The 144,179-nt window shown below is 51.7% G+C and overlaps 1 protein-coding gene and 1 long non-coding RNA gene across 4 annotated transcripts; both read left to right on the plus strand.

Moving 5' to 3' along the window:
• Positions 1-20,341: 20,341 nt before the first annotated feature.
• Positions 20,342-62,427, plus strand: LOC116954886 (ectoderm-neural cortex protein 1-like). Of its 3 annotated transcripts, none has more exons than XM_076052611.1 (7): positions 20,342-20,728; positions 20,829-21,861; positions 38,999-39,757; positions 51,248-51,986; positions 56,009-56,179; positions 60,439-60,591; positions 62,036-62,427. In XM_076052611.1, the coding sequence occupies exons 3-7, from the start codon at positions 39,432-39,434 to the stop codon at positions 62,423-62,425; spliced, it is 1,779 nt and encodes a 592-aa protein (XP_075908726.1). In that variant the 5' UTR covers positions 20,342-20,728; positions 20,829-21,861; positions 38,999-39,431; the 3' UTR covers positions 62,426-62,427. The 3 variants fall into 3 exon arrangements, with proteins under 3 accessions (XP_075908726.1, XP_075908727.1, XP_075908728.1); XM_076052612.1 differs by having other exon boundaries at positions 20,342-20,503; positions 20,554-21,861; XM_076052613.1 differs by having other exon boundaries at positions 20,342-20,503; positions 20,629-21,861.
• A 32-nt stretch (positions 62,428-62,459) lies between these two features.
• On the plus strand, positions 62,460-75,896 carry LOC116954888 (uncharacterized). Its single transcript, XR_004404782.2, has 2 exons — positions 62,460-62,527; positions 75,059-75,896. It is a non-coding gene; the product is annotated as an uncharacterized LOC116954888 (long non-coding RNA).
• Positions 75,897-144,179: the final 68,283 nt, after the last annotated feature.

Genomic DNA, 144,179 nt, shown 5'->3' on the forward strand with positions numbered 1-144,179 from the left:
GCGGGAACACAGATGCACCCCGGCTGGCCGGCCTCGGTTAACTCCCGTACCACCCCGTTCTGCACACACAACCGGGCATACAAACCGCTCCAGGGCCCTGGTAGGGTGCTTTTCCCCTCCCGCAGGGCCGCTTCCACCGCCGCCAGATCCGGATCCCGCTGCTGGGTCTGCCTCAGCTGCTCGTCGCTCAGGCCCGGGAAGGCGCAGCCGACGTCCTCCTGGATCCGTCCGATCGGGGCGGGGTGGTCCACGGGGTCCCGAGTCGTGGGCCCTGCGCTCGCCGGGCGGCCGACTGGGTCCGCGCCTCCACCTGTGGGGGTCTCTGTGGCGCATACCGCACTCTCTCTCGCCGGGGGGGGGTTAGGTTCAGCGGGTTCCCGGGGGGACGTTGCCGATAGGCAACGTCCCCCCGTGAAGCACGGGCAGGCCTCCTCCGCCCTCGTCTCGGCACACACCGCGGGTCGCCGTGATAATGCGTCCGCGTTTGCATGCGTCCGCCCCGCCCGGTATTCGATCTGCAGGTTGTACTCCTGCAGCTGCGCCAGCCATCGGGCCATCTGCCCCCGCGGTTCCTTGAAGGTGAGGAGGAACTGCAGAGCATAATGGTCCGTGCGCACTCGACATTTCCTGCCGTATAAATACGGCCGAAACTGTTTACACGCGAAGATCACAGCGTACAATTCCTGACGGGTCACACAGTAGTTCAGCTCGGCCCCGCTCAGGGTCCGGCTGGCGTACGCAATCACCCGTTCCACCCCTTCCTGCACCTGCGACAACACCGCACCCAGCCCGCTGCTGCAGGCGTCGGTGTCCAAAATAAAGTCGGTGGTAAAATCGGGGAAAGCCAGTGTGGGGGTGTGTGTGAGGTGGTCTTTGAGGGTGGTGAAGGCCGTCTGGCAGGCCTCCGTCCACTGATAGGGGTTCTTGGGGGAAGTGAGTTGGGTGAGGGGGCGTGCAATCTCGCTGAATCCCTTTAGAAATCGACGGTAATAGGTGGCGAGCCCCAAGAATGACCTTATCTCCGACAGGTTTCTTGGCTGTGGCCAATCCACTACGGCGCGTACCTTGTCCGGATCGGTGCGCACCCCCGCCTCGCTGACGCGATGTCCGAGGTACCCCACCTCGCGCTGTGCGAGGTAACACTTACGCGGCTTGAGCTTGAGATGAGCCGCTCGCAGTCGTTGGAACACCTCCCGTAACCTGGACCAGTGCTCAGACAGAGATCTACTGAACACGATCACATCATCCAGGTAAATCAGGCATTGCTCCCACTGCAAGCCCCGCATCACCAACTCCATCAGCCGCTGGAACGTCGCGGGCGCGTTGGTGAGCCCGAGCGGGAGTACTCGAAACTCGAATAGTCCCATCGGGGTGGTGAATGCGGTTTTTGGCCGATCCTCCTCCGTCATCTCCACCTGCCAGTACCCGGACGCGAGATCGAGGGTGGAAAAATACCGCGCTCCGGCGAAGCTGTCAAAGGTGTCGTCGATGCGCGGTATGGGAAAGGCGTCGCCGAGGGTGACTGCGTTTAGTTTGCGGTAATCGACGCAAAACCGGGTTGACCCGTCCTTTTTTGTTACTAGCACCACCGGGGCAGACCAGGGGCTCGCCGAGGGCTGAATTATGTTATCGCGGAGCATGTCCCTGACCGCCTCTTTGATCTGGGCGCGTTCGGGTGCGCCCACGCGGTACGCGGGGAGTTTTATGGGTCGGGCGGCCCCGGTGTCGATTTGGTGCTTAACGAGATCTGTGCGACCCACGTCTGAATCGTGTTCGCTGAACACGTCGGCGTACTCCCGCAGTAACCCGCGTAGCTGATCGGCCTCTCCCTTGGGTAAATCTGCCCAAGGTACGTGTACCGCGTCAAGAAGGGGGACGACCTCGGCGTGGGGAGTCGGGCCGACTCGCCAGGCCAGGTCTTGTTGGTCCTCGGGGCGACCGGGGTCCTCCGCCCAGAGTGCGAATACCGAGTCGCTGGAGTGGCGCGCGTGTAGGGGGTGCACGGTGGCTACTGTGGTGCGCCGTCGTAGTATTGCTGGGGTGCCGTGGGGGTTAAACACACGCATGAACAATCGGCCCCCATCGGCGTTTACCAACGTGGCTGACCCCACAACCTCGTATCGTTTTGCCAACTCCGGGTGAGGAGTTAGCATTACCTCCCCCGATGGTCGGTGCGCGGGGTCGGTGGAGGGTGTCGCCACAGGTACCAGCATCTCGGCGAGCGGCCCGATGGTGACGGCCGTCGTCAGGGTAGCGGCCACAGGTGTGAAGCGGGGGCGATTCGGCTCCCGTCCCAGGAATGGAATCCGTTCCCCGCTGCCTTCCACGGTGGCGCACCGCTGTCGGGGCTGCACGTTGAGCCCCAGCTTTTCCAGGAGGTCGGTACCTGCGATACACTTGTGGCACAGCACACTCGAGACGTAGAACTCCTGAGTGCACACCTGGTTTCCGAGACGGACCTCGAGGGAGATCCTTCCCAGCAACCCCATCCCGGCTCCGCTCGCTGTGTGCAGCGCGCAATCCGGGGCCGGCAGGCGGCTCACGTCAACCCCGAGCACGCTGCAGTGCGCGGCGCTCACGAGTGAGGCTACGGCCCCCGTGTCCAGTAGGATCCGGGTGCGCTGCCCGTTCACCTGTCCTTCCACCAGTGACGTGGCCCCCGTGATTCCTGCCACCAGCTCCCGTAGCCAGTCGCCCGTCCTCACCGCATCCTTGGGTGTTGTGGCCGTGACCTGTGTGGGTGTCACTTGCTTACCATTATTATTATCGTCGTTTTGTTTCGGGACCTCGGTGATTGCACCCCTAGGTGGTCCACTCTCTAGGGGGCGTTGGCGTTTAACCCTTCGGTATATCTAGCGCGGGCGATCTGTGGGCAGTCTCTCATGAGATGCCCCTGACGGCCGCACATATAACACGCCCGGGGGGGGGGTGGCGGCTCCATAGTGGGCACCCTGCCCGCTCCCTCTCCCCCCCGTGCGCCGCTGCCCAGACTCTGCTTCTAGTCGGGCTACCCTCCCAGCTAGCCCTCCCAACTCGGTCTGAATCGTCTCTACCGTAGTCTGCAGCGTAGTCACATGTGCCCGTACTTGGGTTACGTTGTTGTCCACTTGGGTTACTTTGTTGTCGATCCCCCCGATGCCCGCCTGTATCCCCGCTACCCATCCCGGGGTGGTCTCGCGGGATACCGGAGGCCCCCTTTCCCGACCCCCTACCATCCTGGCGAGCTCCTGTTCCTCCTCTTCCTCCTCGGTGGACAGACTTGCGATGGTGCGCTCCCGTCCCAGTCCTCGGAGCTGTGCGCGTTCGCTAGAAATTCTTTCACATTTGCGCGCGCGCTCGACAAGGGCATCAAAGGAGAGGCGCGTACAGTTCACGTCTGGCTGCCACCACGCCGTGCGCGTTAAGTATCGCTGGATTTTCTCTGCGGCCAGCTCCTCAATCGCTTCCGTGGTGTACCTCGGGCGTGCGATCTTTGTTAGCTCACGCACATCCTCGGCATAATCGCGCAGGTCCTCGCCGGGTTGGCGACGGCGTGCCTCTAAGGCCGCTTTTGCCTCCTCCTCATCGCGCGTACCGAAGCGCAGATCAAGTCGGCGCATCAGCTCCTTTAGCTGTGTCTGCGCGCTTGCGGGTAGGGCTTCCACAAAATCGGCTGCCCGCCCATCCAGATTCATATTAAGTTGACGTAGCGTCTGCGCGTCCGTCCACCCATTAATTTCCTTAGCCCCTAGGACGTTGCGGGCAAATGCTCTCCACGAAGGTGTACCCCGGCCAGTGAATATATGCCTTATTTTCGCGTGGGGTAACGCGGGGGTTCGTACCGCTTCTGACACCATAATGTTAGGGTCGCCGGCCCCCGGGACCTCCCCTGCCTGCGACCCTGTCCGCGAAGTCCCGACGCTCCCAGACTCTCCACTAGTGTGGGAGCTGCCGCCGCCGCACTCCTCCCCGGGCGGGGAAAGGTCGTCGCGCTCCTGTTCCCCCCCCTGTGCCGTCCCCCCCCGAGTCCAGGTCTCCTGCCGGTGGGGCATCACCCTCGACCTCCCTGGGACCCGCTAGCGCTTCGCCGGCACCCAAACGCGACGCTCCCCGCCCGCGCAGTCCCACGCACCAATCCCACGCGGGTAACCGGGGGGTTAAAGGTCGGAGGGTAAGCGACGTCGTTCGTGCTCACTCCGACGATTGGGGGGATTGGATTAAACGGGTTTAAAGGGCTATGCGATGGGCATGCGTGCGAGATGGGTATCCGCTCGCAACGTGGGAGTCCGCAGCCGACGGTTGGTAGCGCACACACTCCACGCGGCGCCGCTCCACACACGCGGCGACCGCCGCAAACAGCAAGCGCACCCACGCTTCCACTCTCTTTCCACACCCGCGCAAAAACCACACCAGTCTGTTATGTAACGACCACCGCGACAGTAAGCGCACCCACACTTCCGCAAAAACCACACCAGTCCGTTATGTAACCGCCGACGATTTATTCCACCACGCCGGCGAGCCCTTATTTAACCGAGTCAGTCGGGATCAGCGGGGCAGGACCAATCTATCTCTCGATAGTCGGCACTACACTCTACCTGTCCTCCCCTTTACCCTCTCCTGTTTTGCTCTTAAGCTAAGTCCCAACTCCCTCTCTCTCTCTTACTCACGGTTCGTCGTCACTGCCGTCTGGTCCTCGCGGCGCGTCGATACGTCCCACGGACGTTCGCGCGGCTGGACTCGGGAGTTGATGGACCTGGGGTCGACTCGAGTAGCCAGAGAACCTTTTTCCTTCGCCCTCACTCGCTTTATTCTTTCTACATCAAAGGGGCTACCTGGTGCCGACTCGCGGGCCAATCAGCTCGCTGGGATCACCCGCCAATCGGTAGGCCCATCTGTATCCCAGCATCCCCCGGGCCGTTGCTTTCAGCGACGTCCGCATCTAAATTTACCTGCTCAGCGGCCCTCCAGCCAGAGGGCGACCCTGCTTTCCCGCCGCTCGTGGCTCTGCCCTCCTACCTGCCTGCTGACCCGTGTGTGTTGTGTGTGCTGTCTACCCGCGGTGGCTCGGCAGCCCCGTCGTGACCATGTAATTACAACCAAAGTCACGGCGCCGCGGTGGGTGTTAGCGTCGGGGGAGACCGTCCAATTCCCTGGCTGCAGGAAACCGTGAAGATTATCTCTTTACGAGGGCTTCTGGGTGAAAACCTGTCGGCCAGGGTGTCTCCCCACGCGCTCTAATGGTGGGGGGGAGTGCGTGCGTGTGTGTTCCGGTGGGGGGGGGGGTGGGGAGGTGGTGGGGTGGAGCAATGTCGGCCTCGCCGCTCGGGGCGGCGAGATCGCAGGTGGGCCACCCGCCGATCGGCTCCGTGGCGGCGGCATCACACCTTACCTGGTCAAATAGTGGGGCCTTACCTGGTCAAATAGTGGGGCCTTACCTGGTCAAATAGTGGGGCCTTACCTGGTCAAATAGAAATAAATCGCTGTGCAGTTTGTCCGTTCTCATCCGTGTGCGAGCGTGGGGGTTTCCCTTCCCATAGCGAAATAAAATTAAAACCCACACACAATGTAGCTGATGTTGGCGGTATCCCTCGGCTACTCATCCTTAAAACCGACACCATCCTCCCCCTTCCTCACCTCGCCCCCCCTTTCGCTATCATCACCCTTGCTTGCCATCACTGCCACCCACCAACACTCAAATTCCATCACTTTTCCCCATCAGCCATGGCCCTTGAATAACGGTGGCCGTCTGCTGAGGACACCACCTCGTGTGTACTGTCTGCTGAGGACACCCCTCGTGTGTACTGTGTCTACTGAGGACACCCCTCGTGTGTACTGTGTCTACTGAGGACACCCCTCGTGTGTACTGTGTCTAGTGAGGACACCCCTCGTGTGTACTGTGTCTACTGAGGACACCCCTCGTGTGTACTGTGTCTACTGAGGACACCCCTCGTGTGTACTGTGTCTACTGAGGACACCCCTCGTGTGTACTGTGTCTACTGAGGACACCCCTCGTGTGTACTGTCTACTGAGGACACCCCTCGTGTGTACTGTGTCTAGTGAGGACACCCCTCGTGTGTACTGTGTCTACTGAGGACACCCCTCGTGTGTACTGTGTCTACTGAGGACACCCCTCGTGTGTACTGTGTCTGCTGAGGACACGCCCTCGTGTGTACTGTGTCTAGTGAGGACACCCCTCGTGTGTACTGTGTCTACTGAGGACACCCCTCGTGTGCACTGTGTCTGCTGAGGACACCCCTCGTGTGTACTGTGGGTGTCTACTGAGGACACCCCTCGTGTGTACTGTGTCTACTGAGGACACTCCTCGTGTGTACTGTGGTGTCTGCTGAGGACACCCCTCGTGTGTACTGTGTCTGCTGAGGACACCCCTCGTGTGTACTGTGTCTACTGAGGACACCCCTCGTGTGTACTGTGTCTACTGAGGACACCCCTCGTGTGTACTGTGTCTAGTGAGGACACCCCTCGTGTGTACTGTGTCTACTGAGGACACCCCTCGTGTGTACTGTGTCTACTGAGGACACCCCTCGTGTGTACTGTGTCTACTGAGGACACCCCTCGTGTGTACTGTGTCTACTGAGGACACCCCTCGTGTGTACTGTCTACTGAGGACACCCCTCGTGTGTACTGTGTCTAGTGAGGACACCCCTCGTGTGTACTGTGTCTACTGAGGACACCCCTCGTGTGTACTGTGTCTACTGAGGACACCCCTCGTGTGTACTGTGTCTGCTGAGGACACGCCCTCGTGTGTACTGTGTCTAGTGAGGACACCCCTCGTGTGTACTGTGTCTACTGAGGACACCCCTCGTGTGTACTGTCTGCTGAGGACACCCCTCGTGTGTACTGTCTGCTGAGGACACCCCTCGTGTGTACTGTGTCTACTGAGGACACCCCTCGTGTGCACTGTGTCTGCTGAGGACACCCCTCGTGTGTACTGTGGGTGTCTACTGAGGACACCCCTCGTGTGTACTGTGTCTACTGAGGACACTCCTCGTGTGTACTGTGGTGTCTGCTGAGGACACCCCTCGTGTGTACTGTGTCTGCTGAGGACACCCCTCGTGTGTACTGTGTCTGCTGAGGACACCCCTCGTGTGTACTGTGTCTGCTGAGGACACCCCTCGTGTGTACTGTGTCTACTGAGGACACCCCTCGTGTGTACTGTGTCTGCTGAGGACACCCCTCGTGTGTACTGTGGGTGTCTACTGAGGACACCCCTCGTGTGTACTGTGGGTGTCTGCTGAGGACACCCCTCGTGTGTACTGTCTACTGAGGACACCCCTCGTGTGTACTGTGTCTGCTGAGGACACCCCTCGTGTGTACTGTGTCTGCTGAGGACACCCCTCGTGTGTACTGTGTCTACTGAGGACACCCCTCGTGTGTACTGTGGGTGTCTACTGAGGACACCCCTCGTGTGTACTGTGTCTACTGAGGACACCCCTCGTGTGTACTGTGTCTGCTGAGGACACCCCTCGTGTGTACTGTGTCTGCTGAGGACACCCCTCGTGTGTACTCTGTCTGCTGAGGACACCCCTCGTGTGTACTGTGTCTACTGAGGACACCCCTCGTGTGTACTGTGTCTGCTGAGGACACCCCTCGTGTGTACTGTGTCTACTGAGGACACCCCTCGTGTGTACTGTGGGTGTCTACTGAGGACACCCCTCGTGTGTACTGTGTCTGCTGAGGACACCCCTCGTGTGTACTGTGTCTACTGAGGACACCCCTCGTGTGTACTGTGTCTACTGAGGACACCCCTCGTGTGTGCTGTGTCTGCTGAGGACACCCCTCGTGTGTACTGTGTCTACTGAGGACACCCCTCGTGTGTACTGTGTCTGCTGAGGACACCCCTCGTGTGTACTGTGTCTGCTGAGGACACTCCTCGTGTGTACTGTGGTGTCTGCTGAGGACACCCCTCGTGTGTACTGTGTCTGCTGAGGACACCCCTCGTGTGTACTGTGTCTGCTGAGGACACCCCTCGTGTGTACTGTGTCTGCTGAGGACACCCCTCGTGTGTACTGTGTCTACTGAGGACACCCCTCGTGTGTACTGTGTCTGCTGAGGACACCCCTCGTGTGTACTGTGGGTGTCTACTGAGGACACCCCTCGTGTGTACTGTGGGTGTCTGCTGAGGACACCCCTCGTGTGTACTGTCTACTGAGGACACCCCTCGTGTGTACTGTGTCTGCTGAGGACACCCCTCGTGTGTACTGTGTCTGCTGAGGACACCCCTCGTGTGTACTGTGTCTACTGAGGACACCCCTCGTGTGTACTGTGGGTGTCTACTGAGGACACCCCTCGTGTGTACTGTGTCTACTGAGGACACCCCTCGTGTGTACTGTGTCTGCTGAGGACACCCCTCGTGTGTACTGTGTCTGCTGAGGACACCCCTCGTGTGTACTCTGTCTGCTGAGGACACCCCTCGTGTGTACTGTGTCTGCTGAGGACACCCCTCGTGTGTACTGTGTCTGCTGAGGACACCCCTCGTGTGTACTGTGTCTACTGAGGACACCCCTCGTGTGTACTGTGTCTGCTGAGGACACCCCTCGTGTGTACTGTGGGTGTCTACTGAGGACACCCCTCGTGTGTACTGTGGGTGTCTGCTGAGGACACCCCTCGTGTGTACTGTCTACTGAGGACACCCCTCGTGTGTACTGTGTCTGCTGAGGACACCCCTCGTGTGTACTGTGTCTGCTGAGGACACCCCTCGTGTGTACTGTGTCTACTGAGGACACCCCTCGTGTGTACTGTGGGTGTCTACTGAGGACACCCCTCGTGTGTACTGTGTCTACTGAGGACACCCCTCGTGTGTACTGTGTCTGCTGAGGACACCCCTCGTGTGTACTGTGTCTGCTGAGGACACCCCTCGTGTGTACTCTGTCTGCTGAGGACACCCCTCGTGTGTACTGTGTCTACTGAGGACACCCCTCGTGTGTACTGTGTCTGCTGAGGACACCCCTCGTGTGTACTGTGTCTACTGAGGACACCCCTCGTGTGTACTGTGGGTGTCTACTGAGGACACCCCTCGTGTGTACTGTGTCTGCTGAGGACACCCCTCGTGTGTACTGTGTCTACTGAGGACACCCCTCGTGTGTACTGTGTCTACTGAGGACACCCCTCGTGTGTGCTGTGTCTGCTGAGGACACCCCTCGTGTGTACTGTGTCTACTGAGGACACCCCTCGTGTGTACTGTGTCTGCTGAGGACACCCCTCGTGTGTACTGTGTCTGCTGAGGACACCCCTCGTGTGTACTGTGTCTGCTGAGGACACCCCTCGTGTGTACTGTGTCTACTGAGGACACCCCTCGTGTGTACTGTGGGTGTCTACTGAGGACACCCCTCGTGTGTACTGTCTACTGAGGACACCCCTCGTGTGTGCTGTGTCTGCTGAGGACACCCCTCGTGTGTACTGTGGGTGTCTACTGAGGACACCCCTCGTGTGTACTGTCTACTGAGGACACCCCTCGTGTGTGCTGTGTCTGCTGAGGACACCCCTCGTGTGTACTGTGGGTGTCTACTGAGGACACCCCTCGTGTGTACTGTGTCTGCTGAGGACACCCCTCGTGTGTGCTGTGTCTGCTGAGGACACCCCTCGTGTGTACTGTGTCTACTGAGGACACCCCTCGTGTGTACTGTGTCTACTGAGGACACCCCTCGTGTGTACTGTGTCTGGTGAGGACACCCCTCGTGTGTACTGTGTCTACTGAGGACACCCCTCGTGTGTACTGTGTCTACTGAGGACACCCCTCGTGTGTACTGTGTCTGGTGAGGACACCCCTCGTGTGTACTGTGTCTGCTGAGGACACCCCTCGTGTGTGCTGTGGGTGTCTACTGAGGACACCCCTCGTGTGTACTGTGTCTGCTGAGGACACCCCTCGTGTGTGCTGTGTCTGCTGAGGACACCCCTCGTGTGTGCTGTCTGCTGAGGACACCCCTCGTGTGTACTGGAGGAGAGACGCACTTTTGGCTCTCTGGGCTAACTCCTAACGGACGCGTTGGCGGCACGGTGCAGCGTAACGCATCGAGCCTCATAAAACCCGTCTAAAATTAACTAATTAAATCAGTAAAGTTTGTTCTTTATCAGTTTTTAATTGACCCCGTCGCCAAGATTGACGCGATTTCGAAGGTTAATTCAGTCTACTAAGACTTTCTCCCCCTCCCCCCCCACATATTTAGAAACATGCGTTTAGATTATTGAGATTATTTAGCCGCTATAAATGAATCTCATGGCTTGACCCCGGGGTCCCATGAGCCCCCGGCTCTCGCGTGAACTGCGTTGCGACGTCATTTTATGTCCGTCGAAGGCGAACGACACGGCGATCTGTTCCTCTCGGCGAGCTCCACACGACGCGCTCATCAAAGTTTAAAAGTTTTGTTTCTTCTGCGCATTCCGTCCTCGCCGCTGCTGCGCTTGGACACGACAACAGAACGATCCGCGCCAGGCGGGTCGCGGAGTTTTATGTGCGTGGTGGGACGGAGTCGCCAAAAATAAACGAGTTGATTATGAATTAATGTCCACGTGATGATAAGCCACTTTGTTGAGCTATCATTTGTGGTGGCCAGGTCACTTCTGATAAATAAGCGAACACCTCAGTGGGCTTTGCCTGGTAGGATGGGAATGGTTTAGTGTTGTGTTTGTTTGTGTTTTGGTGATTTGTTTGTGTTGTTGTTTGTTTTAAATTTCGATTTAAAGCTTTCGTGACTGCAGGGATTCATATTCTTGGTTCTTTCGGTAAAGCCACCACGTAGAAGGGAAACAATAAAATAATAATAATATTAAACAATACAATTCTCACGACGTTTCGGCTGCAACACAAGCAATCATCATCAGGTGTGAAAACCACAGCAAGAACATTTGAAAAAAGTGGCGGTTTATTGTTGTTGCAACGTTCTTACCCCGTGCCCCTACTGGACGTCTGTGAACAAGCGCTTTATAGCTCATCGGATTCCTCCTGCTGCTGCAGTATAAATAAAGAGAGTTGTTTATCGCTTCTCGGGCGGTTCAGGGCCGATCCGGCCAAATCGCCAAAATCGCTCCATTAAAGTGTCTAACATTATTACATTGAGGTACATGACACAGCACGTACAGCTGTGACGATGACAATACAGCACGCGTGTACATTCTTCATGGCCAATAACTCCGGTTAATACAAATAGAAAATGAACAAAGGGGCCGTCCATAAATGACGTCACACGATTTTTGCCCCTCCCCCCCCCTTCGTCACACGGCGTCACAAAAAGTCAGACCTCCCCTCAAATATGACGTCACGAAGCTCTGCCCCCCCCCCCCCCAAAAAAAATAAAACACGCTTCAAATCGCTTAAAACTATTGTCATTGTAGTGCGGCGTATTTAATGTGGCGCTGCACTCTGATGTTGTAGGAGAAAACATTTATTAAAAAGTCTATTTAATTAAGTAGAACCTAAATTTTGATTTAAAGCTGTCGTGACTGCAGTAATTCATATGATGACCGTTTGTGTTATGGTCGAAACGTCGTGATAATTTTATTGTTTTATATATATTTTATTATTTTATTGTTTCCCTTCAACGTCACTTTACCGAAAGCGCTAAGAATATGAATATAAGTGGAACGTGTTGTCTATATGTATTTAAAGTTGCGCATTTTGACGTGACGTCAGATTTCTCAACCCCCCCCCCCCACCTCGTCACAAAGTCACAAATGTCTGACCCACCCCCCCTAGGTGCGTGACGTCATTTATGGACGCCCCCACACACGGGGCGATCCGGCGAAAAGTGAGTCGTGTCATACGGCGTTCCCATCAGTCCGGCGATCGTCACACACGTGGTGGTGGTTGTTGTTGTTGTTGAAACAAGAGCGTAGTCGCACGTACAGCATCACCCCGTGATGCAGAGGGACTTGGAGATTGCAGTGGAAAGTAAACAGTCAGTACGGTAACTTGTTCTCCCAGTAATGCCTATTTAATAACGTAAACAAATGTAATAACACTGAAAAAAAATACACAACGCCTGAAAAGCACATAACGTCATGCACGAATGCGCGAAATAATTAAATAATTGTGCTATTATCCCAAGCCGACGGATAATCGATTATTCACTGCATGAACATGCTTGAGTCTCCCCGGACCTGTTTCAGGATGGGTCTCTGCCAAAACATTTTGTAGCAGTAGGGGGCGATGGTCGCCGCTCTGCAGATTCAAGAGTAAAAACGTGTGCAAGGGGTAGGGACATTTTGCGTGCGCGTTTGTTTGCTTTGACACATTTGGCAAATTGTTGGGCTATGGCTCCATGACAACAATGGCCTCCTCTTGCAAACGGCGTCACGAGATTGTGTGTTTTTGTTGTTGTTGAAGCAGTCAGTCTGTGGTCATTCAACCCCACGGTGATAATCTTGGAGACCGCTGGATTTCGTGAACTGTGAACTTCTGCAACAAACGACTTTTGAAAAAAATGTAACTATTTTTATTTTACCAGCTAAGGCCTCACTGAGCTGCTACGTCGCGAGCTGGCCATCACAAATGATAGCTCAACGAAGTGAACTCATCATCATCATCATCATGTTCAGCAGCTAAACTCTCTAAACGCGTGGTGACGTTCATTCTAAAGGTGGAAGGAAAAAAACCGGAGGACCCGGGAAAAAATTCACGCGACCACGGGGAGAGAGACACACACATTCATACAAACTCCCAATATACAGCAGCAGCGTCGGGATCGAACCCATGACCTCCTGTATAGCAGGCGAGGTCGTTAACATCTCCTAGCCACTGTGATGATGAGAGAGAGAGACGCAAACTCCAAATATACAGCAGCAGCAGGCGTCGGGATTGAACCCACGACCTCCTGTATAGCAGGCGAGGTCGTTAACATCTCCTAGCCACCGTGATGATGATAGAGAGACGCGCAAACTCCAAATATACAGCAGCAGGCGTCAGGATCGAACCCACGACCTCCTGTTTAGCAGGCGAGGTCGTTAACATTTCCTAGCCACCATGATGATGATGAGAGAGCGAGACGCGCAAACTCCAAGTATACAGCAGCAGGCGTCGGGATCGAACCCACGACCTCCTGTATAGCAGGCGAGGTCGTTAACATCTCCTAGCCACCATGATGATGATGAGAGAGCGAGACACCGCAAACTCCAAATATACAGCAGCAGGCGTCAGAGTCGGGATGGAACCCACGACCTCCTGTGTACCAGGCGAGGTAGTTAACATCTCCCTAGCCACCGTGATGATGATGAGAGAGAGAGAGAGACGCAAACTCCAAATATACAGCAGCAGGCGTCAGGATCGAACCCACGACCTCCTGTATAACAGGCGAGGTCGTTAACATCTCCTAGCCACCGTGGGTCGCGTCACTGCCCAAAGAGAAAATCAGAAGCCAATTCGCCACCGTCACAAATCTGTCCCTCCACACAATAACTAGGCGTACGGTACTTGTATACACATCCCATCAGCGGCACGGCCTTCTCCAGCAGCACCGGTTCAACACAATCAACCTCTGGACAGATGTTGACATTAGCAGAGTCGCCTTCTGATATCACTTTAAAATCCAGCGTCTCATCAGCAGTGCCCAGGCTTCCTCTCCGGGCTGACGAGTGAACAGAGCCGTCGACTCTCTGCACGCACTCCGCCGTGACATGCTCGGGATGCGGGCGACCAAGGACGGAACGTGTCACCTCATTTGTGGAGCCATTGCGACACTGGGCTGAGACGCCAGAGGCGGGTGACTCGACTGACCTCTGTGTGTGTGTGCGCGCGTGTAAATCCACGCGATGGCAAAGCTGAGCCAGACTTCGCCACCTCCACCCAATGGCCCTCGGCCTACGAGCAAACCACCCGGAATGGGCCGTCGTATATCGGAAGCCATGCAGGGGTTGAGCCTGGGTGGCGTCTGGCATGGCATGCGTAAAAACAGGCAAGAGACCCATCGCTGCGTGTAAATGATGAAACAAAAAACCCTCCACAAAAGGAGAATGCGTCGTGCAGGCTGGGAACAACAGGAATCACGACATGCAAGGTGTTGGTGAGTGTGTGGGTGGGTGAACAAGTGGGTGAGTAGTTTGGGTGAGTGGTGGGTAAGTGATGTGGTGAGTGGTTGGGCGAGTGAGAAAGTGGGTGAGTAGGTTGGTGAGTGGTGGGTAAGTGATGTGGTGAGTGGGTGGGCGAGTGAGAAAGTGGGTGAGTAGGTTGGATGAGTGGTGGGTAAGTGATGTGGTGAGTGTGTGGGCGGGTGAGCAAGTGGGTGAGTAGGTTGGGTGAGTGGTGGGTAAGTGATGTGGTGAGTGGGTGGGCATGTGAGAAAGTGGGTGAGTAGGTTGGGTGAGTGGTGGGTAAGTGATGTGGTGAGTGGGTGGGCGAGTGACAAAGTGGGTGAGTAGGTTGGGTGAGTGGTGGGTAAGTGATGTGGTGAGTGGGTGGGCGAGTGAGAAAGTGGGTGAGTAGGTTGGATGAGTGGTGGGTAAGTGATGTGGTGAGTGGGTGGGCGAGTGAGAAAGTGGGTGAGTAGGTTGGGTGAGTGGTGGGTAAGTGATGTGGTGAGTGGGTGGGCATGTGAGAAAGTGGGTGAGTAGGTGGGTGAGTGATGGGTAAGTGATGTGGTGAGTGTGTGAGCGAGTAAGAAAGTGGGTGAGTAGGTGGGTGAGTGATGGGTAAGTGATGTAGTGAGTGGGTGGGCGTGTGAGAAAGTGGGTGAGTAGGTGGGTGAGTGGTGGGTAAGTGATGTGGTGAGTGGGTGGGAAGATGAGTGATTGGGTGAGTGGGTGGGTGAGTAGTTGACTGAACACGTGAGTGGGTGAGTGGTGGGTTGAGTGAGTGGGGGGGGGAGTGGGTGAGTAGGTGATTGAGCAAGCGAGTTATCGGTGGGTGGGTGAGTGTGGAGATTTAACTACATGCAAAGGTGTGCTGCTCACAAACAGCAGAAGGCACTAGTCCAATCCATTTGCCTTGCGTGCATTAGCACGTGGCCACCGTAGTGTGTACAATGCTGCCAGCCTTGTCGCGACCACCAGCGCTGGATGCACTGCCATATTACGCCTGAATGGATGGGCCATACTTATGAACCCGCCTGGACCCTACTATTTTCCGGAGCTCTGCCTCGGACAGCTCAAGCTAAAATGCAGCCCCGCTTGGCGAGTAGGATATCTCGATTTAAAGCTTTCGTGACTGCAAGGATTCATCTTCTTTGGTTCTTTCGGTAAAGTCACGTAGAATGAGAATAAAATAATAAATTGATAAAATATTATTGTGTTATTTTATTTTATCACTTTATTATTTTATTCTCATTCTACGTGACTTTACCGAAAGAACCAACGAAGAGTAGGGTATCCTTGCATGCGCACTTGGCCCTTACGCCTGCGCGTCTGTGTGTCTGTCAGAATGTTTGTGTCTGTATGATCCACTTCTTTCGCACCGTACGTCTATGTGCAGTGTTAGTCTATGGACAGTGTGTATGTGTGGTGAACTTCTTTCACACCGTACGTCTATGTGCAGTGTTAGTCTATGGAGAGTGTGTATGTGTGGTTAACTTTTTTCACACCGTACGTCTATGTGCAGTGTTAGTCTATGGGCAGTATGTAGATGTGTTGAACTTCTTTCACACCGTACGTCTATGTGTAGTATTAGTCTATGGGCAGTGTGTAAATGTGGTGAACTTCTTTCGCACCGTACGTATCCAACCGTGCTAATCGGAGGTGCGGGGTGGGGGGGTTGCTTCTGGAGTTTGCACGGAATGGACGCCTCTCTCAACTCGTACAGCACTCACACAATCCCCCATGGGTTGTGTATAAACATTAAAAACAGTTGTTGTTGTTGTTGACTTTCCTCCGCACCTCGGACGAGCACGGTTGGTAACTTTTATTTATGCATCTGCAGAGACGGGAATGCGAAGCAGACATCATCTGCGTGTCTGTGCTGTATGAAGTTACATTCTCCACACCGACGCCGAGAACATGGGGATGGTGGTGTCCGTTTTTGGGTTAGATCGTGTAACTATATAAATGTGTCGTTAAAACCCGCCACCACCCGACACAGCCAACTAGTATGGGTTGTCACGTAAACAGAGCATGCCAATTCGTCACTAGTACAGCACTAACCGGTGTGTTGGAGTGACAAGCCACAACATTTACAATCTGAGTACGACGTTTCGCCAGTAATTACAACTAGCTTCATCAGGCGACAGCCAGATGTGTGGAGAAGTCCATCTGTTTCGTTCCTTATAAAGAGGCGTAGATGTGGTGATCACCCCTTCTGCTCTCTCGCGCAATGTGGTGGGATGACAGAGGCAACGTACATTGTGCATGTGCATTATGTACGTTGTGCATGTGCATTGTGTACATTGGGCATGTTCATTATGTACATTGTGCATGTGAATTATGTATAATGTGCATTATGCACAATGTTCATTTATGTACAATGTGCATTATGTACATTGTGCATGTGAATTATGTATAATGTGCATTATGTACAATGTGCATTTATGTACAATGTGCATTATGTACATTGTGCATTATGCGAGCCCTTTGAACTTGTCCTTCGTCAACAGGAATCCATGATGCTCTCCCCATGAACACTCAACTCTCACGCCCTTCCCCACGACCACTCGTCCCTGCCATGAGAATTGCTCGCTCGAGTTCCCCTTCCTCCTCCTCATCTTCTTCTCTCCTGCACGCACTGCAACACTCCCCGTCTCTCCAGCTCGCATTCGCCACATCGACGGGGGTGGGTGGGAGGACATTTCATTTTTGGCAGCATCCAAAACGATGAAAAGTAAGAAGAGGCTTGATGCCCTGTCCTGGCAAAGAAACAGGATGTTGTGCTCGGATGTTCAAACGCCCAAACAGATGTGATGCACCTTTTCGCAAGGCGTCAAGTCTGTAATTAACCAAACACAGTACTTGTGGTAAAACAAGCAAACACACATGGATGGCTCTGGCAGTAATAATAATGAGTGGCCTACACCGGCCTTCTTCAAGGCCCTGTCTCACCACCGGTGTTACACCAGAGAACAACGCCCCAAGGCGAACAGCAACAAAGACAATGCCGGTCTATAAGAACACTCACGGCTCTGGTCGAGCAGCAGCGATATCGATGGGAACTTCATGGCAGTATTCACAATGATGAAGAGTAAGAATAGGTTTGGTACCCTGTTCAGGCGATAAAACAGGATGTTGTGTTAAAATGTTCAAACACCAAAATAGATGTGATGCACCTGTACGCAAGGCATCTAGCCTGTAGTTAACCACACACGTGCATGTGGCAAAACATGCAAACACACGTGGCTCTCATAACATACGTGTACGGTTCGCCTTTTGGCGTTGTTCTAACACCGGTGGCCAATCAGTGGGGCATGGGGGTTATTTGGCCATACTTCACCGTGGTGGTCAAGGGGCCGTCTATAAATGACGTAACGCGATTTTGGACGATTTTTGACCCCCCCCTCTCTCGTCACACGGCGTCACAAAAAATCAGACCTCCCCCCTCAAATATGACGTCACAAAGCTCTGCCCCCCCCCCCCCCCAACAAAATAAAACATGCTTCAAATCGCTTTAAACTATTGTCATTGTAGTGCGTATTTAATGTGGCGCTGCACTCTGATGTTGTAGGAGAAAACATTTATTAAAAAGTCTATTTAATTAAGTAGAACGTGGTGTCTATATTTATTTAAAGTTGCGAATTTTGATGTGACGTCACATTTCTCAAACTCCCCCCCCACCACCCTCGTCACACATCGTCACAAATCTCTGACCCCCCCCCCCCCCCAAGTACGTGACGTCATTTACGGACAGCCCCCCAATGTACCAGGGCATCAGGTGGCTATGAGATGTTAACGACCTCGCCTGCTGCTGATGCTGCTGCTGCTGTATATTTGTAGTTTGAGGCGTCTCTCTCACCGTGGTCGCGTGGATTTTTCTCCCTGTCCCTCCGGTGTATTCCCCCCGCGTTGAGAATGAACGACACGGCGTTTCGAGTTGCCTGGCTGCTGCTGATGCCGATGATGAGACATTTCGCCCTGATGGTGGTGACGACGATGGCGAGGCCCACTTTAGTTGAGCCGATCATTGGTGATGGCCAGGTCGCGTCTTACTTGGTAGCTCAGCGAGGGCCCTTACTAATGGTTTAGTACGAGGGAAACCTTGTCTCGCTGCAGGACAGTGGTAATTGTATGGGTCAGAAGGTAAAATCGCTGTGTATAATGCCAGTTCCCATGGTGTTAGCTATCGCGCGCCTGAGGTAATTGCTAAATGTGCGTGTTGTAATTAAGTGGGATTTTAGGCGGGAAATTATCCCTCGTAGTTTGGTGACGCGGCTTTGTGGCGCTTGCGTCCCGACGAGGTAATAATTACAACTTCGGTTACTTTCGTGAGGTAAATGTGTCCGAAATTGTAATGAACGTTTAATACGTAGCTCAATCTCAAAATAGTAACGCATTTATCTCCACTTCGTCACCGATCATGGGCCACGGTCAATCCATAGCAACAACAACAACAAAACATAAAATAGATTTGACGATCGGGAATTGTCACCAAGATGTATAAAAGCATGGAGCAGTCAACTCTGAAAGGGACCCCGTTAAAGTTCGGTCATTTTAAATGTTGATGAAAACTAAACTGGCTCAACAACATTCCCGCATTCTCCGCATTGCAAGACACTTCACAACTCTCTCCCCTTGCCCTGCGTTCACAGTTGGCGTTGGAAGTGCGTCTTATAATCCGGTACGTGTGTCACCAGATTTGTATAACTTTACATTGGGGTGCGTCTTATAATCCGGTACGTGTGTAATCAGATTTGTATAACTTTACATTGGGGTGCGTCTTATAATCCGGTACGTGTGTCACCAGATTTGGATAACTTTACTTTGGGGTGCGTCTTATGATCCGGTACTCGTCATCAGATTTATGTAACTTTATATTGGGGTGCGTCTTATAATCCGGCACGTGTGTCGCCAGATTTGTATAACTTTACATTGGGGTGCGTCTTATGATCCGGTACTCGTCATCAGATTTATGTAACTTTATATTGGGGTGCGTCTTATAATCCAGTACGTGTGTTACCAGATTTGTATAACTTTACATTGGGGTGCGTCTTATAATCCGGTACGTGTGTCATCAGATTTGTGTAACTTTACATTGGAGTGCGTCTTATAATCCGGTACGTTTCGCCAGATTTGTAGAACTTTACACCACAGTTCCTATGATCACTGTTACATTGCATTTATGGCTTTATTTTGGTGATTTCTAAAAGTTTTTTGGTTTGGCCATGTTTTTGTTTATTGTAGTACGGAGTTAGACTGATGGCCTTAATCTAAGTTTTCTTCTTGTTGTTGTTTGACTTGCATCCCACTGGGATTTTTGCACACAGCGTTGGTGTACGCTGCTATTTCAGGAATATTTTTATGTTTTTATTCCTGTATTTTCTGTTTGCACAGTCACACAAAGTCACTTTAAGACGTTTCTTGTTCATGTTTTTGTTTGTTGCGGTTGCACCCGATTCAAGAGCCGAATGGCTCACAGGGCTGTACCAAATAAATTAAACTATGAAACCTACATTGGGGTGCGTCTTATAATCCGGTACGTGTGTCGCCAGATCTGTAGAACTTCACATTGGGGTGCGTCTTCTAATCCGGTACTCGAAATCAGATTTGTGTAACTTTACATTGGAGTGCGTCTTATAATCCTGTACGTTTCACCAGATTTATATAACTTTACATTGGGGTGCGTATTATAATCCGGTACTCGTCATCAGATTTGTGTAACTTTACATTGGAGTGCGTCTTATAATCCAGCAACAACAACGGCCAAAAAGCTAAGAGGCACCAGAATCCGGTTCTCTCCGCGCCCCACCCCCACCCCCTCCCTCCCATTGACTTAATATTGACTCGAATTCCCTACAGCGGATAGGGCGACGTGCCCGGCGCCCATTGGCTGGCGCCCGGGAATGCACGCGGGGCCTCCCCCCCCCCCACGCCGACCGTCGCCTCATTGGGCGCCCCCCTTATCCGCACTAGGGATTGTGAAAAGGGGGTGGGGATACCGCGTTGGTTGATGATCGGTCAGGTCCAGGGGGTGTTGGTGAACCCCATCGGGGAGCGGTGGGAGATCGGTCGGGTCCAGGGGGTGTTGGTGAACCCCCATCGGGTATCGATCAGTTTGTAGGGTCCAAAGGGGGTGGTTGGGGAGAGGGATCGGCAGGGTGAGGAGTGGGTGGGGGGTGTGCGCGGTTGATGATTATCGATCAGTGCGAGCGAGTGGTGGGCTCGTGAACAGAACCCACATCGGAGTCGGGGGATCGATCATCCGCCGAGGGGGATCTGCGGGTGCGCAGGAGGGGGTTCGAGGGTTAGGGAGCGAGGGGACTCGCAGGGAAGGGACGGAGCGAGCCGGGGGGGGGGTGCAAGTCGGGGTGTGTGAATGGGGGTGGTGGTCGCTCGTTCACCAGCACGTGTTTCCTCAAATGGCGAAAAAGTCTCGCAAGCAGGAGGCGTTAGAGGTGGTTCATACAATAGGCGTTCAAGGTGGTTCATACAATAGGTGTTAAAGGTGGTTCATACAATAGGCGTTGAAGGTGGTTCAAGCAGGAGGCGTTCAAGGTGGTTCATACAATAGGCGTTGAAGGTGGTTCATACAATAGGCGTTGAATGTGGTTCATACAATAGGCGTTCGAGGTGGTTCATACAATAGGCGTTAAAGGTGGTTCATACAATAGGTGTTAAAGGTGGTTCATACAATAGGTGTTGAAGGTGGTTCATACAATAGGCGTTCAAGGTGATTCATACAATAGGTGTTGAAGGTGGTTCATACAATAGGTGTTAAAGGTGGTTCATACAATAGGCGTTGAAGGTGGTTCATACAATAGGTGTTCGAGGTGGTTCATACAATAGGCGTTGAAGGTGGTTCATACAATAGGCGTTCAAGGTGGTTCATACAATAGGTGTTAAAGGTGGTTCATACAATAGGCGTTCAAGGTGGTTCATACAATAGGCGTTCAAGGTGGTTCATACAATAGGAGTTGAAGGTGGTTCATACAATAGGCGTTAAAGGTGGTTCATACAATAGGTGTTCAAGGTGGTTCATACAATAGGCGTTCAAGGTGGTTCATACAATAGGCGTTCAAGGTGGTTCATACAATAGGTGTTAAAGGTGGTTCATACAATAGGCGTTGAAGGTGGTTCATACAATAGGCGTTGAAGGTGGTTCATACAATAGGCGTTCAAGGTGGTTCATACAATAGGCGTTCAAGGTGGTTCATACAATAGGCGTTGAAGGTGGTTCATACAATAGGCGTTGAAGGTGGTTCATACAATAGGCGTTGAAGGTGGTTCATACAATAGGTGTTCAAGGTGGTTCATACAATAGGCGTTGAAGGTGGTTCATACAATAGGCGTTGAAGGTGGTTCATACAATAGGCGTTGAAGGTGGTTCATACAATAGGCGTTGAAGGTGGTTCATGCAATAGGCGTTGAAGGTGGTTCATACAATAGGCGTTGAAGGTGGTTCATACAATAGGCGTTGAAGGTGGTTCATACAATAGGCGTTCAAGGTGGTTCATACAATAGGCGTTGAAGGTGGTTCATACAATAGGTGTTAAAGGTGGTTCATACAATAGGCGTTCAAGGTGGTTCATACAATAGGCGTTGAAGGTGGTTCATACAATAGGCGTTGAAGGTGGTTCATACAATAGGCGTTGAAGGTGGTTCAAGCAGCAGCAGGAGGAGGCGTTCGAGGCGGTTCAAAGTTATAAGTTGGGGGTGGGGGAGGCGACAACCCCGGCGGGATTCGTCTCGCGGGGATTCGCGCCCTCGCCTGCGCCCTGCTTCCGAGCCTCCTGCTGCCCACTTGGAAAGTCGACGTTCCCGCGGCGGGGCAGCGTACGGTCGGAGCGGCGCGCACCTCTCACGGTACGTGCGTGTGTGTGTGTGAAGCTCTCTGTGTGTGTGAAGCTCTCTGTGTGTGACTCTGTGTGAGTGAAGCTCTCTGTGTGTGTGAAGCTCTGTGTGTGTGTGAAGCTCTCTGTGTGTGTGAAGCTCTCTGTGCGTGTGTAGCTCTGTGTGTAACTCTCTGTGTGTGTAGCTCTGTGTGTAACTGTGTGTGTGTGAAGCTCTCTATGTGTGTGTAGCTCTGTGTGTAACTGTGTGTGTGTGAAGCTCTGTGTGTGAAGCTCTCTGTGTGTGTGTAGCTCTGTGTGTAACTGTGTGTGTGAATCTCTTTGTGTGTGTAGCTCTGTGTGTAACTGTGTGTATGAAGCTCTGTGTGTAACTGTGTGTGTGTAGCTCTCTGTGTGTGTGAAGCTCTCTGTGTGTTGTTAAGCTCTCTGTGTGTAGCTCTGTGTGTAACTGTGTGTGTGTGAAGCTCTCTGTGCGTGAAGCTCTCTGTGTGTGTGTAGCTCTGTGTGTAACTGTGTGTGTGTGTGAAGCTCTGTGTGTGTGTAGCTCTGTGTGTAACTGTGTGTGTGAAGCTCTCTGTGTGTGTGAATCTCTCTGTGTGTGTAGCTCTGTGTGTAACTGTGTGTGAAGCTCTGTGTGTAACTGTGTGTGAAGCTCTGTGTGTAACTGTGTGTGTAGCTCTGTGTGTAACTGTGTGTGTGTGAAGCTCTGTGTGTGTAACTCTGTGTGTAACTGTGTGTGTGAAGCTCTCTGTGTGAAGCTCTGTGTGTGTGTGTAACTCTGTGTGTAACTGTGTGTGTGAAGCTCTCTGTGTGAAGCTCTGTGTGTGTGTGTAACTCTGTGTGTAACTGTGTGTGTGAAGCTCTCTGTGTGAAGCTCTGTGTGTGTAACTCTGTGTGTAACTGTGTGTGTGAAGCTCTCTGTGTGTGCGACTTGGACTGCGTTGGCGTACGAAGCCTTAATCGGAACAACAATATATATCAGGCGACGTTTCGGGCAATGGCCCTGGGGGGAGGGTTTGTATCCCCCTCATCCCCCGCGTCCACACTCGTAAGTGCACCTAGCCTGGCACGGACAGGCTCTGTGGTGTTTGATGATGTTAGTGGCGGGCGATATGGCGGCTGCTGCCGTGGTTGTTGCAGTAGTTGTAGTATTGTAGTAGTAGTATTGTTGTAGTAGTTGTAAGAGTTGTAGTTGCTGTAGTTGCAGTTGTAGTAGTTGCAGTTATTATAATAGTAGTTGTGGTCTTGTAGTAGTAGTAGTTGTTGTGGTAGTTGTTGTGGTAGTTGTTGTAGTTGCAGTTGTTGTAGTGGTAGTTATAGTAGTTGTTGCAGTAGTTGTTGTAGTAGTTTCAGTTGTTGTAGTAGTTGTTGGAGTAGTTATTGTAGTAGTCGTTTTTGTAGGTGTAGTAGTAGTTGTTGAAGTAGTTGTAGTAGTATTTGTTGAATTAGTAGTTGTCATAGTAGTAGTTATTGTAGTTGTAGTCTGGTAGTAGTTGTTGTGGTAGTTGTAGTAGTATTGTTGTAGAAGTAGTTGTGGTAGTTAGTTGTTGCAGTAGTTGTAGTATTGTTGGAGTAGTTGTTGGAGTAGTTGCAGTTGTAGTTGTTATAGTAGTAGTTATAGTAGTTGTAGGTGTTGTAGTAGTTGTTGTAGTAGTTGTAGTAGTTGTTGTAGTTTTGTAGTAGTTGTTGTGTCGTAGTAGTTGTTGTCGCTGTAGTAGTTGTTGTTGTCGTAGTTGTAGTAGTTGTTGTAGTTGTTGCAGTAGTTGTAGTGTTGTAGTAGTTGTTGTGGTAGTGTTGTAGTAGTTGTTGTCGTAGTAGTAGTTGTTGTATTAGTTGTCCTAGTTGTTATTGTAGTAGTTGTTGTAGTAGTAGTCATAGTAGTTGTTGTGGTAGTGTTGTTGTAGTAGTTGCAGTAGTTGTTGTGGTAGTCTTGTTGTAGTTGTTGTGATAGTGTTGTTGTAGTTGTTGTAGTAGTTGTAGTAGTTGTTGTTGTGGTAGTGTTGTAGTAGTTGTTGTGATAGTGTTGTTGTAGTTGTTGTAGTAGTTGTAGTAGTTGTGTTGAAGTTGTTGTGATAGTGTTGTAGTTGTAGTAGTTGTGTTGAAGTTGTTGTGGTAGTGTTGTAGTAGTTGTGTTGAAGTTGTTGTGGTAGTGTTGTAGTAGTTGTGGTAGTTGTTGTAGTAGTTGTAGTTGTTGTAGTTGTTGTTGTGGTAGTGTTGTAGTAGTTTTTGTGATAGTGTTGTTGTAGTTGTAGTAGTTGTGTTGAAGTTGTTGTAGTAGTTGTGGTAGTTGTTGTAGTTGTTGTTGTGGTAGTTGTTGTGGTAGTGTTGTAGTAGTTGTGGTAGTTGTTGTGGTGTTGTTGTCGTAGTTGTTGTAATTGTTGTCGTAGTAGTTGTTGTGGTAGTGTTGTAGTAGTTGTTGTGGTAGTGTTGTAGTAGTTGTGGTAGTTGTAGTAGTTGTGTTGTAGTTGTTGTGGTAGTGTTTAGTTGTTGTAGTAGTTGTTGTAGTAGTTGTTGTGGTAGTGTTGTAGTAGTAGTTGTGGTAGTGTTGTAGTAGTTGTTGTAGTAGTTGTAGTTGTGTTGAAGTTGTTGTGGTAGTGTTGTGGTAGTTGTTGTAGTAGTTGTTGTTGTGGTAGTGTTGTTGTAATTGTTGTGGTAGTGTTGTTGTGGTGGTAGTTGTTGTGGTGTTGTTGTCGTAGTTGTCGTAGTTGTTGTTGTGATAGTGTTGTTGTAGTTGTTGTAGTAGTTGTGTTGAAGTTGTTGTGGTAGTTGTTGTGGTAGTGTTGTAGTAGTGGTAGATGTTGTAGTAGTTGTTGTAGTTGTTGTCGTAGTTGTTGTTGTGGTAGTGTTGTTGTAGTTGTTGTGGTAGTTGTAGTAGTTGTCGTAGTTGTTGTCGTAGTAGTTGTTGTGGTAGTGTTCTTGTAGTAGTTGTGGTAGTTGTTATGGTGTTGTCGTAGTTGTTGTCGTAGTAGTTGTGGTAGTTGTTGTTGTGGTAGTGTTGTTGTAGTAGTTGTGGTAGTTGTTGTAGTAGTTGTGGTAGTTGTTGTAGTAGTAGTTGTTGTTGTGGTAGTGTTGTAGTAGTTGTGATAGTGTTGTTATAGTTGTTGTAGTAGTAGTTGTGTTGAAGTTGTTGTGATAGTGTTGTAGTAGTTGTAGTAGTTGTGTTGAAGTTGTTGTGGTAGTGTTGTAGTAGTTGTAGTAGTTGTTATTGTAGTATTTATTGTAGTAGTTGTTGTTGTGGTAGTTGTTGTGGTAGTGTTGTAGTAGTTGTGGTGTTGTTGTCGTAGTTGTTGTAATTGTTGTCGTAGTAGTTGTTGTGGTAGTGTTGTTGTCGTTGTTGTGGTAGTGTTGTAGTAGTTGTGGTAGTTGTAGTAGTTGTTGTAGTTGTTGTGCTAGTGTTGTTGTGGTAGTTGTTGTTGTAGTTGTGTTGAAGTTTCTCTTAGCCAGCCCTGCGGCCTCTCTCTGTGGGTCCTGTCCGCAGGCGTGAACACGACGGGCGACGTTTTTATTGCCCACGCAATGGATTCTGCTTTCTAGTTTATTCCCTTCAGATAAAGTAATCACCAGTAATTAGGATCATCACCACCATTACCACAATGTTCACCAACTCACGCTGACCAGCGGGGTGAAGTATGGTCAAACAGCCGTCACTCGACGTGGGGATTGAGCGCCTCCTCTACCTTCCTCATCATCCAGCAGTGGATCGGCAGAATGGCTGCACGCATAGAAACACACGTGGCACGATTACTCGTGTGGTGTGTGTGTAGTGTGTGTGTTGTGTAGTGTGATGTGTGTGTAGTGTGTATATAGTGTGTGTGTGTGTGTGATGTGTGTGTAGTGTGTGTGTTGTGTGTGTGGCGTGTGTTGTGTTGTGTGTAGTGTGTGTGTGTGATGTGTAGTGTGTGTGGCGTGTGTAGTGTGTTGTGTTGTGTGTGTAGTATAGTGTGTGTGTGATGTGTGTGTAGTGTGTGGTGTGTGTGATGTGTAGTGTGATGTGTGTGTGGATGGTTGAGAAAAAGCGAAAGGCCCACTGTCATCGGCTACAGAATCCCACGTCAGAGAATAAGGAGGCTTACCGCAGCCTTCGCTCGGAGGTCCGGAGAGCCGTGAGGCGCTGCAAGGATGGGTGGTGGTCGCGGGTTGCTGAGGGGATGGAGTCTGCCTCAGTGGCCCGCGATCACAAATCTCTAATTAACTCCATCAAAAAAGTAACCTGCAGCGCCACACCTATTACCATCATTAGGGGAAAAAACGGTGATCCAATCTCCGACCCCCAGGAATAGGTTTGCAGATTTGCTGAGCATTTCTGTGAGGTCCTGGGGGAGGGAAAATCCATCAGCCAGGAAAACATTGTGGCACAAAGCGAGGATGACTCTGCTGAGGCTGCGGTGCCTCAAATATTGGAAGAAGTCACCCCCTGTGAGTGGCTGGCTGAAGTACCATCTGTTGAGGAAGTACTGAAGGCGATCCGGAGTCTGAGACCAGGAAAGGCAGCGGGCAGAGATGATCTCCCAAGCGAAATTCTGAGGGAGGGTGGCGTTTGTGCACAGACTGCCCTATATGACATCATAACAACAGTCTAGACCACTGGACGGGTTCCGCAGGATTTGAAGGATGCCCTGGTGGTTCCCCTCTTTAAGAAGGGGGACCACACAGACTGTAACAACTACAGGGGCATCTCACTCCTCAGTGTGCCGGGAAAGGTCCTAGCAAGGATTATTCAACATCGCCTCGCCAGGCACGCTGAGGAGAGGCTTGAGGAGTCCCAATGCTGTTTCAGGAAAGGGCGGTCCTGCACAGATGCCATATTTTCTGTCCGTCTGCTACAGCAGAGGTGTAGGGAATTCCAACAAGACCTACATCTCTGTTTTATTGACCTGGTCAAGGCCTATGATACCATCAATAGGCCTGGGCTCTGGGTTGATCTTCGTGCTTTTGGAGTCCCTGACCCTCTGCTCACGATCATTAAGGACCTTCATAATGGTGAGCGGGCCCAGGTAAAACTAGGTGGCCGGAGTCAGAGCCATTCCCTGTACTCCTTGGGGTGCGACAGGGATGTCCTCTGGCTCCCACATTATTTAACATCTATTTTTACCACGTAGTTCGTGAAGCCTTCAATAGCTGTACCGGGGGAATCTCCATTTGGTACAGATATAATGGGAGGCTGATCGATGCCCGGGTGCGGTCAAGGGATGGCTCCCTATTGCTCAACCACGTTACGTATGCTGATGATTTGGTAATAGCTGCTCATTCGGAGGAGTTGGAGATGCTGCTGCTGAGACTGGAGCGTGCCACTAAGAGATGGGGCCTTACCATCAGCCCCACCAAAACTAAGCACCTGCATGGGTATTTTGTACCATCGGACACCCCACCCCCACAACTCCCAATTGGTGATGGGGCAGTTGTGGAGAGTTTCCCATACCTGGGCAGTGTGCTTTTGACTGGCTCCAGTTTAACAGCAGAGGTTTCACTCTGAATCAGTCGAGCGGCAATATCTTTTCATCGGTTGCGTAACGCTGTGTGGAAGCTACCTGGTCTGTCGCTCCGCACTAAGCTTCAGGTCTTCTCGGCCACGGTCATTCCCTCCGTTCTCTACACTTGCGAAACGTGGACCCCCTTAATGGAACATCTTCGCCGATTGGAAACATTTAGGCTGGCCTGCCGACGTTCCATCCTGGGTTTAACCAGGCTGGATTGTGCGAGGAGCTCAAAAATCCTTGAAAGATCTGGGCAAGGTCCCATCGGTGAGCTCTTCCGGCAGGCAAGGCTGTGTTGGCTGGGTTATGTAGCCCGCATGCCCAGCCACCGCATGCCGAAACAGCTTTTGTTCGGCCGGATCGAGGGGGCTAAACGGGCGCGGCACGGGCTAGAGAAGAGATGGAGTGACGTGGTACAGGAGGACGTGGAGCTGAGTGGACTTGCCGATGACTGGTACCAGCGGCGTCAAGATCGGCCTCTGTGGAAGAGGCTCGTGAAGGACGTTACTGGGCAGTTGGAGGCAGTCGCCCTCCAACAACAACGGAGGGCGGAGGAGCGACGCTCACAACAACGAGCGGAGCGCCGGGTGGCTAAAGCACAGCAGGTTGGCACAGTAGGGGGCACAGGTGGTGCACCAGCCAATCATCTCAGTCAGTCGACCCGTGGCACCTGGGTCTGCCCCGTGACCTCCTGCCCGCGGGCGTTCGACACTTCACGTGGCCTCAAGGTGTACATAGCCTGGCACAAGCGTTGTGGTGACATCACCGCCACTTAGTGGGGAATGGCGATTGTTGTTGTTGTGTGGTATATTGTGTGTGGTGTGTGTGTTGTGTGGTCGCCTGTGTTACAGGCGATACGGCCTGTGTTACAGGTGACACGCTCTGTGTTACAGGCGACACGCTCTGTGTTACAGGCGACACGCTCTGTGTTACAGGCGTCACGGCCTGTGTTACAGGCTACACGGTCTGTGTCACAGGCGACACGCTCTGTGTTACGGGCGACACGGCCTGTGTTACGGGCGACACGCTCTGTGTTACGGGCGACACGCTCTGTGTTACAGGCGTCACGGCCTGTGTTACAGGCTACACGGTCTGTGTCACGGGCGACACGGCCTGTGTTACAGGCGACACGACCTGTGTCACAGGCGACACGACCTGTGTCACAGGCGACACGCTCTGTGTTACAGGCGACACGCTCTGTGTTACGGGCGACACGACCTGTGTCACAGGCGACACGGCCTGTGTCACAGGCGACACGGCCTGTGTTACAGGCGACGTAAGTCGTTGGTTCAGTCGACTGTCGTAGACCTCGTTCAATACCGCGGCCGTCAGCGTAGTGCAGGGCAACAACCGCCCCACTCTGGGCCAATGTGCGGACAACTCGCTGAATTATTGTGGACAACCCCCACGAGACCTCCTCCGATGGGGATGGTGGGTGTAGGACGTGGTTGTTGTTGCTCCCACGTGGACGTCTGTGTACATAGTACAGTAGGACGGGAGTGCTGGGTCGTCACGGGCACCGTGGTTACTGTGGCAGTGATCTTAGCACGGTGGCTACCCCTCAACCTCTGTCGAGGACTCGCTCGTTGCCGGACACGGACTGTGTTGGTCTCGTCCTGCACACTTGTGTTCAACCACCGCTACCACACTACAGGGCCACAACAACACAACCACTCACCCAACCACCCACGCACTCATTCATATATTCACCCACACATCCACTCGCCCACACGTCCACTCACCCACACGTCCACTCGCCCACACGTCCACTCACCCACACGTCCACTCACCCACACGTCCACTCACCCACACGTCCACTCACCCACACGTCCACTCACAACCACCGTCCTGCATGTCAAAAGACAAAGACCCCCCGTATAGCCTTAACAGACTGTAGGGGCAAGTGCTGTTAGCGAGCACCTATAAAGGCCAGAACGATATACGAGGGGGTGGGTGGCCAGCACCACGCCAGGCCGCCTTTGTCTCCCCAGTGGCGATGTTTACTCACCGTACCAGGTACTCATTTTAGGCTGAGTCGACCTAGGGGAGGCCCAGGACCGCTTCAGATAATCGTCACTGGGTGTTGGCCGTGAGCGGGAATCGAACCCGGGTCGCCGGGTTCATAGCGCAGCGCACTAACCGCTACACTTCCGCTCCTGTCACAACACACCCACTCACCCAACCACCCACCCACTCGTGCACACACTCACCAACATACACACTCACACAACCACCACCCTGCATGTCACAACAACACACCCACTCAGTCACCAAACTGCAGATCACAACAGTACACCCACTCATACACCAAACAACTTACCCACTCACGCTCCCAGCAACTGACTCACTCACTCAACCACTCACTCACCCACTCACTCAACCACTCACTCAACCACTCACTCAGCAACTCACTCAACCACTCACTCAGCAACTCACTCACCCACTCACTCACCCACCCACCACCCTGCAGGTCACAACAGCACACCCACTCACTCACCCATCAACTCACCCACTCACTCACCCACTCACTCACCCACTCAAGTAGTAATTCACCCAACCACTCACTCAACCACTCACTCACCCACTCAACCGGTAACTCACCCAACCACTCACCCACTCAAGCAGTAATTCACCCAATCACTCACTCACCCACTCACCCAACCACTCACCCACTCACCCAACCACTCACTCACCCACTCAACCAGAAACTCACCCACTCACCCAACCATTCACTCACCCAACCACTCACTCACCCTCTCACCCAACCACTCACTCACCCACCCAACCAGCAACTCACCCAACCACCCACTCACCCAACCACTCACTCACCCACTCACCCAGCAACTCACCCAACCACTCACCTACTCAAGCAGTAATTCACCCAATCACTCACTCACCCAACCACTCACCCAACCACTCACTCACCCACTCAACCAGAAACTCACCCAACCACTCACTCACCCACTCACTCACCCACTCACCCTCTCACCCAACCACTCACTCACCCACCCAACCAGCAACTCACCCAACCACCCACTCACCCAACCACTCACTCACCCACTCACCCAACAACTCACCCAACCTCCCACTCACCCAACCAACCACTCACTCACCCAACCACCCACTCACCCAACCACTCACTCACCCAACCACTCACTCACCCAGCAACTCACCCAACCACTCACCCACCCACCCACTCACCCAGCAACTCACCCAACCACCCACTCACCCAGCAACTCACCCAACCACCCACTCACCCAGCAACTCACCCAACCAGCCACTCACCCAACCAGCCACTCACCCAACCACTCACTCACCCAACCACCCACTCACCCAACCACCCACTCACCCAACCACCCACTCACCCAACCACCCACTCACCCACTCAACCAGAAACTCACCCACTCACCCAACCACTCACTCACCCACTCACTCACCCACTCACCCTCTCACCCAACCACTCACTCACCCACCCAACCAGCAACTCACCCAACCAACCACCCACTCACCCAACCACTCACTCACCCACTCACCCGTCAACTCACCCAACCTCCCACTCACCCAACCAACCACTCACTCACTCACCCAACCACCCACTCACCCAACCACTCACTCACCCAACCACTCACTCACCCAGCAACTCACCCAACCACCCACTCACCCACCCACCCACTCACCCAGCAACTCACCCAACCACCCACTCACCCAGCAACTCACCCAACCACCCACTCACCCAGCAACTCACCCAACCAGCCACTCACCCAATCACTCACCCAACCACTCACTCACCCAACCACCCACTCACCCAACCACCCACTCACCCAACCACCCACTCACCCAACCAGCCACTCACCCAACCACTCACTCACCCAGCAACTCACCCAACCACCCCCTCACCCAACCACTCACTCACCCAACCACTCACTCACCCAACCACCCAACCACCCACTCACCCACCCACTCACCCACCAACTCACCCACCCACCGGACTGCAGGATCACAACGCTTCTCTTTCTGCTCCTCTCCTCTGGCCAACTTTGGAATTCCCTCTCCGTCGTCTCGTTCCCCCCACACCCCTGCCCCCCACCCACCCTCCCAGCTCTTACAATAATAACCCACAACAACGTTGAAAATTCGTGTAGCCGTGACAACAACCAGCCTCATTAGGCGATTATCCAGAATTTCCAGGTGGTGGAGGGTTTAATGATACTTATATTTACTCGATCTAACCTCCCCCCTCCTCTATTGTGGATAATATCGGTCGCGAAATCCTACTACTACTCGGTGTTAAACTTTGGTTGCGATGTCATCCGTCCGTTGGTGATTGCACTCGGCAAAGATGCAACCACGATCACGTTCCACAACCATGATCACGTTCCACAACCGCTCACACAATTCCGCTTGCTGTAAACGGTTAAATACGTTTGTTGTTATTAAGTCGAATTTACGTGTGTTTGGAATTTCAGATTATCCGGCCCACCCCTCCCACCAACCATCGCCCCAGATAATAGTTGGCTCGATGTGTCGCTGCGTACGTACGTGTGTACGTATGTCGAACTTCTTTCACGCCGCACGTAGCCAACCGTGCTAATCGGCCTCTACTGGGGGGGTGTCGTGCCTGTGGTTGTGTGTGGTCTCTACTGGGGGGGTGTCGTGCCTGTGGTTGTGTGTGGCTCGGTTGGCAAACGCCGCTTCTGCGTAATCATCCGCGGCAGCGGCCACGATCGATCCACTGCTGGATGAAAGCCGATGCTCCCGAGACTCGCACCGATGTCCCTCTCGCTCTCGCGAGAACGACAGTGGCAATTCACGCGGGGACGGACAAATCTCGTTTCGGTGTTCTGTTGCGTTGCTTTCGGGATGGCCCGGCCAACATCGGAGGAGAGACGCACCTCTGGCCTTAATAACATTCTGTACAGAAACCGCCGGGCGCGCGTTTGCTCTGCAGGGCGAGGGGCGGTCGGATCATCGGCGCAGAGGGGGAAGGCCTCGAGCCTGGACTGCAACAGGGGCAAGGAGCTTACATCCCAGATGGCTGTGGGGGCGGGGGAGGAAATGGAGATTTTGATTTACGTGGTGTCAAACATACAACAAAGGGAATTCCAGACCGTGGGGGGGAGCAGCAGAGGAGGAATGAATGACCTCGCACACGAAGTGGAAGGGCTGGCTGTGGACCTGTGACAGAACGCCTTGGCTTCTGGAGCAGGGTCTGTGTGGAACGAGATGGTGGAGTGAGACGAGAGGCAGGAGAGTGTGTGGAGGGGAGTGGAGTGAGATAAGAGTGGAGAGGAAGGGGAGTGCGTGGAGTAGAGTGAGATGAGAGGGGAGAGGCAGGGGAGTGCGTGGAGGGGAGTGGAGTGAGATGAGTTGGGAGAGGTAGGAGAGTGCGTGGAGGTGAATGGAGTGAGATGAGAGTGGAGAGGCAGGAGAGAGCGTGGTGGGGAGTGGAGCGAGGGGAGAGGTAGGAGAGTGCGTGGAGGGGAGTGGAGTGAGATGAGAGGGGAGAGGTAGCCAGTCGTGCACCCATTAGAAACATTATCTCTACCGCTTTCTGAAAACATGTGGGCAGAGCCAGCGCGCCGTTCCTCTCTCGTTGCTTCTCAGTTCTGAGCAAATCGTAGGAGGACCCTGGTGCAATATCAGTGCGGCGTGCATCTCACTTAGTGTCACGATTACCAACCCTGCCTGCGTGCGTGCTGGCTATCAACTAAAGGGGGGATGGTGGGGGCGCTGACTCGGCAACTTGGAGTGCAGAGCGCGCGGTGCTTTTCTTGGCCACGGACATTTTTGCCGGATCACTCCGGCGTACAAATCCCTTCGTGTCTTGCCCTTCTTTTACCTTCCTCCGTCGCCTTCTCGCCCTCTACGTCTCAATCTTTGCTCTCTCTCTCTTTGTGTCCCTCCTCCTCCTCACATAGAGACTCACACAGAGACCCACAGACTCACACACAGACCCACAGACTCACACAGAGACCCACAGACTCACACAGAGACCCACAGACTCACACACAGACCCACAGACTCACACACAGACCCACAGACTCACACAGAGACCCACAGACTCACATAGATACCCACAGACTCACATAGAGCAGTGTTGAGTCTATGGGCAGTGTTAGTCTATGGGCAGTGTTAGTCTATGGGCAGTGTTGAGTCTATGAGCAGTGTTGAGTCAACGGGCAGTGTTGAGTCTACGGGCAGTGTTGAGTCTACGGGCAGTGTTGAGTCTATGGGTAGTGTTGAGTCTATGGGTAGTGTTGAGTCTATGAGTAGTGTTGAGTCTACGGGCAGTGTTGAGTCTACGGGTAGTGTTGAGTCTATGGGCAGTGTTGAACTTCTTTTGCACCGTATGCAGCCAACTGCTAATGGGAGGGAGGGGGGGGAAGGACAACAAACTTAACACAACAACAAGCAGCAATTCTAAAGAAATTAGTTTGTCATTTTAGACGATGACAATGTGAAAGTGCATCGCTCCCAGTGGCTTCCTAATATCGGCAGGAAGAGCGTTCCAGACGGCCGCAGTAGCGAATCTGAACGCGCCGCGCGATACGGTGACCACCATCTGTCTCCGATGGTTAGCCAAAAATGTAGTGTATAGTGTAGTGTAATGTTTAGTAGTGTCGTGTATCGTCTAATGTGTAGTAGTGTAGTTTATATAGAAGTATAGTATATAGTAGTCCATAGTGTAATGCATCGTAGTGGAGTGTATATTGTAATGTATAGTAGTATATAGTGTAGTGTAATGTTTAGTAGTGTCGTGTATCGTCTAAGGCAGGGGTCACCAAACTTTTTTCACTTTAACCTACATTGCGGGGATCACAAAAAAGATCTCCAAAATCTTGAATGAACACAAGATCCAGGTCCGTTTCAACACATTACATAAAATCCGTGATCTGGTTCCGTCTGTAAAAGATGTGATTCCGGACATACAGTACCCTGGTGTCTACAAACTAAGTTGCCTCTGTGGTAGTAGTTACATTGGCGAAACCAAACGCCATGTCTCGGACCGCATTCGTGAACACAAAGCAGACCTTAAACACGGTAGGACCAACACCTCGGCCGTGGCAGATCATTGTTATAATTCAGTAGGCTCACATGACATTGACTTTTCCAAGACAGAGGTTCTTTGTAAGCCATCTGGCTATCATGAGAGATTCGTTCATGAGGCTATCCACATATACAAGCACAGAGACAATTTCAACTGAGAAGATGGATTCTGGCTTAGCAATCATTGGAAAGATTTGATAAACCATTTCAGGTCTTAATTGATTGTTCACGCTTACAGTGGCTTTCAGACAGCATACATTAATTTTTCCTCTCCCCCCTCCTCTTTTCAGAACATAGATGGACTAGTCCTTCTAAATAAACTGCCAAATCGCTGCGTGTGGCGCTGACGTTTTTAATAAGTAAATAAATACAGCGTTTTAAAATAAATAAATTAATGCGAACCGACACACCTGATGACGCCCGTTTGTGTTATGGTCGAAACGTCGTGAAAATTTTTATTGTTTTATATATATTTATTATTTTATTGTTTCCCTTCAACGTGACTTTACCGAAAGAGCTAAGAATATATAGTAGTGTAGTTTATATAGAAGTGTAATATATAGTAGTGCAGAGTGTAATGTATCGTAGTGGAGTGTATAGTGTAATGTATAGTAGTGTATAGTGTAGTGTAATGTTTAGTAGTATCGTGTAATGTATAGTAGTGTAGTTTATATAGAGTTGTAGTATATAGTAGTGCATAGTGTAATATATCGTAGTCTAGTCTATAGTGTAATGTATAGTAGTGTATAGTGTAGTGTAATGTTTAGTAGTGTCGTGTATTGTGTAATGTATAGTAGTGTAGTTTATATAGTAGTGTAGTATATAGTAGTGCATAGTGAAATGTATAGTAGTGGAGTGTATAGTGTAATGTATAGTAGTGTATGGTGTAGTGTAATGTTTAGTAGTGTCGTATATCATGTAATGTAGAGTAGTGTAGTTTATATAGAAGTGTAGTATATAGTAGTGTAATGTATCGTAGTGGAGTGTATAGTGTAATGTTTAGTAGTGTCGTATATAGTGTATAGTAGAGATCCAGATGATTTAAAAGTGCCACAGCTCCTAGCGGCTTCCTCAATATCGGTAAGGGCAGAACGTTCCAGACGGCGCGGGAGCGCGTACAGAAAGCGCCGTGCGAGGCGGCGGCCTCCGTCTTTGTTTCATGGCCAGCTGCGAAAGGCGACCAGATGGTGGTGCTTGGTGGGGGGTGGTGGTGGGCACCGCCGCTGATACGACACACGCACACACATGCACGCACATGCACACACACACGTACACACGTACACACACGTACACACACACGTACATATACACACATACACGCACACACGCGCTGGCACCTGCGCTCGTATCGATCCCCATTGATTTTGTTCCGCCCACACAACCCCATCCCAACGCAACCCGCCCCCTCGCAACCCCCCTCGCCCCCCAAGCCCCCCAAGCCCCCCACGCCCCCCAAGCCCCCCACGCCCCCCACGCCCCCCATGCTCCCCATGCCCCCTCGCCCCCCACGCCCCCTTAGCCCCCCACGCTCCCCAAGCCCCCCACTCCGACCGCCACCCACCGCCGCTTTTGTTGGTGGGGGGAGTGGGGGGGGGTGTTTGGTGGGGGGAGTGGGGGATGTTTGGTGGGGGGGAGTAAGACGATCGATGACGTCGTTTGCTCAGCAGACGCCGGCGCGAGACACCCAATTTACACTTCCACGGTGAAGCCGACCCCCACACGCCACCCACACCCCCCACACCCCCCACACCCCCCACACCCCTCACACATCCACCACACCCCCCACACCACCCACACCCCCCACTCCCCCCACACCCCCCACACCTCCCACACCCCCCACTCCCCCCACACCCCATACACCCCCCACACCCCCACACCCCCCACACGCCACCCACACCCCCCACACCCCCCACACCACTCACACCCCCCACACCCCACACGCCCCCCACACACCACACACACCACCCCCCCACACACCACAAACCACCCCCCTACCCACATGCCACCCATCCACACACCACCCACCTACCCACACGCCACCCACCCGCCACCCACCCACACACACACCCACCACCCACACACCACACACACCACCCCCCCCACACACACCACCCCCCACCCACACACCCCCCACACACACCACCCCCCACCACACACACCACCCCCCACCACACACACCACCCCCCACCACCACACACACCACCCCCCGTCATCCACGAAACGCGGCGGTAACGAGGGAGCAGCGACAATGAGTGGAGCGGTGATGTTAGCGAGTGGGGGTTCATCCCGACAAGGCGCTCGCTCCGCTGCACGCCGCTGAATGTCTCTGCGGCATCGCGCAGCGCCAGCGTCGCCGTCACGAGGCGGAGGATCCATTGGGAAATCTCGCAGGGCAGCGCCACAACTCCGCCCCTCCTCCTACGTGTTAGAGAACGGATCCCACAGAAGCAGATGTCATAGAGCTACCTCTAAGGCCCTTCCGGTCCACATCCACGGTGGGGGGCAGCTCTTTCCCAGCCGCTCCGCCGTACGAGTACGCCGTGAGTCGTCGTGTGACAAGTCCAACCGACATTGTAATTCTCAGAGGTGCCATTTTGGCCAAATTAAGTGTGAAACTAAATTTAATTTGATGGGGGTTTGTGGGTGCATTGGGGACCATAAACTCACGACATTTGAGAATCCGGTTTAATCACAACTCAGTCTATGCGAGTCTATGGGGGGTCTCTATTTGAGTCTGTGGGTCTCTATGTGAGTCTATGGGTCTCTCTGTGAGTCTATGGCTCACTATGTGAGTCTATGGGTCTCTAAGTGAGTCTATGGGTCACTATTTGAGTCTATGTGTCTATGCGAGTCTATGGGTCTCTTTGTGAGTCTGTGGGTCTCTCTGTGAGTTTGTGGATCTCTATGCGAGTGTATGGGTCTCTTTGTGAGTCTGTGGGTCTCTACGCTACACAACCCGGTTTAATCACAGGCGCCTGCCACCTGGAATTTGAACCCTGGCTGTCAGCGGCCTCCTCTGTCTATTAAAGGGATGAGCACACTCACACCCACACACACTAAAACACTATTTTTATTTTACCAGGTACGGTCCCACTGATATGCTATGTCGCTCTTTTTTGAAGCAACCTGGCTATCGTAAATGATAGCTCAACGAAGTGGTGGATTTATCATCACCACGTGGAATTGTACACCAGCCACATACTCCAAGCGCACGTTTCAATCTAAATGTGGAGGGGGAAAAGAAGACACGGAGAATAATCCACGCGATACCACGGGGAGAGAGAGACGGACACACGCACTCGCAAACTCCAAATATACAGCAGGCGTCAGGGGTTGGGATTGAAGGCACAACCGACTTCCTGTATACCAGGTGAGGTCGTTAACATCTCATAGCCACCGTGGATGGCTATTCCCCAGTCCGTGGGTGCACTGCTACGGCGGTGGGCGCGGTGCCAATCTCTCTCTCCGCAGCAACCGTCAATAAAATAAAACCTTTCCGAGGCCGCAGGGCTCTTGAAATGTCATTGCCCCCCCCCACCTCCTCCTCAACACCACCCACGTGACCACATGGGGCCGGCAGGAGGTCGTGGGTTCAATCCCGCCCTGACACCTCCTGCTGTATATTGGGAGTCTACGTGTCTCTCTCTCTCCCTGTGGTCGCGTGGATTTTTAATCCGGGTTCCCCCTCCCGAGTTTTCCCTCCACATTTTTTAATCGACGCCACGCGTTCAGAGTGTTTGGCTGCTGCTATAAATTCCCACGTGGTGATAGGCCCACTTCTATGCGAGTCTTATGCGTCTCTACGCGAGTCTTATGGGTCTCTATGTGAGTCTGTTGAGGAGCGGTGGCGTAGCGGTTAGTGCGCTGTGCTCTGCATCCGGTGGCCCAAGTTCGATATCCGCTCACGGCCCAACACCGGTGACAATGATCTGCATCGGTCCTGGGCCTCCCCTAGATCGACTCAGCCTTAAATGAATACCTGGTGCGGTGTGTAAGCATTGCGGCTGGGCGTGGTGCTGACAACCCACCCCCTCGTACGTGTCGTAGGTGCTACTCGCTAAACAGCACTCGCCCCAATATTCTGCTCGGGAGGGGAGGAGGGAGGTGGTCTGATGTTTGGTGGGCGGCGTAAGTGACCTGGCCTTGACATTGCATTTGTAAAAATGCTTGAAACGTGCGATGTCGATTCTAACTGTGGAGGGGAAAAAACGGAGGACCCAGAGAAAAACATCCACGGGGAGAGAGAGAGACACGCAAACTCCAAATATACAGCAGCAGCAGCAGGCATCAGTCGGGATCGAACTCACGACCTCTTGTATACCAGGCGAGGTAGTTAACATCTCCCAGCCACCGTGATGATGAGAGAGAGAGAGAGACGCAAACTCCAAATATACAGCAGCAGCAGGCGTCAGAGTCGGGATCGAACTCACGACCTCCTGTATACCAGGCGAGGTAGTTAACATCTCCCAGCCAACACGGCACCCCTTTGATCGTGCTGTTTGTTGCTGGCCTTTGGGTCCTGTGGTCGGCAATTCCTGTGTGTGAAACGAAACGGGAAACTCCACTCTTGTTGTCGTGGTTGTTCATGTAAATCACCGAAACAAACAAACTGTTGACGATGTTTTACAGCTTCGGTGACACGGGCAAGGGAGGCGAAGGGCTCTCGAAGGACTGTGGGGGTGGAGAAGAGGGTAACAGACGTCACCACCACCACCATCGCCAAGTTAACCACCGTCTCCTCGCCACTGTCGCCACCAAAACCACCACCGTCACAACCACCACCATCACCACGAACTTAACCACCATCATCACCACTGTCGTCACAACCGCCAACTTAACCACCACCTTCACAGCCACCACCGTCACACCAACTTAACTACCACCGTCGCTACTCTCGCCACCACCACGACCAGCACTGTCACAACCACCAACTTCACCACAACCCTCGCCACTGTCACCACCACCACCACCACCACGACCACCACCGTCACAACCGCAACTGCCACCGCCGCCACCTTCGTTCGCCGCCGCCACCACCACCACCACCACCAAAACCGCCACGATGTCGGTGTCGGTGCACGAGAACCGCAAGTCGCGCGCGAGCACGGGCTCCATGAACCTGGCGCTCTTCCACAAGCCGGGCCACGCCGACTGCGTGCTGGGGCGCCTCTGCGCCCTGCGCAAGCGCTCGCTCTTCACGGACGTGGTGCTGCGGGCGGGCGAGCGCGACTTCCCGTGCCACCGCGCCGTGCTGGCCGCGTGCAGCCGCTACTTCGAGGCGATGTTCGCCGGCGGGCTGCGCGAGAGCCGTGACGGCGAGGTGGACTTCCACGAGGCGATCCACCCCGAGGTGCTCGAGCTCCTCCTCGACTTCGCCTACACGGCCAAGTGAGTCGCTCGCCGTCACCCACCCCACTCACCCGGTGGGCGAGCGAGTGGTCGGGTTGGTGGGTGAGTGGCTGGGTGGGGGAGTGGGTGGTTGGGTGAGTAGGCTGGTTGAGTGGCTGGGTGGGGGAATGGGTGGTTGGGTGAGTGGCTGGGGGAGTGGTTGGGTGAGTAAGTGGCTGGGTGAGTAAGTGGCTGAGTGAGTAAGTGGCTGGGTGAGTAAGTGGCTGGGTGAGTAAGTGGCTGGGTGAGTAAGTGGCTGGGTGAGTAAGTGGCTGGGTGAGTAAGTGGCTGGGTGAGTAAGTGGCTGGGTGAGTAAGTGGCTGGGTGAGTAAGTGGCTGGGTGAGTAAGTGGGTGGGTGAGTAAGTGGCTGGGTGAGTAAGTGGCTGGGTGAGTAAGTGGCTGGGTGAGTAAGTGGCTGGGTGAGTAAGTGGCTGGGTGAGTAAGTGGCTGGGTGAGTAAGTGGCTGGGTGAGTAAGTGGCTGGGTGAGTAAGTGGCTGGGTGAGTAAGTGGGTGGGTGAGTGGCTGGGTGAGTAAGTGGTTGGGTGAGTAAGTGGCTGGGTGAGTAAGTGGCTGGGTGAGTAAATGGCTGGGTGAGTAAGTGGCTGGGTGAGTAAGTGGCTGGGTGAGTAAGTGGCTGGGTGAGTAAGTGGCTGGGTGAGTAGGTGGCTGGGTGAGTAGGTGGCTGGGTGAGTAGGTGGCTGGGTGAGTAAGTGGCTGGGTGAGTAAGTGGCTGGGTGAGTAAGTGGCTGGGTGAGTAAGTGGCTGAGTGAGTAAGTGGCTGGGTGAGTAAGTGGCTGGGTGAGTAAGTGGCTGGGTGAGTAAGTGGCTGGGTGAGTAAGTGGCTGGGTGAGTAAGTGGCTGGGTGAGTAAGTGGCTGGGTGAGTAAGTGGCTGGGTGAGTAAGTGGCTGGGTGAGTAAGTGGCTGGGTGAGTAAGTGGCTGGGTGAGTAAGTGGCTGGGTGAGTAAGTGGCTGGGTGAGTAAGTGGCTGGGTGAGTAAGTGGCTGGGTGAGTAAGTGGCTGGGTGAGTAAGTGGCTGGGTGAGTAAGTGGCTGGGTGAGTAAGTGGCTGGGTGAGTAAGTGGCTGGGTGAGTAAGTGGCTGGGTGAGTAAGTGGCTGGGTGAGTAAGTGGGTGGGTGAGTGGCTGGGTGAGTAAGTGGCTGGGTGAGTAAGTGGCTGGGTGAGTAAATGGCTGGGTGAGTAAGTGGCTGGGTGAGTAAGTGGCTGGGTGAGTAAGTGGCTGGGTGAGTAAGTGGCTGGGTGGGGGAGTGGGTGGTTGGGTGAGTAGGCTGGTTGAGTGGCTGGGTGGGGGAATGGGTGGTTGGGTGAGTGGCTGGGGGAGTGGTTGGGTGAGTAAGTGGCTGGGTGAGTAAGTGGCTGGGTGAGTAAGTGGCTGGGTGAGTAAGTGGCTGGGTGAGTAAGTGGCTGGGTGAGTAAGTGGCTGGGTGAGTAAGTGGCTGGGTGAGTAAGTGGCTGGGTGAGTAAGTGGCTGGGTGAGTAAGTGGCTGGGTGAGTAAGTGGCTGGGTGAGTAAGTGGCTGGGTGAGTAAGTGGGTGGGTGAGTAAGTGGCTGGGTGAGTAAGTGGCTGGGTGAGTAAGTGGCTGGGTGAGTAAGTGGCTGGGTGAGTAAGTGGCTGGGTGAGTAAGTGGCTGGGTGAGTAAGTGGCTGGGTGAGTAAGTGGCTGGGTGAGTAAGTGGCTGGGTGAGTAAGTGGCTGGGTGAGTAAGTGGGTGGGTGAGTGGCTGGGTGAGTAAGTGGTTGGGTGAGTAAGTGGCTGGGTGAGTAAGTGGCTGGGTGAGTAAATGGCTGGGTGAGTAAGTGGTTGGGTGAGTAAGTGGCTGGGTGAGTAAGTGGCTGGGTGAGTAAATGGCTGGGTGAGTAAGTGGCTGGGTGAGTAAGTGGCTGGGTGAGTAAGTGGCTGGGTGAGTAAGTGGCTGGGTGAGTAGGTGGCTGGGTGAGTAGGTGGCTGGGTGAGTAAGTGGCTGGGTGAGTAAGTGGCTGGGTGAGTAAGTGGCTGGGTGAGTAAGTGGCTGAGTGAGTAAGTGGCTGGGTGAGTAAGTGGCTGGGTGAGTAAGTGGCTGGGTGAGTAAGTGGCTGGGTGAGTAAGTGGCTGGGTGAGTAAGTGGCTGGGTGAGTAAGTGGCTGGGTGAGTAAGTGGCTGGGTGAGTAAGTGGCTGGGTGAGTAAGTGGCTGGGTGAGTAAGTGGGTGGGTGAGTAAGTGGCTGGGTGAGTAAGTGGCTGGGTGAGTAAGTGGCTGGGTGAGTAAGTGGCTGGGTGAGTAAGTGGCTGGGTGAGTAAGTGGCTGGGTGAGTAAGTGGCTGGGTGAGTAAGTGGCTGGGTGAGTAAGTGGCTGGGTGAGTAAGTGGCTGGGTGAGTAAGTGGGTGGGTGAGTGGCTGGGTGAGTAAGTGGTTGGGTGAGTAAGTGGCTGGGTGAGTAAGTGGCTGGGTGAGTAAATGGCTGGGTGAGTAAGTGGCTGGGTGAGTAAGTGGCTGGGTGAGTAAGTTGCTGGGTGAGTAAGTGGCTGGGTGGGGGAGTGGGTGGTTGGGTGAGTAGGCTGGTTGAGTGGCTGGGTGGGGGAATGGGTGGTTGGGTGAGTGGCTGGGGGAGTGGTTGGGTGAGTAAGTGGCTGGGTGAGTAAGTGGCTGAGTGAGTAAGTGGCTGGGTGAGTAAGTGGCTGGGTGAGTAAGTGGCTGGGTGAGTAAGTGGCTGGGTGAGTAAGTGGCTGGGTGAGTAAGTGGCTGGGTGAGTAAGTGGCTGGGTGAGTAAGTGGCTGGGTGAGTAAGTGGCTGGGTGAGTAAGTGGCTGGGTGAGTAAGTGGGTGGGTGAGTAAGTGGCTGGGTGAGTAAGTGGCTGGGTGAGTAAGTGGCTGGGTGAGTAAGTGGCTGGGTGAGTAAGTGGCTGGGTGAGTAAGTGGCTGGGTGAGTAAGTGGCTGGGTGAGTAAGTGGCTGGGTGAGTAAGTGGCTGGGTGAGTAAGTGGGTGGGTGAGTGGCTGGGTGAGTAAGTGGTTGGGTGAGTAAGTGGCTGGGTGAGTAAGTGGCTGGGTGAGTAAATGGCTGGGTGAGTAAGTGGCTGGGTGAGTAAGTGGCTGGGTGAGTAAGTGGCTGGGTGAGTAAGTGGCTGGGTGAGTAGGTGGCTGGGTGAGTAGGTGGCTGGGTGAGTAGGTGGCTGGGTGAGTAAGTGGCTGGGTGAGTAAGTGGCTGGGTGAGTAAGTGGCTGGGTGAGTAAGTGGCTGGGTGAGTAAGTGGCTGGGTGAGTAAGTGGGTGGGTGAGTAAGTGGCTGGGTGAGTAAGTGGGTGGGTGAGTAAGTGGCTGGGTGAGTAAGTGGCTGGGTGAGTAAGTGGCTGGGTGAGTAAGTGGCTGGGTGAGTAAGTGGCTGGGTGAGTAAGTGGCTGGGTGAGTAAGTGGCTGGGTGAGTAGGTGGCTGGGTGAGTAAGTGGCTGGGTGAGTAAGTGGCTGGGTGAGTAAGTGGCTGGGTGAGTAAGTGGCTGGGTGAGTAAGTGGCTGGGTGAGTAAGTGGCTGGGTGAGTAAGTGGCTGGGTGAGTAAGTGGCTGGGTGAGTAAGTGGCTGGGTGAGTAAGTGGGTGAGTAAGTGGGTGAGTAAGTGGGTGAGTGTGCTGCAGTGACCTGCTGTGATGGTGGCTAGAGACAGTGTGGTCGAGGCAGCGGGTGATCTCAGCACGGGTGGTGGAGGAATCAACGAGCGAGGTTCACAGGAACAAGTCACCATGGTAGTTGACCGTGGTGGCTGGAGATGTTAACTACCTCGCCTGGCATACAGGAGGTTGTGGGCTCGATCCTGACCCGGACTCCTCCTGTATACAGATAGTCCCCGAGTTACGGTGGTCCGACTTACGATATTTCGATTTTACGATGGCGATAGCGATACGACAAAATTGTTAAATATTTTAAATTTTGCGCGGTAGGCAAACGCAGCAGCGAACAACACGTTCAATGCATTTTAAAAGTTTTTTTTTTTATAGCAGATTGGATTGTTTGCTGAAAAAAGTTTTTATCAAATTGCAGTTCATATAGGTAGGAATTTACCTTGTTTTTTTCTACTGTGCAATACAGTATTGTAATTAATAAATGCATGCAGTATATAGTTTATACAGTACGGTACTGTAAATTGCTCTGTTTTGCTAAATTATCACCATTCTTATAGACTCCTGGGTAGGCTAAGGCCATCTTCGACTTATGATATTTTTGACTTACGATGGGGTCGTCGTAACGCATCTCCATCGTAAGTAGAGGACTACCTGCATTTGGAGTTTGTGTGTCTCTCTCTCTGTGGGTCACGTGGATTTTTCTCCAGGTCCTCCGGTTTTTCCCCTCCACATCTAGAATCAACATCACGCGTTTAGAGTATTTGGCTGCTGCTGTAGATCTCCACGTGACGATGATAAGCCCACTTCGTTGGGTTATCATTTGTGATGGCCAGGTCACTTCTGATGAAGAGCCGCTACGTTTCGCGGCTCATTGACGCCTCACGTGGTAAATATGTTTTAATTGTTTAGTTTGGTAGCAGCGATAAAAGAGCGTGAAGGGGGGGGGGGCTGTTACTGTCGGTGAGTGGGTGAATGGTAGAGAGTGGTGTGAGCACTCGGGACTGGGGCGCTCCAGCCCGGGTGTGGTTTGTACTTTGTACGCACGACGCGGAGTCACCACCGACCATCTCCTTGGGCGGAACTCAAACTCGGGCGTTGTCAGGTTCGCGGCGCAGCAGCATCAGCAGCAGCATCATTATCAGCATCAGCATGAGCATCAGCAGCAGCATGAGCATCAGTAGCAGCAGCAGCATCAGTAGCAGCAGCAGCATCGGTAGCAGCAGAAGCATCAGTAGCAGCAGCATCAGTAGCAGCATCAGTAGCAGCAGCATCATCAGCAGCATCATCAACAGCAGCATCATCAGCAGCATCATCATCAGCAGCATCAGCAGCAGCAGCAGTGCGCTCGCCGCTGCGGCCCACCGCTCCCCGCTGTGTCATTGGTGGTTGACGAGAAGTTGCCTCGGCTTCGTTTGTGGGCGAGAGAGGCGCAGGCTTGGAACGGTTTGCGTCAATCAGCCAACGCGCAGGGTTTTCTCCTGAAGGTCAACTCCAAAACGTGGAAACCAAGAGGCTAGGAGGTGAATGTGCGGCTCTGCAATTGCTTCCCCTGTGTACCACGGTGGCAAGGAGATGTTAACTCCCTCGCCTGGTATGCAGGAGGGCGTGGATTCGATCCCGACCCTGACGCCTGCTGCTGCTGTATATTTGGAGTTTGCGTCTCTCTCTCTCTCTCCGTGGTCGCGTGGATTTTTTAAATCTGGGTCCTCCGGTTTTTTCCCCTTCATATTTAGAATTGACATCACACGTTTAGAGTGTTTGGCTGCCAGAAATGTCCACACGATGACGATCAGCCCACTTCATTGAGCTGTCGTTTGTGATGGCCAGGTCACTTCTGAAAAAGAGCTTCATAGCTCAGAGGGCCCTACCTGGTAAAATACAAATAAATTTTGATTTAAAGCTTTCATGACTGCAGGGATTCATATTCTTGGTTCTTTCGGTAAAGTCACGTAGAAGGGGAACAATAAAATATTTGTTTATATTTTTATTATTTTATTGTTTCCCTTCTACGTGACTTTACTGAAAGAACCAAGAATAATAAAAATAGTTTGGTGTTAGTTTCAGCAAACTCCCTCTTCTGGTATGCAGGAGGTCGTGGGTTCAATCCCGACTCTGACGCCTGCTGCTGTATATTTTGAGTTTTCTGCGTCTCTCTCTCTCTCTCATCATCATCATCACGGTGGCTAGGAGATGTTAACTCGCTCGCCCGGTATGCAGGAGATTGTGGGTTCAATCCTGACCCTGACGCCTGCTGCTGTATATTTTGAGTTTTCTGCGTCTCTCTCTCCCCTCCCTATTTAGAATCAACATCGCGGTGATGATGATGACGATGATAGCCTCTTGGTTGAGCTGAAAGCTGGCGGAAGGAGGCTCTCCTCTAGAGGGTAAAATGTAACGATGACGAGATGTAAACTTGAACTTGCATAAAACCCACAGAACTCTTTGCATTTGCAAAGTCTCCGTTTATTTCTCGTGCAGACAAACACTGGGGTTGGAAACAATAAGCAATTGGTGTTTTACCCTTTCTGGCAATACAACAGGAGGTGTGAAGATGTTCAAACACCAACTATAAACCCTTTGCAAGGATTCGAGTCTGCATTGACCATGCAAACAAACACGCTGGTAATGTTTGATGCATTGCCTTTGAAACTGATTGGCCTACACCAGAGACAGCCTTCTCTAGGGCCTTGTCTCACCACCAGCGTCAGAGCAGAGAACGCCACAAGGCGACCAGTACAAGGACAATGCCACTATCAGGGCGTTTATAGCTCGGGGTGAGCAGCTACAAATTGGGACCTTTTTGGCAGGATCAAAGTATGAAAAAATAAGAACAGGTTTTACACATTCCGGCAAAGAAACAGGAGGTGTTAAGATGCTTCAAATGTAATGCATCATATTTTATCGGAGCATGTTTGTTTGAATGTTCACCACAAGTACTTTGTGTGGTCAATGCAGTTTCTGTTTGGTATTTGAACATCTTAACACCACCTGTTTTCATTGCCGGAAAGGGTAAAAGCTATTCTTATTTTTTCATACTTTGATACTGGCAAAAACGGTCCCATTTTGTAGCGAAACACTGGGGAGATGCCCCCCCCCCACCCCGTTACACAGGCCCGAGCCCTGCGGTGGAAATTCCACATTCCTGTGGTGGTGGGGGTGGCGGGCGGGGGGGGGGGCGAATTAATTCGCGTGATATCTGCGGTTAACTTCCCACCGGCTGAGCGAGCGTTGCCTGCTTTGAACCGTTGCCCCGAGGCGACCGGGGGTTTGAACTCGCACACTCGCAGTTACCGTGGCCTTGCGCCCCAGCAATGCCCCCGGCCGTTGGCCAAACCACCCCCGGAATTCACAGCGGAGGCAAAGGCGCAGCCTTGCAAGTTCCCTCTCGCGTATCTGCTGGTGGAAGAGGGTCTCAGTTCAAGGAAGGTCTCGAGAGCCTCGCTCTGGTTGAGGGTATTTAAACTTTTAATGGAATACCATCCAACCTAAACTACACTCTATAGAAGAGGGGTCGTTAAACCCTCCACCACTCACCTACTAACGCACCCACTCACTCAATCACTCGTATTTTAGCCAACTCACTCACCCACTTACTCATTCACTCACTCACCCACTCACTCACCCGGTTTTAGGCGTAGCAGTAGTAGTAGGAGTAGGCTTTCGCGACCAATATTATCCATAATAGAGGTTTTTTTGGGTTTGATCGCGTAAATATCAATGCGCCATTAAACCCGCCACTACCCAAAACAGCCAATTAGTGAGGTTTGTCACGTAAACAACACATGGCAATTCGTTACTAGTTCAGCACACCAGTTGTGTGTTGGAGAATAAACCCACAACATCTACAAATCGAGTACGCGATAGAGTGAATGGAACCACGTCGCAGCCTGAGTAGGAATAAGTGGTTTGTACGACTGCCTTCGCGTAGCATCACACGAGGCACTGGGATGCTGCTGGATGCTTCTAGAAGCTATCCCACGCCCTCAGTCTTTGTTGAGCCTTCGTACGCATCTCACGTGCTATCGCAGACTGCACTTTATCGTATATGCCAGAACTACGGCTACTGCGGCATTATAGGAGAACCGGCTGTATTTTTATTTTACCAGGTAAGGCCCACTTGAGCTGTATAGTTATTTTTCAGAAGCGACCTCGTCACAAATGATAGCTCAACCAAGTGGCTCATTATGAACACGTGGACATTTTTAGCAGCCAAATACTTTAAACGCGTGACGTTGATATTGAATGCAGAGAGGAAAAACCAGAGGACCCGGAGAAAAATCCGCGCGACCACGGGGAGAGAGAGAGAGACATGCAGACTCCAAATATACAGCGGGCGTCAGGGTCGGGATCTGAACCCAGGACCACCTGTATACTTGGCGAGGTAGTTAACATCTCCTAGCCACCGTGATGATGATGATGAGAGAGAGAGACGCGCAAACTCCAAATATACAGCGGGCGTCAGGGTCGGGATCTGAACCCAGGACCACCTGTATACTAGGCGAGGTAGTTAACATCTAGCCACCGTGATGATGATGAGAGAGAGAGACACGCAAACTCCAAATACAGGTAGTCCTCTACTTACGATGGGGATGATTTACGACGACCCCATCACAAGTCAAAACTATCGTAAGTCTAAGAGAGAGAGAACACACAAACTCCAAATATACAGCAGGTCTCGGGGGTCGGAATCGGAACCCACGACCTCGTGCATGTCGGGCGAGGAAGATACCAACTCCTGTCTACCGTGGTGCCCAACTGCGGCAGGCCCACCCCTGAACTCGCCCGGTATTCTGAGGACAGGACACACGTGTTCTCTACACGTGCGACTGACTGTGGGCGTCCAGAAGTCGAGATGCTAAAACCGACAATCACTTTCAACTCATTCTCTCTCTGACCATTGTTCACAGTCACTTCCTTATCACTCGATTATCTCGAGCATCGACCGCGGGCATTGTTCCCGTGACATTCGCCCCTAGATAGCTCCTCCGCCCATTGCAACAACAGCGGGTGTTTTCTGTCAGATTGGCCGCGTCCTTCGATGCGGGCTGCGTGCAACCACCCACCCCCACCCATAACCCTTTGTTGCTGTTGGCCTTTTGGCGTTGTTCCGTGGTATAACGCCGGTGGTGCCGGCCAAGACGATGTGTACATCATTATTATTACCATCAGAGCCAAGTGTGTTTGCTTGTTTTACCACGTGTGCGTGTGGTTAATGCAGACTTGATTCCTTGCAATAGGTGTATCATCTCTGTGCGTGGTTGAACGTCTTAACACAACTGCTGTTTTATTGCCAGGCAGGGTAAACGCACCAATTGTGATTTTTTTTTCAAACCTTGATCATGTCTAAAAGAGATACCGTGCTCAGATTCCTGTCTCCCTGCCCACTCTGTAACACCCCTGCTTGGTCACACATTGCTACCACTGTCAACCGATATCTGTTTGTCATTTGCGTTTTGTCATTTGCGCTCCGATCAGTCTAGAGGTCATCTGCCCGACCCATGTTTGCGCCGCACGCAATTTCTTATTTGGCGTTGATGTCATATTGATTTGCGTTTGTGCAATATTTTCGATTTCTCAGGTGGTGCAAATTGTTTTTATTTTCGTTAGGATTATCGATTTGCATCCTTGCCGTGCTTTTATTTCATTTGCTTTTGCTGCTGTCACTTCGGCACCTGCAATTGGCTATGTATGGTGCCAAAGAAGTTCAACACAATACATAGTTCGTAGACTAACACTGCCCATAGGCTCAACACTGCCCATAGACTCAACACTGCCCATAGACTCAACACTGCCCATAAACTAACACTGCCCATAAACTAACACTGCCCATAGAGTAACACTCCCCATAGACTAACACTGCCCATAGACTAACACTACTCATAGACTCAACACTGCCCATAGACTCAACACTGCCCATAGACTAACAAAGCCCATAGTCTAACACTACCCATAGACTAACACTGCCCATAGACTAACACTACTCATAGACTCAACACTGCCCATAGACTCAACACTGCCCATAAACTAACACTGCCCATAAACTAACACTGCCCATAGAGTAACACTCCCCATAGACTAACACTGCCCATAGACTAACACTACTCATAGACTCAACACTGCCCATAGACTCAACACTGCCCATAGACTAACACTGCCCATAGACTCAACACTGCCCATAGACTCAACACTGCCCATAGACTAACACTGCCCATAGACTCAACACTGCCCATAGACTCAACACTGCCCATAGACTAACAAAGCCCATAGTCTAACACTGCCCATAGACTACCACTGCCCATAGACTCAACACTGCCCATAGACTCAACACTGCCCATAGACTAACACTGCCCATAGACTAACACTGCCCATAGACTCAACACTGCCCATAGACTCAACACTGCTCATAGACTCAACCTTGCCCAGTGGCAATTTTTAACAAACCGCACCAGGTACTCATTTTGAGGCCGAGTCAACCTCGGAGGAGACCCAGGAACCAGTTCAGACAATCGAGACCAGTGTTGGGCCTCGAGTGGGAATCGAACCCGGGTCGCCGGGTTCGTGGCGCGGCTCACTGACCGCCGCACCACAGCTCACCGACGGTGAACACGACGGCAAACGCACGCAACGGGCCCGTCTCACCCACGTGAAACGGCGTCGTTCGGTTATTTCAGGCACGCGACTCTCAGGGGAAAAACCTGAAACCGGGGCCCAACAGTTTGCCCGTTTAACAAACAAAGGCAGCTGGGGAATACAAACGGGGCCCGGAGCGTCTCACTCAGGCGGCGAAGGACGCTCCTGGCCCGGCTCACGCAGCCACGTGGATTTTTCTCCGGGTCCTCCGGTTTTTTCCCCTCCACGTTTCGAATCGACGTCACGCGTTTAGAGTAATTGTCTGCTGCTAAGCATTTCCAACGTCACAACAAAAAACAACACGAACACACGACAGGAGAGTACGTGGTACTATAAAGGTAACATATCACACACCCATAAAACTAAATCTTCCACATCCTACCAGGCCAAAGCTCGCCGAGGTATTAACTTATTTTTTCAGAAGCGACCTGGCCACAAATGATAGCTCAACAAAGTGGCTTATAAAGTGGACATTTATGGCAGTAAAATGTTCCAAATATTCTAAGCATATTTAACTAAATTTGTAGGGACAAACCGACGGAGGATCCAGAGGAAAATAATTCCACGCGACCACGGTGAGAGAGGGAGAGACACACTAACTCCAAATATACCAGGAGATGGAGTTAACATCTCCTTGGCACCGTGGCACAAGCCCCTTAAAACTAAACTTTTTTTTTATTTCAGCAAATCAGGCCCCAGTGAGATGCGTAAATCTTTCTCAGAAGCGTCCTGGCCATCACAAATGATAGCCCAACGAGAAGTGGCTTATCATCATCTCGTGGACATTTATAGCAGCCAAATACGCTGAACGTGTGACGTCGATTCTGAATGCGGAGGGGGAAAATAAACGGAGGGCGTGAAACCCACGGAACTCTTTGCATTTGCAAAGTCTCCGTTTATTTCTCGTGCAGACAAACACTGGGGTTGGAAACAATAAGCAATCGGTGTTTTACCCTTTCTGGCAATACAACAGGAGGTGTGAAGATGTTCAAACACCAACTATAAACCCTTTGCAAGGATTCGAGTCTGCATTGACCATGCAGACAAACACGCTGGTAATGTTTGATGCGTTGTCTTTGAAACTGATTGGCCTACACCAGCCACAAGCCTTCTCTAGGGCCTTGTCTCACCACCGGCGTCAGAGCAGAGAACAGCAGCGCCTCGGGAGGGGGGGGGGTTGGGTTCGAACTCGCGAGCCTCATGCTTGTCAGGCGAGGTGGCTGACGTCTCTCCACCCCCGTGGGGCGCGCGCAGGGTGATGATCAACGAGGAGAACGCCGAGTCCCTGCTGGAGGCGGGCGACATGCTCGAGTTTCACGACGTTCGTGACGCCTGCGCCGAGTTCCTCGAGAAGAACCTCCACCCCTCCAACTGCCTGGGCATGATGCTGCTGTCGGAGGCGCACCAGTGCCGTCGCCTCCACGACCTCTCGTGGCGCATGTGCCTCGCCAACTTCGGCGCCCTGGCGCTCGCCGATGACTTCCTGTCGCTGCCGTGCGACAAGCTCGCCGAGCTGGTCTCCAGCGAGGAGCTGGAGGTGGAGGACGAGCGCGTGGCCTACGAGGCGGCGATGCGCTGGGTGAGCCACGACCCCGGGACCCGGGCGGCCCACCTGCCCCGCCTGCTGGCGGGCCTGCGGCTCGCCATGCTGCCGCTGGTCTTCCTCGCCGAGGTCGCCGGCGACGAGCTGATCCGCGGGCAGGCGCGCAGCCGCGAGATGGTCGAGGAGGCCATGGGCTGCAAGCTGAAGATCCTGAGGAACGACGGCGTCGTGACCAGCCCCTGCGCCAGGCCCCGCAAGTCCGGCCACGCGCTGCTCCTGCTCGCCGGGCAGACGTTCATGTGCGACAAGATCTACCTGGTGGACCTCAAGGCGCAGCAGATCCTGCCCAAGGCAGACCTGCCGAGCCCGCGCAAGGAGTTCAGCGCGTGCGCCGTGGGCTGCAAGGTCTACGTGATGGGCGGCCGCGGCTCGGAGAACGGTGTGTCCAAGGTGAGGGCTGCCCGCTGGTCGGGGGGGCGGGGGTGGAAACTAAACTCTGAACTGAACCGGTTTTGTTTGACCTCACCAGATGTAAGGGCTCGGCTGAGTTGTGCAGCGCCGAGATTGTCTCCCGAACGAAATGAGAACGCGATGGCAGGCCCACGCAGGCTGCTTCAGCGGCCTGCAGCACGGTTCTCAACCACGTCCCCTCCCTCCCTCCCACCCTCCCTCCCTCCCACCCTCCCACCCTCCCTCCCACCCTCCCTCCCTCCCTCCCACCCTCCCTCCCACCCTCCCCTCCCTCCCTCCCACCCTCCCACCCTCCCTCCCACCCTCCCTCCCTCCCACCCTCCCACCCTCCCTCCCTCCCACCCTCCCTCCCTCCCTCCCACCCTCCCACCCTCCCTCCCACCCTCCCTCCCTCCCTCCCACCCTCCCTCCCACCCTCCCTCCCTCCCACCCTCCCTCCCCACCCTCCCACCCTCCCTCCACCTCCCTCCCACCCTCCCTTCCTCCCCACCCTCCCTTCCTCCCTCTCCTCCCTTCCTCCCTCCCACCTTGTTGCTTAGAAACGTGCTTCGCTCTTCGCCTTTCAGGAAACTAACAAAACTATTTTTTATTTTACCTGGTGTCAGGCCCCACTGAGTTGATGTGGAGCTCTTTTTTGTCTTCAGAAGCAACCCCGGCCATCACAGGTGATGGCTCATCACCTGTGATGAGCCATCACAGGTGATGAGCCATCACAGGTGACAGCTCATCACAGGTGATGAGCCATCACAGGTGACAGCTCATCACAGGTGACAGCTCATCACCTGTGATGAGCCATCACCTGTGACGGCTCATCACCTGTGACGGTGACGGCTCATCACCTGTGACGGCTCAACGAAGTGGCTGATGTCCTCGCTGTGTGTAAATGTGTAGCGGCAGCCGAATTACTCTTAAAGCACGCGGCGTCGATTCTGAATGTGGAAGGAAAAACTGCAGGACCTGCATAAAAATCCACCCGACCACGGGGAGAACATGCAAACTCCAAATATACAGCAGGCGTTAGGGTCAGGATTGAAAGCACGACCTCCTGTGTACCAGGCGTGGGAGTTAACATCAGACAGAGACCGACCGTACCAACTGGACGGGCCACGGACATCACACAGAGACCGACCGCACCAACTGGATGGGCCACGGACATCACACAGAGACGGGCCACGCACATCACACAGAGACGGACCGTACCAACTGGACGGGCCACGCACATCACACAGAGACGGACCGTACCAACTGGACGGGCCACGGACATCACACAGACCGACTGTACCAACTGGACGGGCCACGCACATCAGATAGACGGACTGTACCAACTGGATGGGCCACGGACATCACACAGAGACCGACTGTACCAACTGGACGGGCCACGGGGAGAGAGCCGGGGGGGCGAGTGGAGTGAGCGGGGGGGGGAGCTAGGGGGAGATTGGGGGTGAGCGGGGGGGCCGGAGTGAGCGGGGGGGAGGAGGAGTGACTGGGGGGGGAGCTGGGGTGAGTGGAGGAGGGAGTGGTGAGTGGGTGAGTGGGGGGGTAGCCGGGGGACGATAATGACAATGACGATGGTGATGATGACGACGGTGACGATGACGAGGGTGACGACGAGGGTGACGATGACGAGGGTTACGATGACGATGACGAGGGTGACGATGACGAGGGTGACGATGACGAGGGTGACGATGACGATGGTGATGGTGACGATGACGAGGGTGACGATGACGAGGGTGACGATGACGAGGGTGACGATGACGAGGGTGACGACGATGACGAGGGTGACGATGACGAGGGTGACGATGACGATGGTGACGATGACGAGGGTGACGATGACGAGGGTGACGATGACGAGGGTGACGATGACGATGGTGACGATGACGAGGGTGACGATGACGACGGTGACGATGACGACGGTGACGATGACGAGGGTGACGATGACGAGGGTGACGATGACGATGGTGACGATGACGAGGGTGACGATGACGAGGGTGACGATGACGAGGGTGACGATGACGAGGGTGACGATGACGATGGTGACGATGACGAGGGTGACGATGACGAGGGTGACGATGACGAGGGTGACGATGACGAGGGTGACGATGACGATGGTGACGATGACGAGGGTGACGATGACGACGGTGACGATGACGAGGGTGACGATGACGACGGCGACGATGACGAGGGCGACGATGACGACGATGACGACGGTGACGATGACGAGGGTGACGATGACGATGGTGACGATGACGATGGTGACGATGACGAGGGTGACGATGACGAGGGTGACGATGACGATGGTGACGATGACGAGGGTGACGACGATGAGGGTGACGATGACGAGGGTGACGATGACGAGGGTGACGATGACGAGGGTGACGATGACGAGGGTGACGATGACGAGGGTGACGATGACGACGGTGACGATGACGACGGTGACGATGACGAGGGTGACGATGACGAGGGTGACGATGACGAGGGTGACGATGACGATGGTGACGATGACGAGGGTGACGATGACGATGGTGACGATGACGAGGGTGACGATGACGAGGGTGACGATGACGAGGGTGACGATGACGAGGGTGACGATGACGAGGGTGACGATGACAAGGGTGACGATGACGACGGTGACGATGACGAGGGTGACGATGACGATGGTGACGATGACGAGGGTGACGATGACGACGGTGACGATGACGACGGTGACGATGACGAGGGTGACGATGACGACGGTGACGATGACGACGGTGACGATGACGAGGGTGACGATGATGATGGTGACGATGACGAGGGTGACGATGACGACGGTGACGATGACGACGGTGACGATGACGACGGTGACGATGACGAGGGTGACGATGACGAGGGTGACGATGACGACGGTGACGATGACGAGGGTGACGATGACGATGGTGACGATGACGAGGGTGACGACGACGAGGGTGACGACGACGAGGGTGACGACGACGAGGGTGACGACGATGACGAGGGCGACGATGACGAGGGCGACGATGACGAGGGCGACGATGACGAAGGCGACGATGACGAGGGTGACGATGATATAATCGTTTTGATCTCTCCATCATCCCTACTGCTGCGTGGCTCACGCGAAGCGGCAGCTCAGCGTGTGTGTGTTTTGTGTGTGTGTGTGTGCGCGTGCGTGTGCATGCACGTGCGTGCGTGTGCATGCGTGTGTTTTTGTGTGTGTGTGCACGTGTGTTTTTGTGTGTGTGTTTGCACGTGTGTGTGTGTGTGTGTTTTGTGTGTGTGTGTGTGTTTTTGTGTGTGTGTGTGCACGTGTGTGTGTGTGTGTTTTTGTGTGTGTGTGTTTGTGTTTTTGTGTGTGTTTTTGTGTGTGTGTGTGTTTTTGTGTGTGTGTTTTTGTGTGTGTGTATGTGTGTTTTTGTGTGTGTGTGTGTTTTGTGTGTGTGTGTGTGTGTTTTTTGTGTGTGTGTGCACGTGTGTGTTTTTGTGTGTGTGTGTGTTTTTGTGTGTGTGTATGTGTGTTTTTGTGTGTGTGTGTTTTTGTGTGTGTGTGTGTGTGTGTTTTTGTGTGTGTGTGCACGTGTGTGTTTTTGTGTGTGTGTGTGCGCACGCTCGCCCAGCGGGGGTTGGTGCGCCGCCCTCTGAAATCGGCGTCCCGAGTTCGGTTCCCCCGGGTCCCTTGGTTGTCGAGGTATCATTGGTGGTTGTCAGGTCGCTTCTTGAAAACGAAGTGAATACTTCAGCGGGCTTGGTAGGATGTGGATGGTTTAGTGAGTATTCTTAATGTTTCTGGGCGATTCGTTTTTCTTTCTTGCACCACGCACTCCTTTCGTATTTTTGTATCGTTTGTTGTTGTAACGTTCTGACCCCGTGCCCCCCTTCCTGGGCATCTGGTAAAAAAGAGCTTCATAGCTCATCGGATTCCTCCTCCTGCGGTATAAATTCTGATTGTGTGTGTCACCACCACCACCCCCACCACCCCCACCACCACCCCCACCACCACCGCCGCCTCGCAGGACGTGTGGGTGTACGACACGGTGCACGATGAGTGGTCCAAGGCGGCCCCCATGCTCATCGCGCGATTCGGCCACGGCTCCGCCGAGCTGGAGCACTGCCTGTACGCCGTGGGCGGCCACACGTCCACCGCCGGCGTCTACCCCGCGTCGCCCTCCGTCTCCCTCAAGCAGGTGCTGTGAGAGGCGGCTGCTGCTGCTGCTGTGATCGCTCGCCCGGCCGCTCGCTCGCTCACTCGCTGTCCTGGCTTTAACTCCCTCGAACCCCTCACTCACTCACGCACGCTGTCATCCACCCACTCATCCACCCACCCACTCATCCACCCACTCACACACTCGTCCACCCACTCGTCCACCCATTCATCCACCCACCCACTCATGAACCCACTCACACACTCATCCACCCACTCGCACTCTCATCCATCCACTCATCCACCTACCCACTCATGCACCCACCCACCAACTCACCCACCCACTCTCACCTACCAGCTTGCCTACCTTCTGACCTTCCGCGCTCTCACCCGCTCGCTCGCCCTGGTGTCCACCCTCTCGCCCGCCCTGTTGACCCGCTGTCCCACTCTTCTACCCTGTCGTCGGGGGGCTGCTCACCGCCCGGTCACCACGTTCCCACCAGGTTGCCAGGGTGGCGGTGGCGGTTGTGGTGGGTGGTGGTGGCAGTGGTGGTGATTGGTGGCGGCGGCGGTGGTGGTGGCGGTGGCGGCGGTGGTGGTGGTGGTAGCGGCGGTGGTGGTGGTGGTGGTAGCGGCGGTGGTGGTGGTGGCGGTGGTGGTGGTGGTGGTAGCGGCGGTGGTGGTGGTGGCGGCGGTGGTGGTGGTAGCAGCGGTGGTAGCGGCGGTGGTGGTGGTGGCGGCGGCGGTGGTGGTGGTAGCGGCGGTGGTGGTGGTGGCCTGTTTTTGGAGCTCTCCATGACCACTTTGTTTCTGGTGGGAGTCGTCAAACCGCCACAGGAAGCCACGCGCACACACACACCTGGGCACACGCGCACACACGCACACACCTGGGCACACACGCACACACACACACCTGGGCACACACGCACACACACACACCTGGGCACATGCGCGCACACGCACACACACTCGCACACACCTGGGCACACGCGCACACACCTGGGCACACACGCACATGTGCACACGCACGCACACGCACACACACTCGCACACATGCACACACACTCGCACACACACACACACCTGGGCACACGCGCACATGCGCACACGCGCACACATGCACACACACTCGCACACACCTGGGCGCACGCACACGGGCACACACACACACATACGTGCTGCTTTCTGGCAGGGATCCAAACAAAGCGGTGGGTTATTATATAAATAAATAAAAATGCACACGTGGGATATTTAAATCGCCCGGCCTGTAAACAATAATAATAATAACTCAGCCTGGCCTGCCGTGGCCGCTGCACTGCTGCCCGACGCTGTGACCACGGCTTTCATTTCGCCTGCCGCCCGTGCGGGTAGCAATCACCGTGCGGGTAGCTATCATCATGTGTGCCACTATCACCGTGCGGGTAGCCATCACCGTGCGGGTAGCTATCATCATGTGTGCCACTATCACCGTGCGGGTAGCCATCACCGTGCAGGTAGCCATCACCGTGCTTGCTGCTATCACCGTGCGGGTAGCCATCACCGTGCGGGTAGTAATCACCGTGCGGGTAGTCATCACCGTGCTTGCCGCTATCACCGTGCGGGTAGCCATCACCGTGCTTGCCGCTATCACCGTGCGGGTAGCCATCATCGTGCAGGTAGCCATCACCGTGCGGGTAGCAATCATCGTACGGGTAGCCATCACCGTGCGGGTAGCAATCATCGTGCGGGTAGTAATCATCGTGCAGGTAGCGATCATCGTGCGGGTAGCCATCATTGTGCGGGTAGCCATCACCGTGCTTGCCGCTATCACTGTGCGGGTAGCCATCACCGTGCGGGTAGCCATCACCGTGCGTGCCACTATCACCGTGCGGGTAGCCATCACCGTGCGGGTAGCCATCACCGTGCTTGCCGCTATCACCGTGCGGGTAGCAATCACCGTGCGGGTAGCCATCATCATGTGTGCCACTATCACCGTGCGGGTAGCCATCACCGTGCGGGTAGCCATCACCGTGCTTGCCGCTATCACCGTGCGGGTAGCCATCATCATGTGTGCCACTATCACCGTGCGGGTAGCAATCACCGTGCGGGTAGCCATCATCATGTGTGCCACTATCACCGTGCGGGTGCGGTCGTCTTCTCCACGTTACAAGGGGGGGGGGGGTGGGGGGCATAGTCCGAAGCCGCCGCCCAGCTGCTGCCGCTTACGAACACAAAGGTTAGAAGGTGCGGCGAGCGAGCGGGCGGGCGGGCGAGCGGGCGGGCACGGTGCTGCCGCGGCGGCGAGTGCCCCTCACCGCCGGCCCTGCGGTTTTTGGGACATTCCTCCGCTCAGTAGAAACCGCCTCCCCCCGGGTTCCACACCGGAGCTGTAACAACACGAACAGACTCCAAATATACAGCAGCAGCGGCGGCGGCCGTCGGGGTCGGGATCGAACCCACGACCTCCTGCGTACCAGGCGAGGTCGTTAACTATTAAACTTTTATTTTACCAGGTAAGGGACCTCTGGCTTATCGTAATCACCACGTGGAAATGTACAGCAGCCAAACGTTCTGGGCGCTTGGCGTTGATTTTAAATGTGGAGGGGAAACACCGGAGGACCCGGGAAAAAAAAAATCCACGCAACCACGTGGAGAGAGAACATTCCAACTCCAAATCTACAGCAGCAGCAGCAGGCGTCGGGATCGAACCCACGACCTCCTGTGTACCAGGCGAGGTAGTTAACATCTCCTAGCCACCGTGATGATGATGAGAGAGAGAGAACATGCCAACTCCAAATATACAGCAGCAGCAGGCGTCGGGATCGAACCCACGACCTCCTGTGTACCAGGCGAGGTAGTTAACATCTCCTAGCCACCGTGATGATGATGATGAGAGAGAGAGACGCAGACTCCAAATATACAGCAGCAGCAGGCGTCAGGGTCAGGATCGAACCCACGACCTCCTGTACACCAGGCGAGGTAGTTAACATCTCCCTAGCTGACCGCTACCAAGCCGGCGACCCGAGTTCGATTCCCGCTCACGGCCACCGACTCCGGTGGCGATTATCCGGATCGGTTCTACGGCCTCTCCTAGGTCGACTCGGCCTCAAATGAGTACCCGGTGCGGTGCGTAGTCAACATCGCCACTGGGGAGACAAAGGCGGACGGGCGTGGTGCTGGCCACCCAGCCCCTCGTGTGCCGTGCCGGCCTTTGTAGGTGCTACTCGCTAACAGCACTTGCCCCGACAGTCTGTCAAGGGTATATGGGGGATCTTTGTCTGTGTTTAGCCTTTATTAAATTCGCGTGACCATTTTATTTACTATTCATCTACAGAGGCCTTGGCTGGGAATGTAGAGAGAGGATGGAAAGAGTGAGGAGGGGGAGTGGAGAGAGAAGGAGGAGAGGGGAGGAGGGAGAGAGGGGGGGGAGGGTGATGAAGGATGGTGTTGGTGATGATGGTGGTGGTGGTGGTGATGGTGGTGATGGTGGTGATGGTGACAGTGGTGGTGATGTTGGTGGTGGTGGTGCCGGTGGCGATGATGGTGGTGGTGGCGCCGGTGGCGATGATGGTGGTGGTGGCGATGATGGTGACAGTGGTGGTGACGGAGGCGGTGGTGATGGTGGTTGTCGTTTTTGTTGTTGTTGTTGCAATCGCCAGCGAAACGTCACCAGCTTACTCGAATTGTGAACGCCGGTGTGTGCCGGAGCAGTAAATTAAATCGTCAGTATTTTTATCCGTGACACAACTTTTGCTAATTGACGTGATCTAACCCTCAAGAAATCCCTCTGTCATGGATAATATTGATCAACGAAAGCCTCCTTCTACTCCTCCTACTGCTCTGACCACTGCTACTACTGCTACTACTTCTGCTGCTACCGCTACTACTGCTACTCATACTGCTACTCCTGCTGCTGATACTACTGCTACTGGGGGGACAAGGGTGTCTCAGCTGTTCACTCCACTGGCGGTGCCCGCAGTTCGATTCCCGGCCCTGGCCGGTGGAGAGCGACATCTCAACTGGAGGCTGGACTCCTTCCCTTTTGACCGACCCCGCCCAGTGACCCACGTGGTGAAGCGTGGCCAGCCACCAACGCCACGCATTTGGGGCGGAACTTTGTGGTGGCGGTGCGACGAGAGGGGTCGAAAATCGAAAACCCCTCGCCCCCCTCCAGCGGTGCGGACTCCGGCCCGGTGCTGTTCCGTGGTCAATATCGGCGACGCGTTAGCCCCACGCGGCGATCGCGCGCCGCGTGTGTCCATGTAGCCGACCGCGCTGATGGACTCCCACCGTGCGCCCGCCCGCCCCCCCCGACGGCGCCAGGTGGAGCGCTACGACCCCGTGGTGAACAAGTGGACGATGGTGGCGCCGCTGCGCGACGGCGTGAGCAACGCCGCCGTGGTCAGCGCCAAGCTCCGGCTCTACGTGTTCGGCACCGGCGGCTCCTCCAGTGCCACCAAGGAGCGCGCGCCCAAGGTGCGGCCTCGATAGTCGACACCGTCACGACCGCCAGCGCCACCACCACCACCAGCATCATCACTAGCACCAGCATCATCACTAGCACCAGCATCATCACTAGCACCAGCATCATCACTAGCACCAGCAGCACCGCTAGCACCAGCATCATCACTAGCACCAGCATCATCACTAGCACCAGCATCATCACTAGCACCACCAGCACCGCTACCGCCACCACCGCCACCAGCAGCACCACTACCATCACCAGCACCACCAGCACCACTACCACCACCAGCAGCACCACTACCGCCACCACCGCCACCAGCATCGTTACCGCCACCAGCACCACCAGCAGCATCACTACCATCGCCACCAGCACCACCAGCACCACCACCAGCACCAGCAGCGCCACCAGCACCACTACCGCCACCAGCACCAGCAGCACCACTACCGCCACCACTACCGCCACCAGCACCACTACTGCCACCACCAGCATCGCTACCGCCACCTCCGCCACCAGCATTGCTACCGCCACCACCGCCACCAGCACCACTACCATCGCCACCAGCGCCACTAGCGCCACCAGCACCACCAGCACCACTACCGCCACCACCGTCACCAGCACCACTACCACCACCAGCACCGCCACCAGCACCACTACCGCCACCACTGCTACCAGCACCACTACCGCCACCAGCTCCACCAGCACCACTATCGCCACCAGCACCACTACCAGCAGCACCACTACCGCCACCAGCACCACCAGCACCACTACCACCGCCACCACCACCGCCACTAGCACCACTACTACCACCGCCGCCACCACCGCCACCAGCACTACCACCGCCAACAGCACCACTACCACCACCACCGCCACCAGCACCACTACTGCCACCACCGCCACCAGCACCACCACCGCCACCAGCACCACTACCGCCACCAGCACCACTACCGCCACCAGCTCCACCACCGCCACCAGCACCACCACCGCCACCAGCACCACTACCGCCACCAGCTCCACCACCGCCACCAGCACCACTACCGCCACCAGCACCACCACCGCCACCACCACTGCCACCAAGAGCACTACTGCCACCACCATCACTGCAACCACCACCATCACCAGCACCACTACCGCCGCCGCCAACACTATCACCACCACCACCACACAAAGGCAATGATCCCCTGTGTAGACCTAACAGACTGTTGGGGCAAGTGCTCTTAGCGAGCACCTATGAAAGGCGCGACACACGAGGAGGCATTTGCCTCCCCGAGTGGCGATGTTTACTCCACACTACCGCTACACCGGGTACTCGTCCGAGGCCCCCACGACCGCTTCGGACGACCGTTACCGGCGTTGGCCGCGAGCGCGGCGCTGACCGCCACGCCGGTGGAGTCCCCCCCCCCGCCCCCGCCCCCGCCCCCGCCCCCCGGTTGATCGAGTCCGCCGGCACCGCCGCAGGTGCAGTGCTACGACCCCGGCGAGAACCGCTGGAGCGTGGTGGCGTCGTGCCCGCAGCCCTGGCGCTACGCGGCCGCGGCCGTCTTCGGTGGGCAGATCTTCGTGATGGGCGGCGAGACGGAGCTGTCGGCGGGCGCCGCCTACCGCTTCGACTGCGACGCGGCGGCGTGGACCCGCGTGGGCGGCGACGTCACCGCGAAGCGCATGAGCTGCCTGGCGGCCGCCAGCGGCGACAAGCTGTACGCCGTGGGCGGCTACTTCGGCACGCAGCGCGGCAAGACGCTCGACTGCTACGACCCGGCGCTGGACACGTGGGCGAGCGTCACCAGCGTGCCCTACTCGCTCATCCCCACCGCCTTCGTCAGCACCTGGAAGCACCTGCCGGCCTGAGCGGGGGGGGGGGGGGGGGGTGGGGGCGGGGTGGGGGGGGAGGCCGGGGGGGGGGGGTGGGCGGCGGCGGTCGCTGTCGGGAGCGGCGCCCCCCGCGTGCAGGTAACGAGATGTTAACCAGGGGGGGTGGGTTGGGGGGGTGGGGTGGGGTGGGGGGGAGTGGGGGGGGCATGCAGGTAACGAGATGTTAACCAGGGGGATGGGGGGTGGGGGGAGGGCGTACAGGTAACGAGACGTTAACCGCCTCGCCCGGCGTGCAGGAGGTCGTGGGTTCCATCCCGAGCGTGACGTCTGCTGCGGAAGTGGAGTTTACGTCTCTCTCTCTCTCTCCGTGGTCGCGTGGATTCGGTGGGTGGGTGGGGGTGGTGGTGGTGGTGGGTGGGAGGAATCGAACCCACGACCTCCTGCGTACCGGGCGAGGTAGTTAACAGTTAACGGGCCTCGGGGTTTTTGTTGTTTGGCTATCCACTGCCTCCTCCCGCTCTTCCTCCTCCTCATCATCATCGTCGTCGTCGTCGTCCTCCGCCCCCGCCTCTTTCTCCTTGTCCCCCGCCGCTCGCCGTGCTCCCCACGGCGGCCCAGCGTTGGACGGCGCTTGACGGATGAGGTGATAACGGCGAGCAGACACGCGGGGAGGGAGGGGGGGAGGCCACCGGTAGCGGATCCACGGGCAGCTCCCCCGCCCTGCAGCGGGGAGTGGCGGCGCAGTGGTTAGCAGCTACGCACGCGGACATTCGTGTACCTAGGCTAAGGGATGTGAGACGGTGGTCCGGGGGACTGGGTGGTTGAGTGAGAGGGTGAGTGAGTGAGCAAGTAAGTGGGTGGGTGAGTGAGCGAGTGAGAGGGGTGAGTGAGAGTGAGTGAGCGAACGGGTGGGTGAGTGAGCGAACGGGTGGGTGAGTGAGAGTGAGTGAACGAGTAAGTGGGTGGGTGAGTGAACGAGTAAGTGGGTGATTGAGTGAGCGAGTAAGTGGGTGGGTGAGTGAGAGGGTGTGTTGTGACATGCAGTGTGGTGGTGGTAGTATAAACACAGTACGGCAAATTATTATGAGAAGCGACGTTTAAGTTCTTTTTATTTGTGGCCGAGTTATGAATCCTCCTTACTAAGCTTAGTCATGTCACTGTTCACACCACGATTAGCGTGGCAAATCTTCTTCATTGGCCGTGCCAACTTAGCTACCTCAGTTACTCGCCCCGTACCGGCGGCAGACTTTAAACTCACACCCGACAGACTCGCTTACCCACAGACTCACCCACCCATAGACTCACTCACACGCAGACTCACCCACCCACAGACTCACTCATCCGCAGACTTACCCACCCATAGACTCACTCACACGCAGACTCACCCAGCCATAGACTCACTCACCCACAGACTCACCCACCCATAGACTCACTCGCCTGCAGACTCACCCACCCATAGACTCACTCACCCACAGACTCACTCACCCACAGACTCACCCAGCCATAGACTCACTCGCTCGTAGACTCACCCACCCATAGACTCACCCACCCATAGACTCACTCACCCACAGACTCACCCAGCCATAGACTCACTCGCTCGTAGACTCACCCATCCATAGACTCACTCGCCCACACTCACCCACCCATAGACTCACTCGCCCACAGGCTCACCCACCCATAGACTCACTCGCACGCAGACTCACCCACCCGCAGACTCACCCACCCGCAGACTCACCCACCCATAGACTCACTTGCCCGCAGACTCACCCACCCATAGACTCACTCAACCGCAGACTCACCCACCGACAGACTCACTCATCCGCAGACTTACCCACCCATAGACTCACTCACACGCAGACTCACCCACCCATAGACTCACTCGCCCACAGACTCACCCACAGACTCGCTCGCCCACAGACTCACCCACCCATAGACTCACCCACCCGCAGACTCACCCACCCACAGACTCACTCACCCGCAGACTCACCCACCCACAGACTCACCCACCCACAGACTCATTCACCCACAGACTCACCCACCCATAGACTCACCCACCCACAGACTCACTCACCCATAGACTCACCCGCAGACTCACCCACCCATAGACTCACTCACCCACAGACTCACCCACCCATAGACTCACTCACCCACAGACTCACCCACCCATAGACTCACTCACACGCAGACTCACCCACCCACAGACTCACTCATCCGCAGACTTACCCACCCATAGACTCACTCACACGCAGACTCACCCAGCCATAGACTCACTCACCCACAGACTCACCCACCCATAGACTCACTCGCCTGCAGACTCACCCACCCATAGACTCACTCACCCACAGACTCACTCACCCACAGACTCACCCAGCCATAGACTCACTCGCTCGTAGACTCACCCACCCATAGACTCACCCACCCATAGACTCACTCACCCACAGACTCACCCAGCCATAGACTCACTCGCTCGTAGACTCACCCATCCATAGACTCACTCGCCCACACTCACCCACCCATAGACTCACTCGCCCACAGGCTCACCCACCCATAGACTCACTCGCACGCAGACTCACCCACCCGCAGACTCACCCACCCGCAGACTCACCCACCCATAGACTCACTTGCCCGCAGACTCACCCACCCATAGACTCACTTGCCCGCAGACTCACCCACCCATAGACTCACTCAACCGCAGACTCACCCACCGACAGACTCACTCATCCGCAGACTTACCCACCCATAGACTCACTCACACGCAGACTCACCCACCCATAGACTCACTCGCCCACAGACTCACCCACAGACTCGCTCGCCCACAGACTCACCCACCCATAGACTCACCCACCCGCAGACTCACCCACCCACAGACTCACTCACCCGCAGACTCACCCACCCACAGACTCACCCACCCACAGACTCATTCACCCACAGACTCACCCACCCATAGACTCACCCACCCACAGACTCACTCACCCATAGACTCACCCGCAGACTCACCCACCCATAGACTCACTCACCCACAGACTCACCCACCCATAGACTCACTCACCCACAGACTCACCCACCCATAGACTCACTCACCCACAGACTCACCCACCCATAGACTCACTCGCACGCACACTCACCCACCCATAGACTCACTCACCCACAGACTCACCCACCCATAGACGCACTCACCCACAAACTCACCCACCCATAGACTCACCCATCCACAGACTCACCCACCCATAGACGCACTCACCCACAAACTCACCCACCCATAGACTCACCCACCCATCGACTCACTCACCCACAGACTCACCCACCCATAGACTCACCCACCCACAGACTCACCCACCCACAGACTCACTCACCCACAGACTCACCCACCCACAGACTCACTCACCCACAGACTCACCCACCCACAGACTCACCCACCCATAGACTCACTCACCCACAGACTCACCCATCCATAGACTCACTCGCATGCAGACTCACTCACCCATAGACTCACTCACCTGCAGACTCACCCACCCATAGACTCACTCACCCGCAGATTCACCCACTCATAGACTCACTCGCTCACAGACTCACCCACCCATAGACTCAATTGCACGCAGACTCACCCACCCATAGACACACTCGCACGTAGACTCACCCACCCATAGACTCACTCGCACGCAGACTCACCCACCCATAGACTCACTCATCCGCAGAGTCGCTCGCTAACCGTCACCACCACCGACACCTCCGCCGTCACCATCCGTGACCCCCGCACCTATGAAGGCCGGCCATGGCACACAGGGGTGGGTGGCCAGCGCCATGCCCGGCCGCCTTTGTCTCCCTAGTACCTTTTCAGTTAATCTTCACTGTTGTTTACCGTGAGCGGGAATCGTACTTGGGTCACCGGGTTCATAGCGCAGCGGCGAACCGCCACACTATCACTCCCCATAAATCACTCGCCAATCCCACCGCACCAACCCACCAATCCACCAACCCATCCACCCACCGACCCATCTACCAACTCACCCACCAACCTCACCACACTCACCCACCAACCTCACCACACTCACCCACCAATCCCACCCACCAACCCACCATTCCACCAACCCATCCACCTACCAACCCATCCACCTACCAACCCACTCACCCACCAACCCACCCACCAATCCCACCCACCAACCCACCATTCCACCAACCCATCCACCTACCAACCCATCCACCTACCAACCCACTCACCCACCAACCCACCCACCAATCCCACCCACCAACCCACCATTCCACCAACCCATCCACCTACCAACCCATCCACCTACCAAGCCACTCACCCACCAACCCACCCACCGGCCGCGCCCCGCCTAGCCCCACCGCTCCAGGCCGGCACTGAAAGGGCACGGCGTGCCGATGACAGACGTCCGCCCACTCCTATCTGGTGATCTAAATAGTGGCTGTGACGGGGGGTGGGGGGTCAGCCAGCCGTGACCCCAGGGGCCGCACTTCCCCCTTCCATTCATCCAAGGCTCGGGGACGGGGCGCGTTGGTGAATCGCCGGCAGTGTTCGCCGTATAATGACGGCCCCTTGCCACGATTACACCACCATCACCACCAGAACCACCGTCGCGACCGCCGCCGTCGCCGCCGCCGCCACCATGGACCGTCGTCTTCACCGTTATAAACGACCGCTTTCGGCACCTCCGCAATCACCACCACCGCCACCACCACCACGCTACTTTCCGCCACCGCTTCTCGATTCGCGTTGCTGATCTTGGGCCGAACAACACAAAGGAGGACCGGGGAGCCCCCCCCACCCCCCCCCCCAACTCGGTCGTCTCCCGCTGTGGCCTCTCCCGCCACTGCCTCCCCCCCCCCACCACCTCCTAGATCCCCCCCCCCTCCCCCCACTCACCCCCAAGAGAAGTCGTTCACAGTCGGCGCTTTTCGTGATTTAACAGAAAACTGCTGAGAATGGGGGCCTGGTGGAGTGGTGGGGGGTGACAGAGGAGGAGGAGGAGAGAGGCGTTGACGCTGGAGCTTTGTGGCTGTGGGGGGGGGGGGGGCAGACTTCAACTAGTTACTAGTTCAACTAATTACTACAAATTAGTTCCTACAATTGGTTGCTACTTAAATTAGTTACCACTTCAATGAGTAACTGCTTCAATTACTTCAACTAGTTACTACTTGAATCGGTGCCTACTTCAGCCATCCGATTGTGTGTCGGAGAGTTAAACCGACAACATTCACAGCTTGGGTAGTAGCATGCCGCGTCGCCAGGAATGACGTCAAACGGCGTCAACGGGCGATTGTTGCCAGAACAGAGCGCGCTGTGAGCCAATCGCGCGCTGTGGTTTATCCCGCGGTTTACAAAAACGCTTTGCCGTGTGCCTCCGAATGGCACGGTTGGCTACGTACAGGGCGCGAGAGAAGTTCAACGTACGTACTACTTCCGTTCTCTTTGTTCTTTGGGTAAATTTTACGTAGGTAGATCAATAAAATAATACAAATAAAAATGAAAATGAAGTGAATAAAAAATAATAACACTATCATGACGTTTCGATCGCAACAGAAGCGATCATCATCAGGAGAAAGAAGAGGGGGAGAGCAGCTGAGGCCGGCTGTTTTAAAGGTTTGAAATGGGCGTAGCCCAAGCGTCATAAACGAAGTGGGCGGGGCTATTGATGTTAAAGTGAGAGAGATTAGCATGTCAATGTAAGAGATTAGCATGCCAATGTAAGATATTAGCATGTCAATGTAAGATATTAGCATGCCAATGTAAGATATCATGCCAATGTAAGACATTAGCATGTCAATTTCGGAGATTAGCATGTCAATGTAAGATATTAGCATGCCAGTGTAAGATATTAGCATGCCAGTGTAAGACATTAGCATGTCAATGTAAACGGCGGCTGTGTTAGTGTGAACCTGTTAATGTAAAATCAGAGTCGAAAATAACTGGTAACATCGGAAGGTCGGATAGAAACATCACTACTTTATGATGGTAGCTATACCAAAATCAACAGAGATCCCACCAACCGCCTGGTTACGAAAACCAACAATGTCATCACTGACTCGAACCAACCAAGTGGTTTTCTTTAAAAACCCTCTGCTGCTAGACTACCCAGATTGGTATGGCTTACCAAAAATCCATAAAAAAGGCACACCACTTCGTCCTATCGTCTCCACCATTGACTCACACACCTACACACTGGCCCGATTCTGTCTGAGACCATTCACTGGTAAGACCTCCTCAGATGTACTTAACTCGGCTCACTTGGTATCGTTAATTAAGGACATCTCACCATATTCTTAGCTCTTTCGGTAAAGTCACGTTGAAGGGAAACAATAAAATAATAAAATATATAAAACAATAACAATTCTCACGACGTTTCGACCATAATACAAACGGTCATCATCAGGTGTTTTTTCTGATGATGACCGTTTGTGTAATGGTCGAAACGTTGTGAGAATTTTTGTTTTATATATATTTTATTGTTTCCCTTCAACGTGACTTTACCGAAAGAGCTAAAAATATGAATTACTGCAGTCACGAAAGCTTTAAATCAAAATTTGACATCTCACCATCTTCATTTTTATTTGTATTTTATTGTTATATCTACGTGCCTCTCCGAAAGACCCAAAGAATATGAATTCCTGCAGTAACCAAAGCTTTAAGTCGAGGTTCTCTTTGTTCATAATAAAGGTTTTTGGGTTAGATCGCGTTTATTTATAAATGTGTCGTAACCCTCCACCACCCGACACGGCCAATCAGCAAAAAAAAAGTGTCACGTTGACAAAAGACAAATAATTCACTACTTCAGCCCACCGGTGTGTTGAAGAGTTAATCCACATTTACAGTTTGAGTACGACGTTTCGCTGGTAAATACTTCCAGCATCATCGGGCAATTCGCCAGAATGGTAAAGCCCTCGCTTGCTCCCGGTTTTATATAGAGCAGCAGGGTGACGTCATCACTTAACTCATCAGGTGCAGTGATTAGAGGCGGAGGGGGGGGTAATGTAATTATATAATCGATTAGTAATCAGTCATTGGTTATGATTAGTAATGAGTTGTAGATTAGTAATTCTTTAAATCAAAATGTAATGTGTATTATTTAATAATACGCTTCCAGGCCGCACTAAGCCGGTAGCTGTCAGAGCGATTAAAGTTATTCTTGTTCCTCTCAATTTCAATGGATTCTCTAATTAGTCTTTGCCAGTAATAATTAGTTTTACACACCACTGCAACATTGTCAAAATCAATTGAGTGTCCTTGTTGACAAGCATGTTCTGCCACTGCCGACAGTTGTGTTTGAGATAATTTAATATTTCTCTGATGTTCTTTTAGTCTTACGCTGATGTTACGTCCCGTCTGCCCAATGTAGCAGCTGCCACATGAACAATTAATCCGATATACACCTTCTGTTGATAGTTTAGGTAATGCGTCTTTAGTGCAAGATACTAGTTTTTGAATTTTGTGTACTGTACCAAATCTTACTGTAATGTTTTGCTTTTGCAAAACGCGGGCTAATTTATCAGTTACTCCTGAGATATATGGAATTTTTATTGTTTTAACAATCTGGTCGCTTTCAGTAGTATTGCTTTGCGATCGTGATTTGGCATTCAGTGCTCTGTTAATTTGAGCATTATTGTAGCCATTCTGTCGTAGTGCGTCTTTAACGTGTTTAATCTCTCTCACTAGACTCTCACCATCTGACACTGTTTTTGCCCGATGTACGAGCGTCTTGATAAGAGAGGATTTTTGAGCTGGATGATGATGTGATTCTGCATTCAGACAGGCATCAGTGTGCGTTTGCTTTCTGTAAACGCTGTGTTATTTTACCGTTTAGGCCATGTCCAAGCAAAATATCTAGGAATGGGAGTGTTATTCACCTCCATTTCCATGGTGAACTGGATGGCCGGGTTTTGTGCATTGAGATGATTTAGAAAATCATTAAGTGTATCTTTACCATGTGGCCAGACAACCAAAGTGTCATCCACATACCTAAACCAAAAGGATGGTTTTAATGTGCTTGAGGCAAGTGCTCTTATTTCAAAGTTTTCCATGTACAAATTTGCTATAGCAGGGGATAAAGGAGAACCCATTGCTGCTCCTTCCTTTTGTTTAAAGAAATCCCCTCTCCATAAGAAGTAAGTGTTATTTAAACAATGGCCAGCAAGTTTCGGAATATCTTTTTGTAAACCGGTATTCTTTACTAGTGTATCAAGTAATTTAAGCGATTCGTCCACTGGAACCTTAGTGAATAGAGAAATCACATCAAAACTTACCAGAATATCATCAGGAGTAAGTTTAATATCTTTAATCACATTCACAAGATGTTCTGAATTTTTTATGAATGAAGATGTCTTACCGATGTAGGGCTGTATTTGTTTGGTTATATATTTTGCTAATTGATATGTGGCAGAGCCAATTGTACTGACTATGGGTCGTAATGGGATGCCGATTTTATGAATCTTTGGTAGCCCATAGAGTCTAGGTGGTTTTGAGGCCCTTGGCTTAATTAGGTATTGCTCATTTTTAGGGATTAATGAATTTGCAATTATTGCAGTGGTCTTACGTTCTAAAGTATTAGTTGGATCTCGTTTAATTTTAATGTAGGTACTTTCCTCTAGTAAATTTCTAATTTTATTATCATAATCGGCTCGTGACATCACTACAGTAGTGCGGCCTTTATCAGCTGCTAGGATTTGGATATCCTTATTTACACGCAGCTCTCTTAAGGCTTTTGCCTCGTTAGAGCTAATATTTACTTTTGGAACTTTGCTATTCTCAATTATTTTAGCAACCTCATGTCTAGTCATCTGCCTCATTATGTGGAAGGAGTCTAACTGCTGATTCTACCTCAGCAATTATCTCATCCACTGAAATTGTGCGTGGGGTAACGGCAAAGTTAAGGCCTTTAGAAAGGACAGAGACCATGTCACCAGTTAATACAGTGTTGGTCAAGTTCAGTACAGTTTTGTTTTTACATTTTTGGTTTTCAGTTGGGATTTGTTTATTATGTAGTCTAGAAAATTTATTAATTTGGTTAGTTTTTGTTAGGTTAAACACATTATCAGCCGATTGTTGTGTTATGTTATCGATTATATTCCAATAATGCATAGATACACTATTGCTTATATCTAAGTGTAACTGCTTTAGCGATTCCGAAATGTAAGATAATTCACTCCTATTGTGCTGTATTCTCTCTATTAATAATAATTCGCTAGCTTTGTGTAGTATTTGGTTAGCTTTAGAAGACTTTATGTGATGTGTTATTTTAACTGCGTTTGGTATTACCTTTGAATCTCTGCACCTTTTGAGGAACGCCAGTGAAGATATCAATTTCATCCGCTTAATGCGAAGCTTCTCCAATTTTCTGGTTTTAAGAAAAGTATCCTCCCCATAGAGGTTAGTCAGTTTAACACGTAGGCTTTCGCGACCAATATTATTCATAATAAAGGTTTTTGGGTTAGATCGCGTTTATTTATAAATGTGTCGTAACCCTCCACCACCCGACACGGCCAATCAGCAAAAAAAAGTTTCACGTTGACAAAAGACAAATAATTCACTACTTCAGCCCACCGGTGTGTTGAAGAGTTAATCCACATTTACAGTTTGAGTACGACGTTTCGCTGGTAAATACTTCCAGCATCATCGGGCAATTCGCCAGAATGGTAAAGCCCTCGCTTGCTCCCGGTTTTATATAGAGCAGCAGGGTGACGTCATCACTTAACTCATCAGGTGCAGTGATTAGAGGCGGAGGGGGGGGTAATGTAATTATATAATCGATTAGTAATCATTCATTGGTTATGATTAGTAATGAGTTGTAGATTAGTAATTCTTTAAATCAAAATGTAATGTGTATTATTTAATAATACGCTTCCAGGCCGCACTAAGCCGGTAGCTGTCAGAGCGATTAAAGTTATTCTTGTTCCTCTCAATTTCAATGGATTCTCTAATGGAGAAGCTTCGCATTAAGCGGATGAAATTGATATCTTCACTGGCGTTCCTCAAAAGGTGCAGAGATTCAAAGGTAATACCAAACGCAGTTAAAATAACACATCACATAAAGTCTTCTAAAGCTAACCAAATACTACACAAAGCTAGCGAATTATTATTAATAGAGAGAATACAGCACAATAGGAGTGAATTATCTTACATTTCGGAATCGCTAAAGCAGTTACACTTAGATATAAGCAATAGTGTATCTATGCATTATTGGAATATAATCGATAACATAACACAACAATCGGCTGATAATGTGTTTAACCTAACAAAAACTAACCAAATTAATACATTTTCTAGACTACATAATAAACAAATCCCAACTGAAAACCAAAAATGTAAAAACAAAACTGTACTGAACTTGACCAACACTGTATTAACCGGTGACATGGTCTCTGTCCTTTCTAAAGGCCTTAACTTTGCCGTTACCCCACGCACAATTCCAGTGGATGAGATAATTGCTGAGGTAGAATCAGCAGTTAGACTCCTTCCACATAATGAGGCAGAGATGACTAGACATGAGGTTGCTAAAATAATTGAGAATAGCAAAGTTCCAAAAGTAAATATTAGCTCTAACGAGGCAAAAGCCTTAAGAGAGCTGCGTGTAAATAAGGATATCCAAATCCTAGCAGCTGATAAAGGCCGCACTACTGTAGTGATGTCACGAGCCGATTATGATAATAAAATTAGAAATTTACTAGAGGAAAGTACCTACATTAAAATTAAACGAGATCCAACTAATACTTTAGAACGTAAGACCACTGCAATAATTGCAAATTCATTAATCCCTAAAAATGAGCAATACCTAATTAAGCCAAGGGCCTCAAAACCACCTAGACTCTATGGGCTACCAAAGATTCATAAAATCGGCATCCCATTACGACCCATAGTCAGTACAATTGGCTCTGCCACATATCAATTAGCAAAATATATAACCAAACACATACAGCCCTACATCGGTAAGACATCTTCATTCATAAAAAATTCAGAACATCTTGTGAATGTGATTAAAGATATTAAACTTACTCCTGATGATATTCTGGTAAGTTTTGATGTGATTTCTCTATTCACTAAGGTTCCAGTGGACGAATCGCTTAAATTACTTGATACACTAGTAAAGAATACCGGTTTACAAAAAGATATTCCGAAACTTGCTGGCCATTTAAATAACACTTACTTCTTATGGGGAGGGGATTTCTTTAAACAAAAGGAAGGAGCAGCAATGGGTTCTCCTTTATCCCCTGCTATAGCAAATTTGTACATGGAAAACTTTGAAATAAGAGCACTTGCCTCGAGCACATTAAAACCATCCTTTTGGTTTAGGTATGTGGATGACACTTTGGTTGTCTGGCCACATGGTAAAGATACACTTAATGATTTTCTAAATCATCTCAATGCACAAAACCCGGCCATCCAGTTCACCATGGAAATGGAGGTGAATAACACACTCCCATTCCTAGATATTTTGCTTGGACATGGCCTAAACGGTAAAATAACACACAGCGTTTACAGAAAGCAAACGCACACTGATGCCTATCTGAATGCAGAATCACATCATCATCCAGCTCAAAAATCCTCTCTTATCAAGACGCTCGTACATCGGGCAAAAACAGTGTCAGATGGTGAGAGTCTAGTGAGAGAGATTAAACACGTTAAAGACGCACTACGACAGAATGGCTACAATAATGCTCAAATTAACAGAGCACTGAATGCCAAATCACGATCGCAAAGCAATACTACTGAAAGCGACCAGATTATTAAAACAATAAAAATTCCATATATCTCAGGAGTAACTGATAAATTAGCCCGCGTTTTGCAAAAGCAAAACATTACAGTAAGATTTGGTACAGTACACAAAATTCAAAAACTAGTATCTTGCACTAAAGATGCATTACCTAAACTATCAACAGAAGGTGTATATCGGATTAATTGTTCATGTGGCAGCTGCTACATTGGGCAGACGGGACGTAACATCAGCGTAAGACTAAAAGAACATCAGAGAAATATTAAATTATCTCAAACACAACTGTCGGCAGTGGCAGAACATGCTTGTCAACAAGGACACTCAATTGATTTTGACAATGTTGCAGTGGTGTGTAAAACTAATTATTACTGGCAAAGACTAATTAGAGAATCCATTGAAATTGAGAGGAACAAGAATAACTTTAATCGCTCTGACAGCTACCGGCTTAGTGCGGCCTGGAAGCGTATTATTAAATAATACACATTACATTTTGATTTAAAGAATTACTAATCTACAACTCATTACTAATCATAACCAATGACTGATTACTAATCGATTATATAATTACATTACCCCCCCCTCCGCCTCTAATAACTGCACCTGATGAGTTAAGTGATGACGTCACCCTGCTGCTCTATATAAAACCGGGAGCAAGCGAGGGCTTTACCATTCTGGCGAATTGCCCGATGATGCTGGAAGTATTTACCAGCGAAACGTCGTACTCAAACTGTAAATGTGGATTAACTCTTCAACACACCGGTGGGCTGAAGTAGTGAATTATTTGTCTTTTGTCAACGTGACACTTTTTTTTTTGCTGATTGGCCGTGTCGGGTGGTGGAGGGTTACGACACATTTATAAATAAACGCGATCTAACCCAAAAACCTTTATTATGAATAATATTGGTCGCGAAAGCCTACGTGTTAAACTTCTCTTTGTTGTTTGCAGGTCGCCGGGGCTGGACAGCCGCCGCCGCCGAGCCTCCGGCATCCCCGCCAAACAATTTCTCGCGATGAAACGAAAGCGAAAAGACCTGAATCTACAAAAGGAACCGGGACCACTTGGAACAAAACCCACGAGCGCTCGACTCCTCGGTGCTCCTCGGGGAACACGGCAACAGAAAATACCACGGGACACTCCGCCGCCCCCCCCATTGCCGGACATCTGTGGGTGAAAAGAGCTTCGTAGGTCATCGGATTTCTCAAAAAGGATTCCGCGTGATTGCACAAACTTTGGAAAAGAATAAACTGTTGAGCATAATAGAGGTTTTGTTACGGGGGTTTTGATGGCCTAGAATATAAAATGTGTCGTGAAACCCATCACTGTGACAGGGCCAATCAGGTAAAGGTTTGCGTCACACAAGACAAAACGTGCCAATTTACCGGTTGCGCGTTGGAGAGTCAAACCCCACGACATTTTACGTTTGAATGTGTCCCCCCCCTCCCCCCGAGAAGACTCGGATTCCACGGTGCCATCCGGGGGTGGGGACGATGATGAGGACGATGACGGTCCAGGCGGAGAATCCATGGCTGAACCGTCAATTCCCCGCACACTCTCGCCCTCTTCACTCTCGGCGACGGCACGCTTGTAATGAATCTCCCGTCGCGTGTTCGAGGTGGCTGCCACCACCGCCACCACCGCCACCTTGGGAGTTCTCGACGTGCGTGACTCCCCGCTTGTCTGTGTGTACGTACAGTAGCTCACTCGGTTAACGTTTTTAATCCGTCCCACGGAAACTTCTGTCAACCGAAGTAACCGTTAATCTAATAAAAAGCATGAAAAGTAAGTTTATATAAATCACCCGAGTATGCAAGAGAGGCTGTTTCCACTGCCAAAAGAGAAGACGCGATGTCAACAAAGCCGGTCGAGGTCTCGTCGCTCACGAATGGGCGTTGGCTGAGGGTGCGGCTCAGCCCCACCTACAAATCGCGAGTCAACATGTTAACGTTCAGGCGGAATCGTGGGTCAACATGTTAACGTTCAGTCGGAACCGTGGGTCAACATGTTAACGTTCAGTCGGAACCGTGGGGTCTTATGGGAGGTGAAACGTTAACCGAAAAACCGTTGACCGAGGGACTCCTGTATGTTGAACTTCTTTGGCACCGTACGTAGCCAACCGTGCTCATCGGAGGTGGCTTTGTTGAACTGTCTTGAGCGTCAGGCTGTCCGCTGCCTCATCACTGACGGCCCCACTGAGCTACAAAGCGAACCAGCCATCACGTGACAGCAGCTCAGACAAGTGGCTCGTTGTCGTCGTCATCGTGTGGATATTTATAACAGCAGCCAAATATTGTAAACACGTGACGTTGATTCGAATGTGGAGGGAAAAACCGGCGGACCTGGAGAAAAATCCACGCGACCGCGGGGAGAGAGGGAGCCGCAAACTCCAAACATACAGCAGCAGCAGCAGGCGTCAGGGTCGGGATCAAACCCACGATCTCCTGCATACCAGGCGAGGGAGTTAACATCTCCAGCCACCGCGGCGACTCCGGCGTGCGTCACAGGGACCTGGGCAGCGCGTCGCCACCTCCTCCCCCACCGTGCCGGACTGAACCGTGCCAGACCGAACTGCACCGAACGCCAGGCTGGACCGGCGTCTCGGGGACAGATGCTGGCTTGGCTGGTGGAGGGTTGTTCACGGTGGGGGAGGGTGAGGGATGGGGAGTTCGTCGGCGGAAAGATGATGGACTGTCGGTGGCGATTGATGCCTGGGGGAGCCGTTGTGAAAGAAGGGCGGTGGTGGTGGTTGTGGCGGCGGTGGTGCTGGTGGTGGTGGCGAGAGATTGGGGTGTGAATTGGATTGATGACCTTCGCTCTTTTACGGCGTCGTAATTTTGCAGTCGTTGGTCACGTGATTTCCACTACGCGCCCGGTGGAGGATGGGGCATCAGGGGTGGGGGGTGCGGGCAGCGAGGGTAGGGTGGACAGATCCGCTGTTTGCAAAAAATAATCGTAAACAATGGTGCCAATATGCGTGCGCGGGTCACCGCACGACACCGCACGCGAATGCAGCGACGGCGGTGGTGGCGCGAGCGAAGGGATCCCTGCGGAGGTTTAGAAGCGCGCTTGAGGACCGGCTGGCGGTGTTCGCGGCCCGGCGTAACTTTAGTTTCGGTGACCGAGTAGAGAAACCGTTTACAGTGTTTAGAGGCGAGGATACGGAGTGACCAAACGATATGTTTAAGGAACAGCAAGCCGAGGTTATACTCTCTGGTTCTCTCCGAAACCGAGGTTAGTTTTCGGAGGCTTTTTTTTATCTTCGAAGCGCATTCCTAGGACGCTCTTGTGCATCGTGTGAGAAGCCAGGGGAGGTGTCGCGACCATTGCCCCATCAGTTGTTTTAAATCGGCTAAGATCATCGCGCGGGTGTCGATGTATGTGAACTTCTGTCGCACCGTACGTAGCCAACCGTGCGAATCGGAGGTGCAGTGTTGAGTCTGGGCAGTGTTAATGTATGGGCAGTGTTGAGTCTATGGGTAGTGTTAATTTATGGGCAGTGTGTGTGTATGTTGTACTTGTTTCGCACCGTGCATAACCAACCGTGCCAATCGGAGGTGCGAGTTGCCACTTTCATTCAACTGTAACCCTCCAAGCAGGCAGCGCCACAAATGCTAGCCCAACGAAGTGGCTTATCATCATGACGTAGACATAGCAGCAACCAAACACTCTAAACGCCGTGACGTTGCTTCTAAATGTGGAGGGGAAAGCCGGAGGTTCCGGAGAAAAAAAATCCACGCCACCACAGAGAGAGAGACTCCAATTATACAGCAGGCGTCAGGGGTTGGGGTCGAAACCCACGACCTCCTGAATGTCCGGCGAAGGAGATGACATCTCCTAGCCACCTAACAACAGCACCTTGTGCTGCTGCTGCTGCATCCTCTTGGGCCAAGCAAAACAAAAATTCTCCACGCGCCTGCGGCTTCCTCTGCTTCAAGTCTCCGACTGTGCCCCGTGGCGGTGTCGGGGCGCAGGCGGTTGGCACCAGCGCCTGGGTTCGATCCCGGACTGGGGGTGGCGGTGGTGGTGGTGGCGGCGGTGGCGGTGGTGGTGGCGGTGGTGGTGGTGGCGGCGGTGGCGGTGGTGGTGGCGGCGGTGGTGGTGGTGGCGGCGGTGTTGTTGTGCCCGAGTTGTCTGGTGGCCACTATTGGCCAAACATCCCAACGCTGAGGGATGACCTGCAGATTGCTCAGCGGGGGGGGGGGGTCAACAAAGACAAAGATCCCCCGTGTAGCCTTAACAGACTGTTGGGGCAAGCGCTGTGAAGGCCAGGGGGTGGGTGGCCAGCACCACGCCCGGCCGCCTTTGTCTCCCCAGTTGCGATGTTTACTACACACCGCACCCAGGTACTCATTTGAGGCCGAGTCGACCTAGGGGAGGCCCGGGGGGCTATTCAGATAATCGTCACCGGTGATGGCCGCGAGCGGGAATCGAACCTGGGTGGCGGTTTGTAGCTACCCGGACATCTGTGAAAAAAAGCTTTACAGCTCATCAGATTCCTCCAGTATTCGGACTGTATTCATATTCCGCAGTGCAGCTCGCTCACCATTGCGCCACCGCTCCCCGCTCAATAGTGGATCGCAGCAGCAGCAGCGCCCTCTCCAGCCCCCTCTTGTGTTGTGAAATCCTGGCAGGGACCCTCCTGAGGCTTTGCTGGTTCAGCAGGCGGCATCGTCATCATAATCATCACCAGGGTGACGATGTTCACATCACCAGGGTGACGATGTTAACTTCACTAGGGTGACGATGTTAACGTCACCAGGGTGACGATGTTCGCATCACCAGGGTGACGATGATCGCATCACCAGGGTGACGATGTTCGCATCACCAGGGTGACGATATTCACATCACCAGGGTGACGATGTTCGCATCACCAGGGTGACGATGTTCACATCACCAGGGTGACGATGTTCACATCACCAGGGTGACGATGTTCGCATCACCAGGGTGACGATGTTCGCATCACCAGGGTGACGATGTTCGCATCACCAGGGTGACGATGTTCGCATCACCAGGGTGACGATGTTCGCATCACCAGGGTGACGATGTTCGCATCACCAGGGTGACGATGTTCGCATCACCAGGGTGACGATGTTCGCATCACCAGGGTGACGATGTTCGCATCACCAGGGTGACGATGTTCGCATCACCAGGGTGACGATGTTAGCATCACCAGGGTGACGATGTTAACAACGACGTTAACATCGTCACCCTGGTGTCACTCTGGGATGGAGATTCCCCATCGGCAGGGGTCGCAGCAACGGGAGCGCTGCCTCGGGGCTCCTCTTGCAGACGTCCGCCACTCACCCACCACCCACAGTGCCTGCAGACGTCACGACCCCCCCCCCCCTCAGTCCCCCCCCCTCAGCCCCCCCCCCCATTTTAGTCCCCCCCTCAGCCCTCCCCCCACAATCCCCCACAATCCCCCCCCCTCAGTCCCCCACCCTTTTAGTCCTCCCCCCAACCCCCAAAATCGAAACCGGCTCTTGGCGAGTGATCGCACGCGCGTTGAGAAACGAAAAACCGTCGTGTTGTTATTATTGTTATTATTGTTGTTACTGTTGTTGTTTTGTTATTGTTGTTATTGTTGTTGTTATTATTGTTGTTATTATTGTTATTATTGTTGTTATTATTGTTATTATTGTTGTTATTATTGTTATTATTGTTGTTGTTATTGTTGTTACTGTTGTTATTGTTGTTATTGTTATTATTGTTGTTATTGTTATTATTGTTGTTGTTATTGTTGTTATTATTATTGTTGTTGTTGTGTGTATTGTGTTGCGTGTATTGTGTTGCGTGTATTGTGTTGCGTGGGTGATTTCTCTGTTAGGTGCTGGGCCAGGCCACTGTTGCGTTTACGGATCATGCTGATCGTAGGGATCGTACAGATTGTAGGGATCGTACAGATTGTAGGGATCGTAGGGCTTGTACGGAGCGTAGGGATCGTACAAAGATTGTAGGGATCGTAGGGTTCGTGCGGATCGTAGGGATCACACGGCTTGTGTTCGCGCGGCAAGGTGTGGTCACGGGGACCCCCCGGGGACCCCCCGGGGACCCCCCCGGGGACCCCCGTTAGCACGGAGAGCAATGGCAGAGAGTCAGGGTCCATCCCGATGAGTCGTTCGCCAGCAGTGGATTGAGCATGCCGACCCCGGCTGTGCTTGTGAGACGCTGACACAGTGAGACACTGACGCATTGAGACACTGACACAGTGAGACACTGACACATTGAGACACTGACGCATTGAGACACTGACGTAGTGAGACACTGACACAGTGAGACACTGACACAGTGAGACGCTGACACATTGAGACGCTGACACATTGAGACGCTGACACATTGAGACACTGACACAGTGAGACACTGACACAGTGAGACACTGACACATTGAGACACTGACACAGTGAGACGCTGACACAGTGAGACACTGACACAGTGAGACACTGACGCATTGAGACACTGACGCATTGAGACACTGACACAGTGAGACACTGACACAGTGAGACACTGACACAGTGAGACACTGACACAGTGAGACACTGACGCATTGAGACACTGACGCATTGAGACACTGACACATGGAGACGCTGACACATTGAGACACTGACACGTGGAGACGCTGACACATTGAGACGCTGACACATTGAGACGCTGACACATTGAGACGCTGACACATTGAGACGCTGACACATTGAGACGCTGACACATTGAGACGCTGACACATTGAGACACTGACACATTGAGACACTGACACATTGAGACGCTGACACAGTGAGACGCTGACACATGGAGACGCTGACACATTGAGACGCTGACACATTGAGACAGACACATGGAGACGCTGACACATTGAGACGCTGACACATGGAGACACTGACACAGTGAGACACTGACACAGTGAGACGCTGACAGTGAGACACTGACACAGTGAGACACTCGCACATGGAGACACTGACACATTGAGACACTGACACATGGAGACACTGACACAGTGAGACACTGACACAGTGAGACACTGACGCAGTGAGACACTGACACAGTGAGACGCTGACAGTGAGACACTGACACAGTGAGACACTCGCACATGGAGACACTGACAGAATTGAGACACTGACACATGGAGACGCTGACACATTGAGACACTGACACATTGAGACGCTGACACATTGAGACACTGACACATTGAGACACTGACACAGTGAGACACTGACACGTGGAGACACTGACACATTGAGACACTGACACAGTGAGACGCTGACACATTGAGACATTCACACATGGAGACACTGACACATTGAGACACTGACACAGTGAGACGCTGACAGTGAGACACTGACACAGTGAGACACTCGCACATGGAGACACTGACACAGTGAGACGCTGACACAGTGAGACACTGACACATTGAGACATTCACACATGGAGACACTGACACATTGAGAGACTGACACACTGAGACGCTGACACATTGAGACACTGACACATTGAGACACTGACACATTGAGACGCTGACACATGGAGACGCTGACACATTGAGACACTGACACATTGAGACACTGACACAGTGAGACACTGACACATTGAGACACTGACACATTGAGACGCTGACACATGGAGACGCTGACACATTGAGACACTGACACATTGAGACACTGACACATTGAGACGCTGACACATTGAGACACTGACACATTGAGACACTGACACATTGAGACGCTGACACATTGAGACGCTGACACATTGAGACGCTGACACATTGAGACACTGACACATTGAGACGCTGACACATGGAGACGCTGACACATTGAGACAGACACATGGAGACGCTGACACATTGAGACGCTGACACATGGAGACGCTGACACATTGAGACACTGACACAGTGAGACACTGACACAGTGAGACACTGGCACAGTGAGACGCTGACAGTGAGACACTGACACAGTGAGACACTCGCACATGGAGACACTCGCACATGGAGACACTGACACATTGAGACACTGACACATGGAGACACTGACACAGTGAGACACTGACGCAGTGAGACACTGACGCATTGAGACACTGACACAGTGAGACACTGACACAGTGAGACACTGACGCAGTGAGACACTGACACAGTGAGACACTGACACAGTGAGACACTCGCACATGGAGACACTGACACATTGAGACGCTGACACATGGAGACGCTGACACATTGAGACACTGACACGTGGAGACACTGACACATTGAGACACTGACACATGGAGACGCTGACACATTGAGACACTGACACATTGAGACGCTGACACATTGAGACGCTGACACATTGAGACGCTGACACATTGAGACGCTGACACATTGAGACGCTGACACATTGAGACAGACACATGGAGACGCTGACACATTGAGACGCTGACACATTTAGACGCTGATACATTGAGACACTGACACATTGAGACACTGGCACACTGAGACGCTGACACATTGAGACACTGACACGTGGAGATACTGACACACTGAGACACTGACACGTGGAGATACTGACACGTGGAGACACTGGCACATTGAGACACTGACACAGTGAGACACTGACACATTGAGACACTGACACAGTGAGACACTGACACAGTGAGACGCTGACACAATGAGATGCTGACACAGTGAGACACTGACACACTGAGACGCTGACACATTGAGACACTGACACATTGAGACACTGACACATTGAGACACTGGCACACTGAGACGCTGACACATTGAGACACTGACACGTGGAGATACTGACACACTGAGACGCTGACACAGTGAGACACTGACACACTGAGACGCTGACACATTGAGACGCTGACACATTGAGACACTGACACATTGAGACACAAGGCTCCACAGTTTGCTTGGTCCAGACCCCTCAACTGAGCCTGGCTGGCAGAGGAGGTGTTCAGGCTGGCTGAGAAAAAGCGACAGGCCCACTCTCATCGTCTACAGTATACCACGTCAGAGAATGAGGAGGCTCACCGCAGCCTTCGCTCGGAGGTTCGGAGAGCCGTGAGGCGCTGCAAGGATGGGTGGTGGTTGCGGGTTGCTGAGGAGATGGAGTCTGCCTCAATGGCACGCGATCACAAATCGCTCTTTAATAGCATTAAAAAAGTAACTTGCAGTGCCACACCTATTGCCATCAATAGGGGAAAAAATGGCGATCCTATCTCCCACCCACAGGAACAGGTTTGCAGATTTGCTGAGCATTTCTGTGAGGTCTTGGGGGAGGGGAAATCCCCCAGCCTGGAAAACATCGTGGGGCAAAGTGAGCATGACTCTGCTGAGGCTTCAGTGCCTCAAATATTGGAAGTAGAAGTCACCCCCTGTGAGTGGCTGGCTGATGTGCCATCTGTTGTGGAAGTACTGAAGGCGATCCGGAGTCTGAGACCAGGAAAGGCAGCGGGCAGAGATGATCTCCCAAGCGAAATGCTGAGGGAGGGTGGCGTTTGTGCACAGACTGCCCTACATGACATCATAACAACAGTCTGGACCACTGGACGGGTTCCGCAGTTGCATCCATAACAGAGGGGTTTTTTTGTGGATTGGGTCGCCACGTAATTGTGAAATGTGTCGTTAAACCCGCCACCACCCGACACAGCCAATTAGTCGGTGGGAGCCGCTGTGCACCGCCACTTGGCGTCGGCAGCGGCTCGGTAGCGCCGGCGGGGAAAGCGTCGCCGGTGATTCGCGAGCGGTCGGCCGGTTGTCAGTCGATTGATCGATCGGTCCGTCGATCGGTTGGTCAGTTGATCGGTTGGTCATTCGGTTGGTCAGTCAATCGGTTGATCGATCGGTCAGCTGATCGGTTGATCGGCTGGTTAGTCAGTCGGTTGATCGATCGGTCCGTCGATTAGTTGATCGGTTGGGCAATCGGTTGGTCAGTCGATCGATCGGCTGGTTAGTCAGTCGGTTGATCGATCGGTCAGTCAATCGGTCGATCGGCTGGTTAGTCAGTCGGTTGATCGATCGGTCAGTCGATCGTTCGGTTTGAAGCTCGCGTTGCTTTCCGGCAGAATCGAGATGATGCACTGGGGAGGGATTTCCCAGCGGTGCCAGTTTTTATCGCGTTTCCGACACCAGAGTTTCGTCTCGCCTTGTTTTGTAACGAAGAGAGTTCCGTTTTAAATAACAAGTACTAACTCGTCTTATAAACGATACAAAAAAATAAACTTTGTATGCAGATTAGCGGGTAGGCACCTTCGCCGCGTTTCTTAAAGAAATTAATAATAATATATTAACGTACGTTTCCCGCTCGGCGTTAGGCGGTCACTTTTTGTTGGGAGCGGTAAAGCGTCGGTCACGCAAACAAGCGGCGGTGAAGCGGCCGCCGCCGCTCCCATCATCTCCATCTCTCGCTCTCTTGACGGGTTGGCGGGAGAATGTTGCGGCCCAGGTCCGTGCTCTTAGTCGTGGCTAAGTTACGGCTCGGTTCCGGTTTGGTTCTGGCTCTGTTCTGGCTCGATTTTGGCACGGTTCCGGCTCGATTTTGGCACGGTTCTGGCTCGGTTCCGCTTCGGTTCCGGCTCAAAGCCAGACCCAACTTGACAGCCGGATCTTGAGCACGGTCCCAGCTCCCCCCCCCCCCCCCCGCTCAAGGATTTACATTTTACAGACCGAGCCTGAGCCAAGCCGATTTGGAGCGGCGTGCGAGGAAGCAACGCTCGATTCGCGCGGGTACCTCACCCCGGCAGAGAACGCTCGCAGCCACCGCCGCCACCACCACCCACGTGACAGAGCGGCTGCGACCCTCCCAATCTCTCTCGCGCGTGCGCGCCTACAGACGGACCGAACGGCGCCTTGTGACGTGTAACGCGCGTGCGTAAACAACAGTGGCCTTTTGCGCGCGCGCGTGTGTAAGATGGCGTCTCGACGTTTAGTTTGGCGCGCACGTTGAAGCCTCTCTGGGCAGGAGGTCGCCGTTTGCGTTTTGGCTGCCGGGGCCACGAGCGGCCCGTCCTGGTCGCGTCCCGGCGTCGGAGCGGAACCGGTGGCGGCCGCCCAGGCACGGCCGCCTTGGAGGGGGCGAGCGTGGTGAAGTTTGGTCAAACAGCACCCCCATCCCACCGTGACCGACTAACGCGGGCGCGCGTTGTTGACGGAGGCTTCGTCCCTGGCAGCGGGCGGACGGACAAACAAGGGTTGTGAAATGATGCTGACGACTCTCAACAAGACCAGCGAGCGAAACCTCGACCACTGTGAAGCGTGGCGGCGGACGTGGGTGCGGTGCGCACCGCAGTATTAACCAGGGCGGCCGCTGGCGCACCGCCCCACTCTGGGCCGTGTCGCCACCGGATTGGTCGGTGGGTCGGGCGAGCGGGAGGGAGCGATTGGACTCTGTACCCCCCTCCATTGTAATCGCTTTAACCCGTTCCGGATCGTCGCTCTTATTTAAATGAATTTTTTTCTCCCGTTCTGCCTTCGTTCGTTTCGCCCCGCCCGTGAGAATTAAACGTTTTTGTTTTTTTTGCTGCTGTCTCTGTGAACTTTTGGCTGCACGGAGAGACGCGGGCGGTGGCGAACGCAGTCTCCCGGTCTTCGTCTCTCTAAAACTTAAACTTTGTGCTCATGAAGGTGTATAAAGCGACCCACCCACCGGCCGATTGTAGCTTCAGCACTCACCGCCCGTGTGTTTTGGAGGAGAGCAAACGAAATTGTGTAAACGTATGAAAACTCTGAATATGTTTTACCATTTCCGACAATAAAAGAGTTTGTTAAGGTGTTCATACGCCAAAGGAATCAATGGTAAATCTTGTGGTGGGTTTACGCTCCCAGACAAACGGTGAGAGCTGAACCTGTCACGAATTGGCCACGTTTTGTAGACGTGACAACCCCCTTGCTAATTGGCTGTGCGTCGGGTGGCCGTGGTGGTGCTGGCGGGTTTAATGGCACCACATTCAGATTTCACGCGACCTAACATCGTATGGATCACGTTGCTAGCGAAAGGATCACGACTACTACGGCTGCGTTGTGAACCACCCCCCGCGTCCCGCGTTGGGGTTCCCTCCCATAGCCGGCAAACAAACAGGACGCGGTCAGAGAGAGTCTCTCTGAGAGTCCACCTCTCCACCACGCAAACAGCGCGCAGAAAACTCCCTCCGGAGGAAAGTTCAACCGGACAAGCAGCAGCAGCAGCGGCAGCGGCATCCTCGCCGCGTGAACTTGCCGCGTGAACTTGCCGCGTGAACTCGCCGCGTGAACTTGCCGCGTGGACTTGTCGCGTGAACTCGCTGAACTGTCTTGCGTCTCTATCTGTCTCTCTCCCGAGTCGGATGAAGGCTGTTGACTTGCACTCAGCCAAGGGCTCATTGGCTGTGTCGGCTGGTGGAAGGTTTTACGACACAATTATATTTACGCGGTCTAACCCCCCCCCCTCCCCCCCCTAAACAACCCGTCTATTTTGCTTTGGATACTCCTCCCGGTTGCATCCAAGTGGTCGCGTCGCTCCTCTTAACTAAACTCGCTGCATTTCCCCGGCTTCCTTTGTGTAAATATTTTTCTGTAAATATTATTTTCCCAGTCAGAACATTTGTATTCAGAGGAAGACCAAATGCGCCAATTATGCGATGTGTATTACTAAACTGATGAACGACCAAACTCAACTTTTTATTTTCCTCGCTTCGGCCCCACTGAGCTAACGCACAGAAGCGACCCAGCCATCACTAAATGATAGCTGGACGAAGTGGGGCTGATCGTCATCATCGTCATCATCGTCATCATCATCGTCGTCATCATCGTCGTCATCATCGTCGTCATCATCATCGTCATCATAATCGTCGTCATCATCGTCATCATCATCGTCATCATCGTCATCATCATCGTCATCATCATCGTCATCATCATCGTCATTATCATCGTCATCATCATCGTGTGGACATTTATAGCAGCAGCCAAACACTCTAAACGCGTGGTGACGTTGTAAACGTGGAGGGGAAACCCGCAGGACCTGGAGAACAATCCTCGCGACCACAGCCAGAGAGAGACACACCGCACACTCCACATATACAGCGGCAGTAGGCGTCACGAGACGGGGTCGAACTCACGACCTCCTGTGCACCCGGCGAGGTAGCTAACATCGCCTGGCCACCGTGGCGGCCACCGTGTGTCTCTGCCCCATGTGTCTCTGCCCCAAGCCATCACCACCGCCGCGAGTCGGCCTTGCCACCATCTGCCTCTTGAGTTTCTCAGCGGTGGAGGTCGCTGGCGGGTCACAGTGTAAATCCGCACTTCGACTCGACACGACCCCCGCCCTTGATTCGATTCAGCCGCTTCTCTCCCGGGGTGGGAGGGGTTAGGGCCCTCACACAATCTGTTCTCCTGTAGAGGCCGCGCGCAGTTTTCACAACGCCCAATTGGGGCATATGACGCGATGGTGAATGTACAGGGTGCTTAAAAAAACAAGTTTTTTAACACTTGTAAGAATTTGCAACAACACCACGAGGAATGTGGCTCCAGGCTCTGGAGACCACCTGGGGAAGATTACAGGCCACGTGTGGACAACGATGGCGACCAAGTGGTGACTTTTTGAAGCTACTAACGTACGTTTGTTATCACGTTACGGTGTATTATTCGTGGGTTTTTTTCCCGTAAAAAACGATTGTCCCATGTAAGTGTTCACATTTTTTTAAGCACCCTGTATGTTAGGGAACGCCCTTTTGTTTACACAACGCGGCACGCGAATTGGCCACAACGCGATCGACTGAACGGAGCGGTTGCCACGGCCGCCTGTCGTCACGCGAGAATGCGTCGGGATGCTGCTGGATGCTTCTCGACGCTACCCCCGCGCCCGCTCGGTCTCTGTTCAGCCTGCGTACGCATCTCACGCGCGATCCCGGGCTGTGCGCCTTACCCCCCCCCTCCCCGCCTAGTCCATGTTATTTACGATAACGCGATCTTTACACGACGCGGTGTCCTTTCGGCAGCGAAACTCCTCCCACCGCCGGCCTCACAGGAGAACAAACTGCACTGGAATTTCGTTCACATTGGAAAATTGTTACGAGCTGTGGGCACCGACCCTCCGTTACAGACAGCTGGGCACGGATAATGAACTATCGCTATCTACGTTAGTTTGAGAGCATCAACAATGCCTCAATGTAAACAATGCCTCCATGTAAACAATGCCACCGCAGTAAACAATGCCTCCATGTAAACAATGCCACCGCAGTAAACAATGCCTCCATGTAAGCAATGCCTCAATGTAAACAATGCCTCCATGTAAACAATGCCACCGCAGTAAACAATGCCTCCATGTAAACAATGCCACCATGTAAACAATGCCTCCATGTAAACAATGCCTCCATGTAAACAATGCCTCCATGTATACAATGCCACCGCAGTAAACAATGCCACCATGTAAACAATGCCTCCATGTAAACAATGCCTCCATGTAAACAATGCCACCGCGTAAGCAATGCCTATAGGAGAGGTAAACAATTTACTGCAAAAATATAAAAAGAAACTCGAAACATTTCATCTTACCAGGTGAAGCCCACTGAGGTATTTATTTTTGAGAAGCGACCTGGCCACACATTTTACGACTACTAAACTATGTTTTTAGTTTAGCAGGTAAGGGTCCCACTGAGCTGTGGAGTTCTTGTACAGAGGCCACGTGGCCATCACAAACGATAGCTCAACGAAGTGGCCTCATCAGCATCGTGTGGACATTTACAGCAGCAGCCAAATAACTCTAAACGGGTGACGTTCGTAGTTCTTAATGTGGAGGGGAAAAAGACGGAGAAACCGAAGACAAATCCACGCGAGCACGGGGAGAGAGACGCAAACTCCAAATATATAGCAGCAGCAGCGGCAGACGTGAGGGTTGGGATCGAACCCACGACCTCCTGTGTAGCAGGCGAGGGAGTTAACATCTCATAGCCACCGTCCCCTTCCACACAGCCACACCCAGGTCGTGCAACTCCACCCGTGCAACTCCACCCGCGCAACTCCACCCGTGCAACTCCACCCGCGCAACTCCACCCGCGCAACTCCACCCGCGCAACTCCACCCGCACAACTCCACCCGTGCAACTCCACCACGTGCAACCCCACCCGTGCAACTCCACCACGTGCTCCCTAATCGATCTCGTCTCCTCCCCTGTTGAAACCCTCCCCCACCGCCAGCCGGGCAACCTCCTCCTCCTCCTCCTGCTGCTGCTGCCACTGCTGCTGTCAGCGCTGCCAAAACAAAGTAAATTCAACTTTGCAGCAGGGACCCCCCCCCCCCGTCCTCCCCCTACCCCCCTCCCCCCCTCTGCATGCCTGCGTGACTCTGGCTTAGCCGAGAGTCTCAGTGACCTCACTCTCCCACAAAGACAAAGACCCCCCGTATAGCCTGTAAGTTGGGGCAAGTGCTGATCGCGAGCACCTACAAAGGCCAGAACGGCGCACGAGGAGGTGGGTAGCCTGCACCACGCCCGGCCGCCTTTGTCTCCCCAGTGGCGATGTTTACACACCGCACCAGGTACTCATTTGAGGCTGAGTCTACCTAGGTTCGCAAGTGCAGCGCGCTAACCGCTACACTGCCGCACCCCAAGACCTCACTCTCCCACAAAGACAAAGATCCCCTGTGTAGGCTGTAACAGACTGCTGCAGGCCACACACAGGCACAAGATTAACACCCTCCCACCCTGCCACCCTCCCACCCACCCACCCTGCCACCCACCCTCCCACCCTGCCACCCTCCCACCCTGCCACCCTGACACCCTCCCACCCTGCCACCCACCCACCCTCCCACCCACCCACCCACCCTCCCACCCTGCCACCCTCCCACCCTGCCACCCTCCCACCCTGCCACCCACCCACCCTGCCACCCACCCTCTCACCCTCCCACCCACCCACCCTGCCACCCACCCTCTCACCCTCCCACCCTGCCACCCACCCACCCTGCCACTCACCCTCCCACCCTCCCACCCTCCCACCCTGCCACCCTCTCATCCTGCCCCCCTGCCACCCACCCCCTACCCCCGTGCAGCCTCTAACGGACTTTTTGTTCTTGGCAGCATTCAAAAATAAGAAGAGTCTTAATTTGAAGCTTTCGTGACTGTAGGAATCTAAACTCTTTGGTCCTTTCGGTAAAGTCACGTAGGTAGAAAAATTATAGATCACGTGACGCTTCGATCGCAACACAAGCAATAGTCATCAGGTGGGACAACCACAGCAGGAAAAAAACTGCTGAGTTTCTTGCTGTGATTGTCCCACCTGATGACGATTGCTGAGTTTCTTGCTGTGATTGTCCCACCTGATGACGACTGCTGAGTTTCTTGCTGTGATTGTCCCACCTGATGACGACTGCTGAGTTTCTTGTTGTGGTTGTCCCACCTGATGACGATTGCTGAGTTTCTTGCTGTGGTTGTCCCACCTGATGACGACTGCTGAGTTTCTTGCTGTGATTGTCCCACCTGATGACGATTGCTGAGTTTCTTGTTGTGGTTGTCCCACCTGATGACGACTGCTGAGTTTCTTGTTGTGGTTGTCCCACCTGATGACGACTGCTGAGTTTCTTGCTGTGGTTGTCCCACCTGATGACGATTGCTCGTGTTGCGATCGAAACGTCACGTGATCTGTTATATTTCTACCTACCAACGTGACTTTACAGAAAGAACCAAATAAGGATCGGTTTTACCCTTTCTGGCAATAAAACAGTCGAGTTGTGTTATAACATCTTAACACAACTCTGCTGTTTTATTGGCAGAAAGGATAAACACCTTATTCTTCATAATTTTGGATGCTGGCAAAAAGGTCCCGTAGTTTCTAAAGATAGAACTGCTGCTCGACCCGAGCTGTGAGAGCTCCGATACTTGCATTGTCTGTGTTACTGTTCGCCTTTTGGCGGTGTTCCCCGGTGTAACACCGGTGGTGAGTCTAGGCCGTGAAGCAGTCTGCTTTCTCTCTGGTGGAGGCCGAACAGATTCATAGCCAATGCATCACATTATTACTATCATCAGAGCCACGTGTGTTCTACCACGAGTACTCTGTGCGTGGTCAATTACAGACGTGATGCCTTGCAAAAAAGGTGTATCACATCGATTTGGGTGTTTGAACGTCTTAAGACAACATCCTGTTTCATTGACAGACAGGGCAAAGACACATTCCTCTTTGTCATCACGTTCAGGTGATGTCGCTGTTGGCGAGGAGCAGCAGCAGCAGCGGCCACCACGCCCGGCCGCCTTTGTCTCCCCCAGTGGCGATTTTACTACACGCCGCACGGGGTACTCAGTTTGAGGCTGAGTCGACCTAGGGGAGGCCCGGGACCGGTTCAGATATTCGTACGTACACACAAAGACAAACATTCCCCGTGTAGCCTTCGTAGACTTTTGGGGCAAGTGCTGTTAGCGAGCACCTATGAAGGCCGGCACGGCACACGAGGGGGTGGGTGGCCAGCACCACGCCCGGCCGCCTTTGTCTCCCCCAGTGGCGATTTTACTACACGCCGCATGGGGTACTCATTTTGAGGCTGAGTCGACCTAGGGGAAGCCCGGGACCGGTTCAGATAATCGTCACCGGCGTTGGTGGCCGTGAGCTGGAGTCGAACTCGGATCGCCGGGTTCGTAGCGCAGCGCGCCGCTAACCACAGCACCACCGCTCTCAGCGGGCATCAAGTTTACGTCCCTTAGCGTGTCAAGTTCTAAAACGTGGCTCTGGTATTAGTAGTAGTGGTGATGATGATGATGCATGCATCGTCTTTGAAACTGCGTGGCCTTCACCAGAAGCAGCAGCGGCCTTGTTAGTGGGCTTGTCTCACCAGCGGTGTCAGACCGGAGAAGAACGAGCAGCAACAAAGACAATGGTGAGTCCATTCTTGTTATTATCAGAGCCGTGTTTGTTGGCCACAAGTGGTGCGTGTGGTTCGTGCAGTTTCTTGATTCCTAACAAGAGGTATCATCAAGTTGTTGTATTGCCAGAAAGCGTGAAACCCCTATTACTATTATTATTTATCATACATGGTAGCTGTAGTTTATTGGCGTGTTGGGAGCAGTGGCAGTTCAATAACCACGGCTAACATCAGTGGCGAGCGATATCTGAAACCAGGTTCATCAGCCCGTACTGAGCAGCTTTTGGTGAAGTATGGTCAAACGATCCATCCATTGAAAGCGTCGCGGTCCACCCAAACACCGCATCCCACCGCGCAAACCGTGGCGGCTGGGGCTGCCTGATAATGTGACGAGTGAGAAACGAAATCTCTCCCAGCCGCCGTGGTGGTGTGACCGTGGCTCACCCAGACCAGAGCGACCGTGTAGCTGCTTATGGTAATGCAGAGCAGCAAACTACAATTCGTACGTACACAACCACAATGTTCCACAATTACGAAGAAGGAGACATCACAGCGATGATGATGATGATGATACTCTACAACTCCGCTGGCTCTTGACGCGGTAATTATCTGTGGCTTGACCACCACCTGAATGTGAAATTGTAGTTTGCTGCTCTGCATTACCATAAGCAGCAACAACATCGTCATCAGCGTCAGCCACCTGATGATGGCACACAATGGTAAATTTAAACGAAAACCTCTCCAGTGGTGGTGTGGGACTGTGACCGTCTGACTGCCCCGATCCACAAACGCCGAATGCAATGACCGCCAAATGACCCCCGAGGCAACGTGCGGTGTTGTAAAGAGGCCTCCGTAGGGGACTGGCGGGGTTGGCTTTTGTAGAGATTGGAGGACGGCGTCTGGATGAGGATGGGGCGCGGAGCGGGGTGGAGCGCGCGGGCGACGCTTGGGACCCGTTAGGGGAGCGCAACGTGGAGGCGACATTGGAGGGAAGGCAGAGAGATTCCACTTCTTGCACGAAGCCTGCACGTGGAGATGGTTCTTGTGGCTTCGTCGTCCGAGTCATTCCACGAAGCAGGAGACCATCGCAGCGTTGATCAAGATGATGAAGATGATGATGATGATTATATTCTTTGAGTTCTTTCGGTAAAGTCACGGTGGCTCCTGCCAACTCCACGACTCCACGACTGCCCCTGATGCGGTGAAGATCGGCACCGTGACAGCGGCAGCCACACGCGGAGGCTCACCGCGGGCCACGACGGAACGCGGTGCCGGTGGGGAGCGGCGGTGCCGGCGGACTCCGCCCGAGTTCGAACCCCGCCCACGGCCACCGACCATCAGCACCCGCGCGGCGAACATCGGGGACCCGGTCCTGCGCCTCCCCTAGGTCGACTCAGCCTCAAACGAGGACCCGGCGCGATGTGTCGTGAACATCGCCACTGGGGAGACAAAGGCGGCCGGGCCTGGTGCTTGGGCACCCCACCCCCTCTAGCAACGGCACTTGCCCTGAACAGTCTGTTGAGGCTACACGGGGGATCTTTGTCTTTGTGTAGCGTTCATGAACGTCACGTGACCGTTGTACTATTCAGCTGCAGAGGCCTCGCACGGGAGGCAGAGAGAGGGGGGAGGAGGGAGGGAGGGGGGGACGTGAGAGGGGGGAGGGGACGTGAGGGGGAGGGGACGTGAGGGGGAGGGAGGACGTGAGGGGGGGGGTGGACGTGAGGGGGAGGGGGGACGTGAGGGGGGGGGTGGACGTGAGGGGGGGGGGGACGTGAGGGGGAGGGGGGGACGTGAGGAGGGGGGACGTGAGGGGGAGGGGGGACGTGAGGGGTGGGGGCGTTAGGGGCCTCGCGTCTCCATGGCAACCCGCCGTGGCCTCTCGGCTCAGCTGCGTGTGTGGTCTTTCCCCCACAGCGAGTTGTAACAACAACAATAACAACAATAATGTTGTCATCATCGTCAATTAATGTTGTTATTGTTGTTGTTGTCATCATCGTCACTACGACTACTGCGAGTTCCCTGCTCTTACATTAAAAGTTTATTTCGTGTTGTTTTTTTTGCCGCTAACGTGTGTGTGGAGGTCTTTGATGATGATGATGGTTATTGATATTCTTGGTTCTTTGAGTAAAGACACCACGTAGAAGGGAAACAATAAAATAATAAAAATATAAAACAATAAAATCCTCACGACGTTTCGACTGCAACGCGAGCAATCATCATCAGGTGTGAAAACCACAGCAAGAAAATTTGAAAAAAAAAGTGGCGTGTTATTTTTTAACGGTAGCACCACGGAGAGCGATTTGACAGTTTATTCAAATGGACGAGTCCATCTGAACAAACTGGACGAGTCCATCTATGTTCGGAAGAGGGGGGGGGGGAGACGAAAATAATGGATGCGGTCTGAAAGCCACCGTAAGCGTGAACAATCAATTAAGACCCGAAATGGTTTATCAAATCCTTCCAATGATTGCTAAGCCAGAATCCATCTTCTCGGGTGAAATTGTCTCTGTGTTTGTGTACAGTGAGGGAAAAAAAGTATTTGATCCCCTGCTGATTTTGTACGTTTGCCCACTGACAAAGAAATGATCAGTCTGTAATTTTAATGGTAGGTTTATTTGAACAGTGAGAGACAGAATAACAAAAAAATGCAGAAAATGCATGTCAAAAATGTTATAAATTGATTTGCATTTTAATGAGGGAAATAAGTATTTGACCCCCTCCCAATCAGAAAGATTTCTGGCTCCCAGGTGTCTTTTATACAGGTAACGAGCTGAGATTAGGAGCACACTCTTAAAGGGAGTGCTCCTAATCTCAGCTTGTTACCTGTATAAAAGACACCTGTCCACAGAAGCAATCAATCAGATTCCAAACTCTCCACCATGGCCAAGTCCAAAGAGCTCTCCAAGGATGTCAGGGACAAGATTGTAGACCTACACAAGGCTGGAATGGGCTACAAGACCATTACCAAGCAGCTTGGTGAGAAGGTGACAACAGTTGGTGCGATTATACAGGGTACTGTATGTCCGGAATCACATCTTTTACAGACGGAACTAGATCACGGATTTTATGTAATGTGTTGAATCGGACCTGGATCTTGTGTTTATTCAAGATTTTGGAGATATTTTTTGATCCCCGCAATGTAGGGTAAAGTGATGGTTATGAAAGGCTCCTCAAGAGGGTCTTTCTTCATGGTTGGAGTGATAGCTTTGCGGATTGTGTAGTCGGAGTAACCATTAGCCTTAAGAGCTTGGTGTACGTGCTTGAGTTCACTGGCTATGTGTTCCTGGTCGGATATGCATTGGGCTCTATGGTGCAGAGTCTTGATGAGGGAATTATTCTGGGATGGATGGTGGTGGGAATCCGGTTTCAGGTAAGCATCCGTATGGGTAGCTTTCCTGTAGACAGAGTGGCTCATTGAACCATCAGGTCTCTTTTTTATTAGGACATCCAAAAAAGGTAGCTTGCCATCTTTTTCGACTTCCATGGTAAATCTGATGGCTGGGTGTATGGAATTGATGTGGTTGAGGAATTGGTCTAGAGCAGGCCGGCCATGTGGCCAGATGACAAAAGTGTCATCCACGTACCTCTTCCATAAGGTTGGGCGCAGAGTGGCAGTCTGGATGGCGTCAATCTCAAATTTCTCCATGAAAATGTTGGCTCCAACCGGAGATAGGAGGGAGCCCATTGGGGTGCCCTCAGTTTGTTTGTAGAAAGTTCCATTCCAAGTGAAGTATGTGTTGGTTGAGCAGTGTCTCACCAGGGGGGGGGGGGGGGGTACCTCAGTGTTTAGTCCTTGATGAACCAAGTCTTCAATGATTGCGATGGTGTCAGGTACAGGAACTTTTTTGAATAAGGAAACTACATCAAAACTGACAAGCAGGTCGTCTGGGGACAGGGAAATACCCTTGATTGTCGTTACCAGGTGAGTAGAATTTTGTACCGCAGAGGTGGTTTTTCCAGTGAAAGGCCGCAGGATTTCAGACAGAAAACGAGCCAGTGTCATCATGGATAAAATAGAATATAAAAAAATTCAAGAATTACTCAAAGATGGCAGCTATACAAAAATAAAGAGAGATCCCACCAACAGCCTCGTCATACAAACCAACAAAATCATTTCTGATTCAACCGCATTAATTGATCAAATCAAACAGTTCTCGTTGACATCTTCTGCTGCCAGGCCAACAAGATTATACGGCTTACCAAAAATACATTAAGTCGATACACCTCTTCGTCCCATCGTCTCTACTATCAACTCCCCCACCTACAAAATGGCTCGTTTTCTGTCTGAAACCCTGCGGCCTTTCATTGGAAAAACCCATAGAGACTCATAGAGACACAGGGAGATACATAGAGACCCATAGAGATCCATAGAGATCCATAGAGACCCATAGAGACCCATAGAGATACATAGAGACCCATAGAGATACATAGAGACACAGAGAGACAGAGATACATAGAGACCCATAGAGACTCATAGAGACACAGGGAGATATACAGAGACCCATAGAGATCCATGGAGACCCAGAGAGATACAAAGAGACCCATAGAGATACATAGAGACCCAGAGAGATACATAGAGATCCATAGAGACCGAGAGAGATACATAGAGATACATAGAGACCCATAGAGACACAGAGAGATACACAGAGACGTATAGATATACATAGATACCCAGAGAGATACACAGAGACCGATAGAGATACATAGAGACCCAGAGAGACACAGAAAGGTACACAGAGACCCATAGAGATCCATAGAGACCCAGAGAGATACACAGTGACCCATATAGATACATAGAGACCCAGAGAGATATATAGAGATCCATAGAGATACATAGATACCCATAGAGACCCATAGAGACACAGAGCCCCATACAGGTACACAGAGAGACACAGAGAGATAAACAGAGACCCATAGAGATACATAGAGACACAGGGAGATACATAGAGAGCCATTGAGACCCATAGAGACACAGGGAGATACATAGAGACCTATAGAGACACAGGGAGATACATAGAGATCCATAGAGACAGGGAGATACATAGAGACACAGAGAGATACATAGAGACCCATAGAAATACACAGAGACCCATAGAGACGCATAGAGACACAGAGAGATACACAGAGACCCGTTAGGACACATAGAGAGACACAAAGACCCATAGAGATACGTAGAGATACATAGAGACCCATAGAGACACAGAGATATACACAGAGACCCATAGAGATCCATAGAGACCCATAGAGACACAGAGAGATAAGCAGAGACCCATAGAGATCCAGAGACCCATAGAGATACATAGATACCCATAAAGATCCATAGAGACACAAAGAAACTCATAGAGATACACAGAGACACATAGAGACTCATAGAGATACACAGAGACCCAGAGACACAGAGAGATACACAGAGACCCATAGAGATCCATAGAGATCCATAGAGATTCAGGGAGATACATAGAGACCCATAGAGACACAGAGAGATACATAGAGAATCATAGAGATACACAGAGACCCATAGAGATACACAGAGACCCATAGAGATTCATAGAGACACAGGGAGATACACAGAGACCCATTGAGGCCCATAGAGACACAGGGAGATACATAGATACCTATAGAGACACAGGGAGATACATAGAGACCCATAGAGATCCATAGAGACACAGGGAGATACATAGAGACACAGGGAGATACATAGAGACCCACAGAGATCCATAGAGACACAGGGAGATACATAGAGACACAGAGAGATACATAGAGACCCATAGAGATACATAGAGACCCATAGAGATACACAGAGACCCATAGAGACACAGGGAGATACATAGAGACACAGGGAGATACATAGAGACACAGAGATACATAGAGACCCATAGAGATACATAGAGACCCATAGAGATACATAGAGACACAGGGAGATACATAGAGACAACGAAACTCATAGAGATACACAGAGATCCATAGAGATCCATATAGATCCATAGAGACACAGGGAGATACATAGAGACCCATAGAGATCCAGAGAGACAGAGAGATACATAGAGACCCATAGAGATCCATAGATACAGAGAGATCCATAGATATCCATAGAGACCCATAGAGATACATAGATACCCATAAAGATCCATAGAGACACAAAGAAACTCATAGAGATACACATAGACACAGAGACTCATAGAGATACACAGAGACCCATAGAGACACAGAGAGATACACAGAGACCCATAGAGATCCATAGAGACACAGGGAGATACATAGAGACCCATAGAGACACAGGGAGATACATAGAGACACAGAGAGATACATAGAGACTAATAGAGATACACAGAGACCCATAGAGATACACAGAGACCCATAGAGATCCATAGAAACACAGGGAGATACACAGAGACCCATTGAGGCCCAGAGACACAGGGAGATACATAGATACCTATAGAGACACAGGGAGATGCATAGAGACCCATAGAGATCCATAGAGACACAGGGAGATACATAGAGATCCATTGAGACCCATAGAGACACAGGGAGATACATAAAGACACAGGGAGATACATAGAGACCCATAAAGATACATAGAGACATAGGGAGATACATAGAGACCCATAGAGATACATAGAGACCCATAGAGATACACAGAGACCCATAGAGACACAGGGAGATACATAGAGACACAGGGAGATACATAGAGACACAGAGATACATAGAGACCCATAGAGATACATAGAGACCCATAGAGATCCATAGAGACTCATAGGGATACATAGAGACACAGGGAGATACATAGAGACAACGAAACTCATAGAGATACACAGAGATCCATAGAGATCCATATAGATCCATAGAGACACAGGGAGATACATAGAGACCCATAGAGATCCAGAGAGATACATAGAGAGCCATAGAGATCCATAGAGACAGAGAGATACATAGAGACCCATAGATATCCATATAGACCCATAGAGATACACAGAGACCCATAGAGATTCAGAGACAGAGAGATGCATAGAGACCTATAGAGATACATATCAACTCATAGAGACCAATAGAGACCCTAAGACACTCAGATACCCTTAGAGCTACATAGCGCCCCATAAAGATACATAGAAATACACATACCCGAGAGACCCATAGAGATACATAGAGCCCCATAGAGATATACAGAACCCATAGGGATACACAGAGACCCATAGAGATACATAGAGACCCACAGGGATACACAGAGACCCATAGCAATACACAGAGACCCATATAGATACATATAGATACATAGAGACAGACAGAGACTCATAGAGATCAATAGAGATACACAGAGACCCATAGAGACACATAGAGACCCATAGAGATACACAGAGACCCATAGAGATACATAGAGACCCATAGAGATACATAGCGACCCAGAGAGATCCATAGAGACCCATAGAGACACAGAGACCCATAGAGACACAGAGAGATACATAGAGACCCATAGAGACCCATATAGATCCATAGAGACCCATAGAGATACATAGGGACCCATAGAGATACACAGAGACCCATAGAGATACATAGAGATACGTATAGACCCATAGAGACCCATAGAGATACATAGAGACCCATAGAGACCCATATAGATCCATGGAGACACAGAGAGACCCATAGAGACACAGAGAGATACACAGAGACCCATAGAGACCAATAGAGATACAAAGAGACACAGGGAGACCCATAGAGACCCATAGAGACCCATAGAGATCCATAGAGATACATATAGAACCATAGAGATCCAGAGACTCAGAGAGATACACAGAGACCCATAGAGATACATATAGAGCCATAGAGACCCATAGAGATCCATAGAGACCCATAGAGATCCATAGACCCAGAGAGATACACAGAGACCCATAGAGATATATAGAGATCCATAGAGACCCAGAGAGATACATATAGACCCATAGAGACTCATAGAGACACAGAGAGATACACAGATACCCATAGAGATCCATAGAGACCCATAGAGACACAGGGAGATACACAGAGACCCATAGAGATACATAGATACCCATAGAGACCCATAGAGACACAGAGAGATATACAGAGACCCATAGAGATCCATAGAGACCCATAGAGATACATAGAGCACCATAGAGATAAATAGAGATACATAAAGCCCAATAGAGATACATGGAGCCCCATAGAGATAGTAGAGACCCATAGAGATTCACAGAGATAAATACACAGAGACCCATAGAGATACGTGGAGACACATAGAGACCCATATAAACACATAGATACACATCGAGTCCCATAGCGACCCATAGAGATACACAGTGATACGTAGAGACACATAGAGACCCATATAAATACGTAGATACACATAGAGTCCCATAGAGATACATAGATACCCATTGAGATGCAGAGAGATACGTAGAGATACATCGAGACCCATCGGGACCCATAGACACCCAAGGAGCTGGTCTGCCACCTGCTGGTGACTTCGCACCACTGCAAGTTTGAATCCGTGCCAGCTGTGTCTGACGAAGATAAGAATTGGTGGCGTTACCCCTTCTGGCTGTAAAATAAGAGGTTGTCCTAAGATATCTAAACACCATCATAGACGATACCTGTTGCAAGGAGTCCAACATGCTGCATTGATCACAAGCAGTGCTTGCGGTGAAACACATTCGTGTTCTTTAACACTTTGATACTGGCAAAAACACGGGTCCCCGAATGTGACTGCGGAGTTGATTTCGGCTGCGTGGCCCGGCTGGGAGGTCGTGACAGAGGCAAGGAGTGTCGGGGGCAGTCTCATTTGGTAGGGCGACTCCCAGTGCACGGATGTCCTGTTCGTAGTGGTGGCGATGATTTCTGCTGCTGCTGCTGCATGATCCGAGTTTAACACGCCATAGAAGCAGGAACCGCAGTTGGCTTTCGCGACCAATATTCTCCATAATCGAGGGCTTTTTTGGGGTTAGATCGCGTAAAATACGTGTCGGCAAACCTGCCACCACTCAACGCGGACACTGAGCAAGGGGTTTGTCACGTAAACAGAACGTGGCCAATTCGTCACTAGTACAGCACTAACCGGTTGTGTGTTGGAGAGTAAACCTACTTCTACATTTATAATTGTAAACATTTACAATTGTAAATGTTGTTAGGGGCGTATGACGCTTCGCCGGTAATTACAACGAGCGTCATCAATTACTGGTAAAACGTCACGCCTCTTCCATTGTAAATGTTGTGGGTTTACCACTACAACATTTAGAATTGTTGTGGGTTTACCACTACAACATTTACAATTGTTGTGGGTTTACCACTGCAACATTTACAATTGTACATTGTTTACAATGTTGTAGTCACCGCGTGATGCCGCGGTGACAGAAAAGCGGCCTCAAGTGGCTGGAGGGGGGCCGACGTTGATCGCCCGATCGGCACTTTTCAGACGAATCACCGCCGCTACCGCCGCCGCCGCCGCCGCCGCCTCTGCCAGGCGCGGTTCGTCCACTAGGGGGCGCTGGCGCGCCGCCCCACCAAGCGGCTGGAGATGAGAAAATTATGTTTCCACTTAAAACTTTCGTTACTGCAGGAATTCATATTCTTAGTTCTTTCGGTAAAGTCACGTCGAGAGAAAATAAAAATTAAAACAATAATACAATTTAATTAAGCAAAAAATAATAAATAGAAAATAATAAATGTAAAAAAACCCACTGCGTTTCGATGGCAACACAAGCATGTGGAGGCTTGCGCTCACTTTTCTCTCCGCCTGATGAAGGCCGCTTGTGTTGCGATCGAAACGTCGTGGGTTTTTTTATTTTAAATGTATTATTTTGAAATCTATTTTTTTTATTTTTTCTATCTACGTGACTTTACTAAATCACCACACACACACGTGTGTGTGTCACGTGGCGTGCTCCAGCCGGAGCCGCGCCTTGAGCAGGCCCCTGAACACCGGAAGCAGCACAGAGCAGACGTCAGTGTCACCTTGCAGCGTCTTTTTCTTCTCTTGTACACCGCCAACTTCGCCTGAGCACAGGCGAAGTTGGCGAGGTCATGGCGCTTGTTAGCCAGGTAAGGCACCACCCCATATACGAAGCTGCTGTTGTAGAAGGGTACCCCCGGTTTCCTGAAGATGTCCCCCAAAAGACGGAACGTTGGGTTTGAGCCGCTGGCAGTGTAAGTACCGGTGGGGCAGATCCTCCCTGGCACCGCAGGAAATGCACCAAGTCCGGTACCCCTGGCGAGATTCGGCTGAGCCACACGGCCGATGGCAACGTGCGGTGTGCCAACCTCCACCGGAGGTCACCGCAGCGTTTGGCTAACGGGAGAGACTTGTACATTTGTTTCCACTGGGGGGGCGGCCGCAATAAGGGGAGAGAAATGGTCTCTCTGTTTTGTGTCCGGTAGGTCGGCCAGGTCCCGGGAATGCAGCGCCTTGACACAGCCACGTGTAGAGCGCCTTGACACAGCCACGTGTAGAGCGCCTTGACACAGCACGTGCAGAGCGCCTTGACACAGCACGTGTAGAGCGCCTTGACACAGCACGTGTAGAGCGCCTTAACACAGCACGTGAAGAGCGCCTTGACACAGCACGTGTAGAGCGCCTTGACACAGCACGTGAAGAGCGCCTTGACACAGCCACGTGTAGAGCGCCTTGACACAGCACGTGTAGAGCGCTTTGACACAGCCACGTGTAGAGCGCCTTGACACAGCCACGTGTAGAGCGCCTTGACACAGCACGTGTAGAGCGCCTTGACACAGCCACGTGCAGAGCGCCTTGACACAGCCACGTGTAGAGCGCCTTGACACAGCACGTGTAGAGCGCTTTGACACAGCCACGTGTAGAGCGCCTTGACACAGCCACGTGAAGAGCGCCTTGACACAGCCACGTGTAGAGCGCCTTGACACAGCCACGTGTAGAGCGCCTTGACACAGCCACGTGAAGAGCGCCTTAACACAGCCACGTATAGAGCGCCTTGACACAGCACGTGTAGAGCGCCTTGAGACAGCACGTATAGAGCGCCTTGACACAGCCACGTGTAGAGCGCCTTGACACAGCACGTGTAGAGCGCCTTGACACAGCCACGTGTAGAGCGCCTTGACACAGCCACGTGAAGAGCGCCTTAACACAGCCACGTGTAGAGCGCCTTGACACAGCCACGTGTAGAGCGCCTTGACACAGCCACGTGTAGAGCGCCTTGACACAGCACGTGTAGAGCGCCTTGACACAGCCACGTGCAGAGCGCCTTGACACAGCCACGTGTAGAGCGCCTTGACACAGCACGTGTAGAGCGCTTTGACACAGCCACGTGTAGAGCGCCTTGACACAGCCACGTGAAGAGCGCCTTAACACAGCCACGTATAGAGCGCCTTGACACAGCACGTGTAGAGCGCCTTGAGACAGCACGTATAGAGCGCCTTGACACAGCCACGTGTAGAGCGCCTTGACACAGCACGTGTAGAGCGCCTTGACACAGCCACGTGTAGAGCGCCTTGACACAGCCACGTGAAGAGCGCCTTAACACAGCCACGTGAAGAGCGCCTTGACACAGCACGTGTAGAGCGCCTTGACACAGCACGTGCAGAGCGCCTTGACACAGCCACGTGAAGAGCGCCTTAACACAGCCACGTGAAGAGCGCCTTGACACAGCACGTGCAGAGCGCCTTGACACAGCACGTGCAGAGCGCCTTGACACAGCACGTGCAGAGCGCCTTGACACAGCACGTGTAGAGCGCCTTGACACAGCCACGTGTAGAGCGCCTTGACACAGCCACGTGTAGAGCGCCTTGACACAGCCACGTGTGGAGCGCCTTGACACAGCCACGTGAAGAGCACCTCGACACAGCCACGTGTAGAGCGCCTTGACACAGCCACGTGAAGAGCGCCTTGACACAGCCACGTGAAGAGCGCCTTGACACAGCACGTGTAGAGCGCCTTGACACAGCCACGTGAAGAGCGCCTTGACACAGCCACGTGCAGAGCGCCTTGACACAGCACGTGTAGAGCGCCTTGACACAGCCACGTGTAGAGCGCCTTGACACAGCCACGTGTAGAGCGCCTTGACACAGCCACGTGTGGAGCGCCTTGACACAGCCACGTGAAGAGCACCTCGACACAGCCACGTGTAGAGCGCCTTGACACAGCCACGTGAAGAGCGCCTTGACACAGCCACGTGAAGAGCGCCTTGACACAGCACGTGTAGAGCGCCTTGACACAGCCACGTGAAGAGCGCCTTGACACAGCCACGTGCAGAGCGCCTTGACACAGCACGTGTAGAGCGCCTTGACACAGCCACGTGTAGAGCGCCTTGACACAGCCACGTGTAGAGCGCCTTGACACAGCCACGTGTGGAGCGCCTTGACACAGCCACGTGAAGAGCACCTCGACACAGCCACGTGTAGAGCGCCTTGACACAGCCACGTGAAGAGCGCCTTGACACAGCCACGTGAAGAGCGCCTTGACACAGCACGTGTAGAGCGCCTTGACACAGCCACGTGAAGAGCGCCTTGACACAGCCACGTGTAGAGCGCCTTGACACAGCACGTGCAGAGCGCTGTGTTTGGGGCGCTCTTCAGGGGCACGTTCCTGCAGCCTCGGAGCTTCAGCAGCTGCCGGAGTCGCTGGACGCAGGGGCACAACTCCGGGAAGGAGGGGGGGGGGCACTGTCCCGCGGCGCCTCCAGCTCCAGACGCAGCTCCTTCGTGGTGCGGAGCGACGTCCCGCAGCAGCTTCTCCCGGGAGAGACAGAGAGAGGGAGGGACAGATACAGCAACAGACTTTTGACTTTTAGCCAACTTTTATTGCCGCCAGCAGCAACAGCAAGAAATAACACAAACACAAAAACAACACAGGCGCTGTGGCGCTAAATGCGCCGCACACAACACAAACAAAGTCACGTGGTGGTGGTGGTGAACGCGCACGCCACGCCGACGAGCGAGCGTTTCAGAAGGTGAACATGAGGGTGCCGTCCACGCTGGTACAGAGGGGGGCTTTTCCAGCCCCCCAGCGTTCGAGGAAGACGTGCACATCACCGGCATGTGTGTGGTATGCGTGCTCCAGCCGGAGCTGTGCCTTGAGCAGGCCTCCGAACACTGGAAGCACAAAGACAGAGAGAGAGGCAGAGAGAGAGAGAGAGTTGCTTCCCGCCCTTCTCGGCTTTGGCCACAACAACAAGGCCACCGAACCTGTCTGTCCCGACGGGTTTGTGCCACTTTCCCCCGCGCTGTCCAAAGCCTCGCGATTTGCATGCCGGCCTCCCCCTCCTCCCGTCAATCTCAAATCTAACCACGTGCTCAGTCGGCTCCAGCAACAGCAGCAGTAGACTTAATTTTTAAAACCAATTTCATTGCTGGCAGCAGCAATAGCTCCGGAGCCGTTTTCGATACGGGATCACCAACATCAAGTAAAGCAACATCACAATTGCAACCCGCGGGACACGCGCCACACCGCCACTTGTAATGCAAGCGCCGCGTCGTCACGCACGTCGCCCGCATAAAGTTAACCAGTCAAAACGTAGAAGTCAGTGCACCGTTTGTGTTGGTGCAGAAGGGTTGACCGGCCTCCCACCGTTCAAGGAATACACGCGCGTCCCCGGCATGGGAGTGGTACGCGTGCTCTAGCCGGAGCCGTGCCTTGAGCAGGCCCCTCAACATCGCCACCACCGAGCAGCCATTGTTCGTGTCGCCTTGCAGCTTTTTTATTCGGGCCTTGTAAACTGCCGTCTTTGCTTGGGCGAAGACGAAGTTTACGAGTTTGTGGCGCTTATTTTCCAGGTAAGGCACCCCATATATGAACCAGCTCTTGTAAAAAGGCACTTCCAGTTTCCTAAAGATGGATATCAAAAGCCGGAACATTGAGCTGAGCCGTGGACACCCCAAGTACTGGTGGCCAGATCCCCCTTCGCACTGCAGAACGCACACAAATCTGATTACCCTGGGCCTATTCTGCTGAGCCACACAGCCGAAGGCAGCGTCCAGTGTGCCAACCTCCACTGGAGGTGCCCGCAGTGTTTGGCTACGGGGGGCTTGTAGAGCTGCTTCCACTGGGGGGTGGCCTCAATCAGGGGAGAGAAATTGTCTCTCCATATCGTGTCTGGCAGGTTAGCCAGGTCTTGAAAATCTAACGCCTTGACACAGCACGTGTAGAGTGCTTTCTTTGGGGCGCTCTTGAGGGCTACGTCCTTGCAGTTTGCGAGCTTGAGCAGCATCCCTGAGTCACAGTGCCCAGGAAGCTGGGTGCAGGAGAAGCGCAACTCTGGGAAGGAGGAGGAAGGTTGTGCGCCACTGTCTTGGGGTGCCTCCAGCTTCAGCCTCACCTCCCAGATTATCTCCGGCGAGCATGGAGCGGAGCCCCGCAGTGCTGCTGATCTCAGCCGTGGTCTACCACTTGGGGTGGTGGCTGTGGCTCTTCACGAGGTCGCTGACCCTCCGTACCCCTGCCGAGGTGAAATGGAGGGCCTGCGCTCTCTCCCCTCTGATTCCTTTAAAGAGGTAATTGCAGAACAAGGGTTCGTGCAGGGAATGTTTGAGGGCACAGAGTGGGCTCGCCCTGCTCTATTCAAGGCTCCGCCACGCATCCAAGAGGCTCTGGTAATACCCTGGCAGCCTCGTGTAGTCGACCAAGGCCAGGTCCAACAGGAGAAGCTGAGGGCCGGTAACGTCCAGGGAAGCTCCTCCCGTTCGTACAGCAGCCGCCTCACTGCATGAAACCTAAAGCTCATTACCCTGGTGGAGAAATTCACCAGGCCCTGGCCGGCCTCGCCCACCGGCAGGCAGAGGACCCCTGGCCTCAGCCGGTGCTTGCCGTGCCACACAAAGTGGGTGAGTGACCGGCTTGCCCTCATGAGTAGCCAGTCTGGGGGCTGGAGGGCTTTGGCCTTAATGCCACAGCACCGAAGCTGCCAGGTTATTCGCTACATGCACTATCCCCTGAAGGACATTGGTGGAGCGAGGCGTGCCCAAGACAGCAATTTGGCCTCAAATGTGTCTCCCAGCTCGGTCCAATTGTTCTGGGCGACTTGGGGTTTCCACAGGTAAACTCCTAGGTACTTGATGCCCTCGGCCTGCCAACTGACTCCTCCTGGGAGGAGAGCAAAACGCACGGCACACTGTGACCTCAAACATAGAGCCTCACACTTCGGCCAGTTGACCTTGGTGCTAGAGGCCTTCTCGTAGACCGCCACTGCCCGGCAGAGTGCGGAGACGTCCTGCGCGTCGTTGATCACGGTGCCTGCGTCGTCTGCATATGCAGAGACCCTGACGACTGCATTTTCAGGACCTGGAACCTTGAACGCAGACAGAGATTGTTTTAGTTGGCATAAGAGGGGTTCAATGGACAGGGTGTACAGGAGCCCCGAGAGACGACATCTCTGCCTTACGGGAAAGGGCTGCTGAGCCGTTGGTTTATTTTCATGAGGCTGGACGTGCCCGTGTACAGGAGTCTTTCGTGCAATATAAAAATCTGGACGAATTTGAACGAAGTGAGCAGTTTACCCAGGTATTCGTGGCTCACTCTATCGAATGCCTTCTCCTCGTCCACGAAGAGGAGGCCTGAGTCTGTGTCGTGCGTTTCTGCGAGGGAGATTACATCCCTGATAGTGCTGATGTTGTTCTAAATGCACCAGCCAGGGATGAAATACGACTGTTCGGGTTGGATCAGCTGACCCACCATCGCTTTGAAACGGTTGGCCAGCACTTTGGCAAATATTTTGTAGTCGGTGCACAAGAGGGACCCAGGCCGCCAGTTGTAGATGCGGCACAGGTCCCTCCTCTTAGGCACCAGGGTGACCACTGCTCTCCTGCAGCTCTGCGGGAGTTCTCCCTTCCGCAGGCTCTCCATCAACAGCTGCAGTAGGCAGGGGCTGAGCTCATCCCAGAAGGCTGCGTAAAAATCTACTGGCAGGTCATCGATCGCTGGGGCTTTGCCAGCTGCGAGTCCTTTCACAGCGGTGTGGAGCTCCTCCAGGATGATGGGGCTTTCCAGACGCTCGCTCTCAGAGTCCCCTAGGGTAGGGCCTCCGTCTAGCAGCTCCTGGACAGCCTCGTCATGTAATGCCTTCGGCAGTGAATACATCGGAATAGAATTCCCTCGCAATCTTAGAGATTTCCCCTTCAGCTGTGGCTGTCTCTCCCTTTGGGGTTTGAAGCTTAAAATGTTGTTGCTGCTCGCAGGTTTGTTTAGTAATTAAAATAAATATTTGATGGGAGAGTCCATGTGTGACAAGTGCTGCATCTTTTTGTGCACAAACGAGCGATGCGCCTGCTGGTCCGTGATGGACCTGATGCTTCTCGAGCAGCACCTCACCGTTGTCATCGTGTGTGTTCTGGGCTGAGCTCAGCTCAGAGCAGCTCGCTCTGGAGGTGCTGACCGCCTCCTTCTTGGCGGTGACGTGCTGGCTCAGAAGCTGTTGACAGAGAGCCCTGACCTGCACCTTTGTGTTTCCCCACCATTGCTGGCGAGAGCTGAAGCTCCTTCTGGTGGTCACCCAGTGAGCCCTACAGGCCTTAAATGCTTATTTAAAGTATTTTTCTGCGAGCAGCTGCACATTTAGCCTCCAGTAAACACCGTGACGCTTCTCTCTGGGAATTCGCGGCAGCACGGAGGCGAGGTGGTGATCGAAGATCTTGCAAGGGGCAATTTTGCTGTCGCTGAGCAGGTTAGCGCTGCCAGCATTGACACAGACTCGATCCAGCCTGGTGAGGCTTATCCTCCCTTGAGAGCAACAGCGGCACCACGAGTACTGCCACTGGGCTGGATGTTGTAGTCTTCACGTGTCAAGCAGATCCAGTCTCTGCATTGTCGGCTAACGCCCGTGCAGATTCCGGGTGAGGCTCGGCACTTTTACAGTCGAGAGCCGGGTCAAGGGTGCAGTTGAAGTCTCTCCCAATGACCATGAGCACGTCATCCAGATCGTCTGTCACCAGGGTGTTCCGCAGCGTGCAGAGAAGAGCTTCTTCTCGCAGTTTCTGCTCGGCGTGCACACATTACTGAGATCAAATATCCTTTAAAGATCTCTTTACTCAGGCAGGGTACCTTCCCCGTGGTCAACCGCAGAGTCAGTGGGGGCTTGCTGCTGCTGCTGCGGATCATCCTGCTGCTGCTGGTTCTGCTGCGGCTTCTGCTGCTGCTGCGGCTTCTGCTGCTACTGCATTGTGTGTTTTGGTGCAGGCTGAGCAGTATTTCCATTTTCCTTGGTCGGGCAGTTTTTCCGGGCATGGCCGACACCACCACACTCGAAACACCGCGGCATGGCCGTGGAGGTGTATACGGTGTGGACGTACCCCCTCGATCGTGTACTTGAAGGTCACGTTGAGGTCCGTGTTCTTGTCCTTCAAGATCATGAAGGTTTGTCACTGGAGTGACATGATGTGTGCCAGCTTCGGGTCCCAAGTCCTCGAAGGCAGCATGACAATGCGGGAGACGATCGTGCCGAACTGCTGTAGATCTCGCTGCAGTTCGGTGCTTTTGAGGAAGGGGGTCACGTCGGAGGTCAGCACTTTGATGGGGCGGTGAAGAGACAGGGGTGCACTGCACGAACAGCTCCCCCTTGATGTCGAGTCCCATCTCCACGAGGCGCGTCACCAAACTCTTCTTGGTCATGTGAAAGACCAAGCCGCTGGGTGATGAGGATGCTCGCCAGGCCGAGGCGCTCGACCACCGCGGTGATGACGGCCTCGATGGTGATCTTAGGTGGAGGAAAGCAAATGACTGCGTTCCTCCGAGTGAGAGACTCGTACTTTTCGTGCTGTGCCAACATGAACAGCAACGGTACACAAATAGCGATAAGAAAAGTCAACGAAATGTTTTTATTTAAAACAGAGAGAGATGAAGAGAGACAGAAGGATGAAGAAGGCAACAGAGAGAGATGAAGAGAGACAGAAGGATGAAGAAGGCAACAGAGAGAGATGAAGAGAGACAGAAGGATGAAGAAGGCAACAGAGATGAAGAGAGACAGAAGGATGAAGAAGGCAACAGAGAGAGATGAAGAGAGACAGAAGGATGAAGAAGACAACAGAGATGAAGAGAGACAGAAGGATGAAGAAGGCAACAGAGAGAAAGATGAAGAGAGACAGAAGGATGAAGGCCACAGAGATGAAGAGAGACAGAAGGATGAAGGCAACAGAGAGAGATGAAGAGAGACAGAAGGATGAAGAAGGCCACAGAGATGGAGAGAGAAAGAAGGATGAAGAAGGCAACAGAGATGAAGAGAGACAGAAGGATGAAGAAGGCAACAGAGATGAAGAGAGACAGAAGGATGAAGAAGGCAACAGAGAGAGATGAGGAGAAAAAGAAGGATGAAGAAGGCAACGGAGAGAGATGAAGAGAGACAGAAGGATGAAGAAGGCAACAGAGAGAGATGAAGAGAGACAGAAGGATGAAGAAGGCAACAGAGAGAGATGAAGAGAGACAGAAGGATGAAGAAGGCAACAGAGATGAAGAGAGACAGAAGGATGAAGAAGGCAACAGAGATGAAGAGAGACAGAAGGATGAAGAAGGCAACAGAGAGAGATGAAGAGAGACAGAAGGATGAAGAAGACAACAGAGATGAAGAGAGACAGAAGGATGAAGAAGGCAACAGAGAGAAAGATGAAGAGAGACAGAAGGATGAAGAAGGCCACAGAGATGAAGAGAGACAGAAGGATGAAGAAGGCAACAGAGATGAAGAGAGACAGAAGGATGAAGAAGGCAACAGAGAGAGATGAAGAGAGACAGAAGGATGAAGAAGACAACAGAGATGAAGAGAGACAGAAGGATGAAGAAGGCAACAGAGAGAAAGATGAAGAGAGACAGAAGGATGAAGAAGGCCACAGAGATGAAGAGAGACAGAAGGATGAAGGCAACAGAGAGAGATGAAGAGAGACAGAAGGATGAAGAAGGCCACAGAGATGGAGAGAGAAAGAAGGATGAAGAAGGCAACAGAGATGAAGAGAGACAGAAGGATGAAGAAGGCAACAGAGAGAGATGAGGAGAAAAAGAAGGATGAAGAAGGCAACGGAGAGAGATGAAGAGAGACAGAAGGATGAAGAAGGCAACAGAGAGAGATGAAGAGAGACAGAAGGATGAAGAAGGCAACAGAGAGAGATGAAGAGAGACAGAAGGATGAAGAAGGCAACAGAGATGAAGAGAGACAGAAGGATGAAGAAGGCAACAGAGAGAGATGAAGAGAGACAGAAGGATGAAGACGGCAACAGAGAGAGATGAAGAGAGAAAGAAGGATGAAGAAGGCAACAGAGAGAGATGAAGAGAGAAAGAAGGATGAAGAAGGCAACAGAGAGAGATGAAGAGAGACAGAAGGATGAAGAAGGCAACAGAGAGAGAGATGAAGAGAGACAGAAGGATGAAGAAGGCAACAGAGAGAGATGAAGAGAGACAGAAGGATGAAGAAGGCAACAGAGAGAGATGAAGAGAGACGGAAGGATGAAGAAGGCCACAGAGATGGAGAGAGAAAGAAGGATGAAGAAGGCAACAGAGATGAAGAGAGACAGAAGGATGAAGAAGGCAACAGAGAGAGATGAAGAGAGACAGAAGGATGAAGAAGGCAACAGAGAGAGATGAAGAGAGACAGAAGGATGAAGAAGGCAACGGAGAGAGATGAAGAGAGACAGAAGGATGAAGAAGGCAACAGAGAGAGATGAAGAGAGACAGAAGGATGAAGACGGCAACAGAGAGAGATGAAGAGAGAAAGAAGGATGAAGAAGGCAACAGAGAGAGATGAAGAGAGACAGAAGGATGAAGAAGGCAACAGAGAGAGATGAAGAGAGACAGAAGGATGAAGAAGGCAACAGAGAGAGATGAAGAGAGACAGAAGGAGTCCTGTAAGAGGAGTGGAAAAGAGAGGGAGAGGCAGAGGCCCCGGGCTGCTAAACCAAGTAGGCCTGGGGCATGGTGGTGGTGAGTGCTGTTGAGACAACGAAAACACCAGATCATCAGAAATAGGCTACACTATGTGCAGTAACAAATACTTGGTTAGTTACGGGGAGAAGATTGTTTGACACAATCCGATTTAAAAATGAAGAAAAACGAGAGATAATGTCCACCAAAGGTGAGTTACCTCTCTCTCAGGCGAGGTTTAGGATGTAGAAAACCCTAGGCCCCTGTGCACAGAGAGTGGAGAGCAGGAACTCCAGAGAGAGAGAGACAAAGAGAGACAGAGAGACAGACACAGAGAGACAGACAGAGAGAGACAGACACAGAGAGAGAGACAAAGAGACAGAGAGAGACAGACAGAGAGAGACAAAGAGAGACAGACAGAGAGACAGAGAGAGACAGACACAGAGAGAGAGACAAAGAGAGACAGACAGAGAGACAGAGAGAGACAGACACAGAGAGAGAGACAATGAGAGACAAAGATAGACAGACACAGAGAGAGACAGAGAGAGAGACAGACAGAGAGAGACACACAGAGAGGCACAGAGAGAGAGACACAGAGAGACAGACACAGAGAGCGAGAAACAAAGAGAGACAGAGAGAGAGAGACACAGAGAGAGAGAGACAGAGAGAGACAGACTCAGAGAGAGAGAGACAGAGAGAGAGAGAATTACCTTCCCCCCTTCTCGGCTGTGGCCACAACAACAAGGCCACCGAACCTGTCTGTCCCGACGGGTTTGTGCCACTTTGGGGCCGTCCATAAATGACGTCACGCGATTTTGGACGATTTGTGACCCCCCCCCCCTCGTCACACAGCGTCACAAAAGTCAGACCCCCTCAAATATGACGTCACAAAGCTCTGCCCCCCCCAACCATATTTCCATTTTGAAAATAAAGCATGCTTCAAATCGCTTTAAACTATTGTCATTGTAGTGCGTATTTAATGTGGAGCTGCACCCTGATGTTGCAGGAGAAAACACGTATTAAAAAGGAGGCGTAGGACAGCTGAAATTTAGCATAAAATTCACTAGAAAATATTCATCGTCTAAATAAAACTGCAGATGTTCGGAATATTATATTGAAATTATAATTATCATATATTACAAGTAATTATAACTATAAAAAATACTTGAAACTTTGTAGTAGAACGAAGCAAAATGGAGAGTACAATTATAACAATCACATATTCATTCCACAGAATGAAAAGCCCTGGTAGAATCATTAGAATAAAAATGTTTAATAACAATCATTACAAATTTTTACAAAATGTATCCTCTATTCTCTCATGGAGAAGCAAAATGCTCCTTCATGGAGTAAATAATCAAATAGTTAATAATGAAAATTTATCCAAATTAGCGTTATAATAATTATGTTTAATTAACATTTATGTAAATTTGCGCATTTTGATGTGACGTCACATTTCTCACCCCCCACCCCTCGTCACAGATCGTCACAAATGTCTGACCCCGCCCCCCTAGGTGCGTGACGTCATTTATGGACGGCCCCTTTTCCCCCGTGCTGTCAAAGCCTCGCGATTTGCATGGCGGCTCCCCCTCCTCCCGTCAATCTCAAATCTCGGCGCGTCCTCAGCCAGCTGCAGTAGAAGCAGCGGCGGCGGTGATCTGTCTGAAAAGTGGCGATGGGGCGATCAACGTCGGCTCCCCTCCAGCCACTTGCGGCCGCTTTTCTGTCATCGTGACAGAAGAATCGATAATCTAGAAACAAGTTATTATAGGGAGTTCGATCGCGTAAACGTTCAACGAAAGGTCGTGAACCCACCACCACCACCACCGCCACCACCACTACCACCACCGCCACCGCCACCACCACCACCACCGCCACCACCACCACCGCCACCACCACCACCGCCACCACCACCGCCACCACCACCACTGGCACCACCACCGCCACCACCACCGCCACCACCGCCACCGCCACCGCTACCGCCACCACCGCCACCGCCACCACCGCCACCACATCTCGCAGGTTCTGTATGGGGCAGGTTCAGGGCGCAGCCCAAACTCCACAGCCGGGCCACGGTGACCACTGCCCACTGTGCACGTGGCCAGCGACGGAGCGAGTCACTGGCCACTGTCACAAAGAGCCCCTTGATGGGACTCGATGGTGGACTCAGGTGGTCTCAGGTGGGACTCAGGTGGGACTCAGGTGGGACTCAGGTGGTCTCAGGACTCAGGTGGGACTCAGGTCGGACTCAGTGATACTCAGGTGGTCTCAGGTGGGACTCAGTGATACTCAGGTGGTCTCAGGTGGGATTCAGGTGGGACTCAGTGATACTCAGGTGGTCTCAGGTGGGACTCAGTGATACTCAGGTGGTCTCAGGTGGGACTCAGTGATACTCAGGTGGTCTTAGGACTCAGGTGGGACTCAGGTGGGACTCAGTGATACTCAGGTGGTCTTAGGACTCAGGTGGGACTCAGGTGGGACTCAGTGATACTCAGGTGGTCTTAGGACTCAGGTGGAACTCAGTGATACTCAGGTGGTCTTAGGACTCAGGTGGGACTCAGGTGGGACTCAGTGATACTCAGGTGGTCTCAGGGCAGTCCCTCCACGCTGCTGTTGCTGCTGCTTCTTCAGCAGCTGTCGCCCAGCCTGGCACGACGAGTGGACGACCATATCAATGATGATGATGATGGTGAAGCTACACCCGTACACATGTAAAGTGTGTTGAACTTATCTCGCACCGACGCAGCCAACCGTGCTAATCGGAGGTGTGGGAACTCGTGTCTGACCACATCACAGTCACTACCAGCAGGCTTTAACGGTCCTGGACCTCCCCTAGGTCGACGCAGCCTCAAATGAGCACCTGGTGCGGTGTGTATAAACATTGCCACTGGGGAGACAAAGCCGGTCGGGCGTGGTACTGGCCACCCACCCCCTCGTGGGCCGTGCCGGCCTTAGCAGGTGCTCGCTAACAGCACTTGCTGTTAAGGCTATACGGGGGATCTTTGTCTTTGTTTGTGGAGCGCCGGGCGGCTAAAACGCAGCAAGTTTTCACAGTAGGGGGCACAGATGGTGGGTGTGCATCAGCCAGTCATCTCAGTCAGTCAACCCACGGCACCTGGGTCTGTCCCGTGACCTCCTGACAGCAGGTAGCGTTTGACACTTCGCGTGGCCTTAAAGCGCACCTAGCCTGGCACAAGCGCCGTGGCTCCGTCACCGCCACTCCGTGGCGAATGGCGTTTGTTGTTGTTGTTGGGGAGCGGTAGTCTGGCAAAAACAAGCCCCTACCTGGTCGGTGGTGCCAGACGGTAACGCCGTGGTGGCTGTGAGCAAGACCACGGTGGGGGGGGGGGGGGGAGGCCAATCCCAACCGGCTGTCCCACACATGGCGCTGTGAGCCACCATAGCGGACAACGTGGACTCTGTATGGGTGCGACAGGCTGGTAACCCCTCCGCCTTCAAGGAACAAATATATTGAACTAATCTTGTGCCGGAGGCCCCGGGGGTAGAGGCGTCTCTGGCGTCTCGTGGCCAAACCCGTTTGGCAGGGCCAGGAAGCTGAAGCCGCACCCTCGGGGTTCCTGTTCAAAAGCCACTGCGAGTGGCCACGTGGAATGTTCAAACTCTCGCTGCGGAGGAGGGGCTGACCACTCCTCTGTCCACCCCTCATGGTCACTATGAGGGGTGGACAGTCTCCTACTCGGGACAGGAGACTGCCAAAGCACAGGGAGTGGCTCGTTTAACCAAAATGATGAAGGGGGCGTGGGAGCGTGGCGGTGAAGTGTGGGAAGCTCAAGTCCCAGGCTACTGTGGGCTTGCCTCCCCATCTACGGCAGGCGAGGAGTGGTGGTCGTGGTGGTGATTGCCTACGCCCCGACCGAAGATGAACATCAGTGGGGGGATGCAGGCAAGGCCGATGAGTCAGATGCCTTCTATGACCTCCCTGTCACAGGTGCTGGCTAAAGTGGCCCCTCTGGATAGAGTCATCCTGTTGGGTGACTTTAATGCCCGAGTGGGTCACGACGCTGGGCACCTGGGCTGGAGCGATTGGAAGGTTTGGGCCAGATCAGCTCAATAACAACGGTAGGAGGCTGTGAGGCTTCTGTGCAGCCCATGGCCTTGTAATTACCAACCACGCTGTTCCGGCATTGGCGCATCCGCACGACATCATGGATGCACGCCGGATGCTTGGTCGGGGACCGGTTGGCGCTCCGCTGCACTGCCAAGAACTCGGCCACCCGAGTTCAATTCCCGCTCACGGCCTAACACCAGTGACGATTATTTGAACCAGTTCTGGGCCTCCCCTAGGTCGACTCGGCCTCGAATAAATACCTGCTGCGGTGCGTAAACATCGCCACTCGGGGAGACAAAGGCGGCCGGGCGTGGTGCTGGCCACCCACCCGCTCGTGTGCCGTGCCGGCCTTCATAGGCGCTGCTCGCTAACAGCACTTGCCCCTGCAGTCTGTTAAGCCTACACGGGGGATCTTCGTCTGTGTGTTGACAAATCTTTTCTCTCTGACAATTTGTTTTTGCGTGCGCGGGAAGAAGATGGGGGGGGGAGCAGAACCCCCACCCCCCATTCTCCCCGGGGCGAGCTGAGTGGGTGACGTCGTGGGGAGAGAGTGGTGGTGGCGATGGTGGTGGCGATGGTGGCGGTGGTGGTGGCGGTGGTGGCGATGGTGGTGGTGGTGGCGGTGACGATGGTGGTGGCGATGGTGGTGGCGGTGGTGGCGATGGTGGTGGTGGCGGTGGTGATGGTGGCAGTGGTGATGGTGGCGGTGGCGATGGTGGCGGTGGCGATGGTGGCGGTGACGATGGTGGTGGCGATGGTGGTGGTGGTGGTGGCGATGGTGGTGGTGGTGGCGGTGGCGATGGCGGTGGTGGCGATGGTGGTGGTGGTGGCGGTGGTGATGGTGGTGGTGGCGGTGATGATGGTGGTGGCGATGGTGGTGGTGGCGATGGTGGCGGTGGTGGTGGTGGCGGTGGCGATGGTGGTGGTGGCGGTGGCGATGGTGGTGATGGTGGTGGTGGCGGTGGTGATGGTAGTGGTGGCAGTGGTGATCGTGGTGATGGCGGTGGCGATGGTGGTGGTGATGGTGGTGGTGGCGGTGGTGGTGGCGGTGGCGCTGGTGGTGGTGGCGGTGGCGCTGGTGGTCCACGGCCGTAATCATAATATATATTGGGGGGACCGCCCCCCCAATATTCAAATACGCTCAAAATGTTCCCCCAATATATTGGCAGAAAAAAACAATTGCTATGCTATGTAAATAAAAACAACAATTTGCTAAACCTTGGCTACAATATCTGGACTTCATATAAATCAACGCATAGATTTATGTTTATATGATTGTGGTTATTGTTGTACTTTATTAATCCCTAATATCTGCCATTGCATACAATGAAACAAGAAATGGTAAAAAAGTAAAAACACAGCAATGTAATACAATACACTATTAGACATTATTGTAAAAAAGATAATGAAAAGGCCATCCCATGTGTTCGTGAATTTTTTAAAAAATATTTTAGGCAGGAAATGAGTTTTCAAACTTAATTTTTTTTCTGGGTTGGGACCCCCAGACACCCTGGAAGATTTAGTCCCCCCTAATGTTGACTCCATGGCTACAGCCTTGTGGTGGTGAAACTCGTTCATTCACTTGTGGTGGTGAAACTCGTTCATTCACTTTTGGTGGTGTAACTCGTTCATTCACTTGTGGTGGTGAAACTCGTTCATTTACTTGTGGTGGTGAAACTCGTTCATTCACTTGTGGTGGTGAAACTCGTTCATTCACTTGTGGTGGTGAAACTCGTTCATTCACTTGTGGTGGTGAAACTCGTTCATTCACTTGTGGTGGTGAAACTCGTTCATTCACTTGTGGTGGTGAAACTCGTTCATTCACTTGTGGTGGTGAAACTCGTTCATTCACTTGTGGTGGTGAAACTCGTTCATTCACTTCCAAAGTGGTCGCCCGGGGGGTGGCACGGGGAGCCCCCCTGGCTGCTGTCCAAGGCAGGTTCGCACCCCCTCCCCCACACCCACGCATAGCCCCCCCCCAGACTTTTGCGAGGGGTGCGACAGCTATAAGAGCCAGAGCCCTTGCTGGGCTCGGTGTGTGTGGAGCTAAGCGATGCTCCTTGCACCTCCGATTTAGTAGGGTTGGCTACCTACGGTGCAAAAGAAGTTCAACATACACACAGTACATACTGCCCATAGACTCAACGCCGCCCATAGACTCAACATTATCCATAGACTCAACACTGCCCATAGACTCAACATTACCCATAGACTCAACACTGCCCATAGACTCAACACTACCCATAGAGTCAACTCTGCCCATAGACCCAACACTGCCCAACGACGTAACACTACCCATAGACTCAACTCTGCTACCCATAGACTCAACACTACCCATAGACTCAACACTACCCATAGACTCAACACTGCCCATAGACTCAATACCGCCCATAGACTCAACACTGCCCATAGACTCAAAACCGTCCATAGACCCAACACTGCCCATAGACTCAATACTACCCATAGACTCAACACTGCCCATAGACTTAACACAACCATAGACTCAACACTGCCCATAGACTCAACACTGCCCATAGACTCAACACTGCCCATAGACTTAACACAACCATAGACTCAACACTACCCATAGACTCAACACTGCACCTCCAATTCGCGTGGTTGGCCACGTACTTGGCGAGAGAAGTTCAACGTACATAGGGTGAGTGAGAGGTGAAGCGAGTGAGAGAGATGAACCCCATCAGCTGATCACCCCTCCTCCTCCTCCTCCTGCTGCTCCTCCAGCGTGAACGACGTAACCGCGTGTGGTGTCTCTCGCTCCTGTCCACGACTTTGCATCTTGTCGCTTGGCCATCGTTTTCGGCGAGCTGTGATCTATCTACTGCTCGATGAAGGCAACCCCTCCCCCACCCCCAAGCCCTGACGCGGGAGGGGGGGGGGGGACAGATCGCTCTTCTGCCACTCTCTCCTTAGTTTCGACCTCTCACCGGCTCTGGCGGGACGCGCGTGCTGCTGGAGATCGGTGTGTCAATGAAGATTCCCATTCTCCCAGAGCGTGTGGCCGCTCCTCTCTCCACTCACCACAGCGCCTCTGGCACGGGCTTACGAACCACCCGTACTTACGAACCACGCGTAGTTACGAACCACCCGTACTTACGAACCACGCGTACTTAGGGGCCACCCGTACTTACGAACCACCCGTACTTACGAACCACGCGTACTTACGAACCACCCGTACTTACGAACCACCTGAACTTACGAACCACCTGAACTTACGAACCACCAGTACTTATGTACCATGCATACTTATGAATCACCCGTACTTACGAACCCACCCGTACTTACGAACCTCCCGTACTTAACCACCGGTACTTACGAACCTCCCGTACTTAAGAACCACCGGTACTTACGAACCACGCGTACTTACGAACCATGCCTACTTACGAACCACCTGAACTTACGAACCACCTGAACTTACGAACCACCAGTACTTATGTACCATGCATACGTATGAATCACCCGTACTTACGAACCCACCCGTACTTACGAACCTCCCGTACTTAAGAACCACCGGTACTTACGAACCTCCCGTACTTAAGAACCACCGGTACTTACGAACCTCCCGTACTTAAGAACCACCGGTACTTACGAACCTCCCGTACTTAAGAACCACCGGTACTTACGAACCTCCCGTACTTAAGAACCACCGGTACTTACGAACCTCCCGTACTTAAGAACCACCGGTACTTACGAACCATGCATACTTTTGAACCATCAGTAATTACAAACCACCCGTTATTTTGAACCACCGTAACTTACGAACCACGCATACTTACGAACCACGCGTACTTACGAACCACGCGTACTTTTTAACAACTCGTACTTACAAACTACCTGTACTTACGAACCACCGGTACGTACGAACGACCCGTGATTACGAACCACCCGCACTTTTGAACCACTTGTACATACGAACCAACCGTACTTAGGAACCACTCGTGATTAAGAACCACGCGTACTTGGTCGCATCGGGCGTTGGTGGTGCTGCTGGTGTTGGGGTTTAGAGACGCATTTCATCCATAAGCGAGCCTTCACCTCGTATAATATTGGTCGCAAAACCCCACTACTACTAAGTTTTAAAGAGCTTCATAGCTCATCGGATTCCTCCACTATAAATGAAGATTCTGATTCCCGACTGTCCAGTCCACGTGCCGCTCCTTCTGTCTGCCATGTCGTCGTAATTCTCTGCACGGCGCTCAGTCTTGAGACACCAGTGATGGATTTGTCAAACGCCGCGGTGGAAATTACTCATCGCTTCAACCCCGCTGCCAGTGTTGGTGTTAGTGTTGTTGTTGTTGGTGTTGTTGTTGGTGTTTTTGATTGCTGATGTTGGTGTTGTTGGTGTTGTTAGTGTTGTTGTTGGTGTTTTTGATTGCTGATGTTGGTGTTGTTTTTGGTGTTGTCGCTGTTGTTGTTGGTGTTGTTGTTGGTGTTGTTGGTGTTGTTTTTGGTTTTGTTGTTTATGTTGGTGTTGTTGGAGTTGTTGTTGGTGTTGTTGATGGTGTTGTTGTTGTTGTTGGTGTTGTTGTTAATGTTGTTGTAGGTGTTTTTGATTGCTGATGTTTGTGTTGCTCTTGGTGTTGTCGCTGTTGTTGTTGGTGTTGTTGGTGTTAGTGTTGTTTTTGGTTTTGTTGTTTATGTTGGTGTTGTTGGAGTTGTTGTTGATGGTGTTGGTGTTGTTATTGATGGTGTTGTTGTTGGTGTTGTTGTTGGTGTTGTTGTTGGTGTTTTTGATTGCTGATGTTGGTGTTGTTTTTGGTGTTGTCGCTGTTGTTGGTGCTATTGTTGTTGGTGTTGTTTTTGGTTTTGTTGTTTATGTTGGTGTTGTTGGAGTTGTTGTTGATGGTGTTGGTGTTGTTGTTGATGGTGTTGTTGTTGGTGTTGTTGTTGTTGATGGTGTTGGTGTTATATATTCTTGGTTCTTTCGGTAAAGTCACGTTGAAGGGAAACAATAACATGATAAAATATATATAAAACAATAAAATTCTCACGACGTTTCGACTGAAACACAGTCATCATCAGGTGTTGGTGTTGTTGTTGATGGTGTTGTTGATGTTTTTGATGCTGATGTTGGTGTTGTTATTGGTGTTGTCGCTGTTGTTGTTGGTGCTATTGTTGTTGGTGTTGTAGGTGTTGTTAGTGTTGTTTTTGGTTTTGTTGTTTATGTTGGCGTTGTTGGAGTTGTTGTTGGTGTTGTTGTTGGTGTTGTTGATGATGTTGTAGTTGTTGTTGATGGTGTTGTTGGTGTTGTTGGTGTTGTTGATGTTGTTGGTGTTAGTGTTGTTGATGTTGTTGTTGGTGTTGTTGGTGTTGTTGTTGATGGTGTTGTTGGTGTTGTTGCTGATGTTGGTGTTGTTGATGTTGTTGTTGGTGTTGTTGTTGGTGTTGTTGTTGGTGTTGTTGTTGGTGTTGTTGATGTTGTTGTTGGAGTTGTTGTTGGTGTTGTTGTTGATGGTGTTGTTGTTGATGGTGTTGTTGCTGATGTTGGTGTTGTTGGTGTTGTTAGTGTTGTTGATTTTGTTGTTGGTGTTGTTGTTGGTGTTGTTGCTGATGTTGGTGTTGTTGGTGTTGTTAGTGTTGTTGATTTTGTTGTTGGTGTTGTTGTTGGTGTTGTTGCTGATGTTGGTGTTGTTGTTGGTGTTGTTGTTGGTGTTGTTGGTGTTGTTGTTGGTGTTGTTGATGGTGTTGTTGTTGGTGTTGTTGATGGTGTTGTTGTTGGTGTTGTTGTTGGTGTTGTTGTTGTTGTTGGTGTTGTTGGTGTTGTTGTTGGTGTTGTTGTTCGCTTCACGCAGCACGAGTCCGCAGATCGTTCCTCATTCGTTAATTATTTATATATGTGTAAATGTTTTATTTATTAATATTTTTCAATATCATACTTTATTTTATATTGGGGGCGAGTTTCTCAAATGCCCTCCCCACTCAACTCCCACCACCGCCTCTGCCCACCCGGGCGGGCTGTTGTCAGTGGCTGACGACTGCCGATTTAAAGTCGACGGGCAGGTGGCGTGCGGTGGAGTTAAAGTGTGGGGACTCCACGCTGGCTAGGAGATGTTAACTCCCTCGCCTGCGGTGCAGGAGGTCGTGGGTTCGATCCCGACCCGTGATGCCTGCTGCTGCTGCTGTATATTTGGAGTCTGCGTCTCTCTCTCTCCCCGTGATGGTCGCGTAGAAATGTCTCCCCTTCGGTTTGTTTCCTGCACATTTCGAATCAACAATCGCGCGTTTGGAGAGAAAATCCGCCCGCCCGCTGTAAATTTCCAGCACCTATGAAGGCCGTGCCGGCCTGGCCGGCCTTCATAGGTGCTGCAACTCACTAACAGCACTTGCCCTGGACAGTTTGTTAAGGCTACACGGGGGACCTTTGTCTTTGTTGCTGTCGGTGTCTCGTGCCCTAGAGCGGGCGGTGCCAGGCGGACCCCCGTGGCTCCCTCGCGTCGCTCACTATGAAGCTGGGTGAGTGATCCCCCCCTCCCCCTAGCCCCCCTCCCCTAGCCCCCCCCCTCCCCTAGCCCCCCTCCCCTAGCCCCCCCCGCCCCCCCTCCCCTGCCCCCCCTCCCCCCCTGCCCCCCTCCCCCCCCTGCCCCCCCACTCTGGGAAACGAATTGAACATCGTCAGCCATGGTCAATCCACTGCTGGATGAAGCCCCCCTCCCCAATCCACCGCCGTTTCTTGCGCCACCGCTATCCCCTCCCGTCTCGTTGCCGTGGTCACCGTACCCCCTCCGTCTCGTTGCCATGGTCACTGTACTCTCTGTCTCGTTGCCATGGTCACCGTACCCTCTGTCTCGTTGCCATGGTCACCGTAGCCTCTGTCTCGTTGCCATGGTCACCGTACCCTCTGTCTCGTTGCCATGGTCACCGTACCCTCTGTCTCGTTGCCGTGGTCACCGTACCCTCTGTCTCGTTGCCATGGTCACCGTACTCTCTGTCTCGTTGCCATGGTCACCGTACCCTCTGTCTCGTTGCCATGGTCACCGTACTCTCTGTCTCGTTGCCGTGGTCACGTACCCTCTGTCTCGTTGCCATGGTCACCGTAGCCTCTGTCTCGTTACCATGGTCACCGTAGCCTCTGTCTCGTTGCCGTGGTTACCGTACCCTCTGTCTCGTTGCCATGGTCACCGTAGCCTCTGTCTCGTTGCCATGGTCACCGTACCCTCTGTCTCGTTGCCGTGGTCACCGTAGCCTCTGTCTCGTTGCCGTGGTCATTGTACCCCTCCATCTCGTTGCTGTTGTTTCGTTGCCTTGGTGACCATACCCCTCCCATGTCGTTACCTTGGTGACCGTACCCTTCGTCTGGTTACCGTGGTCACGGTTCCCATCTGTCTCGTTACCTTGGTCACAGTACCCTTAGTCTCGTTGCCGTGGTCACCATAACCCTCCGTCTCGTTGCCGTGGTCACCGTACCCTCTGTCTCGTTTCCATGGTCACCGTACTCTTAGTCTCGTTTCCATGGTCACCATTGCCCCCTCCGTATCGTTACCTTGGTCACCGTACCCTCCGTATCGTTACCTTGGTCACCGTACTCTTAGTCTCGTTTCCATGGTCACCGTACTCTTAGTCTCGTTTCCATGGTCACCATTGCCCCCTCCGTATCGTTACCTTGGTCACGTACCCTCCGTATCGTTACCTTGGTCACCGTACTCTTAGTCTCGTTTCCATGGTCACCGTACTCTTAGTCTCGTTTCCATGGTCACCATACCCCCTCCGTATCGTTACCTTGGTCACCGTACCCTCCATATCGTTACCTTGGTCACGTACCCTCAGTAACGTTTCCATGGTCACCGTACTCTTAGTCTCGTTTCCATGGTCACCGTACTCTTAGTCTCGTTTCCATGGTCACCGTACCCTCAGTATCGTTACCTTGGTCACCGTACCCTCAGTAACGTTTCCATGGTCACCGTACCCTCAGTATCGTTACCTTGGTCACCGTACTCTTAGTCTCGTTTCCATGGTCACCGTACTCTTAGTCTCGTTTCCATGGTCACCATACTCTTAGTCTCGCTTCCATGGTCACCGTACTCTTAGTCTCGTTTCCATGGTCACCGTACTCTTAGTCTCGTTTCCATGGTCACCGTACTCTTAGTCTCGTTTCCATGGTCACCGTACTCTTAGTATCGTTTCCATGGTCACCGTACTCTTAGTCTCGTTTCCATGGTCACCGTACTCTTAGTCTCGTTTCCATGGTCACCGTACTCTTAGTCTCGTTTCCATGGTCACCGTACTCTTAGTCTCGTTTTCATGGTCACCGTACTCTTAGTCTCGTTTCCATGGTCACCATACTCTTAGTCTCGTTTCCATGGTCACCGTACTCTTAGTCTCGTTTCCATGGTCACCGTACTCTTAGTATCGTTTCCATGGTCACCGTACTCTTAGTCTCGTTTCCATGGTCACCGTACTCTTAGTCTCGTTTCCATGGTCACCGTACTCTTAGTATCGTTTCCATGGTCACCGTACTCTTAGTCTCGTTACCTTGGTCACCGTACTCTTAGTCTCGTTTCCATGGTCACCGTACTCTTAGTCTCGTTTCCATGGTCACCGTACCCCCCCCCACCGTCTCCGTTTTGTGTGCAGAGCGCTGCGACGCGACGGGCGATTACTTCTGCGTGCAGGGATCTTGCTTCAGCGTGGAGGGGCACGTGCACTGCAGGTGAGCCCCCACCGTAGCGGGGGGGAGGAGCAGCAGGGGGGAGGGGCGAGGAGGAGGGGGCAGGGGGAGAAGGAAGGAGGAGGAAGGGGGAAGGGAGGAGGAGGGGGGAGGGGTAAAGAGGAAGGGGGGTGGGGAAGGGAATTCCAACAGTGGAGCAGTGTGGTGAGTGGATGACACTGGTCGATGCCAAGCCGCGCTTACCGAAGTCGTGACTCATCGCAAGAGCGAATGCATTTCTCGAATTAAGCGCCAGTTTCTATACAGGACCTGTGGGCAGAAGAGACGACGACGATGATGATGACGACGATGACGACGACGACGACGATGATGATGACGACGATGATGAGGAGAGAATTCCATAGTGGAGCAGTGTAAAGGGAGAAGCTGCAGTTAAGAGAGAAGTGAGTGTGACGTGCAGTGTGGTGAGCGAGTGGGTGATGGGGTGAGCGAGTGGTTGGTTATCATAACAGAGGTTTGTTTGAGTAAATATAATGTGTCGTTCAACTCGCCACCACCATCCGACACAAACAGTTAGTAAGGGGTTTGTCACGTGCACAAAACCTGCCGATTATGTACTAGTTTAGCACTAAACAGTCGTGTGTTGGAGAGTCAACCCACTACGACGTTTAGAATGCGAGTTACCGTCATATTTCGCCAGTAATTACAAAAACCATCATCATCAAGCAACAGCCAATAAGTTGTGGGGAAATCTTCCTCTTTCGTTAATAGAGTGAGGTGTAAATGTAATGTCATCGCTTGTGAGCCAATCAGGTGCGAAGACCAGAGTGCGGGGGGAAGGGGGGTTAATAGTCATATAAATTACCATACCGCTCGGTCCCGTTTCTATAGTTACCGTACCCTCCGTCTCGTTGCCATGGTCATCATACCGCTCCGTCCCGTTTCTATAGTAACCGTACCCTCCGTCTCGTTGCCATGGTCATCATACCGCTCCGTCCCGTTTCTATAGTTACCGTACCCTCCGTCTCATTGGCGTGGTCATCATAACGCTCCATCCCCTTTCTATAGTTACCGTACCCTCCGTCTCGTTGCTGTGGTCATCATACCGCTCCATCCCGTTTCTATAGTTACCGTACCCTCTGTTTCGTTGCCATGGTCATCATACCACTCCGTCCCGTTTCTATAGTTACCGTACCCTCCGTCTCGTTGCTGTGATCACCGTAACCCTCCGTCTATTATTGGGTCGGGTTATTCACAATTAACCCCAAAAAACCCTCTGTTATGGATAACAGTGGTCGTGAAAGCCATACTGCTAACTACGCCGTGTCAAACTGAATGTTTGATTGTCTGGGCGAGTCGGGTGTGCGTCGTTGCTGTTGTGACCTGCCGTGCGAACGGTCGAGACGCATTTGCTACCATCAAGTCTTAAGCGTGTGGCCGACCTCCCGACGAGCGATGGTCACGCACAGCCCCACCACGGCAGAGTCGTAGCGCTAGAGGAGTGACGAGGTGGCGGCGGCGGCGGTGATGGTGGTGGGTTCATCCTAGACGTCCACGTGGCGGCGGTGATGGTGGTAGGTTCATCCTAGACGTCCACGTGGCGGTGGTGGTGGTGGTGGTGGGTTCATCCTAGACGTCCACGTGGCGGTGGTGGTGGTGGGTTCATCCTAGACGTCCACGTGGCGGCGGTGATGGTGGTAGGTTCATCCTAGACGTCCACGTGGCGGTGATGGTGGTGGGTTCATCCTAGACGTCCACGTGGCGGCGGTGATGGTGGTAGGTTCATCCTAGACGTCCACGTGGCGGCGGTGATGGTGGTGGGTTCATCCTAGACGTCCACGTGGCGGTGGTGGTGGTGGTGGTGGGTTCATCCTAGACGTCCACGTGGCGGTGGTGGTGGTGGGTTCATCCTAGACGTCCACGTGGCGGTGGTGGTGGTGGTGGGTTCATCCTAGACGTCCACGTGGCGGTGGTGGTGGTGGGTTCATCCTAGACGTCCACGTGGCGGTGGTGGTGGTGGTGGTGGGTTCATCCTAGACGTCCACGTGGCGGTGGTGGTGGTGGGTTCATCCTAGACGTCCACGTGGCGGTGGCGGCGGCGGCGGTGATAGTGGTGGGTTCATCCTAGACGTCCACGTGGCAGTGGTGGTGGTGGGTTCATCCTAGACGTCCACGTGGCGGTGGTGGTGGTGGTGGGTTCATCTGAGACGTCCACGTGGCGGTGGCGGTGGTGGGTTCATCCTAGACGTCCACGTGGCGGTGGTGATGGTGGTGGGTTCATCCTAGACGTCCACGTGGCGGTGGTGGGTTCATCCTCGACGTCCACGTGGCGGTGGTGGTGGTGGGTTCATCCTAGACGTCCACGTGGCGGCGGCGGTGGTGCTGCTGCTGTGGGAAGCGTTGTCTCGATCTCTCGGCCCAGCCGCAGGCTTCCAACTTGCCGTTTCTCCGCCACGTCCCGGTGGATTTTTCCGTAGAGACGGAGGATTCCCGAGTGAGGGCGGGGCAGATTGCCAAATGCGCAGTCCTCCACTCAAACGTCACGCGTGTTGTCATCTTCTCCGAAAGAATGAGGAGAGAATGATCATGTACATCGGAAAACAACGGTTCGATTTAAACGTGCTTGATTTTTTTTCACGCGGTTCAAATATATATAGGGTGCTGAAAAACAAAAGTTTAAGACTTCTGACAATTTGCAACGATGCCACAAGGAATGCGCTGCTGCCTCCGGGCTCTGGAGACCACCTGGAGAAGATTCCAGGCACGCGTTGACAACGATGGCGAACAAGTGGAGACTCTTTGACTTTTTGAACCTATTTATGTAAATTTGTTATCTTATTACGGTGTATAATTATCCGTTCTTTCTCCATTAAAAACGATAGTCGCATATAAGCGTAGTGACATCGCGGGATGTCAACGTGCAGTGCCGGACCTAGAGAGGCACAGCGTGCGATGTAACAACATCGCGGATACCACAATGGTGTGGGTTTAGTACCGGCCCTAGAGGGGCTGGTTGACCCGGGAGGACACGTGACCAATTAAGTCTACAAAGGGGCCCCAAGTGGGGGCTAGGGGTGGCCACGTGGTTGGGATCCAGATCCTTCCCGAGGATTCTAGAAGGTGGTCGTGGCCAAGGTTGGAGCCAGCCACGCCGCAGAGAATATCAGCCGGGTCCCGAGAGGGACCAGGGTTGTTGTTCATCCTGGAAGAAACCTTCGTCAACGTTCTCCGTTCAACGAGTCTCCAACACGTGGACCTGGACCCACGCTGTTGGTCCCAGTCCATAGTAGCAGTCACGTGGTAACTAGTGTAGCTAGCCTGGTGGTCACCACCCGGCTAACTACACCAGTCACGTGGTAACTAGTGTAGATAGCCTGGTGGTCACCACCATGCTAACTACACCAGTCACGTGGTAACTAGTGTAGTTAGCCTGGTGGTCACCACCATGCTAACTACACCAGTCACGTGGTAACTAGTGTAGTTAGCCTGGTGGTCACCACCTGGCTAACTACACCAGTCACGTGGTAACTAGTGTAGTTAGCCTGGTGGTCACCACCTGGCTAACTACACCAGTCACGTGGTAACTGGTGTAGTTAGCCTGGTGGTCACCACCCGGCTAACTACACCAGTCACGTGGTAACTAGTGTAGATAGCCTGGTGGTCACCACCTGGCTAGCTACATCAGTCACGTGGTAACTAGTGTAGATAGCCTGGTGGTCACCACCTGGCTAGCTACATCAGGAACGTGGTAACTAGTGTAGTAACTAGTGTAGTAGCTTGTGTAGTAACTAGTGTAGTTAGCCTGGTGGTGACCACCAGGCTAGCTACACCAGTCACGTGGTAACTAGTGTAGCTAGCCTGGTGGTCACCACCCGGCTAACTACACCAGTCACGTGGTAACTAGTGTAGATAGCCTGGTGGTCACCACCATGCTAACTACACCAGTCACGTGGTAACTAGTGTAGTTAGCCTGGTGGTCACCACCATGCTAACTACACCAGTCACGTGGTAACTAGTGTAGTTAGCCTGGTGGTCACCACCTGGCTAACTACACCAGTCACGTGGTAACTAGTGTAGTTAGCCTGGTGGTCACCACCTGGCTAACTACACCAGTCACGTGGTAACTGGTGTAGTTAGCCTGGTGGTCACCACCCGGCTAACTACACCAGTCACGTGGTAACTAGTGTAGATAGCCTGGTGGTCACCACCTGGCTAGCTACATCAGTCACGTGGTAACTAGTGTAGATAGCCTGGTGGTCACCACCTGGCTAGCTACATCAGGAACGTGGTAACTAGTGTAGTAACTAGTGTAGTAGCTTGTGTAGTAACTAGTGTAGTTAGCCTGGTGGTGACCACCAGGCTAGCTACACCAGTCACGTGGTAACTAGTGTAGCTAGCCTGGTGGTCACCACCTGGCTAACTACACCAGTCACGTGGTAACTAGTGTAGATAGCCTGGTGGTCACCACCTGGCTAGCTACATCAGGAACGTGGTAACTAGTGTAGTAACTAGTGTAGTTAGCCTGGTGGTGACCACCAGGCTAGCTACACCAGTCACGTGGTAACTGGTGTAGTTAGCCTGGTGGTCACCACCAGGCTAGCTACACCAGTCACGTGGTAACTAGTGTAGCTAGCCTGGTGGTCACCACCATGCTAGCTACACCAGTCACGTGGTAACTAGTGTAGATAGCCTGGTGGTCACCACCATGCTAACTACACCAGTCACGTGGTAACTAGTGTAGTTAGCCTGGTGGTCACCACCTGGCTAACTACACCAGTCACGTGGTAACTAGTGTAGTTAGCCTGGTGGTCACCACCTGGCTAACTACACCAGTCACGTGGTAACTGGTGTAGTTAGCCTGGTGGTCACCACCCGGCTAACTACACCAGTCACGTGGTAACTAGTGTAGATAGCCTGGTGGTCACCACCTGGCTAGCTACATCAGTCACGTGGTAACTAGTGTAGATAGCCTGGTGGTCACCACCTGGCTAGCTACATCAGGAACGTGGTAACTAGTGTAGTAACTAGTGTAGTAGCTTGTGTAGTAACTAGTGTAGTTAGCCTGGTGGTGACCACCAGGCTAGCTACACCAGTCACGTGGTAACTAGTGTAGCTAGCCTGGTGGTCACCACCTGGCTAACTACACCAGTCACGTGGTAACTAGTGTAGATAGCCTGGTGGTCACCACCTGGCTAGCTACATCAGGAACGTGGTAACTAGTGTAGTAACTAGTGTAGTTAGCCTGGTGGTGACCACCAGGCTAGCTACACCAGTCACGTGGTAACTGGTGTAGTTAGCCTGGTGGTCACCACCAGGCTAGCTACACCAGTCACGTGGTAACTAGTGTAGCTAGCCTGGTGGTCACCACCATGCTAGCTACACCAGTCACGTGGTAACTTGTGTAATCAGCCTGGTGGTCACCACCTGGCTAACTACACCAGTCACGTGGTAACTAGTGTAGTCAGCCTGGTGGTCACCACCTGCCTAACTACACCAGTCACGTGGTAATTAGTGTAGTTAGCCTGGTGGTCACCACCATGCTAGCTACACCAGTCACGTGGTAACTAGTGTAGTCAGCCTGGTGGTCACCACCTGGCTAACTACACCAGTCACGTGGTAACTAGTGTAGTCAGCCTGGTGGTCACCACCTGCCTAACTACACCAGTCACGTGGTAATTAGTGTAGTTAGCCTGGTGGTCACCACCATGCTAGCTACACCAGTCACGTGGTAACTAGTGTAGCTAGCCTGGTGGTCACCACCTGGCTAACTACACCAGTCACGTGGTAACTAGTGTAGATAGCCTGGTGGTCACCACCTGGCTAGCTACATCAGGAACGTGGTAACTAGTGTAGTAACTAGTGTAGTTAGCCTGGTGGTGACCACCAGGCTAGCTACACCAGTCACGTGGTAACTAGTGTAGTTAGCCTGGTGGTCACCACCAGGCTAGCTACACTAGTCACGTGGTAACTAGTGTAGTTAGCCTGGTGGTCACCACCTGGCTAGCTACACCAGTCATGTGGTAACTGGTGTAGTCAGCCTGGTGGTCACCACCATGCTAGCTACACCAGTCACGTGGTAACTGGTGTAGTCAGCCTGGTGGTCACCACCTGCCTAACTACACCAGTCACGTGGTAACTAGTGTAGTTAGCCTGGTGGTCACCACCATAGGTTGTTATTCTGTTAAGGGGAAGTTACCCCATGTGTTGATGTTGCATAAATGTGTTGCCTCCAAGTCTACGTCTGCGACTCAGTTGAACTCACTACATAAGTGTTAACATTGTTTTTTAAGCACCCTGTATATAAAATGTCATGATGATTGTTGGAGCAAAGATTGAGTTCGACTCGGCATCGCCAAACCTTTTGGCCCTCGGCCCATGCCCGGCGGCCGCTGTCCCCGCCAGGTGCCTCGCTGGCTTCGAGGGCCTGCGCTGTGACACCATGACGCTGGAGAAGCAGGGCCCCTCGGGCCTCGCCCTGTCCACGGGCGCCACCGTCGCCATTGCTACGCTGGCGCTGGTGGCGCTGGCGATCATCGGCGTCGCGCTCTGCTGTGTGTGCAGGTGGGGGGGGGGGCACAGGTGGGGGAGGGGGCGGGGACGGCGAGGGGCGGGGGGCGGGTGTGGTGGACGGCGCTGGCTGTTGCCTGATGATGCTGGTGGTGGTTGTTGCAATTACCGGCGAAACGTCACAGTACGTAGATAGAACAATGATAATAAAAAATAAAGTGAAATTGTAAATGACGCCGCGGGTTGACTCGCCAACGCTCAACCGGCGAGTGCCGAGCTCGTGACGAATTGGCCGCGAATTTGTTTACGCGGCAAACCCCCTCGCTGATTGGCTGCGTGTCGGGTGGTGGCAGAGACGTCTACACGATGACACATTTGTATTTTACGCGCCCTAACCCAAGAAAATGAAACCTCCGTTGTCGATGATATTGGTCGCGAGAGCGATAGAATGGTACACCCGACAAAATCACCCATCAGAGATATACCCCCCCCCCCCCCCCCCCCCTTAACGTGGACGCGTCCTTGGCTGTTGACCAAAGGTCAATGTGTCATTGGCCCACACATGGGCATTGTGGATCATTCATCGAGATCGTAATCGATTCCCGCTCAGCCGATCCATCATAAACAAACACCAACGAGAGCGGGTGATAATATAATCACAACTTTGCGGGTTAACGGCCCGTGCCGAGTCGTTTGCCAATCGATCGACGGAGCGAGTGGCGATGTGACCCCCCCCCCCACCCCCACCCTTTCATTGTTTGAAACAACATCATCGACTTCAACACGCGACGCTTTCCTATCGTTCAACCTCGATGCTGCCCTTTGGACTCGCAGAAACTCGCGACTCGTCGCCAACCCCAGCCGCTCCGTCTAATACTTTTACGTCTTTTATTGAAATCAAAACCCTCCAGGCCAGCTGGCAAAGGCGTCGGGATCGGTCTCCCCGTCTCTCCATCCCCGGCTCTCACCTCCTCCACTCCCCCCCACACTTTGACCTCCCCCCCCCCCACTCCCGTCCGACCTGCACCCTAAATCTCGGTGTCACTTTCCGACTCTTCGCTCTCTTGCTGCCATTGTGCACCTGCAGCCACTCGCTCCAGGCGTTCCCCGCCTCTGAAGAACGCTCCCAGAGTCCCGTTGCCCCTCGTCTCAATCGCCGCCGCCGCCGCCGCTGCCGCCTTCTCATCTCCACTTGCGTCGCAATTCCCTCCCGCTCGGGCTCCCCTCTAATGCGTTCGCTCCTCTGCAGTGAATTCAAAATGCCTGCGCTCGGATCGCCTCCCAATCTTCTATTTAACCCCCGCAAACGGTCAACTCCCATCGGCGGCTCCCTGCATACCACCGCTGCCTTTTCACATTTGTCACCCGGGATTATAAATCTCCGCACTGTGTCGCCCCTTCTTGCCTCGCCTCCCTCGTCTCGCTCTCCGCGCTCACAATCCCAGACGTTCTCTCTCCCTCTCGGGTGCCCCTCCTCCCTGTGCTCAATCGCTGTTCTGTCCCCTTCTCGCTCCCAGGAGTGGACTCATGAAAGAGTCACCCACTCTCACTATCTTCCGCTCCTTCTTAACGCTCCATCTGTCCTCACTCACCCACCCATCTGTCTCACTCACCTACCCCTCTGTCCTCACTCACCTACCCCTCTGTCTCACCTACCCATCTGTCTCACTCACCTACCCCTCTGTCTCACTCACCTACCCATCTGTCTCACTCACCTACCCATCTGTCTCACTCACCTACCCATCTGTCTCACTCACCTACCCATCTGCCTCACTCACCTACCCCTCTGTAGTCACTCACCTACCCATCTGTCTCAATCACCTACCCATCTGTCTCAATCACCTACCCATCTGTCTCACTCACCTACCCATCTGTCTCACTCACCTACCCATCTGTCTCACTCACCTACTCCTCTGTCTCACTCACCTACCCCTCTGTCTCACTCACCTACCCCTCTGTCTCACTCACCTACCCATCTGTTTCACTCACCTACCCATCTGTCTCACTCACCTACCCATCTGTCTCACTCACCTACCCCTGTGTCTCACTCACCTACCCCTCTGTCTTACTCACCTACCCATCTGTCTCACTCACCTACTCCTCTGTCTCACTCACCTACCCATCTCGTCCTCTTTACCTACCCATCTGTCTCACTCACCTACCCATCTGTCTCACTCACCTACCCATCTGTCTCAATCACCTACCCATCTCGTCCTCTTTACCTACCCATCTGTCTCACTCACCTACCCCTCTGTCTCACTCACCTACCCATCTGCCTCACTCACCTACCCATCTGTCTCACTCACCTACCCCTCTGTAGTCATTCACCTACCCCTCTGTCTCACTCACCTACCCCTCTGCCTCACTCACCTACCCCTCTGTCTCACTCACCTACCCATCTGTCTCACTCACCTACCCATCTGTCTCACTCACCTACCCCTCTGTCTCACTCACCTACCCCTCTGTCTCACTCACCTACCCATCTGTCTCACTCACCTACTCCTCTGTCTCACTCACCTACCCATCTGTCTCACTCACCTACCCCTCTGTCTCACTCACCTACCCCTCTGTCTCACTCACCTACCCATCTGTCTCACTCACCTACCCCGCCGTCTCACTCACCTACCCATCTGTCCTCACTCACCTACCCCTCCGTCTCACTCACCTACCCCTCTGTCTTCACTCACCTACCCATCTGTCTCACTCACCTACCCATCTGTCTCACTCACCTACCCATCTGTCTCACTCACCTACCCATCTGTCTCACTCACCTACCCATCTGTCTCACTCACCTACCCCTCTGTAGTCATTCACCTACCCATCTGTCTCACTCACCTACCCATCTGTCTCACTCACCTACCCCTCTGTCTCACTCACCTACCCATCTGCCTCACTCACCTACCCATCTGTAGTCACTCACCTACCCATCTGTCTCACTCACCTACCCATCTGTCTCACTCACCTACCCATCTGTCTCACTCACCTACCCCTCTGTCTCACTCACCTACCCATCTGTCTCACTCACCTACCCCTCTGTCTCACTCACCTACCCATCTGTCTCACTCACCTACCCCTCTGTCTCACTCACCTACCCATCTGTCTCACTCATCTACCCCTCTGTCTCACTCACCTACCCATCTGTCTCACTCACCTACCCATCTGTCTCACTCACCTACCCATCTGTCCTCACTCACCTACCCCTCTGTCTCACTCACCTACCCCTCTGTCTCACTCATCTACCCATCTGTCTCATTCACCTACCCATCTGTCTCACTCACCTACCCCTCTGTCTCACTCACCTACCCCTCTGTCTCACTCACCTACCCCTCTGTCTCACTCACCTACCCCTCTGTCTCACTCACCTAGCCATCTGTCTCACTCACCTACCCATCTGTCTCACTCACCTACCCATCTGTCTCACTCACCTACCCATCTGTCTCACTCACCTACCCATCTGTCTCACTCACCTACCCATCTGTCTCACTCACCTACCCCTCTGTCTCACTCACCTACCCATCTGTCTCACTCACCTACCCATCTGTCTCACTCACCTACCCCTCTGTCTCACTCACCTACCCATCTGTCTCACTCACCTACCCATCTGTCTCACTCACCTACCCCTCTGTCTCACTCACCTACCCATCTGTCCTCACTCACCTACCCATCTGTCTCACTCACCTACTTATCTGTCTCACTCACCTACCCATCTCGTCCTCTTTACCTACCCATCTGTCTCACTCACCTACCCATCTGTCTCACTCACCTACCCATCTGTCTCACTCACCTACCCCTTCGTCTCACTCACCTACCCCTCTGTCTCACTCACCTACCCCTCTGTCTCACTCACCTACCCCTCTGTCTCACTCACCTACCCCTCTGTCTCACTCACCTAGCCATCTGTCTCACTCACCTACCCATCTGTCTCACTCACCTACCCATCTGTCTCACTCACCTACCCCTCTGTCTCACTCACCTACCCATCTGTCTCACTCACCTACCCATCTGTCTCACTCACCTACCCATCTGTCTCACTCACCTACCCCTCTGTCTCACTCACCTACCCATCTGTCTCACTCACCTACCCATCTGTCTCACTCACCTACCCCTCTGTCTCACTCACCTACCCATCTGTCCTCACTCACCTACCCATCTGTCTCACTCACCTACCCATCTGTCTCACTCACCTACCCATCTCGTCCTCTTTACCTACCCATCTGTCTCACTCACCTACCCATCTGTCTCACTCACCTACCCCTCCGTCTCACTCACCTACCCCTCTGTCTCACTCACCTACCCCTCTGTCTCACTCACCTACCCATCTGTCTCACTCACCTACCCATCTGACTCACTCACCTACCCATCTGTCTCACTCACCTACCCCTCTGTCTCACTCATCTACCCCTCTGTCTCACTCACCTACCCCTCTGTCTCACTCACCTACCCATCTGTCTCACTCACCTACCCATCTGACTCACTCACCTACCCATCTGTCTCACTCACATACCCTCTGTCTCAATCTCCTACACATCTGTCTCACTCACCTACCCCTCTGTCTCACTCACCTACCCATCTGTCTCACTCACCTACCCATCTGTCTCGCTCACATACCCCTCTGTCTCACTCACCTACCCATCTGTCTCACTCACCTACCCATCTCATCCTCTTCACCTACCCATCTGTCCTCACTCACCTACCCCTCTACTACCCACCTACTCACTACCTACCCACCTACTCACCTACCCATCTCGTCCTCTTCACCTAGCCGTCCTCCCATCGTCATCGTCGTCATCATCGTCCTCACATTCACAACATTCACCGTGCCCCATTCCATCTCATCCCATGCCCACGATTTGTGTTTTGTACCATCGTTCAAACTGCACAGCACTTTGGTTGAAAGTGCTTCCTAAATGTAATGAAGTTGAGGTATCTGTGATCGGTGATTTCGTCAGCTGTCAGATTTTGTCGTATTACAGCGCCACCACATTCACGGTGACTGCCACCGGCCACTCCGAACCACGCTCACTGCATTGGCCACCCCTTGTCACCATCTTCATGGCCATGGCACCATCCCCACTCACACCGTGCCACAATACCCACCACTCCACCCACCATCCCCACCCACACCGTGCCAACATCCCCACCACTCCACCCACCATCCCCACCCACACCGTTCCACAATACCCACCACTCCACCCACACCGTGCCAACATCTCCACCACTCCACCCACCATCCCCACCCACACCGTGCCACCCTCCCCACCACTCCACCCACACCGTGCCAACATCTCCACCACTCCACCCACCATCCCCACTCACCCCATGCCAACATCCCCACCACTCCACCCACACCGTGCCACCCTCCCCACCACTCCACCCACACCGTGCCACCCTCCCCACCACTCCACCCACCACTCCACCCACACCGTGCCACCATCTGTAGTGTTTGTTGTTGTTGTTATCGTTGTTGTGGTTTTTATTCCACCGCAGACGAAGGCAGCTCGCCCGTCGGCGCTGCCAGGAGGCTGCGATGATCCCAGCGAAGGGCGAAGCCACGGGCGAGGAAGAGGCCAGCGAAACAAGTGCCGGAGAATGGGGGGCTCTGGCTGCCCCCCACTCCTCCTCTGAATGTTGCGTGCGCGCGTTCGTGGGGAGCGGTGGGTGCAGTGGTTAACGCGTTCGTCAACCCCGGCGACCGCCGCACTTCCACTTCAGTCTCAGGGTGGTCGGAACGAGAATCACGACGTCTCGATTGTTTCTGTTTCAACATAATTTTATTGTTTTTTCTACATACGTGACTTTACCGAAAAAAAAAACCAATGAGTAATTTTAGGCAGTCACGAAAGCTTTAATTCTTTATGAACACACTTCTACGGGGAAGTTACCGTTGTAATTCTGTCCTAAATGTGCACCCTAAGCCTGTTCCCACCCCTCCCCCTTCTGTTGATGTGTAGGTGCTGCTTATTTGGTGCTTATTTCAGCTGCCGCACTCTCTCTGGCCCCTCTCCCCAACCTTATTTCCTATTTAAGGCTTCTGTTCATCCCTCCAGCCCCCCTCTCTCTCTCTCTCCTTGCTTCCCTGTCCGTCTTTCCTCCCTCCTTGCCTCTCGTGAGCTTGTATATGTATTTCTACTGACTGTGTACCTCGTATTTTTTCATTCTATGCTGGTATGTGCAATCCAGAGGTTGAACACGAAATTTAACACTCTTCTGAAATTCGTGGTCCGCCAACAACACAGTTAGCTGTGTTGTTGGCCTGACTGAATGTGCTTCACATGTTTTTTAGGTTTGTTGAATTCTCTCATCTTCTTGCTGTATTTACCTCCTTGATTTGTTCTTGACACCTGATGAAGATCGCTTGTGTTGTGATCGAAACGTCGTGATTGTTTTGTTTCAATATAATGTTATTGTATTTCTACATACGTGACTTTACCGAAAAAAAAATGAGTTATTATTGCCTTTCTTGCATTCATCGGTCGCGACCTTTGACTCTTTGGGAAAAGCGTCGGGCAAAGACGCCGAGACAAGAGGGGCAACTCCAGCGGGCAACTCCAGCGGGCAACTCCAGAGGGCAACTCCAGCGGGCAACTCCAGCGGGCAACTCCAGAGGGCAACTCCAGCGGGCAACTCCAGAGGGCAACTCCAGAGGGCAACTCCAACGGGCAACTCCAGCGGGCAACTCCAGAGGGCAACTCCAGAGGGCAACTCCAGCAGGCAACTCCAGAGGGCAACTCCAGAGGGCAACTCCAGCGGGCAACTCCAGAGGGCAACTCCAGCGGGCAACTCCAGAGGGCAACTCCAGCGGGCAACTCCAGAGGGGCAACTCCAGCGGGCAGCTCCAGAGAGCAACTCCAGAGGGTAACTCCAGCGGGCAACTCCAGAGGGCAACTCCAGAGGGCAACTCCAGTGGGCAACTCCAGAGGGCAACTCCAGCGGGCAACTCCAGAGGGCAACTCCAGAGGGCAACTCCAGCGGGCAACTCCAGCGGGCAACTCCAGCGGGCAACTCCAGAGGGCAACTCCAGAGGGCAACTCCAGCGGGCAACTCCAGAGGGCAACTCCAGAGGGCAACTTCACGGATTCTCATTCCGGTCAGGAGGAATCCCACCGGGCCACTCGGCACAACTTTTGAGTTGAAAACCGCGGGGGGTGGGGGGGGGCTTCGGCGAATCGCATCGAGAGAATTGTCGCTCTCTACTCTCTGTAGTTTAGTAAGTTTCTAGTTAGTAAGTTTGTACTTGAGTATGTAGTTTAGCAAGTGTGTAGTTTAGTAAGTGTGTAGTTTAGTAAGTTTGAAGTTTTGTGCGTTTGTAGTTTAGTAAGTTTGTACTTTAGCAAGTTTGTAGTTTAGTAAGTTTGTAGTCTAGTAAGTTTGTACTTTAGCAAGGTTGTAGTTTAGTAAGTTTCTAGTTTAGTAAGTTTGTAGTTGGGAAAGTTTGTAGTTGAGTAAGTTTCTAGTTTTGTTAGTTTGTAGTTGAGTAAGTATGTAGTTTTTTTAAGTTTGTAGTTTTGTAAGTTTGTAGTTTTCTAAGTTTGTAGTTTAGTAAGTTTGTAGTTTAGTAAGTTTGTAGCTTAGTAAGTGTGTAGTTTAGTAAGTTTGTAGTTTAGTAAGTTTGTAGTTTAATAAGTTTGTAGATTTGAAAGTTTATAGTTTAATAAGTTTGTAGTTTAGTAAGTTTGTAGTTTAGTCAGTTTGTAGTTTAGTAAGTTTGTGGTTTAGTAAGTTTGTAGCTTAGTAAGTTTGTAGCTTAGTAAGTTTGTAGTTTGGCAAGTTTGTAGTTTAGTAAGTTTGTAGTTGAGTAAGTTTGTCACTTAGTAAGTGCGTAGTTTAGTGAGTGTGTAGTTTTGTAAGTTTGTAATTTAGTAAGTTTGTAGTTTAGTAAGTTTGTAGATTAGTAAGTGTGTAGTTTAGTAAGTTTGTAGTTTGGTAAGTTTGTAGTCAAGTAAGTTTGTAGCTTTGAAAGTTTATAGTTTAATAAGTTTGTAGTTTAGTAAGTTTGTAATTTAGTAAGTTTATAGTTTAATAAGTTGGTAATTTAGTAAGTTTGTAGTTTAGTCAGTTTGTGGTTGAGTAAGTTTGTGGTTTAGTAGGTTTGTAGCTTAGTAAGTTTGTAGCTTAGTAAGTTTGTAGTTTGGCAAGATTGTAGTTTAGTAAGTTTGTAGTTGAGTAAGTTTGTAGATGAGTAAGTTTGTAGTTGAGTAAGTTTGTAGTTTAGTAAGTTTGTCGTTTAGTAAGTTTATAGTTTAATAAGTTTGTAGTTTGGTAAGTTTGTAGTTTAGTAGGTGTGTAGTTTAGCAAGTTCGCAGTTTAGTAAGTTTGTAGTTTAGTAAGTTTTAGCTTTGAAAGTTTGTAGTTTAGTAAGTTTGTTGTTGAGTAAGTTTGTAGCTTTGAAAGTTTGTAGTTTAGTAAGTTTGTAGCTTTGAAAGTTTGTAGTTAGTACGTGTGTGGTTTAGTGAGTTTATAGTTTGCTAAGTTTGTGGTTTGGTAAGTTTGTAGTGGTAAGTTTGTAGTTTAGTAAGTTTGTCACTTAGTAAGTGTGTAGTTTAGTAAGTGTGTAGTTTAGTAAGTGTGTAGTTTAGTAAGTTTGTAGGTTTAGTAAGTTTGACGTTTAGTAAGTTTGTAGCTTTGAAAGTTTGTAGTTTGTAAGATTGTAGTTTAGTAAGTTTGTAGCTTTGAAAGTTTGTAGTTAGTAAGTGTGTGGTTTGGTAAGTTCGTAGTTTGGTAAGTTTGTAGTTTGTTAAGTTTGTAGTGGTGTTTGTAGTTTAGTAAGTTTTTAGCTTTGAAAGTTTGTAGTTTAGTAAGTTTTTAGCTTTGAAAGTTTGTAGTTTAGTAAGTTTGTAGCTTTGAAAGTTTGTAGTTTAAGTTTGTAAGTTTAGTAAGTTTGTAGTTTAGTAAGTTCGTAGCTTTTAAAGTATGTAGTTTAGTAAGTTTGAAGTTTAGTAAGTTTGTAGCTTTGAAAGTTTGTTAGTTTAGTAAGTTTGCAGTATAGTAAGTTTCTAGTTTTGCAAGTTTGTAGTTTGGTAAGTTTGTAGTTTAATAAGTGTGCAGTTTAGCAAGTTTGCAGTTTAGTAAGTTTGTAGTTTAGCAAGTTTGTAGTTTAGTAAGTTTTTAGCTTTGAAAGTTTGCAGTTAGTAAGTGTGTGGTTTAGTAAGTTTGTAGTTTGGTAAGTTTGTAGTTTGTTAAGTTTGTAGTGGTGTTTGTAGTTTAGTAAGTTTTTAGCTTTTAAAGTTTGAAGTTTAGTAAGATTTTAGCTTTGAAAGTTTGTAGTTTAGTAAGTTTGCAGCTTTGAAAGTTTGTAGTTTATTAAGTTTGTAAGTTTAATAAGTTTGTAGTTTAGTAAGTTTGTATTGGAGTAAGTTTGTAGCTTTTAAAGTTTGTTAGTTTAGTAAGTTTGCAGTATAGTAAGTTTCTAGTTTTGTAAGTTTGTAGTTTTGTACGTTTGTAGTTTGTAAGTTTGTAGCTTTGAAAGTTTGTAGTTTGTAAGTTTGTAGCTTTGAAAGTTTGTAGTTTAGTAAGCTTGTGGTTTAGTGAGTTTGTAGCTTTGAAAGTTTGCAGTTTAGAAAGTTTGTAAGTTTAGAAAGTTTGTAGGTTAGTAAGTTTGTATTTTAGTAAGTTGTCAGTTTAGTAAGTTTGTAGTTTTGAAAGTTTGTAGTTTAGTAAGTTTGTAGTTTAGCAAGCTTCTAGTTTTTTAAGTGTGTAGCTTTGAAAGTTTGCAGTTTAGTAAGTTTGCAGTTTAGTAAGTTTGCAGTTTAGTAAGTTTGAAGCTTTGAAAGTTTGTGGTTTGGTAAGTTTGAAGTTTAGCAAGTTTGTAGTTTTGTACGTTTGTAGTTTGTAAATTTGTAGTGTTGTAAGTTTGTAGCTTTGAAAGTTTGTAGTTTAGTAAGTTTGTAGTTTAGTAAGTTTGTATCTTTGAAAGTTTGTAGTTTGTAAGTTTGCAGCTTTGAAAGTTTGTAGTTTAGTAAGTTTGTAGTTTAGTAAGTTTGTAGCCTTGAAAGTTTGTAAGTTTGCAGTTTAGCAAGCTTGTAGTTTAGTAAGTTTGTAGCTTTGTAAGTTTGTAGATTAGTAAGTTTGTAGCTTTTAAAGTTTGTAGTTTAGTACGTTTGTTAGTTTATTAAGTTTGTAGCCTTGAAAGTTTACAGTTTAGTAAGTTTGTAGTTTAGCAAGTTTGTGGTTTATTAAGTTTGTTAGTTTAGTAAGTTTGTTATTTTAGAACGTTTGTATTTTAGTGTGTAGTATAGTAAGTTTGTAGTTTAGTAAGTTAGTAGTTTGGTAAGTTTGTTAGTTTAGTAAGTTTCTAGTCTTGTAAGTTTGTAGTTTTGTAAGTTTGTAGCTTAGTTATTTCGTAGTTTAGTAAGTTTGTAGTTTTTAAAGTTTGTAGTTTGTAGTTTAGTAAGTTTGTAGCTTTGAAAGTTTGTAGTTTAGTAAGTTTGTAGTCTAGTAAGTTTGTAGCTTTGAAAGTTCGTAGTTTAGAATGTTTGTAGTTTATTAAGTTTGCAGCTTTTAAAGTTTGTAGTTTAGTAAGCTTGTAGTTTAGTAAGTTTGTAGTTTTGTACGTTTGTAGTTTTGTAAGTTTGTGGTTTCGTAAGTTCGCAGTTTAGTAAGTTTGTAAGTTTATTAAGTTTATAGCCTTGAAAGTTTGTAGTTTAGTAAGTTTGTAGTTTATTAAGTTTGTAGTTTGGTAAGTTTGTTAGTTTAGCAAGTTTCTCGTCTTGTAAGTTTGTAGTTTTGTAAGTTTGTAGTTTGTAGCTTAGCAAGTTTGTAGTTTAGTAAGTTTGCAGCTTTTAAAGTTTGTAAGTTTGTAGGTTAGTAAGTTTGTAGCTTTTAAAGTTTGTAGTTTAGTAAGTTTGTAGTATAGTAAGTTTGTAGCTTTGAAAGTTTGTAGTTTAGTAAGTTTGTAGCTTTTAAAGTTTGTAGTTTAGTAAGTTTGCTAGTTTGTAGTTTTTTACGTTTGTAGTTTGGAAATTTGTGGTTTTGTAAGTTTGTAGCTTTGAAAGTTTGTAGTTTAGTAAGTTTGTAGTTTTGTAAGTTTGTAGTTTTGAAAGTTTGTAGTTGATTAAGTTTGCGAGTTTGTATTTTAGTAAGTTTGTAGTTTAGTAAGTTTGTAGTTTTGTAAGTTTGTAGCTTTGAAAGTTCGTAGTTTATTTAGTTTGTAGTTAAATAAGTTTGTAGCTTTGAAAGTTTGTAGTTTAGTAAGTTTGTGAGTTTGTATTTAGTAAGTTTGTTAGTTTAGTAAGTTTGTAGTTTATTAGGTTTGTTAGTTTGTAGTTTTGTAAGTTTGTAGTTTTGTAAGTTTTTGGTTTTGTAAGTTTGTAGTTTAGTAAGTTTGTTAATTTATTAAGTTTGCAGCCTTGGAAGTTCATAGTTTAGTAAGTTTGTAAGTTTACCAAGTTTGTAGTTTATTACGTTTGTTAGTTTAGTAAGTTTGTAGCTTTGAAAGTTTGTAGTTTAGCATTTTTTAGATTGGCAAGTTTGTAGTTTAGTAAGTTTGTAGTTTAGTAAGTTAGTAGTTTATTAAGTTTGTAGTTTGGTAAGTTTGTAGCTTGGCAAGTTTGTAGTTTAGAAAGTTTGTGAGTTTGTATTTAGTAAGTTTGTTAGTTTAGTAAGTTTGTAGTTTATTAAGTTTGTAAGTTTGTAGTTTTGTAAGTTTGTAGTTTTGTAAGTTTTTGGTTTTGTAAGTTTGTAGTTTAGTAAGTTTGTTAGTTTATTAAGTTTGCAGCCTTGGAAGTTCATAGTTTAGTAAGTTTCTAAGTTTATCAAGTTTGTAGTTTATTACGTTTGTTAGTTTAGTAAGTTTGTAGCTTTGAAAGTTTGTAGTTTAGCATTTTTTAGATTGGCAAGTTTGTAGTTTAGTAATTTTGTATTTTAGTAAGTTAGTAGTTTATTAAGTTTGTAGTTTGGTAAGTTTGTAGTTTGGCAAGATTGTAGTTTAGAAAGTTTGTATTTTAGCAAGTTAGTAGTTTAGTAAGGTTGTAGCTTTGAAAGTTCGTAGTTTAGTAAGTTTATTAAGTTTGCAGTTGAGTAAGTTTGTAGGTTTGAAAGTTTGTAGTTTAATAAGTTTTAAGTTTAGAAAGTTTGTTGTTTAGTAAGTTTGTTAGTTTAGTAAGTTTGAAGCTTTGAAAGTTTGTAGTTTAGTAAGTTTGACGTTTAGTAAGTTTGAGGTTTAGTAAGTTTGTAGTTTATTAAGTTTGTAGCTTTGAAAGTTTGTTAGTTTAGTAAGTTCGCAGTATAGTTTCTAGTTAGAAGTTTTGTACGTTTGTAGTTTGTAGTGTAGTAAGTTTGTAGCTTTGAAAGTTTGTAGTTTGTAAGCTTGTAGCTTTTGAAGTTTGTAGTTTAGCACGTTTGTAGTTTAGTAAGTTTGTAGCTTTTAAAGTTTGTAGTTTAGTAAGTTTGCGAGTTTGTATTTTAGTAAGTTTGTTAGTTTAGTAAGTTTGTGGTTTATTAAGTTTGTTAGCTAGTAGTTTTGTAAGTTTGTAGTTTTGTAAGTTTGTGGTTTTGTAAGTTTGTAGTTTAGTAAGTTTGTTAGTTTATGAAGTTTGTAGCCTTGGAAGTTTATAGTTTAGTAAGTTTGTAGTTTAGCATTTTTTTAGTTTGGCAAGTTTGTAGTTTGGTAAGTTTGTAGTTTAGTAAGTTTGTAGTTTATTAAGTTTGTAGTTTGGTAAGTTTGTAGCTTTTAAAGTTTGTAGTTTGTAAGTTTCCAGTTTAGTAAGTTTGTAGTTTAGTAAGTTTGAAGTTTAGTAAGTTTGTAGCTTAGTAAGTGTGTAGTTTAGTAAGTTTGTAGTTTGGTAAGTTTGTAGTTCAATAAGTTTGTAGCTTTGAAAGTTTGTAGTTTAAGTTTGTAAGTTTAGTAAGTTTGTAGTTTAGTAAGTTTTTAGTGGAGTAAGTTTGTAGCTTTTAAAGTCTGCAGTTTAGTAAGTTTGAAGTTTAGTAAGTGTGTAGCTTTGAAAGTTTGTTAGTTTAGTAAGTTTGCAGTATAGTAAGTTTCTAGTTTTGTAAGTTTGGTAAGTTTGTAGTTTAGTAAGTGTGCAGTTTAGCAAGTTTGCAGTTTAGTAAGTTCATAGTTTAGTAAGTTTGTAGTTTAGTAAGTTTTAGCTTTGAAAGTTTGTTGTTGAGTAAGTTTGTAGCTTTGAAATTTTGTAGTTTGCAAGATTGTAGTTTAGTAAGTTTGTAGCTTTGAAAGTTTGTAGTTAGTAAGTGTGTGGTTTAGTAAGTTTGTAGTTTGGTAAGTTTGTAGTTTGTTAAGTTTGTAGTGGTGTTTGTAGTTTAGTAAGTTTTTAGCTTTGA

The sequence above is a fragment of the Petromyzon marinus genome, chromosome 57 (genome assembly GCF_048934315.1).
Source record: "Petromyzon marinus isolate PM22_M1 ecotype Great Lakes invasive population chromosome 57, UKy_Petmar_22M1.pri1.0, whole genome shotgun sequence".
Lineage (NCBI taxonomy): Eukaryota > Metazoa > Chordata > Hyperoartia > Petromyzontiformes > Petromyzontidae > Petromyzon > Petromyzon marinus.

Coding starts and splice junctions, on each gene's coding strand:
- LOC116954886 (XM_076052611.1), top strand. CDS start 39,432: ATGTCGGTGTCGGTGCACGAGAACCGCAAGTCGCGCGCGAGCACGGGC. Junction 39,758..51,247: donor GACTTCGCCTACACGGCCAA/GTGAGTCGCTCG, acceptor GGGCGCGCGCAG/GGTGATGATCAACGAGGAGA. Junction 60,592..62,035: donor CCAAGGAGCGCGCGCCCAAG/GTGCGGCCTCGA, acceptor GCACCGCCGCAG/GTGCAGTGCTACGACCCCGG.